Consider the following 144,179-nt stretch of genomic DNA (forward strand, 5'->3'; position numbering starts at 1 on the left):
AAAGCACTACTGTGAATCACACAAGGAATCTGTAGCAGAAACAGAACTTAATTTAGTTGTTGCTGTATTTCACATTACATACACAGAAGTATAGACATATTAGAGCCTTTTCTCATATGATTACAAAAACATAAAGCTCTCGCCTTCTTTGTATATGCTTGCATGTATAGAACCAATCCAGTCAATTTACAAGTGACAGCAGAATTTATGTTGAGCCTCCATCGATCTGCAGTAATGCTGTGTTGTATAAGCAGAAAGAAGCTATTTCTAGTAACACAGGTACAGGATAATGTCACACAGCTGGTGCTTTATACACCCTCCTTCATCTCCTGCTTTTCTTCTACAAGTTTAATGGTGCTTGAGATTCAAACATACAACATAAACATAGCTTAACATACAAGATTTGCTTTAAAAGACAAAATTGCTGAAGCAATTTTAAACATTTTCAGAAGCAAATGTTGCTCAGACAGACAAATCTAGTTTCAACATGCGCCCCAAAAATAACCATGTCAGACTCAGAATTTACATCTACATAAAGAAGGTTAATGAGCCAGGCAAATTGTACCGCACAGGAAACAAATGCCAAATATTGCTCTTAGCTTTCTTGTGAGTCAGTGGCTGCTGTGGGAATGGGGGTACTAAAATAAGTAGTACCACATACTTCATGCAGTTGGAACATTCCAAAATGCCATGAAGCTGTCAGTCTGCATGTCAGAATCAATGTGCAAGCTTGTCAGGAGAAAGGCAGGGTAAATTTGGAGCTTTAAATAGCCCCCATCTTTTACAGTTGTTTATTAGCAGTAATGGAAGGCAGGCCTCCTTATGATTGCAAATCAGGCTCTTTATTCAGAACTGCACTCTAATTACCTTTTCATGTGAAATTTGTAAGGAATACTTATTTATTTATGTCTGAAAAAATCATAGTCAGAGGTGACAAAACAATTCAGATTATTTGAAGATGTTCAGGGCTCCAATCCAAGATTAAACTTGGAAGCATTAACAAGGTTTGGGGGAAGGGGGGGACTGAGAAAGCAGAAGAACAGTTTTAACTGATATTGGCAGAAACTTAAGTTCAGCAACTCAGCTATTTGAAGAATCACAGAATCCCTAGGACAAACCCCAAGGGTCCAAGCTCAGTTTTTAATCAGCTGTTTCAAAGAACTCTCATAAATTAGAGCTGAAGGGCCTTGATAGATCACCAAAGGTCCAGTTGCACAGCTGCTTTAATGAGAAACCTCCCACCAACTTCCATGGTCCCTCAGTTGAAGCCTCAGTGTGAATTGTTCCTTGCTTGTAATTTTTTTAGCAGCGTCCTGCCCGATCTCAGGTGACTTTTTTCCTCTCTGACAGCTACTTTTCAGTTCTGTTCACAAGGAATATGTAGACATATTGAAGGCTTTGCTTTATATGCATACACATGCACACACAATTACATACATATCTGCACCTTGTTCCAATTTTCCTTTGCCTGCTGCTCATCAAGTACATCTCATCACCTCACATCTGTATACAAAACTGTGTCTACAGGTACTAATTATACCCTCTTCTAATTTAATAGAAAGTAGGAGGTTTGCTTCAACTATTAATTCTCTGATTCCCAGGCACTCAGTGAAGCATCAAGGAACCGTAATCATGGTTGAGGATTGGCTGACAGTGGGGACATTTTAGTTGTGTGCATGGAAGACTGTGTTCTGAGATGTTCTTCAGAAATATTTGACAGGATTCAGACAGAGCAAGAATAATGTGAGGACTAAAATGTCAAAGCTGAATTTGACTTTCAAGGTTCAAGTAACTAGAGATGAACAACAGATCCATACATCTGATTTATGTGAAAGAGTGATATTGGAAAGAAACCGGTTTCACTGGGTGAACTGGCTGTTTAGGGTTTTTTGTGTGGGTTTTTTTGTTGTTGGTTTTGTTTGTTTTTAAATGAAACACAGATCAGTGTATCTGAGATGAAACATAAGTTTTCTAGAAGTCTTCCCAAAGGTCTGAAGCAACTCTAACTTATTTTATCACATTTAAGAATATAACAACTTGAAGAAATTCCAAATTAAACAAGTGACCACATTAAAAATACTTCTAGCTGCATTTTAACAGTGCTGAATGCAGGCCAAGAAAATAGTTCCCTTCCACCTTGGTTGATACAGCCTAAAATTCCCTTGTTACAACCACTAACAAATAAGCTGTGGTCCTGCAATGTCAGTGAACTTCTGTAGACATCAACAGCCACAAGTATCCACTGATATAGGCAATCCCGAACACAGAAACTGCTTTGGGGTAAAACTACATACGTGTAGGATGCAATAAATTCCATCTGTTTTATATTCAGTACAAATAGGAGAATTTGAGGACTACAAATAATTATGTTGTCTCTACACATAGTGGTTTTGACTATTTGACAGCAGAGTTCTGGGGAAGCGGAAAAAATCTCTGCAGCCTCTAACACTAGTTAACATTTGCAGTTGACACCTGCATTTTAGGTACACACAGACATACAAGCTAGCGATCTCTAGTAGTGTTCTTTGAAAGGACACCTTCAGTGAAGGCCCATAAGGAAATGCTAAATAGCTCATCACTCTCACAGTGTAGCTGCGGAACCTACTTCCACAGCTCAGTGCAATGTGTGTCAGTTCTGAAACAGAAGTTTCACCCGGGGGAAATCCAGGTTTTTTTGAAGTCTCCAATGAGATTTCATTCATTATTTCTATCTTAATAGAAAGAAATAGTCTCTCTGTTTCAGCTAATTGCATGCAAATGAAGAATGGTAGCTGCTGCAAGAAAGCAGCATTCCACAGCGCAAAGAGCACTAGCTCCACTGAGTTTAAATATGCCTCAGACAGTTCTATTAGCCCATGAAGTTACCTCAGTAGCTTTTGTTTAGTGACCAATCCAGAGATGTGGTAGCAAATTTACTGCCCTCAGTGCTGTATCTTCACTCCATCCTACCTGCATATTATTTCCCAAAACAGAACAGTTTCCAATACAGAACTGTCTATTATAGCTTTTGCTATTTCCACACAAAACCCCAAACCTCTGCAAAAGTACAGGTAAATTAAACTCCTTCAGCTGAATAGATAAAGGCTTGTGTTTACCCTACCTTGATACACCAACTCAAAGGATACCTAAGCCCATACAGGCTAGTGATGTAGGATAGAACTACACCAGACTAGGTGTTACAGTTCCCAATATGAACATACAAGGTTTTGAGAGCATTTGCTGAAAAAAAAAAAATCCTTTAATTCTAAAGAATTTTAAACAGCTCACTTGAGTGATCCAAATAATTAGGAATTTTTAACTAGCAACAGCCCTGTAATCCATGGAAGAGGTTTACAGTTTAGACTGTTCACAGGTGGGATAGGTAATACAGGAGCTTGTGGAGGCTGAGCTTGGCAAGGGTGGGAATAATTGAGGAACAACCTGCACATTCTGTTAGTCCAAATCCTGCAACAATTTCATCAGTTCAGATCACAGCACACAAAGGCCTCCAACACAATCCAGAAACACATGAAAAACTACAAACTCATTCCAGAAGTTACAATGCTAGAAAACTAGTTGAGGCAAAACTCTGTCACCCACCCCACACTTCACAACCCCTACCTGATGTGTGCTTGGGGAAGGTAGAAGAGACCACAGTCGCTGCATTCATGATATTAGCTCCAACAGCCAAAAGTCATGTAGTACCCAACAGCCATCCACAGCAGAACTTCAACAACACTTCCTTCGGAAAAGTAGCTCCTCCCTGCCTTCTCTTATATCACTTTCCTTTCCTTCCCCAATCATGGTTGCCATGTGCTGTCAATTACTTTTAATTAATCTAATCAGCTAATAGCCTCCAGCACCACCACTGCCTCCTCCTTCTACTGCAGAAGCAGAGACTGTATTCTGAATTGCATTGAAGAGGAAGCACAGATGCACAGAAGGGGAAGGAGAAAAGTGGTACCTATAGAAGCAGCAGGCCCTAAAGCTTGGGCAAGAGGAGGAGTCTGTGTCACAAGAACCCACCAAGTCTTCTGTGAAGTCTGAGGCAAAAACTTGGCAAACAGTCAGAAACTTTTAAACATAACCTGGGCTAGTTTTCTGGAAAGAATCACTAAAAATATGTGGTAAAAATTAAAAGCTGATTTAAGTGTCACTTGTAATACATCATACTTTCATCTGTGCAGACAACACAAAGAGATTAGTTGTCCTTTGCTTGTCTTATTAGCCTGTTCTTCTCTTGATTTCCACCTCCGGACCTGGTACTGCATTATTTGGCTTGTAAATTTTGCCTGCATTTCAACACAGACAACAAAACTGTTTTCACTGGAAAAGGGAAAAAAAAAAAAGAAACCACCAAAACCAAGCAACCTGATAAAGCCCAAAATAATTCCTGGGCATGTTTCTGTTGAAGTTTATACATTTGTTCTTCCAAATTAATTTGGGCGCAAGCTAAGAGTAGGGCTTGATTAGAAAGGAGCACAGAGTTTGGGCATGCCTACTTAAACAGAGCTCAAAGCAAGGGGTGCTCTGCAGCAGCTTCCAAGCCACTACTCATCCAGCTGAGCTTGCTCCTGCTGACAGGCCCAGTTGTGCTGATTCACAGATGGAAGGATGTAAACACAAAAACAACCCTGACATCTCCTGACAGATATGAATAAACCACATAATACCTTTTCCAAATGCATAAGGCTTGTGAAGGCACAAGTGGTAGAAGGTCTGGACTGTGTCCCTTTACCATGCTTTGTGTTGTCTTGATCCGTTCTACCTCTCACTTGTGCATGTGCCAGGGATTCCTGACGCCAGTGCTGATCAGAGCACAGCTAAATTCCACATCACTGGCTGCAACCAAACTTAGGCTTGGCCCTGGAGGTGTCTGCCTGAGTAGCTGTAGTTTGCTCTTTTGAGCATGGCATGCTTTAATTGCAGACAGTTTTTAGCCCTTTGGGAAGAGGAGAGGAATGATTCATCTGTGTATATTATGATAAATAACTGTGTGTTTTCATTTAACTAAAAAGAGATCAGCCAGAGCTTTCAGTGTTTCTGATAAGGCATTTTACAATAACATTTAAGAAAAGCTGCTGTGCCTCATATAATGCTGTCATAAGTGCTGGGAATGGATAGTGAAGTTGGCCGACTGACTGTATTAACAGCAAGCTGATAGAAATAGAAAGCATACCCCGATATTTTGTCACTAACCATTTATAGCAAGGAACTCTTGGCTATCTTTATGCTTCTCTTCTTGTTTAACTGGAATACCACAGTAGCAAGGACTCTCATTTTAAAAGCCATGGCCCTCATCATGATATAGAAGGACCCCCTCCATGAGCTGACAGTAAGATCTTGTGAGAAGCAGGGGCCTGGTTGTGGCTTCTAGCGTGTGTTATAATAGCACTAGAAGCAATTGCTAGCAAGACATTTCTCGGAACATGCGAAGATTTTTGTTCCTTTCACTTATGGCAACGTGTGATACTTGGGCTTCTGGTTTGGCAGTACCACCAGTATAGCTCAAGGCTATTCTGTTTGCAGGCTGGACAAGTACAGGTGATGCTCAAGGCAACTGAGGTGGGCAGATGCAGAAAAGTAGCTTGAAAGCCCAAGTGCCGCCCTCTGCAATCAATGTGAGCATGGGCAGCCAACAAGGAGGTGGCTGTGACTGGGATTCAGAATGACTTGAGGGAGTGCAGGACATGGCTGAGGTTGGTTTGTAGCTCTCCGAGAACAAAGGTTAAAAAAGATGGAGCTAATCCTTTTAAAATTAAAGGATGTAAGAAAAGGGGTGTGCAACTCTTCCCTCAAATTCTCACTTCAAACCAGCACCCAAATCTTGGTCCCTTTTGCTGTATTACATTGTAATGAATAGTTTATATTTTAAGAGTTGCTTTAGAAAGAAGAGCTGGAAACTGTCTTGCACTGTTAGCACTCACCCCCTCGTGTTCATACAATCTGGGGAGTCTGAGCAGTTGTTTATTATGCCTTCTCAAGCTTTTCAGCCTTCACCAAACCTTTTTTAAGAGAATCCCAGCCAATTTTCTCCTTTTTATGTCTGTGTGCAAATTTTCACACCTTCTTCCAGCCAAATGTGCAAGTATATAATCCACCAGGATGTTTTTGATCTCATCAGATATTGGTGTTTTTAGAAGTCTTCACTAGACTTGCTGCTGCACTGTGGGTGACCAAGTTCAAGTACTCCTCTGAATGGGGAGTCCTCAACACCTGAGGCCAAATTTCCTGATATGTTCAGATTTACTCAGTATTTAGTTGCGAGATTGGGCCAAGAACCTTGTAATACTGCCTGGCTGGATCCTAGGTCTGCCATGGGCTGCTGCTGTGGGTGCAAGGACATCAACCCTGGGAAAAGGGTGCACATCCTTCCTCTGGTATCTTTGCTGCTGGGTAGAGTAGTTGGTACAGTCAGAGAGGAAATGAAAGGCTTTGTCAAAATCCATAGCACGTTTTCCTTATTATAGCCATGCTTCATTAATCAAGATGAGAAACAGCCTTTAAGAAAAGAGCTTCATCTCCTGTGTGGCAGGCTACTACATAACTGGGTGCCTCAGGGTAGAATATCAGAATTTTTCATCAGCGTGTCATGTACTAAAGCAAGCATTTTCCTCTGTACATGGGCCAGTGACATAAGAAAGAAGAGTATAAAAGCATAAAATCTTAGTACAGAAGATGATCAATGGGACAGCATTGGCCTGTGACTGAGGCCGTGGTTAGAAGGTTATCTTAATCCGGCATAACGTATCTAGCAGCTGGAAGATGCAATTCACCTTCCCGTGGTGTCTCCCTTCAGCACCAGCGTTTGCATGGCCAGGCACTAAGCAGGAGTTACCGAGACCTAACCGTATGGTTTTGTTGGGGGAAGTTTCAGCCAGTTTGGTTCCTGAGGTGGCTCTCCACGCGGCTCTCCTAACACTGCCAGCGACACAAAGCAGGCCACAGCAAAACACAGCCAGAAGTGGGGAGGGCTGGCGGCAGCGGGAGGAAAGTGGCAGCAGGTCTGCGCTTTTCTGTGGCAACATGGATTTATATTAAACAACAGTGACTTTAAGCTGTGAGATCAGGAAACTTCAGTTTGTTTCAGCCACAGATTTACTGGGTAAGCTCAAAGAAGTTGCTAAATCTTCCCTTGTTTCTAAGTCCCCCATTTAAAATCAATGGACATATGTCTGCCCTAACAGGGTAGATGTGATTATTTGTTAGATGAGGGTCATATAAAACATACTGATATAAACTAAAATACACAGAATGGGTTTTGCCCATTTCCTTTAATTTTTGAAAACAAGTAAGTAGATGAAATCTTGTGCCCTTCGAAATCAAACAGAATGTTTCTTTGTGTAAAATGTTACATAAACCTTAGTGGCTGTTCATTTTTATTGTATTATTTTTAATAATACTGCAGATATTTCAGAAAAGGGCAATATTGTTTCTACTGCATAAAAAAATCATCACGATATAGGGGGTTTTTTTGCATTTTCCCCTTCATATTGTTTCAAAAAAAAAAAAAACAGAACAAACCACAAATACTATTAGGAAATTTCCCCTCCCACATCCCTCCCCACAAAAGAAAAATATTTTTTTAAAAATCAGTAAAGTGTTAAACAAGTCAGATATTAAACGCACACATTTACAAGCACAGCACATTAGTAATACTGTATAATACTTTAGACCATACCAAACCATATGTATGTGTATAAAGCTACGGGTGAAATGGATCATAGCAGCAGAACAGGAAGCATGTTCCATACAAAGTACATAGTTCCCGTGGAGATATTTGGATGAGTACAACAGTTCAAAGTACACTGACACGCTAAAATGCACAAGTCAATTGTTTCTGCTACAGCAGTGTGTGTTATGATTCAAAGGGCAATCTTGACTTGTCTGAGGATTTTCATTTTATGTCTATCGGATGGCCAGTTGAGGGGTATGGGTTCCACCTCTTGGCCCACTTTACTGTAAACATTCATGAGGAGTCCTGATTGCTGAAGATAACTTCATTGAAATCAAGGCCAAGTGTAACCTAACAGCGCAGCTACATTTGCACATCCTTCACTGATAAGAAAATGCGTTGACGTTTACTCTGGGAGGGAACATAATCCATCCCAGGGCCCATATGTGGTTTTGGGGCCTTACTTCTGCAGCTCTGGTGGGTGGAGAGAAAGACCAGGAGGGACACTGGATTAGAAATATTTATGACTCATTAGAACTTCCAAAAACGTTAAGGTGTTGGAGTGGACATTTTTTCAATGTCAGTATGTAGCTTTCAGTTGCTGCGTCGTATTGTCTGTTGTTATAGAACTCAATTTGTGTTTTCAATTCTGGGAGCATTTCTCTTCCAGAAGTATCATTTTCCAATGAGACTGTGATTTTCATTGGTAACCTCCAGTTCTGGATGCCAAGCTGAAGACTCCCTCTGAGGGAGGCCAGCATTCACAAGATGATGGTTCTGTACCTTCGTAAAGGCAGGCTCCTTCAAAATGTCTTTTCCTAAGCACCTAACGATGGAAAGATGTAAAGGCAAGCAGGACTTAAAATATTTGAAGTAGAATTGTGGTAGAGAAGTTCTCTCTTAGACTTCCACCTTATCACACAAAAAATACAAATAAGATGAAGTAAATTAAACAGATCTGTTAGATTTAATGATGTGACTTGAGACAAAATGATTCTATGAAAATGCTTTTTTAGGAGGTAACTGTAAACTCTCAAAGAAATGCTGACTACATGTACAGTTCTATGTAATATTAAGATATACTTAGTGACTTCTAGTGAAATGTTTTCCTCTGTAGAAGGCCAGCAGCCACTTCTGTTTCTAATAACTCCAGATGCTGGTATCTGAGCTTTGGTGATTTTGAATTGCAGAGAAGACAGCAGATTTTATGACATTTCTTCTGAGCTGTCTTAGGCTGTTGCTTGTCTCTCCCCATCAAATACTGTGCAGTGCAGTGCAGTACAGTATTCCTCCACACATTTCTCATACAGCCACTAAATAAAAAAGCAGGACAAGGAAAAAAAAATTGTCCTGAACAAATAATAGGGTTTGGAATATTGGCAGAAGGAAAAAAAACCACCCAAGAGATAGTCTAGAGATTTTGATACTGGGACTAGCATTTGCATACCTCATGGTAACACCCATCCATCAGTTGGATTCACATACAAAAATCTGTTTTAAATCAGAGGGAGTCAGTTCATACAACTGATAGAATAAAACTGCCTGATATCACAAACCCAGTACTGCTCCTTTTGTGAAACAGAGAAGTCACAACATCCCTGTCTTAATTCCTTCATCTGCACCATAAACTACCTCCTGGAACTCTTGCAGAGGTTAATCTCCCCAGGGAAGGGATGGATTCCCCAACATTGGACACTTTGAAGATTTGGCTGGACAGGGTGCTGGGCCATCTTGTCTAGACCGAGCTTTTGCCAAGAAAGGTTGGACCAGATGATCCTTGAGGTCCCTTCCAACCTGGTATTCTATGATAAGGACCACTTACTCTAGCCTTCCGCCAAACAAACTCCTATTCTGACTTCAGTGCAACCCTCGATACCATGCAGGGTAGAGCCATCAGGGCCTAATCTGAGAATATCTAGAAAGTACCTTGAAGATGAGAAAAGCTATATAGTGCTACACATTGTCATTACAGGATCCTTGATTTCTTTTGAGGGGAATGAACAGATGTACTGACAGACAGGCTGGCAAACAGGTAAAGAGACAGAGAGGCCAAGGTATGCCGAGCTCTAAACCTGCTCTTTTCCACATCTATTAAGCAGCCTTGATCTCCTGTTGTACAAGCATAGACAAACACATTTCACTTCAGGGGATGGGAAGCGTCAACCAAAATGAAATACTGGCCACCCAGACACTAAAGAAAATGAAAAAGTGTTAGAGGTCTCCTGGACGTCATCTTAGATACCATTAACTTACAAGAGCAGCAAAATTCATTGCTTGTAAGGAATATTCTCTATCCAATCTCTAGAAAAAGTGACTCAGAGGTGGGCCCATTTCACCACATTTTCAGACCTGTGGAAGCAAATGGAGGGTGGAGGGAAGGCAATAAGAGCAGCTGAGGTGGTGCTTCCTGTCGGCTTCACAAAACTTGCCCTGAAAGAAGAGCTTTGTCAGGGTGCAAAACTCGGTCTTGCAGCTGCCCTGGCCTAGGGAAAGGTTGACTTGCACACAGCCTGGTGCAAAAGCCACTCGCCCCGGGTGGAAAGGCTCCCTCTGATTTCAGTGGGCTTTGGATACAGCCCACATTTAGAGAGTAATGTGCAACAGCAGTTACAAGTCATTCCCCCATCCCCTCACAATTTCTTCCAATATAAACAAAAGGACATTCCGGTCCCCTTTATATACATACATTAAAAGCTGAAATGGTCTGAAATGCTTACAGATTAGAATGCGTATATCTATACAACATTACACCTGCCAGAAATCAAAGTAGAAAAGTTTTACAGCACATTATACAGGTCCCTCTAACTTCTAAAAAAAACATTTACTGACATCACCATATTACAAGAAGTGATCACTAACATACCATATAATACTATTTCTTTTACATAATCATTACTTATATAGTAATTTAAAAAATCACTTTTAAACAAGTATACAATTTTCACTTTAAAATTAACTGGTTAATAAAATTTTGTGCAAAACAAGCCAGCCTCTATAATTAAGTGAATTTATTTATTTATTTATTTATACAAAAAATAAAACAAAAAAGATAGTTCTTTCAGAAATGTGTCTCCTTTTCTGTAATGGTTGAAATGGTGCCATCTCCTTTCAGTTTGGCATCGCAGTCATTTATTGCTGCAGTGTAGGCTCTTCCTCCAAGTTTCCCTCTCATTTTCAGATCTGAGCTAGGTGTAATCAACTTCCTGAATTTCTAGAAAATTTGAGAAAATGGAAATCATTATCTTTTTTTTGGTCACAGACACACATTTCTTAAACAGATTGACTGTAAAAACCTCTTCTCTTGCATGTCTGCTTCTCATTTCCCTGTTACAGATACATCCGTAGAACTGCATGCCCCACAGTTCTTTACAAATCACACCAGACCAAAGACTAGAGAATGAAGGCAAAGACAAAGTCAAAGTGAATCTTCATGCTGATTTAGAGTAATATTCCCTTCCATGAAGGAATTCAGCACAATGCTCTGGGTAAGGCCTGTTATATGGGTACATTTTGTTTCTCATGGTATAGTCAAAGGATATACTAAAAAAAAAATAAACAAGAAACTGCCAAAGTGTATTAAACTACAACAAAGAACAAAAGAAAAATGTATGTGTTCAGCTGAGAACTTTCTCTTTTATAGCAATAACATCAGTAGCAACGTTGCTGCTTACAGCTTGGAGAGCAGAGCTGTTGCAGGAAGTTGGCTTCCTGAGAAGCTCCCAACTGTAATTAAAAAAACCCTCTCGTCATTCATGTACAGAAAAGATAATGACCTGTCTGCAGTGCTTCAGACTACAAGGCAGTGCAAAACAAGATTCTATTTACTTACAAAGCCTATTTACTTGCAGAGACAGGGTAATGTTAAGATTTGTGCAAAACTTCCTTTTTTGACATGCTAAGAAAACTGTATTATGAACAATTCATTTTTTGTTTATATACCCACGGTGAAGATTTCCTAGGTAGTCTCCAGGCCATGTTTATCAGCTTAACGGAGTCATTTCAATATGAAATGCCATCAGCCAGCGCAATAAATTGCATGTTAGCTTCTCCATTCAAGAAAGCAGTAACTATTACATTGAGATATACTCAGATATATTCAGATGTCAGACCCTTTGGTTCTGAATGGAGGATAATCTTCAAAGTGTGGGTATACACTGGATATCTTTCAAAATTGCTAGATAAGTTAATAAGCCCCAGGTACCCTAGACACAGAAGTTCCTACTGTCTTGTTCTTCACATTGGCATTATCCTAGAGAATATCAGAAAGACTGAGAAAGCATGAAAGAGACTGAATAAAGTCCCCTCCATATATGTATTGAGATAGAAGAAGGCGATACTGGGATACCTACTTTTACTGACTAGTATCTAAGGAACTCCAGATGACAGAACCAGGCTTTTCTGGAATATGAGAAATCCCAAACGGCCGTATAAGATTTATATTCTTGTTTCTTCCATTATAGCCATCTTCCCTGTCTTTCTTTGGAGAAAAGGTCTTATATTTAATAATCTTAACCTCAGCCTAGACCTGAGATAACCTAACACCAGATGTTAGTAAATTGCACTGAATATTTCTTCTTGCCTCTATTTCTCGCTTAGAGAATTGTAATCAGGAAAACTGTCCAGAATGGTGAGTGTTTGCTATCCAACTCCTGGAGGAAAATCCTGGCAGCACAAACATTAGTTGCCAAAACCATGGGAAGAAGGCAGCTGACCTGAATGAATGGCTGATACAAGCCTTCTTGAGGGATTTAGCTGATGTTACAGACATTTTAAGCTACAAATTGAGCAGGAACAGAGCACCTTGAAGCTATAGTATTGGTTATTTTACCACAGGCTGAAGCCAGTGAAGGAAAAAAAAAAAAAAAAAAAAAGAAATTCAGAAGAAGTTTTGCCCAGGGAATTGGTTGAGTCACCATCCCTGGAGGTATTTAAAAGATGTGTAGATGTGGTGCTTAGGGCCATGGTTTAGTGGTGGACTTGGCACTGTTACGTTTATGGTTGGACTCAATGATCTTAATGGTCTTTTCCAATCTAAACGATTCTATGATTCTAAGAAAAAAGAGAAAATTCAGATGCCCCTTTCCAGCAGTGACTGAGAGGCCTAACCCAAGCTGCCACCGGAACAGGTACGCGCCATTGCTTTTTTGATTAAACTGTGCTTAGTCTCATGCAGGTGAGGATTCACGCTCCCTTCCCACTTCTTTTTTCAGTATCATTAATCTGAAAATATATCTTACCTCTATGAAAGTGCCTTCTGTCTTCCACAGCTTAATGCAGATCCACAAAGGGATACAGATCATGGAAGAGAGCGCCATCATCCACCCTATGCCATAGCCCCAGTCAGGGTATATATATACATTGTTGTATTTCAAAGGCTTGTATTTCACCAGGAAAAAGATGAAGATTCCCTGAAATAAGCAGAGAAACATATTAGCGGTATTTGAAAAAACACTGCCTATGTAACAAGAAAATGATTGCCTGTTTAGACAAGGCTAGTCTCCCTGAAGATGGAGAGTAGAGGTAAGTTTTTCAGTCAGAGAAAAAACCCAAACAAACCAGCAATATCTATGTACAGCTTAAATAACATGTCTCAGTATCTTCCACAGAAATGAACAACCTTTCAAGTTTAAATCCTATTTACCTCTCAATGACAATAAAACCTGCACTTTGATGGCAAACAGTACCTGGGCAGGAAAGATTAAGTTTTGCTACTGTGAACCAGCTGTCATTAAGTAACATAAGCTGCATTCTCTCCAACCTGTCATGATGAAAAAGGAAAGCCAAAATTTTCAAAGTTGCCTTAATCCACTGTCTGTATCTGCAGTTCTGCGGGCCAATTCTTTCATCTTCACAAAAGCTCAAATATATCTGTCTAAATTCAAGACGTGTCTAATCAAGCAGTTTGGACCATTTAAATTTGTGAAATATACAAAAGTTACTATCTACTTTTCTCCAAAGTGGTGAAAAGAGTATACAAGAGCAAGTGATATTAAGTTCATTTCAGAGTTGGAGAAAATGAGCCAGAAATTTTCCCAAGTTTGCAAATGAACTGCAGAGCTCAAGGGAACCTGGATCTCTGGGTGCCCCAGCATCTGTGGTTTGCAGTTGCTATCATTTACGTATTGGAGAACTGGAAGATTTTAGTATCTAATCCTCAAGCACTTGTGGATCAAATTTATGGGCAATCTGGTCATGGTCCTTTTGTAATTTTGTCCCTGTTACGTAGCCACAACAGATTGTCAGAGTTGGCACCAGTACTGCTAGCTTCTGGTAAGGCAAATTCCTTCCCCTTCTTCACGCATATGAGATGTGCTCTCGGCCTCTTCTACTACTTTAACTAGAAGAAAAAATGTCCTGTCTTCTTTGAAAAATAGCTACTCACCTGAAGAGAGGGAAGGAAATAGGAGGCTGGGGCAGCAAGGAAACCAGCACAAGTCTGGAGGAGCCTGAGTTATGCTGGGTAGACACAAGGTATACTAGCGATGCAGTAAAAATAAGTGTCTGTTGTATTGGCAAATGTTCATTTAGGGCCGTGAGTTTATTTTTTCCTATTATTGTATAAACTAAGATTTCTTACAATTCACAGAACATTTAACAATTTTTACAGATCCTACAGAGTGTTTTTTAATTAAAATATATGCTACAAATCGATGGGTGTTTTTCTCAACCGTTGTGAACTATTAGCAGCAACGAAGTTCTAAAAATATGCACAGAAAACACTCTTTATGTCTAAAACAAGTTATTTGGGTATTCTGTACTTACTGCGCAAATACCTGGAGTTAAGACCATCCAGCACCATTTAATCAATGACAGTGGTTTGTACCCAATCATATCTTCAATGTTATCATAAAAGCGATTGCTGCCTGCCCCCAAAAAAACAAATGAAAAGCAGATGTAGAATGTACATGTAAGAGGTTGTATAGGTCAGTATTTAAAACAGTCAAGAGAAAAACATAGGTTCTGACAGAGCTGCAAAGACTGAAGCTGCTATCTCTCTCCCTGACACGTACATCTCTCTGCCATCTGCTCCATACTTGAGGCAGAGATTGCTGCCTACATCTGTATCTGACCAGTATGAACAGAGAGTAGAAGTGGGTGAGCTGTCAAACAGAAATGGCTTCTGGTCAGTAACAGTCTGAGCAAGCCCAGTTAAAGAGTAGATATATGCTACAAGCTCGTGAGTGAATCCCTAGATAGCTGGGGTGGGGACATGTGTGATCTGAAGTTTATATGTTGCTTTACAAAGTAAAATAGTCAGTCCTTTGTGAGCAAAAAATGCTTGAGGGTATAACCATGAACATACCTAGCACTGTGGTGGGAATGTGGAAGGCCCCACTCCATAAGGCTACAAGGCTTTCACGTTGCTTTTATGCAAACAGAAAACTTCCATAAAAACTCAAAACCACAGCAATTTTCGGCAACTCACCATAAACCCAGCCTATGCAGACACATTCAAATATGGCAACAAAAAGAAGGCACATGCCACTAGCTGCATAAGAGTCAAATAACTGAAAGACGTACATCCCACCCTGAAAGACAAAAACAGAAAAAGGAAAAAAAATATTGTGATGGCACCAGTAGGAATATTTCATAGCAAATATGGCTTTAATTACACAGTCAATCTGTTGGTTCCCTGGCAATCTTCCTACTAAAGTTTGTTCCTTCTTGAACAAAGAATATTCATTTCTCAGTGATTTGTTAGTGTGAAAGATTTTTTTCTTCCATAGCACTTAAGATTATTCCCTATGCCAGTTGAATACTCAGCATTTGCTTTAAGGTAGTAAATCCTGGAGTGGAGAGAACTACATTTGACTTGTTTCCAAAACGCTCTCCCACCTCCATGCTTTTTTTCAACTTCATTTGTTATCACATCAAGCTGTAGATAACTACAGGTGCTTTTGATCTCCAGATCACTGCACATGAAGATGCAGGCTCTTGTTTTTGTGTCTGTGCTATTGATGTGTAAAAGAATTAGTTAAAATATGGGGAAAGAAGGCAAAATCTGTAGCTACTAGAGTCACTCTCCAATGGCATAGGGACTGTGAAATGAGTAAACTGACCTACAAAGTTTGAATGTAGCTCACAGCCTTTAAGACACATTACTTAAATGAGTCATTATTATTTGACCAAAAAAAAGTGAAATAAGAATCACCCTGACTCCAAGCAAGCTTTTTAAAACTGTTTTCCTAACAAGTCAAATATTATTCTCCAAATGGCTTTAAAATAGCAACCTCTGCACTTCCAGAAAGCGCAACCTAAATCAAGCAGTGTCCTAAGTTAACACAGCATCCATACACAATGCTGACTGTGCATTGTCATGATGCATAGTGATCTGTCATGATATGAGCTGTCATTTTCTGCATTCACTGGTGCCACAATACTAACCAGTATGAAAAATATAAATGTGCTTAACTAAGACATCCTCACTTACTTACTGTTTGACTATGACTCAACTATATCAATTGTCACATCTATCAAAGACACAGTTCTTTTCTTCTTTTCCTGTATTTTTTCTCTTGCTTACAACAGTCAGAACCGTTCAGAGAACTGGCTGGCTTTCTAGAGCCTTTGTCTCGAGGCAAGATGAGAAGAAAACCTATGAAGTCCAATAAATAACATTATGGATAACCTGACTATTAAAATGGTATGAGTAATATTACACTACTTTCTATGCAAGATACTTAATCTTTTTTCACATATGCGTTCAATATTGAAATAATAATGAGGAGGAGATTCACAAAAGATCATTTCAATAGAAAGGAATCCTAAGACTTCCCTCTTTGCAGAAAGCTATGTGAAGGAAATAGGGGCTTGAGATTATCTCTTCAGTTGAAATGTAATGCTATTTGGGTAGTACATATGATCCATTACATCTCAGACAATTTTCTGCAAATGGAAGAGAACCCTAAAAACATAAAGAAAACTAAATCAAAAACAATACCTAGGATTTCCCCTTTTTTTCTGTGCATTAACTGACTGAAGATAAGTTAAGACGGACCCTCTAAACTTGAAATCCTGTCTAAATCTTATGGAACATAAGAATGTTCTAAAGTTATTGTTTATAAAACTGCATTGACGTCCAAGCGAGCATTTGGCAAAACCAGTGTTCTATAGTTAGGAAGTGACCATATATCTGAATGAGAAAGTTTTACTGTAAGGTAGAATATCTTTTATGAATAATCTGAAGCCTGAATAGAATCCAGGAACGTGTATTTAGAAATGCAAGAGAGGATGAGGACAGAGTTGGGATATATATCTACCCTTGGAAGTCTCACCCATGAATAACGCTTTGATGCCTTACTCAAGTACCATGGAATAGAGCGTTCTCTACCAGTGTGTCATTTCTGCATTGGATCATAGCTACTTAGATTGCCTAGTTGATGATGTAAATAAGTCACATCTCTCACTAATACCGTATGTGTCTCTAGCGATACTGAGAAAAAAGTGCTCCCCTGTCCTTTAAGGTTTCTGTTGAGCAAAAAGTTATAGCAAAAGCACTGTGGAATGTCAGCCCTCCCAGACCAGAACGCACATGTTGAAGTAAAACTTATTAAATTAAATGAGATATTTTTTTCTCCTAATGCAGATGCTTTTTTGTTTATTAGGTACACTGCTTTTAGTCAGCTCTGCCAGCTGACTGCTTCCCAACATCTCACAAGTGAACTTCTTTACTGCAAAGAGCTCACTGTGAGGTTCAGCAAATACCTGAGCAAACTGGAAACTTAGCGATCAACCAACTAAGACAACACAGTGTAAGAAACACAATTCTGCAAAACTCCTGCAAGAATATTCCTGTCCTGTTGGAGAACTTGCTTCCTCTTCACGCTCACATTTCTTTTAGTCTGTACATCTCAATAATGTACGTCTCTCTCAGTGCTCTGCTTAACACTTGCACTGTGGGAGGGATTATTCCAAAATTTCCGCATTTTACATAGCAAAAACAATTTATCTCACTGAGGGTAAGAATGATTACAGGCAAATTGGTCCCTATAAGGTTTCTCTGCTCCAATGCTCAACTTATAGGGACACACATCTGGAAGGAATTCTTAATCAACCAGTGTCAATTCTTCCATTCTCACAGGGAACTATGTCACATAATACCTTTCATAAACTAACTGACAATCTCAATTCCAGTTTAAAGCCAGAACTATTTTCTTGGAAAATCTTCTAGAACCTCACTGTTCTGATGGACAGAAATCCTTTCTTAATTTCCAGCCTAATTTTTAATGGCCAGTTTATACATCCTGGATTGGGAATGAGGGAAAGGGAGCCATTCTTTTTGCAGAAATAGTTCATGTTTATACTCACTGTTACATCTATGATGTACTTACAGAAAGCAACCATACACCCTTGCTAATATTATCATCATTTTGCTAGTTTCTGGTAAAATTGGCTCTGTGCTTCTAGGGTCATCGTCACTGCTCTTGCTTTGCGTGCTGTTCCAATCTGAATACAAGTAACCAGAGTCATACATAATATTTCAAGCGGGACTACTACCTTGTCCAGGCATGGGACCATTCCCATCTCTCAATTGGAAATACCTTCCCGAAACATCTAAGAAACATAGTTTTATGTCTACAGCATATTTGTAGTGCTTAGTTTCACATCCAGATACTTCTCTTTCCTAATCGTTTTCAATGCCTAGTAGAAATGTTTACTACAATATGGATGACTTTATACCTTGCGCTACTATCGTCTACCCCATCTTTAATACTCCAACCATCCAGTCCTTCCCTATCATTATGCCTTCTTCTGTGACCCAGGAACATCAGAGTTAAAGAAGCCTGATTTGGACTTAAATCTTATAGATGACTGTGAGCCCTTATCCTTCATGCACTCATTAGGCTACAGCTATTTTGTGAATTCTCTGGTTTTTTAATAAAGACTGAGCTCATGTTTTGTTCTTTTGAACAATAAGGACACTTCTAGGACTTCTCTATCTGGCTGCCAACTTTCATGAAGGTTGAACTTTTATGGAAAAGGACTTATCTTAGAAACTTCTGTTAAATTGACTGAAATCTGCCAATAGGTTCAAAATTTAAAATGAAGAAGGAATACATCGCCACAGAGCTTGTCGCATGCAGCCGATTACTATACGCGACTTGTTTCCATAGCAAGACAACTACAGATACTAGATAAAATTGCTACCAAGCGCTGTCTGTGTAACTTCACTAAGAATCTCATTTCAGCCACTGTCTCTTTTAACACCAACAGTCATCACCTCCTCTTTGTCCAGTTACTTGTACCAGTCCTTTTCTTTTGAATAAAATTAATCATTTTTCTTGTGGTGAATGTTCAATTCTGAAGTATATAAAACTTCCCCTCAACTGCATTTGCTTCATACAGTGTCATATCTTTTATCAGAGAAAGATATCTGATTTGTCTGGCACAAACTGTCACTAAAGAAATAATAAAAGTTTCATTTTGTCCTAGTCTCCACTTTTGTCCCCATCTTTAGTTATTCTTTCCTTGAAAGTGTATCTAAAGCTAATATATTCTGATTTGTTGATTTATTCTATTCGTTGTAAAAATTTGCATACTGATGACAACAGGCTAACATGCTTACAATTGCCTAACACCTTTTCTGAGGTGAAATTTGCTCATTTTCAGTAACAAAACAATTTGAAAAGCACATAGTCTAAGGACTGTGGATCTCTGTAGAGGGAATTTAAGTGATCCCAGATGAGTTCATGAAGCCCTGGGAGGCTGCTTCGCTGGGAAACCCTGCCTGAGATTGCCGCACAACAGAGACACGTTGTGGCCCTTCACGGTTAATACAGCCAGGCTTCCTTGGATAAACACTCCTCAGACATTTAAATCTACAGCTCCTCAGACAAGAAACCTCGCTCCTTGGTACAAGTAGGTGCTAATGTCCCAGCAAGCAGAAGAATATGGGCAGAGGAGAGTGTGGACTCTGCCCCTCTTCTTCCTGTCTTGAGAGGGTAAAGTGAAGGAGAGGAAGACTGTTGATACAACTCACTCTGTAAAGCAAGCACTAAGCAGCAAGACTAACCTCCTACCAAGTACCAAAGGATCCCAGAGTTCCTCCCCAACCTGGGTACCTAACACAGTAGTGCCAGACATGTTGTGTCATGAACTGATGGGATGGACTGACACCCTCAGAATTTTTGGTTTAGAACATCTCAAAGCAAACACCCTGGGTTGTTTGAAAAAAAAGATTTTTTTTCCTTTTTTTTTTTTTTTTTTTACTCTTACCGAAGCAATTTCTGCTCAGAGATTGGCTGTATGGATTGACCTGGTCTGGTGATATAAAAATCAAAGACATTTTAGTTTTCTCTTTTCACTTTACTTCATCTTCTTTATAGATCTATTCATCCAAATGTAGTTGTTTCCAGACTGGTCTGCCCAGAGTAAGTAAGCTGAAACCACAGTCAGTATATCTGGTTGGCTGGTGCAAAGCAGATGGAATTTCCTTGGCTATGTAACTTTGATTAAAATATTTCCTAAGCTCAACTGAAAAATTGAGGATAGATTTCACATTTCAAATGTTGCACGGTAGTTGGGAACAGTGTCTTAAGTATTTTGTAGTCATATTCCTCACAGTGAAATTTGTCTGTGGCAAATGTTCTTGCATTTTATCTGTTATGATTATAAAGAGAAACCCATTTCCTTTTTTCTGCAGTAGCACAACAAAGCACATCTTACCTCAGTTAACATTATTAGGCCAATGAAGTATGACACAATGGAAAGGCCGAGAATCAACAGTTCTCTTCTGTAGCCCCTTCGGAAAATCTTTGGGTACATATCTACAACAGCTGTCACAAGGCTTTCAACACACACGAACTAGAACAAATGATAGGAAAGGACAAATGAAATGTGTGTCTCATCTGCTGTGGGATTTGGATTTGCTACCAAACACTTCAAATATCCTTATATGTTCTCATCACAGAGACTGAATGATCCCTGAGGACACTGTAAGCAGAAGCTCAAACTGAGAGGAACATAATTTCAGAATGAAAAAGTCCAAAGCTATGGATTTCCAGTCCACCAGCATATTCAAATAGTTGAATCCACTAATATAATCTCAGAACATATTTGCCCTGTAGCAGATGGATTACATAAAAGTTAAATCTTTCCAATGGGCCTTGAATGGGACTTAAATAATGTACAAACCGTTCATAAGACTGCAGCAGAATTTCTCTGTAAGCATCCTGCACTTTTGTCACTCAAAGGAATGCTATGCAGTGCTATGCACCTTCAAGCACTGCTAAATAAACTGTGGCAGGTTTTTTGTGAAAGTTCTCTCCATTTTACAGAAAAGAGAAGTTCCACAAGGCTATTAAGTGCCCAAGCCAAGTACATCTAATGAAGGATAGAAGGAATATTCTTACTAACTTTAAAAATCAGCAGAAAGCAAGAGGCCTGAGCTTCTGACTCAGGGCTCTGGAGCAAGGTTTCTAAAGTAGGCACTACAATTAATGCCCAGAAGTAGACAATATAAAGCCTGCTTCATTGGAACAGTCAAAAGCAGAATTCAGGAATTGCTAATTTTAAAAAAGACTTTAAAAAAATTGTTACATCAGGAAAAAGAGCAGTTATTAAAACGTGAAGTTTAATGATTGGAAATGTCATGCAAAATAAGCACTGAAGAGCTTTATTCTACAGTATACAATCATAAACTTTCTGAACCAAATCACACCGAGAGCTGAGCTGCATGCTAAAAATGCCAGCTGCTTTACATTTTTCATCAAACAGCTTTCACAATTTTTATGGTCACATAGGAAGGACAACTTCTATGCTGTCACTTCGCTGCAGAATATGGCTACACATTTCTTGCTATGATATCTTGATGTACAAATACACTGCAGGAACTTACATTATCACTATCTGATATTCAGTTTCAAAATCCATTGCAAAGTGCTTTAAAAATGGGAAAAGAAGACACACTGGTATTTTACCGAACTGTGAATTTTAATCACCCCTATTTAAGTTCAAAATGATTTCCATGTTAATAATGAGAGCTATAGTCAGGCTGAATCACTGTTCACAGTAAATCATAAAGGAACCTCCAGCATCACAGAACTAAGATTTAAAATAAGGAACTTGAATTAATGGTTTTAGGCAAAGAATTAAGTTAGGGTTCCTTCCTTCATCAGCTTAGATGCTGTTTACATCAAGGATGCTGATATACACACGCTAGGGAAACTGATGAAATATTTAAATAGTGTTTGTTTCATACCTGACTGTCTAATCCAAGGAATATGAGCATCATGAAGAACAGAGTTGCCCACAGAGGAGAAAGAGGCATCATGGTAACAGCTTTAGGGTAAGCAATGAATGCAAGTCCTGGTCCTGAAAAGGCAGAAAAGAAAGGAAATATTTATGCTCATGTACTGGGTCTGGCTAAGATGGAGTTAGCTTTCTTCATAACAGCCTGTACGGTGCTGTGTTTTGGATTTGTGGATAGAACAGCATTGCTAACACCAACATTGTGGCTATGGTGAACAGTGCTTGCCCAGCACCGCTTATTAAACTGTCTCTATCTGGACCCATGAGTTTTCTCACTTTTTGTCTTCCTGTTCCCTTCCCCATCCCACTGGGGCAGGCGAGTGAGTGAACAGCAGTGTGGATGCTTAGCTGCTGGCGAGGGTCAACCCACCACAACTTGATTGTTCTTATATGGCAGATGACAGGAGCTAAACACAAGGTTGAAAACCTTGACAAACTCTGCATCTCTAATAGTCTCCACATTTGGTGATGAGGCTAACTAGTAATGAAGACTTCCTTGGCACATCAACTCTGCCTGCATCCTGTCCAAATGTTTGAAGGTCAAGACTTCTGTTAGGACATCACTGTACTTTACGTTCTTCTTCTTTGTGTGGATGTACAGCAAGACTCGCATACCTGGATAAATAACAGCATGTGGTCCTGTGATTGCCTTGTATAACTTATTAACATATTCTGGAATCTTTTTTTTTCCTATGACAGCACTGTATCTGACACTTTTTGCAAGAATGCAGTCAATGGTAAGAGCTGCATCTTGGAAGTCATACATGGTGCAAGCCAAATGTCTACTGGTTTGTTCAAAATCTGCTCTGCATGTTTTGAGTGCTGCTGCTGGTACATAACATTAATTCATTGGCTGCATATTTACAGAAATCTTCAAAATAAAACATTTTTGCAACAGCATTGGTAATGTCTCAGATCTGCTAAAATACCATCTCACCTAGCTCATATTTTCCTGTTCTTATTTACCTGTGCCCATTTTTCTGCTTGCAAACTTTCATGCTATAACAGCTTTTACTGAAGTTAGCCAGCTTTTAAAGCAGGGATATAAAGGCAGCATCACAGGCTGTTAAAGGAGTACCTCTGTGCTCCTGCTGCAATAACTTCACTGAGGAGCTGTCAACACGCTACTGCTTTTCCATTTAATGCAGTATTTGCAAGCTCCTATAGTTTCCAGAGTTGCTGTAGTCTTTTAACCTCTTTCTATATAGTTTCTATAATAGTATAAGCCAGTTGTCTCGGGGACTTTAGGAAAAGAGAAGTATTTTCCACGATAGTATCAGTGAAGCTCTACTTGCTTTGCAGTTTTCCTGCTAACTTTGGCTAACTTCATGAGAGTCATTCCTCCTTCTCAACAGTTCAGCATTATACTGCTTTTCTTTCTGGGCAGCACTCTGTTCTTTTTGTTCTAAGTTTTAAGTGATGCTTAAAGATGCTACCTCCACAAAGGTGTTAAAGAGCAATTATCTTTCATTGGATGCCTAACTCCGAGAGATGGTAATGAATGTTAGATGGTTAATTTCTCATAAAGCTGGGCCTTTGTGCCTTTCTGGACTCAAACCAGGAACTTTTATACTTAATCAACCAGAGTGTCTCACTGTATGTCCCTGGGAGAAAAACTTACTGACATTAGGAGATGGCATTAGCCATCTGACTGTTAGAAATCTGTATTTGGATAGTATACATTAAGCAAGACTTCAGAGGACTTCCAAAGATTTCTTCTAAACAGCTAGCTTCTCATTATTTTAATAGCTATATCTTTTTTCTTTTTTTCTATTTTTTTTTTTCCCCCAGAAGGAACAAATATTTGTGTGGATTTCGGTCTGTCTCATTTAAAGAAAAATGAATGCTCCTTTCATGAGGATATAATACTCAAGGGGCATAACTGAGCAATACATCTCTGCTAAACAATCTTCTGGATGCTCAGCTGGAGTAAGTTTGTGTTACAATAGCTATTGACATATATGCTCTGCACATAACATGAATATTTTTCACACGTAAATGTATGACCATAAAAATAGTTAAGAACTCTTCTTATAGCAGTTATTCTAATGAGTCAAGTAACAGGTTTTTAAGAGAAGTTTTGTAAAACTATCTGCAGAACAGTCAACTTGTCCATAAGATAATGGCACAGACTAAGTATCCTGACAGCAACCTCTGGGCATTTTCTGTTAACTCAGAAAACTGCTTTTGGAACTTACCTGATTCTGCAACTTCTGCAATGGGCACGCCTTGTTCATAAGCCATAAATCCAAGAACTGAAAAGATAGCAAAACCAGCAACAAAGCTTGTGCCACTGTTCAAGCAGCAGAGCATGATGCAGTCTCTGAAAATATAAATAAAAAACACTGCAGTTGATCTCCAGAGCCTGGGTTTCTTTCATATACTGAGCCATAGGACTAACAGAACCCCAAGCTGCAGGAATGGACATTAAGTTGCTCATTAAGAGTAAGCTCCCAACTGATGCTGTGCCTGAGAGAAATCAGTCAGGCATAAGCAATTGTAGGAAGATACCATCATAATACCCTTGCTTGTGTTTTAGCTGCTTGAATTGCAAACCTGTAGCTACTCAGCTACTGTTTTTTGACAGAATCTTTAAAAAACATGTAAAAATACTGTAAGAATGGTGTTAAGAACAATTTTTCTACAGTAGTTGTAATAATGTATTCCAGAGGATATGAACTCATTTATAAAGTATATAAAAATGGTAGTAATTTGTTTCCTGGAAAAAAATCCTATGGTCAGATCTTAGCTAATTCTATTCCAGTTACAGCATATTGGCAATATATAGCCATACAAAACAGAACTCCAGTTTGGTTTATAAACTTTTTTTAAGAAGCTGTAGTAATGAAAAGCACCATATGTAATCTAAGAAGTATGTATATGCCTAAAAAAGTGCCTAACAAGTAGGCAAAGACAGTGCAGGGACACTGATCTCTCAGACCTATGTATCCTACACATCAAACAACGACAATTACAAGGCCAAGGTGAAGAAATATTCCTTTTGCCAGATTGGAAATGTCACAATAGTAAATCATTTTTAAAAAAGGGAAAATATTCTTGCAGAAAGGTGCGATCTTTCCCCAGAGCTCAGTGAAATATTGTTCATCCTGCTTTCAGACAGCACTTCAGGCTTGACAGATGATGAGGTAGGAATGATTTATCATGACAGTCAGTCTTTTAAGACTGTTTTCTACAAGAAACAGCTGTGTACTTGAGAAAGTAATAACCTAACCTAGATGCCTGGAAGTAAATTAGGATTCTAAAACACTGAAACACAAAGCAAGCCGTAGCTCTGTCAAAGCCTATACCTTAGTCTGTTTTATTCCCATCTTACTACAGCTCTGAAGCAAATTTTTTTGCAAGCTATCTATGAGTGAATGACCCTGTAAAATCTAACAGGTTCTGAATCCACATCTTCAGTAATGATGCCCATTTTCATCACAGATTTGTAGTGACTTTTTGAGAATCAGTGACAATTCATATTTTTGAAGTCCTGGCATATATTCCAGCGAAACTTCTGTGGTCATCTCTTTGTCCTGTTGCTTGTTTTGTTTGGTATTTTTATCCCGTAACTTTATCTCATCAGTTTATTAAGTTGAAAGTGACGTGACCAGTTCCAGCATCTTACTCCTTCACTAATGAGCCATGCGCTGCATCCCACACGTGTTCAAAGCGCTTTCTGTTACTGACTTTGGCTCACCTTAGCGTCAGGTACGTACATTCTAAATGGCCGGAAGCAGGCATACGTTTCAATACTGCAAAGTGAGTGATCAGCTGAACTACGGCCATTGGGCCACAGGAGGCTTTGGCTCTCCCTCATCACCTCATCTACAGTTAATTTTAACCATTATTTTGAGAATGATTTTATGTTTTCATTATCGTTCCATGGTAAAAAAAAGTCTGTATGGCATATCATCTATAAATTGCCAAAATTTGTTCAGAAATGAAAAAGAACGAATACTCCCAATTGTAGATCAAGACTCAGACATGGAGAAGTCCAGTGATGTTCACGCTTCTTTCATGCACGGACTCTAACACTGTTTGTTCATTGGCAGGGGTAAATAGGTCCTTTAAAATACTTCCTGAAAATTCTTAAAATGATCAGAATTCTAACCTGTTATTTATTCGTTTTTCATATGAAATTGCTTCCTGTAGTTACGCACAGCCACGCTAGTTATACACTTTGGATGTCTTAAAGCAAAGTAGCAATCTAAAGGAAAGCAACCAGGAGCACAGAGTTCTTTGTGCTTTGCAGAGAAATAAAACAAAGAAAAAGATCATCTTCCTAACCGTTCTTCTCGGTGTATTTCAGCACTGAAGTAGCTCTGGAGATATTCTCACCCTGGCCTATCTCACCTAAGAAACTGGTGAGTTCAATGCTGAGAAATTAAAACTAAGTGTGATGAAACTCTGTCGATAAGAGATGTCAGAAAGATGTATTTTTTTTAATCCTTTGCGGGGGAAAAAAGAGGTACTACTTCAGTGGGATGGACCTGGCTGCTCACCAGTCATATGATGCCTCCATTTGGAACAGCCTGTTTTCTGCAGGTAAGATTTATTTTAGATAATTCCTAGGCTTCAAATGCGGTCCAAGCAAGAAGATATTTTTTTCTGGTGAATGGTGTGGCACAGGACATTTGAGAGCTGCTGCTTCCTAACCATGCGAAAAAGGGTTGAGGTGGAGACACATTGCTCCCTGTGCACCTTCAGAGCCCCTGGCAGTTTGCGCTGCTTCCTCTTGAAGGAAGGTTCTAGGGCAAGCCCCAAGTGGTTTGAGCTGGACAATCCTATATAACTAGATCACCTGTGAGAGAACAGGAGGAGCACAGATATTTCTCCACTCACAGGGAAGACCCACAAACCACAGTGCCATGGTACAAAATAGTAACAGGGTAGATATGCATTTCTCCAAGGAAATGGGCAAAACTGAAAAAATCCCTAAGGGGATTTTCATCATCTCCAGTTAGTGAGGTACCTATCTTTTGACATAACACAGCCACAGCTCCATCATTTTCTTCCCCAGTTAGACAGTCACAGGCTGAACACTAGGTTCTCTGGGGACCTAGCAGTGTTTCCTGTCCTAACAAAAACATAACTTCCGATTTTAATTTCCATCCTTCCTTTATCTTTGCAGAAATTCTACTAACCCCTCAACTCCTTCTGGTTTTTTCCCTTAGGTAGAAGTGTTTAACCTGTAGTTCAGTCTTTTTTTCTGCTACAGGGAGGAAAACTGAGAGGGGGATCTGGACCCATCGATTGTGAAACCGAAGAATTTTAAAACACAAATGCCCAAGAACCATTGGAAGGAGAACATGAAATTTATCTAATTTTCCATCAATTTTTTATAAGCGTCCTTGGTAGGAAGGCATCAGAGCCTGACTGAAGCCCAAACTGAGTTCAAATGAAAGGAAAACTTCAAGTTTTTATGAAAACTTCACAGTCTTCCAAATTAGTGTCTTGCCAATCACCTGAATAATTCAAGACATGCATTCCTTATCCTCTCCCTGCCTGACAGGCAGGATACTGCTGAAAATTGATTCTGCCTTCCTTAAGGAGCTTCTCTGATTAGAGAGAAGAGCCCACAGAGCCTTTTGGATCCCTCCAGTTACTTTCTTGCCTTTATGGATCCCCTCAAGACCAATTCCCATTCCTCTTTACCTCTTAGACTAGAAGTTTGATAAAGGACACATCTTCATTTCTTAAAAGTTTTGTCCGTTTGTTGACAGTGTGTAAAATCACTCATTTCTCTTCTGCACCACAGTGGCAACATGGCAGCTAACCCCGGATTTGTACATGGGGCTCATACATAAAAATGGTCCTGCTGAGGTGCAGCCTCCAGCGCAAAGGAGTGGTCCTGTGAAACCAAATGGCGTTTCCCCTGGGGGGGAACTGCACAGCGTCCAGCGGGGAGCTGGGTCAGTTCTGCAAATACACAGCACGTGTAGCAGGAACAAGAACATTTTCCTCTTCTGTCTACTGAGGTTGTCTGAAGTGAATCCATCCCTTGAGAAGGTCTGAGCGGATTAGAAATTCTTAGCTTGCTAAAAATTAGAGGAAACATTGGTACACCTTTCTTGTAGTTATATGGGGAAAACATTGCCTGCTGATGGCACTGCCATTACTTTCATCTTTTCATAAGAGTCACTTTTGATATAAACTGTTGTAAATCCAGGGAGGATCTGTATTAATGTATTACAACGAAAGATAAGTAAGGACAATAAAAAATCATTTCCTATTCAAAGATGTGAAGTGACTTGCTTGCAATTCATTCACAACGTTAATGAATTAGATCAGGCTGCTAATAAGAAAAACCCACATGCAGTTTAGATTTTCCCATTTCCCACTAAAATGCCTCATGTCTTTTTTTTGCACTGCAACTTTCCCTTAGAGAAAAAAATTTAGTAAAACAGAGTACAAAAGGAGTGGAAGTAGATGTTACAATTAGACAATACACTGCAGGTATTGCAAGAGGCAAATGCATAGCTTGATTTTAATATTTTTAAGTACTAGTTAGAATACAAATTTAATTCTGCTGTCCACTGCATAGCTGCTTTGTACGTCTTGCTCTGTTAACAGCCCTGTTTAACTCAAGCTGCTTACTGCAGTTAACTTCTGTCCTACTCCTCTCCTCAGATCTCCTAAGAATCATACTTCGGGACACAATAAAATCTGTCCTATTCAGGAAATATGTGAAAACACCTTGTTAGAGGAATTGTGAAGCTCAGATTCCATAAAAAGTATTCTGTTGCATCATCTTGCTCAGGTGCTTTAAAAAAGAGCTGCTGACATTTTCTGCAAGCTATGCTGCTAGGGTCAGAGGAAAAGAAGGAAAATTACATAAGCTCTCTGATTACACATCAAAACTCCTGATTTTTGTAATGAGTTAAAAAACCATAGTAAAAAGATTACTGCAGTCCTTGAGGCTGTGACAGAATAGTTTCTAGATGGGATGCAACTGGAAAGAAATAAAAATAAATAAAAGAGAAAAGGAGTAGCACCTGTGTTAAAGCATCGCTTATGCTAATTAGGGAAAATGTTCATTACCCACTGTTCTGTAGGGGCATTCATTACCCTCTGTTGGGGCATCTTTATCATTATCCCGAAAATAATGTCAATCAGCACTGAAGATTGTAGGGAACTCGCACTACTTTATGCAGCAAAACATTTGGAATTTTGGCTGTCATAGCCAAGCAAAGAGGAACTTACATTGCTGCTAAGTTACTTTACATGTTTAGATGGCACAGTACCCTTAACTGCTGCTGGATAGCTTTGCAGACATTCAGCTGGTGGATACATTCATGTCTCTGTGGTTTCCAGTATCCCAGTTCCCCCACTGTTTGGTGTTTCTCTGACAGAAAAGCAAATTGTTGCTGAGACACTGAAACAAGGCGGCATTTCCTAAAACTGTCTCCTGAATTCTCCATGTAAATCTGTAATTTAGAATTTAAAAACTTACACCTTTTGGGTTTTGGGGGTGGTGTGTTTGGGCTTTTGGACTGTATTGTTTCCTTTACAGAAAAATGAAATTTTAATTTTCTGTCTGGAGATCATAATGGCATCAGTGCAAGCAAACTGTCATTTACTGTCTTGTATTAAAGGCTGTTGAATAGCAGGAAAACTAATTCAATAAGTACCGATGCCAGAAGAAAAAAGTAGCGCTCATATTCTTGCCCATGCCAGTAAAATGGAACGAGGATTTTGTGTGAGTCATATCCTTTTGACATTGATTCAGGAAAGATTAAAACCTACTGAAGTTGTTAGCAATTTCCTTATTGATTTCTATAAAGATAAGCAATAAAATGCTATCCATTTCTAGTGTGCTCTAGCTAGCAGACAGTAAACTCCTGTGACATTCAGAGCATGGACCAAACTCAGTTGAGTTTTAATAACAATTTTTGGTATGATTTTTTTTAAAGCATATGTAAGTTATACAATCAAATATTGCAATTATACATGTATGAAATTCTGTATATTGTACATGCAATTGTGTATACCTGTGTGTACTGAATGGCTTGTGGCTGTGCAAGGGTCAGATATGATCAAAAGGGATGAAAACACCCAATTTTGCAAAAGAGTTCCTCTGAAATAATTATAAGAAACATTATAGATCTCTGTCCTACAAAAACATGTGCATGTGCTTATGATTACTTACGCAAATAGCTGAAGGAAAAGAGAAGTACTTCTGAGTGAAGCTAAGTATGTGGATACTTCCATCACTGAAATTAATGTAAAAAAAAGTGTGGAAGGTATTACCTGTAGCAGTTATTATTATAGTTGTTGTAACTTCCCAGGGCTGTCAAGCACCCCAAGCAGATCGCGTAAGAGAAAAATATCTGTGTACCGGCATCCACCCACACCTGAGGACAAAAAAAAAAATGGAGTGGTTAAAAAAGGTCAAGAAGGAATCACCTTTATGCATGTATTGACTGCAAATTTGCAGAGGCAGCTGTACAGGGTAATAGTGCCTGGCAAACCTTTTATAAGTCACAACCTTAAAAAATAATATGCTGTGAGTTAAATTCCCCTCTCCTTCCCAGTGGTGTAAAGAAGGAGTAACTCAGCTGGTCTTTACCGGTACAACCTAATCTAAGTAGAAGAGAGACAGAATTTCTGGAGAAGAACCTCACCCAGTATAAATTCTTTAATGATTTTATTGACACGATAAGGTGTCAGTAATTCCAACGTATATAGAATCGTCTGCATTTATCTCATTCTCATTCGATAATTATTTATTTAAATTTAAAAATTTAGTGTGAAAAAATACTCTAAAGACAAAATATGCCATTCATAGATAATATGCAAATTAAGCTGGGGAAAGAGAAGAGACAACTTACCCAGGGAAAGGCCTTTTTTTAGCAATACTTAATGGCCCCAATTAGGCACGAGGACATGGTTGTTCTGGTCACTGAACAATTAACAAATAAAAGTTCTGTAGAGCTTAACAAGTAAGTAGCTTTATAATATCATTATGGTAACGTTTATATCCTAAAGGGATGCAAATACTAAATTCTAAATCAGAGAAAAGAAAAAAAAAAAGGAAGTATGAGCTGACACAGTGAGATTATTCTCCTCACAGCAATCTCAGAACATTAATATAACATGCAATTTTTTTTACTTTAAAAATACTCCAACAAAACAGTTCAGTTCATTCAACTAGAGCCTGGGTGTGTTATTACTGGAGGTGAATATACTCTTTTAACTCCTGTTTTTGCCATGAGAGTGATGTGAAGAACCCACATCTACACAGCTGCACTAATATTTCCAATCCAATAAATTCTGATTCCTGGTTTCCTGGGATAAATGAGCTCTGAAAGTATTTTTTTTAAAGCAGAGCAACCAAAGCGCTTTTCAAAGAAGTAACAAAACACTGACTGATAACCAGAGGCAATAGCTGTGTAGCCACTAGCTACTCTAAGTTTGAGACAGGAAAGAGGCAATGCAGGTAATGATTTAATGACTAATAATAGTAATACCAATAGTAGTAATCAAATACTCATATATATATGAAGGGGATGGATTTGTTTTACATGTGAACAAGTGAGACCTTGGTCTCTGGAGTTGTTGAGAGTGTTTCTGTTTAGGAATAACATTAAGATCACATTTGATTTGCATCAGTGGCTTAAATGGTTTCATTGCTGTCATACTGAATAAGATACAGCTGGTTACATCTCAAAGTTTCACCACGTGGTAAGGAAAAAACTGCACAGAGAAAGCCTTTTGACAGACAGGCTCTTTAACAAGATTGGAAGCTCCCAAAAAGCTGTAAGTAGCATAGGTCAACTGAAAATGCACGGTCGTCTTAAGCATAAATAAAAGCTAGGAAACTGGAGCAGCACATGTAGAATCTGCTGTTTCCTTCCATTTCAGTTTTTGCACAATGTATTGTTGCAGCGCATTGTATAGCACTTAGATGAGCAATAGCCTTTCCTGTTGGCATACGCCAGCTCCACAGAAGTCTGATTTTTCTTTGGACAGCAAGTCCTAGTGGAAACGGGGGCAAAGAAGAATTGCACTCTGAAGTGAGAAACGCCAGAGCTGCTTAAGAAGAGAGGCAGAGAGCACATCCCTCTGGAGGTCCTGCGTACCTAGTTAGAAAAACAGATAAAATTCTGGCCACAAGTGGTATTATTTCCTTCAAAGAAAACAAGTCTCCTCTAAAGACCATGACGTCTGGCAGTGCTTCAACCTAAAAAGTGGCAAATACTTTATGAGAAACATATTCTGTAAGCAAATGTTCACATAGTCTATAAAAGTTGAATCAGATTGAAGAGCCCTTTGTTGCACTATATGACATCAATCTAGAAATTCCATCGGATCTTACAGCTAATGTTTAAACAGGAAGGAGGAAGTAACTTTATTTACTGAATGGAATATTAGAATCAGTGTAGCTTGTTTTGGGTTGTATACTCAGAGAACAAGCAATGTTGGAATCTGTGGTGTCCATTAATATTTCAATTTCAGGTTTCTGAAATGGCAAAACCATCTACAACTGATGAAGGAAGTGGCAAATAGGGAAATGAATTTAGAAACCACAGGTAGATTTTTGGTAGCTGAAAAAACATAAGCGATGGACTAACTCTCTTCTATTTTTGTCATAAGCCTAGACATGTCAATATTTTAAAGCCATGCAGTTGATATTACAGATCAGTTCTTCATATTCTTGCCCTAACAGCTAGTGATCACTTGACATATAGCATCAGATTGCAGTACTCATTCATGGTTGGAGAATTTGTTGAGGTACACAAATTGTTTATTAAATCTAAGTTACACCCAGTCTTAGTCATTCATAAACTGTACCTCAGGGCAAGTTGTTCTCATTAAAACTTCTAGTGGGTACAAATGGGCTCTTGTAGATACCACTCACAAATCCAGGTGTCATCCATCTGGCTTACGGCAACAAAAGCATTATACATTATTTCTGAGAAAGCTGAATTTGCAATGTCTGGCTTAGACTAGAAGTTGTAACATTTTCCAAGTACATGGAATGAATGTAGCACAATTCTGTGGAACAATGAAATTCTGAAGGGCAGAGACAAAGAAAGCACTGCCAGTAAACTGCAAACCGAGGGTTCTGGAGCCAGCAGCTAGTGAAAGGCTGGGACAAACGGAGTATGTTTTTTCTGAAATGAGACAGGGCTTGATACATTTCTGGCATGAGTAAATTCCAGAGGAAAGGACCTGTACCAGAGAACATCCTGTTCATGCTTTATAAATTTTGTACCTTGAAAATCCTTTGGTTAGTGATAATTAAGTCAATTCATAAACTTGGGGATTGAAAATATTTTATAGTCTTCTATTAGCTCCTACTTTAGAAGAATGGAACTAAATGTTTCTTCTTACTTTTTTTCCACCTCATATTTAAAATGTTTCCATGCTGAAACAAGATTAAAATTAAAGCACAAAACCTTTGTTTATTATACCCTAATATTTAAAAAAAACATATGCCAAAGGACAGAACCTTTATATCTATTGTGTTTACATTTTGCACCCATGTTACAGCCATTTTCTAGACATGCTAGGCCCAGTGCTACGTTAGCGACAGTACTGGCAGACTAGAAGAATGCAAACACCAGCTCAGAATACAGAAGCACAGCTCTTGCTCTGACTCCTGTACAGAAATAATTCTTGCAGGCTAGGAAGAAGGGGCTGTTCAATGAGCCCATGCGATGAAGCTCTATTCCCAAAGGGAGACGGTAAAGTAAAAAAGCCTCAACTCTATGGCACAGCCTGCTTTCTCCAAGTAGAAATGAGGCACGACAATGAGACATTGTGAGTCTTTCCCCTTTCCCTTTTCTGAGTGGGAAGGGGAGCAGCAGAGCTGGCTGCGCCCTGATCCCTGTTTTGAGGCTTTCCCACACTTCACTTTACAGCTTTCCTGATTCACACCATTAGCTCACAAGCAGTGGCCTCTGCTGTGTCCTGCTGATAACTAACTTATGTTGGTACGAACCCAATTCCACGGAACAGAATAAACAAGAACACTTTTTACTAAAAATGGAAAGCGCTGTTTTGCAAAGTCCAGCTCTCAAAAGCTAGCAATACCCAGATACTAAGTCTGCCTGGGTAATCTTCATTTGGCCTTCTTGTGTGTAGGTCTGGGACACAATCTTCATTTACATGACTATTCATCTCTCTGCCCAGGGAGATGAATCAAGTTAGTCAAACAGAGGATCCTGTTGTCTGGAGGATCCCTTGCCTCTTTTGTTGCCATGATCGTAGCGCATGTTATGAATGAGGAAGGATAAAGAAGGAAGAAGGGAGATGTGCTGTAGTGAAGACAACAGAATACTGCTCTGGAGAATTAGATTCTTTTCATGTCTCTGCTATAAAGTTTCTATGTGACGTTATGTCCATAAATCACTTAAACCAACCCTTTCTCAAATGTTCATTAACTGGGTAGTCCTCATTTAATGGATGTCCAAAGTGAAGTACAAAATTACTGAGCATTCACTGTTGCAACCAAGGTGAATGAAAGCCATGTCTGGAACAAATGAAAAAAAACCACACTATAGAAAGCCAGGCCTACCAACTTCAACTTGAAAATCCCAAAATGACTGATGGCCTCTCATTTTAGTCTCACTATATATCTCTTTACACTAGTAAGATGGGGTCATGCCATACATTGAAAACAAAATAACTGAGGTTTATGAAGCATGTGGACAGTGCAGCAATAAGTCACTTTGAAAGGCTGAGCCATTTTTTGTAATGATTAAGGTCTGAATGATATGCAGTATATTTACAGGGCCAAGCAATGAGTGAAAAGGATAAACCAAAATATTGCAAAACTGTCCTGAAATGAGCTTAGTTGATGCTGTACTTGAATAAAGCAGAGACCTTGAGGAAAACCTGTTATGTGTTGACATTGATTATTTCCATAATGCATGGAATAAAAATGATCATTGATCACCTGAAGGACTATCGTTAGATTCCAGGTTTTTTCTAACTTTGTACCTTCCCTTTACTTTCCGTACTCTCTGTGTATATTTTCTATACACTACTACGCAGCTATTATGGAATCCTCCTGTGACTGCAGGAAACATCATTCATTCTGATCCTCCTAAAAGATATGTAGTTTTAAAAAAAAATATATTATGTTGTCACCTGGAAAGCTTCATTTTACACCTCAGCTAGGAAACTATTAATGACATTTCACTATTCTGTTTCGTTGTGCACGTCTCTGCATATTAGTCTAGAGGAAAAATGCAGGATGCCTAAAATGCATGTTGGGGACATTTTGAGCAGAAGTGGGAGGGGTTTGTTAAAAACGTGATACTCAGAAACGGTGTTAGTGGCAGGTTATACATTCACATCCACAGCCAGGCATCTCACACCTCAGTGCCTGGGCCCTGAAGGAAGACAGGACCTGGTCAGCCTACATTGCTTCTGCGGATCAAGTTTGTGGGCTAGGTAGACAGGCTCCTGAGATAAACACCAGTTTATGGTTTAATTTTTCAGTCTGTTGCTCAGATAATGGCAAATTGAGAAAAGGAAACAAAAGAGAATATGATTTTTTAGAAAAGGCCCAATGCAGCACTAAATCGCCTCAACCACTTCCTATACTTACTCCTCGTTCAAATGTCTGTCTCTACACTCAGTTGTGTGTGTACCTGTACAACCTCACAAGCACCCTGCACATGGTAAGAGCAGCCTTCTAACTATTGATTCACAGATCTACTGTGATTGCAAGGTGATTTTTTTTCTCTACTTTAAATCAACAGATCAGAATAACCGTGTAACACTTGTGCTATTGTCAGTGTGGCATTAAGTAGGAAAGACCATATATGGGCCTGAAAGATATGATGGAATTTACACCAGAAAAAACAGAAAAGCTCTAAAGAGCAGGCAGTATCTAGACAATGAAGTATTTGCCTAATTACACACAAAGAAAAGTAGCAGGAATGAATAAAGCTGCTATAGAGTAAGGCTTCCAGCTTTATACCAAACAAGAAAAAAGTATTGTCAATGTCATTACAGCTGGCTCAGACCTAAGAGCTGTATCTGACCTGTTGCAGGAGAGATGTCGTGATTCCCTCCCAATGGTACTACTCTCCGAACACACAGAATCAACAAGGGTGTTGAGGCAGTAGCCATGGGTTTTTGATACTAATCTGGACTTACACATAGGCTTTAGGTGCCTGTGCGTTAATGGTTTCAGAGAGATTTGTGTACATAAAGAAACACACATGTCACCCTTTCTCTTTTTTGGAATCTTCTAAATTATATTTCACAGATTTCTTAATGGTACCAAATCATTGTGATACTTCGGTTCAGGAGACAGTTTAGAGAGTTTTGAATGTAATGGCTGATCTAAAAGAACTGCAACATTATGTTTCTCCACACATAACTAGAAGAACAATCAAGCGCTATGAGGATTCTTCCATTAAACAAACTGTATATATTGTTTATCTGTCTTTCCATGACCTTTCCCATAGTCTACAGTTAACAGATCTGTTAGAAATGATAAACATCTAAGGGCTGCTAATATTTGTACCCACACACTTAAGTTTGCTTCCTTGAGTATTTCAATCAAAATCAAGGGAATTAATTTCACATTGGTGCCTGAGTACTGGCTGAAATATGCATCCCAGTGGTGTAGTTTCATAAATATGCGCTTTTTTTTTCATTCTTAACAGTGAGATTAAACACCCACTTCAGCTGCAAATCTCAAAGCATCCTTAACTACAGAATGGTTAATGACAATTCCATAATGAAGCACTCTGTTGGAGAATATGGGACATCTCACAGGCCAGTTAAATGCTGCACTCACTCTTTAAAACATGATGTTCCAAATGTTGATAGTCATTTATTTCCCATTTTGTTATCAGAGAATGAGCAATCACTTTAGAGTTTTCTTTTAATTTAAATTATTCATTACTTTCTGATGAATCCCAGCAGTATTTGTATTTTAAAAAGCAGTTTGCCTTTGGTTTCAAATAAGAATTTTAAAAAGAAAGCCTTTGCTGTCAGGATATAATAAATGAAATTTCAAGGTAAAGGCATAGAATAGTTGCAGATTTTTATAACAGTAAGAATGCCTGAATAAAACAACCTGTTGCCAAATAGACTTAAATAGGAGCATTACTAGAGTTTAAGTCCACATATCATGAGAGGTTTTAATGTTCACATGCCAGTGTCTCTCACGATATGTGGGGAGTGTACAGAAAACGTCAAAAATTCATGTCAGCTACAGAACGTCTCTACCTGTATCAGACTGCAAGGTTTAGCATTTTCAAGTTGGCTTCTAAAGCACACGTTTGCGGGTCTATGGTCGCAAAGTATGGTTTACAGCCAAGCCACCTGGGAGTCAGTCAAGCTATCTGGGTATTTCAAGTACTGTAAAAGGTAGTGAAATTCAATGAATGGAGGAGGCCACAACAAGAGGACTAAACCAGGACCAGGGGAAAAAAAAAAAAAAAAAAATCCATATGCAGTGTAGAAAAAAGATGAGAAGATGGACAGCAAACACAGATTGAAAACCAGTTATGGAACTCACACAGGGTAGCCAGGATAAAGATCTTAGCTTCATCTTTCAGGAAAAAGTACTGTACATTCTTTCATTATCATATAGGTTTAGATGTGACAGGACTGTAAGAAACTATAAAAATGTTAGGTCTTAATCTTGCAGTAGCACCTGCACTTAAAGAGTACCCCCATCAGACATGAGGGAATTAACAACATGTTTAATTATGAGTGCTTATAGAAGCTTTTGGAGAATCAAAGCATTTCAAAAGAATCTGCCAGCCGGGGCCCTAACATAGGCCTCCTTCCTCTACTCCTGCCACCTGAATTAGATAAGTGTTTAAGGGATTGCCTTCGGCAATGCCAACTACAGCTTCAAGCACTGCTACAACAGGTCAGAACAGGTCTAATAATTTCTGACATAAAACTGTAGAAAACCCCAAAATATATGCTAGGCAAAATATGATGAAAAAAATGCATTTTCTAATGACTTTGGGAAAAAGTCCCTATTTCACCCTGTCCTTTCATCTCAGATAGTCTGCATCTTTTCTATCAGTTCATCGTTAAAGACTGCTTTCAGTTACTAGCTAACATATCTGGCTGAATAGGAGCTGAAATTGAATACCAAGCTGACCTTTCTGCTGTAACCCTACAGAAGAACAGCAGGTGCTCGTGCTATGAGCCTACACATACAATTCAGAGGACAATCAGATGGATGGACAGATGCTACTGAGATATTCTGACCTTGTTTCAAGGTCAGACTGGAACCTTTCTTTCCTCTCACGATTAATAGGCCTTCATTTTACATTGACACCAATAAAAAGAGCTGTGATTGTACATACGAAACAAACATGAATAATTCAGCTATATTAAACTAAACAAACCATATTGATACATAATGGTGTGTTTTTCCTGCAGACATACTTGCTAATGCACAAATCCTGCACATGCAGAGGCTCCTGACCGTAACTGCTCTGGTGTGGCAAACAGCAGGACTCCAGGGCCACTGGACGCTGCTACTCAAAACAATATTTTGATATTAAGAAAATAGAGAGCACATACTCTCTACTGCCACAGGAAAGTATCACATAGCCTGAAGTTTCCTAGGCAGTGAGCTTTACTATTTTCTATCTACAAGACTATTTTTTCCAGTCGTAGATCCCATGCCTCTTAAGTAAATGACAATATTATCACTAGAATTAACTTCTGAAGTCACTAGGAAACTAAGAATTATTCTACTGATTGAAGTGTGCCAACACAGTGTAGGGTAATGTACAACTATAAAAATAATTCTGAGAACATTTCTTAAATTGCTGTTTATTACATTCCTCTGCTACAATTTACATTTTTCTGTATATATGAATGTATCTTCTAAGAAAAACTTATAAAATAGGCAGTAGTGGGGAACTGAGCATTTTACCTCTGATCTTATTCCAATTCAAGTAATTTTTTCCAGCTTTCTCATTATGAAGAACTTTCAACTACATCACAAACTATTATGTTTGGCATGGTGTAGCATAGTTGATAATAGCAGGAGAGAGCACCAGGATGATAAGTAGATTGCTGTATGAAGGCTGGATATATATACATTGGAAGAAAAGCAACAGGTATATGTGGGGGAGTTTTGGGGGAGTTTTTTGACACTTCCTATGTTCCTCGTATGCTAACCAAGATGAAGAATGTTATACATTCACATGACACCCCACCAGAAAAGACAGAGATTCATTTTGGATATTTTCAGTTTCAATGCAGAATGCTTTGTCAAATGGGTGGAGAAGAGGCCGAAGCACCTACATCTGCCCCGGAGGCCACACTGAGCAGGAACGTGCAGTGGTTTTAGATCCCATTGCAAAAAGTGCAAAAGGTTATACTCTGGACAATTCACTGCTATCAACTGAAATATCTGTTCAACGGCATGAAAAAGAAAATTAACCAGTTTTCATTTATTCTCTAGTCACTCATAATCAATTGAATTTTTTTTCTTCAATAGCAGCTAACACAAAAAATCAGCTGAACGTCTGTGCTATGCAACTGCACAAAATACATATTTCAGTTCAAAGTCCTCTTCTGTTCTCAAAAACAACCCAAACACTTAGAAGATGGAGACATTAAAAGTGAATAAATCCATTCCTACCACGCATTCTGCTTTTTTCCTGACTAGCAGAACATTGATAATGTATTTTATTCCTATGAATCTTGCAGAGAAAATCAAACAGGGAAAAATAAATTTTGTATTTTTAATTTTCCCCACATAATTAACACAGTTCTTGTAACTGCATAGTTTCTCATGTTTGACTATAAAATAGCAAATAAGACTGATTTTCTAATCTTGGTATAATTAAAAAAAAATCTACCAAATCTTTTCAACAGAGTTAATTAAAAAAAGACACATTTATTTAGAAATCAGACAAAAACATATTTCACAAAATTAAACTAGTTAATCCCAGGGGTCACAATGAAAAGCTTTTTGCTGACTAGGAAAATACAGCTTCCTGCTTGATACTGAAATCTTGGAACAACCAGGGAGTAAAACAGACTGTTGCAATGTAATTTTAAAGTAACTTTTCTGAGTAGACTATTACTCCAACTAAAGGCACAGGTTAAAGCTTCTGAGAACTTATATGATGACCTTCACAATAAACCATTCTGAAAGTCACTGCCTCAACAAATATACGTTCAATAGTAGTTCAACACACTTCCAATATACTTATATTCAATTAAATATACTCCCTCAAAAGAAAATTTTCAACGTCTAAATTTATCAAATCCACATTTATTGAACGTAAGGTAGAACTGTGGTGTAGGAAAATAAGGATATAAATCAAAGACTGTTCACTGAAAACATGCCTGTCCCCAGGCTACTTGAAAGTGGCAACTGTTTGTTCAGATAGTCATCCATGTAAAAGAGTTTAGCATGATGTTTTACAAGTGAAACACAACTCCTCTAGGCTTATCCAGATGGCAAGAATAGTACTAAAACATCCCTCCGTTATCTCCATGCAACCTCAGTCAACTCCAAGGAATCGTGGTTGAGGGCAAAGCTGGAGTCCTTCTCTTCAGAAAAGTAAAGTAAAAAAACCTGCTGGATCCAAGCGTGCTGGCACCAACTGTGTTACCTAAAATAAATGAGCTCTTTAGCCCCTGCCCCCTGTCCCCAAATGCCTTCTTGGGAAAAAAAAAGAAAAAAAAAAAAATAATTATCTTGTTACCCTCGCAACTCAATGGGAAATGTCATTAAATGTGAAACTAAACCCAAACAAAATATGAACTGTGTATTGTGGAGAAGCAGCAAAAAAAATGTTGAGTTTTGGATACAGGACTTTGTTTCTGAAGTTAGTTTACTACCCGGGGGTTTTTAAACAACACAGCTTCTGAAAGCAGAGCCTTCATTAGAGCAGGAAAACACAACTTAAACGGCCAGGCAGAAAATGGCTGAATTAAGCTCTTTTTTCCCCTCTCTTTAATGGTAGTGATTCTCAAAAGATTAAAAGTAGGTTAGGCGAATAATAAAACAGCCATGTTTCTAGTGTCTACCTGACAACAGCTTTTGTAGAAGTGAATAATTACATGAAAACCACTTCCTTTCCACCTCTCTTTGGGATTTCTGTGGGTTGCTAGGCAGTCTCTCTCTTACCTTCTGCTAATGTTACTTACAGACGGGATGAATACACTATATTCATTATGAGAATGGTGAGCTGAGGGGGAGAAGGACCTAAATACTTGAAGTTTTGTTTATTCATTGCTGCCTTTGGAGACCAACACTACAGCTCAGATTACTTTACACATATTTAAATGCTAATTTTCCAAGGCGTAACTGTTAGCCAAGTACCACCCTGTTAAAATGGAACAGGACCTTCCTCAATACAGGAGCCACACTAGTAGTATGTTTCTGTGTTGCCAGCCAATGTTGAAAGTCAGGTGCTGGAGTAAAGCATACTGAAGTTCCTTCTGGGACTTAGAGGAAGAATTCTTTCACTCACTCTGACTGCTTTTCATGACTGAAATAATGTTTGTTATGAGACTGGTTTACTTTCCTGAACTCCTTAACCCAAAACTTAGGAGATATTTTGATTGCCTTGGCATGATTCCAAAATTAGCAGCCACAAAGTATTGCTGTTCTTCCCTGTTTGTATAATCATGAGTGCACTCATATAGCTTAGGGTGTTTGTTCATTAGAAAAGAAATAAACATTATCCAAAAATCACTCTTCTCTGCAGAGTGCTAGCTGAGAGAACTAGGGGCTTGAATGCTCATTTCAGATAGCAGGTACGCGTGTGTGGTTGTGGGAAGGGCAGTGAACCAAATGCAAGGCTTTGTGGGTTTTTAAAAAGTGTCTTTGCTTTCCAAACTCTGATTTCAGACTTCTGAGCCTGCAATTCATTGTGATTACGGACTTGTCAGTTGACATCCTCAAGGTTACCTCACTCAGCATGGTACAACAGGAGACATGAAAGAGACCAGAGTCACTTCTCAGTCAGCATATTCTGATGGCAGGATTCAAACACACAAACTAGCACCCTAGTTAAGAGAAATCCCAACCTGGCAAGATCTAATGTGCTACATATTGCATTTTGCATCATTATTTTACTAGTTTCTTACCAGTTGTCTCCTTAAGTTGGCTAATTGCTGAGGACAGCTAGCTGCCCGCCCCATGTGCCCCACACATCTACACAGCTTTGTTTCCAAATTTAACATCATTACAGAAACAACAGAAGGTAACCACTGCCAGCTGTAAATCTGTTATTTCATTAAATTGCAGTACAATGAACTTGGATGCTTGTTTGTCTACTTCCATTTCTAACCTCTATATTATCTCCATTTCTAACTGGCACCTCAGACCTCAAAAGGGCTCTGAATTCCAGGACATCAAATACTCAGGTGACTTCAGTTTTCCACAGTGGATGACCTGAAAGCCTGTTATTTCTGTGTGGCGTTGTCACCACAATGACACCTTGGATACCTGGAGGCTCAGAAGAATGCCTGGGCCATAAGGGAGTTGCAACGCAGGTAAGAGCATGCTCTAACCTCTGGGTTGCCCCAGTGTCTTTACATCCCCAACTTCACTCAGAAACAGCATTGCCTAAGGGCAGTTTTGCCTGCAAGTGATGTAAAAGGAGACTATTATGGCCATGAAAGCACCCTTTCAGGTTACCACATTCAGAGATTTAGTCTGTCACAAAGTTACATCACAAAAAGCAATTGGAGGTATATAAAATAGCATTATTAAGGCATAACCCTTTGAAGCTGCTCTTTCAATAGCTATTAGTTATCTTGTCCTGACCATCCAAGAAATTTAAAGGTGTGAAAGAAATAATAGATGGCTATCTGATGTTCCTTGTTAAAGAACTAACTTCGATTTAATAGCACCAACCTGCCTTACGCCTTGCTTGATTTCTTCTGTGCAGATATACAAAATCCCAGCAATAATTTTCATGGGACTTTTCCCATATTTAGAAAGAAAAAAAAAAAAATCTAGCAAAAGAACAAATATTTGGCCAGGCCTATCTTTATCTGAAAGTCAATACTAACATTCCAACATTGCCCAAAGGAAAAAAATCCCATCTACAATGGTAGTAATGAGTCCAGCAATTTCTCTAAACTATCTTTATGATAAAACTTGCATGTTTTCATTTACAGCCAACAGCTACCACAGTTGCCTAGAATGCATGTAAGGAGAGAGTTATCTCATAATATAGAATTTTCCCTTGAAATATATACCAGTTTTCCATTACTTTAGTTCTGGAGCATAAGGTAAGGAGATGGCTGATAGTGTAAGATACACAGAAATATTCAAGAGATAGTACTCATATAAAAACATTTATGTCCCTATGATGAACACAATTTCTGGGAAAAAAAAGTCACTTAGTAGCTGGAACAGTTCTTCTGTGTCTGAGCGGTAAGAAATGAAAATTGTCTTCAGTAGATTGTTAGCTTAAATTTGGGAATCTGGCAAGCTGGAAACCTTTTTAAAAGGTATTGATAAGATGCAAACATACCATTAAATCCCAGTATCTCTTTGGAGCAGCCTCTGTTTTTTCACTGACTCATTCCTTGTAACTGTGTACCAAACGTGCATAGAGTTCAGACCAGCAGGATAGTCTGCATCGCTCCTTTGTGATGAATCCTTGCTTGTACTGACAGCTCTTGGTTACTGAAAATCGTCCAGCATTCTGGAAAGGTAAAGTCATTGACTGCTAGAGCATCCACATGTTCCAGTTGTGCTGTATAGGTCTCTTGAAGCATGCCTTAAAAGCATAAAAAATTTTGCCTTCTCATACACTTGCACTATATAAAGATTCAGGCATTTGGAAATAAAAGTAGTAAAATTTTTTTCATTCTGTGCAAGATATGAAAAAGCACAAAAAATAACCATTGCCTTTCTTTCTCTTTTCAATAGAGAGTGTATTTTCAGTGTCCTAGAGACACCAGACTTCACCAGGTCTTTTTGGGGGCATGTTTGGGCATTGAGGCATGCTTAATGTAATTTCCTATAAATGATAAATAAAGATGCTCAATTTTTTTAAATGCAGGAAGTGCAGTTAACTGATTTCTAAAATGAGGGTGTTGATTAGTGTTCCTCTTTACTGACTAAGACACTACCACCAAATGCTCTCAGAATGAGATATTTGGTTGCTCCCACATACACTACAATACCTATGGACAGTCAGAGGTGTTTCAAAATATTTACACTCAATTACATTGAGGCATTGATGAGAGAGGTCATCCTGACTAATTTCTGGAGTATTCTGAATCCAAACCGAGATGTTTTTAAGGTCTTTTTTCTTCAAATATTCCATTTGCATAACATTTCCCAGAAAGTAGGGCTCTGGGGTTGGTTTGGGTTTTAGGGTTTTCAGGGGGAGGGTGAGACATTTTGGCAAATGTTGTAGGGTTCTATAACCTCTCACCAAGTTGATCATTTCAAGATACTTAATTGCTATTACAGAGCTGCTTGACCGTGAAATGACACTGACAAAACAAATCCTTCTCTGATAGCTTTTTTGTTTACTCCTCTTACTTTCTTAAGAGTCTCACTCAGCGTCCTTGAAGCCTGGGGAACACTGGAGATATTAAACACAGTTTTCAGCCCTCATTGTGAATACTTTAAGAAAGGGTAAATCATGAATCATTATTCAAAAAATTCACTTCATTCAGAAGATGACACTATACTTAGTTTATATAACATTAGGTTAAATGCTATTTAATCTAACTTCTTTAAAAATAGCAATTCTCAAGAATTCTTTTTAAGCAATCTTCTTAACAATACTTATCTTGGAAACTACACTTTTAACAAAGTATCTAAAAAGAACAGAGTTTGAAACAGAAGAAAATACAGTTATAGAAGAACAAGAATTATTTGATCTCGAATTCTTCCTTTTATTGACAACAGCCTAAACCTCATACTAAACTAAGTTTTCCTCAAGGGGATTTCCATTCATTTCTGCAATTTAGACACTGTCCAAGTACCCAGTGATGAATGCTAAAATGATACATAAACCCTGAATGAAGCAAAGTTTGACTGAGAAGTAAAATGTTGTGTATTGTCTAGATGATGTTATTTAAATAGTTATTGCTGTAGAATGCTGATCCAAAGGTTTCAGAAGTATTGATGAAGTAACTTAGTGCCATGTATTACTCATACCCAGTAATAACTAGAACACATACTAAATATTACTAAAAATAACTGACATAATCATATTGAAGTGCATAGGAACTACTCTTAAAATAGAGGCTACATTTCTTGAAACAAGTATTTTCTCATCTTTGAATGCTATACTAACCGACAAAAAGCCTTTTGGTTTATGTAAACCTGTAACTCAAAGACAGACAGACTGTAAAATCCCACCTTAAAGATTATTTTCAAATAACACTATTTTTCATTTAGGCAGAAGTGGAACTCTCACGGTACTGAGAACATGGCAGTGGCATACCTGTGATCTGTTCCATTTTCAATGTTTATACACTAGGCAGTTCCACAGCAAGGTATTAGGACAACTGTAGTAAATATGGTAAAATAAGCATATTCTACCCTTGTATACGCTGTTGCAAAGACAGAGAAGTTCCCTGTTTAGGTCACTGCACTATCTGGTCAAGTCAGTCTGAAGATACTGTTGATTCGCAGATCTGAGAGATCAAGACTTAGTATGTAATACATAGCCAAGGTCTTAATTCTGTCTTTGCATGTGCACACAAAGATCTCATTAACTCCTGATAAAAAGAACTGTCTTTAACTGGAGAGTTTGTGTCAAGGGATAAATTAAAGTGATTTGGCTTTATGTACCAATACTACAATTTTTTTTCCAGGTTGCATTCTGCAATGAGATCTAACAACTCTACTTTCTTCCTTAGAGTGGGGTGTGCAGAGATTGACAGGCACTGTCAATACAGGGAAAGAGCTGACAGAATGGAAACATGTCTCTCTCAAAATGTGCTCTTCATTTTTAAGTATTTTTTGTTTGTTTGTTTGTTCTTTCATTTTCTACAGTGGCAGCACCAGCATTAAAGGCTGTTTGGGGCAATCAATGCACTAAACATTTGATTCACACTTTCTCAGATTAGATCAGATTACATTACTGCCTTCCTCCAACTATGTTGGGAAAGATGGCACCGAGTCTCAGCAATCTTTTTTATGGCTTTAGTTTCTACTTGTGCAACTTCTTTTTTCAGTGACTGCAGTCAGCAAGTGATTGTAAGAAAAAAAGTTATCTGTCTCTATCAACTCTTCATGGAAAGCAGAGAGTAGCAGTCATAAGAGCACAGCTTCCTAACCCACAGCATTGCCTTTCTCCAGCCACTGCCAAAAGTATAAAAGCCCAAAGGCAAATTAAGCAGAAGTCTGCAGTGTTGGCTTGCCCAGAGGTGAAGAACATATTTCCCCTTCTCAACTACACTGGCATAGTGCCACGGGTGGGCACCTCAACTTTGGATTCTGGCCCAGCTGCTGGAATTGTGCCACTGGCAGCTGCATTTCAAAAATTAAGAAACCAATCAAGTTTCTATAGCATTACCAGTGCAGAATTCATCTCTCTCTATTTCCAGAGCCTGTTCCCTCTGCTCCTTCTGTTCCTTCTATACTTGGCATTGGAAACATGACAGAAGCTCCTGGTAAAGCTTAGAAACTGCAGAAAAGGTAAACCCCAACCAAGAGAGATTATTGCTCCTAAAATTTTTAGAAGTGGTCAGCAACCGTGTGGTTGAAGGTGATGTAAGCCTATTTTGATTTTCAAAACATTTTGGAAAAATCTGTCACCAAAAGCTCTTTAGGAAACTAAGCATCTGTGGTTTAAGAAAGAAAGCCGCTGCTGGAAAAATAACTGATGAGAAGACAGGAAACACCAGATAAGAGTAAAGGAATAATTTTTACAGCAGAGGGAAGCCACCAATGGAATACTACGATGACCTGTGCCTCTGTTGTTCAGTTTCTTCACAAGTCACTGAGAAAAAAGGGGTGACAATGTTAGTCAGACTAGCAAAGATGATAGTTAAAAAAGAAGTGACACTAAGTTACCCAGATTAGCAAGAATGACAGCTAATTGTGATGATGGATCTTATCAGCTGGCATCACTGGAAAATAAAATTTAAAGAAATGACAGATAAAATTCAATTACATTTAAAGCAATATATACAAGAAAAAGCAACTCTGATTTGACCTGTGAAATGATGGGCTCTTAGCTGATAATTTTGATTTGGAAGCATTATCTTGTAGTTATGTTAGATGGTTCCAACAGTGCTCAGCAGTGGTCAAGAAAGTAAATTAAGTGCTAGGCATTATTACGGAATAAATACAAGGAATACTAAGGAAGAGAACAGCATTATACCACTGACTAAATTCATCGTTTGTCCACATCTTGAATATTCTATGCAGTTCTCACTATGGTCTCCTCACATAAAAAAATTACAATAGAATTTGAAAAGGCTAAAAAAACCATGAAACAGGTAAACAAAAATAGTTTTCTATTTTGTGGTATGAGCAACCCCATGCATCCATACAGGCTAGGGGACAACATTCTGGAAGGTCCTAGGGGGCAAGCTGACCACGAGTCAACACCATGCCCTTGGGGCAAAGATGACCAACATCACCCTGGGCTAGGCATGAGGAAGAGCGTTACCAGCACATTAAGGGAGGCGGGTGATCCTTTTTCTCTATCAAGCACTGCTGAGATGCATCTAGATTGCTGTGTTCAGTGCTGGGGTCTCAGTTCATGAGAGACATAGACTTACTGGAATAAGGCCAGTGAAGGGCTACAAATACGATTAAGTGACTGTTGTATCTAACATGTGAGGAGAAGTTGGTAGAGCTGGGACTGTCCAGGCTAGAGAAGACTTGGGGGATCATAACAATGTGTATAAATACCTGATGGGAGGGAGTAAAGAAGAGGGACCCAGTGTCTTCTCAGTGGTGCCTGATGGAAGGACACGAGGCAATGGGCACAAACTGAAACACAGGAAATTCCATTTAAACACAAGAAAAAACTTTTATTGTGAGAGTGGTCAAACACTGGCACAGGTTGCCTACAGAGAGCTTGTGGAGTCACCATCCATGGAGATACTCAGAACCCAACCGGACATGGTCTTCGGTGGAATTGGCAGTCTTAGGTTTACGGCTGGACTCTATGATCTTAAAGGTCTTTTCCAACCTAAATGATTCTATGGTCCTGAGCAACCTGCTTTGGGAAGGGAGGGTGGACTAGAAGATTTCCAAAGGTGCCTGCCAGCCTCAACTATTCTCTGATTCTGTATGAGAACAGATTGAGTGGGCTAGGGCTTTTTCAACTGAGGTAGGATGTCAGTGCAGTTCAACAAGTCATGAATGAGATGGAAAGAAAGAGTAAGGATACTCTGTTCACTGTTAGTTCCAGTGCAAGACCTTTTGAATCATCAGACGAAGTTTCTAGGAATTCAGTTCAAAAGGAATGAAAGGAGGTAACTCTTCCTGATACAATTAGTGGAATTTGTTGCCAAGAAATGTTGGGGATACTAGAAGTCTTCATGCACTCTAGGGGAGATCAGAAAACTACATGGAAGGGAAATCCATTGAGGATTTCTGAACATAAAAAGCCACACAGACCTCAGGAAATCACCTGAACTGAAAATACCTGGCTGTCCAAAGAGTTCAAGGGACAAATATCATATGTTCCCCTAGAAATCGTCTCAGGTCCACCGCTGGAGACAGCATATTGGGCTACATGATCTTTGTTCTAATTAAGTTTTTATGTAAACCATCATCTTATATACTTTCAAGCAAATAACATATTGTTTAATGCTCCCTGTTCTTCAGAAGAAATTATTATGTTGAGTTGACTGTTCATTCCACTAACTAACATTATCTAGTTGTTTTCTCACACTCATTTCTATAATTCTCTTAATCTCTCACCTGATAATGCCAGTACCCAAACAAGGACTGTTATGTTTCCACGCCTATACAGCTTCTGGCTCAACTTCTGCCACCAGTCCATGCATAGGATAATGAAAATGATGAATAATTGCTATCAAAGGATTAAAGATATCGGTTAAACAATTAATCTGTAGCAGTCAGCCACTGATGTGTTATTTTCTATTCAAATAAGCATGTTCTGACTAGCTGGCATATACTTCATCTTATTTATAGTAGGGACATAGGAGACTGCACCTGCAGGGTGGACACCCCAGGACAGGGAACTGGCCAGTAGAAGCTGGACAGAAATTCTCCAGCAGAAACAAGCTGGAACCACAGGTTATATGTGAACTCCCACGTTTAACAGTTCACAATTAACCTTTCCATAATTAATTGAATTAATTTATACTTCTGGCCTCCCACATCCTCCAGCAGTGAGTTCCACCATTTAGTTGTTCATTGTGTGAAATAGCACATTCTTTTGTATTTTTCTAAACCCACTACATCTCCATTTTTATAGAACTTTGCCAAATCGAAGGCAGGGTTCCAGTCAGTAGGACCTCCTGAGTTACTGGCTGACTGCCACACAAACAGGGAATGGTGCCTTGGCTGCAGAACCAGGAGGGCTGTGCTCCAGTTTCAGGTCTGACATTGTGCAAAAGCTTTTTTTTTTGCTTTTTCACAAAAAACCCACCAGCGACTGTTGGCTATATACCGTCCTATAGAGCTACCATTGCTATTTAATGAGCAGACCAGTCTTCTAAGGAGCATCACAGAAACAATACAGTTCTCTGAAAAGCTACTCTCACTACTTATTTGTCTACAACACCACCAAAACTGTGGTCCAGCTTCCAGCTAATATCCACCGAGTATCTCTACTATAGTTTATTTATCTTCAAAAATATTTATTGCCTAAAGACCAAAAGGAAAAGTGAAAAATGTTTTTAAAGTTTAACAGGAATGTCTCTAGAAAATCCCTCAACTAAAACCAATATTTAATAAACCACTTGAAGTTTCCAAGTGACAACTTATTACCTATCACTCTGTTACACCAATAAAAGCTTAATTGAAGACAGCATTGATTTCATGCTGGCCACATAATAATCTAAATATTGCCCTTCACAAGCATAATGAAACCTGAATGCTTAGGCATTTATAAATAAATATAAATAAAAGACACAATTAAAAGTTAATTATCTTTAAAAAATAGTAATCTCAAAACATAGAGAACGGAAATCTTGTGCAACATACTCCTTCAAATATTGGTACTAACAATATAGGTCAACAATCCAAAATGACAGACAAGAAAGTATATAATTTTATTATAATTTAATCACATTTTAGTCACTCAGCCTTCAACAAAGCTACGGATGTGGATAATCCCATCCTAACTCAGCAAGAATTGCCCCAGAAAACTAAGAAAAGCCATATAGTTAATCTAGAGCATTAACCACTTTACTAAAACATCTTAAATCCTCTTTTCATTTGAGAACTGTCATTTTCTGTTTAAAGTGATGTAAGATAATAGAACAGAAAGAATTCAAATTACTATCAAGACAGTCAAACACAAACATTTTTTCACTTTAGCTACTTATGTACAAAGGATACGTATTTGGATATAAATACATAACAAAAGTATGGCTACATTCAATCAGTGCAAAGGTAGCCCACTGTCCTCATTTAATTGTTGCCAAAACCAGATGCTCAGGGAAAGACTACAGCAAACATTTACCAAGCCAATAAATTCCAATTTTATTCTCGTTAGTTAAACTGTATAAAAATGTTATATAACATTATATGTTCAAATGACTTGAATACAGTGCAACGGAAGTGCTCTCTAAAGGTGGCTTTCTCTTTCCATTGTCTGCACAGGAAGCCTGGGAGTCCCACCACCTCTCTTACCCCTGCCACGTACCTTCTGGCTGCAGGTCACAGGTAACCAACAGGCTTTAAACTGTATCGCTGTGCCCCAGGGGTTCTCAGAGAAACTCTCAGGGCCAGAGCATCTCGGCCCTTGCCTTTGATACAGCGTTGGTGTTTGGTGCCCTCTTTTCTGCCCTTTTGTACAATCATGTTCAAAGTACAAACAAATATTTTTATCTAGTTGTTTGAAGGTAGAAGACAAGTAACAGTAATGAGTCAAGGGTACATAAAACTGTCTGCATGACAGCCCAAGGAAGCACACAGAAATAAAAAGCCAATAAATGTCTTTAAGCAAAAATGAAGGCTAAATGGATGTTCCCCAACGCCGTACAGCAAACCCAAATGAGTTAAAACAAAAGGCCACATATTACTTACCTTTCTCGGTCAAAACAGAACAGCAGTTCTAGGAAGCAAAAGAATCCATTAAGGTTACCTTGCAGCTAAACCTTCAGAATCTCAATTCTGTGGCAGCACTGCCCAGTAGTAAATTGTTTCAGAAAATTGAGCATTACAGTTACCTTCTCAGTGAGTGTATGCCACAAAACCGTATTTATTTATTCACTGCATTCTCAAAGACTCCACATTCACAAACAGAAACTCTACTTCTTTGTCCTGTAGCCTCTTCCTCCTTGAATTTCATCAATGACTAACTACTGAGCAAGCAACAGTCATTAACTTAAGCATTTTATAGAATCATAGAATAACTAACTTAAGCTTTAAACTCGTCTCTCCCCATACTCTTAACCTGCATGCAAGTCAGAAGTCTCCAATCCTAAATGTAATAGCCAGCTAGAAGTGGGAAGCCTTGTAGCATCTGCAATAGACAACAAGCACTACTATCAAGGGTGTGTGACCAAGACTCCCAGGAAGGAATTTGGTCTGGTACATAAGGGTAGGTAGACCAGCCATTGACTTGTTCCGTGGACTTGGACAAATCTGACTCTGTGGATGAATGAGCATGGCCATAGCTCTGCAACTGGCAGGGCACCATTGCATTGACACAAAGATGATAAATTGGTATGCACCATCTGACTATGTGCCTCAGAGTTAATTACTGGTGAATGGTAGCTGGAATTGGCTTGGAACCAGACCAAAAGCCTGGCACTTACCCAGGGTTATGTGCCAAGAATCTCCGAGATTCCTCTAGCAAGCTTAGAGCAACAACTTATCCAATCAATTTCAGATCTTAAGATTTATTTTTTTTAAAGGGGCATTTTGGGTTTTCTGGTTGTTCTCTGTGCTGTTGTTACAAGTCACCGAGACTCCACCTGAGAGTTTAAAGAAGCTCACAGCAGTAGGTAAGGTGCTACTAACGTCATCCAGCTCCATAAGGGGCTCAACGGATACAAAAATCAGAATGAGTTCCCTAGATAATTTTCATAAATAAACGCAAGGAGGTATGGAGAAAGGCAAAGTAATAAAGCAAATTTGGTTTAGACCTTCAGGCATAAGTTTGTCATCTCTTCCCTGTGATGGGTTTGTCTTGGAGAAGTTCATTTGGGAAACAAACATTGTACTGCTGATACCCTAGGCTTATTTTAAATGCTTATCTGAAATGTTCAAAGAGCTGATGTGTTGGTAGGTATTTTTCCTCATACCCAGTCAGAAGCATGGAGTGATGTATAGATGGTTCCAACCCACAAACATCTTTGATGCTGTGTTTGTCCCTCAGAATCACTTCTTGCATGTTCCCCCTCCATCTGAAGGACAATTTGCTTCTGCCTGATGCCTCCAATCTACAGTACTCAGTACAATAGGACGGAAAGAAGACAAAAAGGGACTGTGTTTTTGTTTATTTCTTCCCTTTTCCCACTTGCTGCCAAATCATTTAGTCTTGCACTCTTTAACGCTATATTTTGGTAATATGTACTCAGTTCTTACTTCTACTTGCACCTATATGACTCTGCAGCTAAAGTGAAAATTTAAGCCAGTGTATAAGAAAAACCCCAAACAACCAACAAACCACTTCTCTTGAACCTAAAGAGAGTGCAATATTAATATTTTACTATTTGGAGTTGCATTTCACAGATTGGGTTCTTTAACAACTGACTTATTCAGTGACTATACATATTACTTTTTTGACACCTAAACTACTTAAAAATCTGCAGGTAAGTGGAGTTATATAAATACAAAAATACAGTTATGAGTGATATATCAGCACTGAAAATCACTGCCTGGTCAGTCTCAAAATATCCAGGAGAGTAAATTAGTCCCTATATTATTTAGCCTCTGCCTCATTCACTCAAGCTGAGGTACCTGTCTCTGCTCTGGCTGTAAGTCTGTGGTCACTCCAAGCGCACTACAGAATTAGTGCAAAAAGGAATTTATAAGACCGATACAAATGCTGGGTGACAAAACTACACTTCCAAGACACCTTTCCGTCTCCACTGATGAAAGATGCACCCGTCTACAAAGTTGGAACCTTGCTTACACATGCCAGCCATATATGTAATGTTAAATATGACGAGTCCGGACCACCTTATTTACTTCGTTGTAAAGATCAAGATATAGAACAGATCATTTTAGTCTGTAATCCCTAATCATCTGCCACATTTTCTGCCTTCCTCCATAAGATAGTAACTCACTGAAGGCTAGTGCCCCAACTATACCTTTTTCAGTGCTTTAACTGCTGCAATCATTTTCCACCTATGTTCTTCCCACCTTCATGGATGGCTAAACAAGTTCATTTAGACCTCCAGGCTGGGAAAGTACCAGCTTTCACTATACCTTTTTGTGAACATCCCTCAGAGTCACCATGTTGTTTTATTATTTTACACAGAGGGATTTCGAGTATTTTAAAAGCATGAGTTGTTTTTAGACTGACAGGAGCTGTATACCCAACTGGCAAATTCTAGTAAACAAGCCACTCAACGTTCACTAAAATTCTGCTGTAAGCCTAGTCCTTTTTAAAGAGAGCTGGGCAATGAAAAAACTTCAATTTATGCCACAGAGCTGGCAGAAACTTAAAGAAAAACCAAGTTCAAGATAAAAAAAGCGATAGAATAAAAAAAATGCCATTTAGGAATTGTATTCAGGACCTTCACTTCTTGACGCTGGAGCGGCTACCGAACGTATTGACATTGATCAAATGTTTAATTTCGCAGAAGAATGAAGATTCAGTTTAATTTACATGGTTCATAAATTTGTGTCAAACAGTAAAAGCATTTGGTCAAAAACTGAAAAGTTATTTTAAGAAGTCAAATGTTATTTCTCTATTTTTAAATGAAGCATTTTATTTTTAATTCCTAAACAAGATTTTGTTTCAAAATGTAATAATAATAGTGAAAAGAATAAAGGAAAACACCCCTTTAAAAGAAAAACACTTTTTAAAGCTCTGATCTGTGTGAAATGTTTTGTGTTTGTTCTGCTAAAATATCAATATGTGAACACAGATCTTAAGTGCAAAATCACCAGGAACCAGACTCTGCCTCCCATTCTTTACAAATTCAGCTGTGCTTTCTTAATTCAAATGTTCTCCGAAAAGTTCACATGGGTTGACAATAAACAAACAAATGAAAGATTGGTGGACCCGTCTCCCAAACTGCACCAACATCTGACGATTTCCTGCCAAGTTTGTAACAAATTTACTCAATGCATTTTATTGCCTCTCCCTTTGTGACAGACGCTTTCTTTCCTTATCCTTATTTACAGTTCTAAATTGAAGTAGTAGTGTTTGGTTGGCACTGGTGTGACAAAACACATGTTATTGCCTCTGTTCTCTGATGGCATAAAAAGGTATTCTTGCATCCAGGATTCTGGTGCAAATGGTCACAGAATGCTCACTTTATTTGAGCCTCAGTGTTTAAAGTAGCTGACTATAAACATCCATATGGGAAAATGTTAACATATGGAAATCTAAGACTGTGAACACAGTTAAGGAAGATATCTTTAAAAATATTAATGACCTTTGCAGGAATTCCTGTATTACAAAATTTTCTGGAATTTAACATTAACACAGGAATATAGTTATTTCTTGAAAGACTCTTATTTCAGAGAAAAGAATATGAACTGTATCCCCAAGTCATGTAATGCACCATAGCAGCATCTGAAGTTAAGAAAACATGTTGACTATCCCATCCAGTCATTTATCTTCATAGGCAATTTTGATGATATAACTTTAGTGTGTATATATATGTGTGTGTGTATAAGCATTTTATAAAGCATAAGAAGAATGAATTATGCAATGCTAGGTAAAGTAGTTGACAATCAATTCAGCTTCAACGGCCTGAACAAAAACTATACTAATACAATAGAGTTACTTTATCCATAAGGAAGGAGTAGTCAACAATTTAACATAGACATTCAGAATAGAGAGCATCAGAAAGTCAACAGCTGCCAATACACACATCTCCTCATCTTTCCAATTTGCTCTCCTGGATCTGGATCCTTGCTGTGAGCTGCCTGGCAGCTGGTGACAGTTCATGATGGGAGAGGCAGCTTGTTTTCCCACATACATTAAGGGCAGCATGCCAGCAACTGTCATCAGTCACCTCCCACTTTCTCCTCCCAGCTTCCCTCTCCTTGCTTTCTATCACTTTTTTCTCCCTTTCTCACACTGCCCTTGCAAATAAATCACATATGTATGCACAAGTGGCATACAAACTATATGCTAGCGGATACAAAAACCATGGTAGGAAGAAGGAAGAGCAGCAGTAAGGCACGTGTAGTTGGAAGATGCCTACATAGTCCACAGCTCAATGCAGTCCCCAACTTTCTTATACCACCCTGGAGGAAGGCACCTTTTCTCTTCCTTTCTGTGTCCTCCTCATTTTTTATTTCCAGTAGTTCAGAGAATACCTTCAGCAGGGAACTTCAGTACCAACATCCTCTAGGCTACTTCTGAGGAAAAAAAAAAGTGGGTGAACCCAACTCCATTTACTGTAAAAGCCTTAGGTAGAGACCTTTCAAGGCTCACAAGTCAACCCCTACAGCACGGCATCTCTCCAATGGTAGTTTGTGGGGTGTACACAATACACTTTAGCCATTACTAATTTTCTGCAGGTGTTTGCCCAGCCTTCTTTTTGTTGGATTGTTTTGAAAATTCAACTGTTATTCCAGTTCTAGGATGGAAATAAAAAGAGTCTCAGAAATGTCTGGGCAATTAGAAAGCATTTTTTGTACAGCTCTTCAAAGAATAATCTTTGGGAGCACTCAATTTTTTAAACAGTAAATAACAGATTTTCTGCAAGCTGCACATCATTCCACTAGTGTAGTAATCTTCTCTTTTTCTTTTTTCTCTCATTCCTCTGGAATAACAGGATTAACAAGAATCCTGTTAGCAATTCTTAAAATAACTATATATTTCCAGTGCCTCTATTTATATGGCATCATATACCCACTTGTGACTGTCCCAGAAATAGTGTGGAATATTTATTTGCTTCACTTACTGACTATCCTCACTGTGCGCTAGGTCCCTTATTATTTTTCCCTCATCAATATCCATATATCACTTAGCATTTTTTTGTACCAATTTTTAATTTCATCTGAAACAAATGAATTTTTAACAACTGCTTTTCTCTTGCTAGGAGACTTGACTTCTAGAGCAGCTGACAGGCTGGAGTCATTGATAGTATTCACAATTCCTCAAATGTTCCTGAGAATGTTAATTAATTTATGCACAAAATGGCTCTTCAGGTTTATCTAGTACTTCTTTTCAGGTTCCATCATTGTAAACAGTGAAAAATCTCTCCCTGTTATGCCAATACACTGAGCTAATGTGTGGATCCTGTCTCCCTCCAGTGGCATACTGCACTAGCCATGAAGTCTAATATTAAAGTGCAATTAGAGTTTCCCCGAAACTCAGATGATGTCTCTCCATTGCCAAGGTTGCTAAGGGGTTGCAGGAATAGCTGGAAGAGATTTAATGTGGCCTAAATGACCCCATTCTTTCAGCAAGTCTCTTCTAACTGCCAAAATCTACTGTTGCCTGCTCAGCTTGCTGTTGCTTGTGTAGCAATAGCAAGAAACACAAGGAAAAACCATGGGGAGAAGAAAGCAAACTACATGTTCAGGGCTTGAAATAGCTCTCCAAAGCAATAACTGGACTTCTAAAACCACATTTGCTACATAAAAATTAATAGTCACAACATTATGCTATTGAAAAAAAGAGCTGTATATTGAGGCATAAAAAGGTATGTCATGTATACTCATATGTACCAACAGTTTAGCAATGATGTATTCGATTTAGATTGTGCCTTTCCCACAGCATACTTAAATATACCTAAAATCTTTGCACAATGTAATGACTTGTGTGGTGAACAAATACTAAACTGTTCCATGCATTGCAGAGAGTAATTTTTTGTCATAGGAGAAGACCCTGAATGCCTTCATCCCATGTCTTTTGAAATGTATGTGCCCAATCACTATAGTGCAGATTCACTGCGAGAGAGCAGTACGTATGTTCCTTTGAGAGGGGGAAATGAAATATGCTCCCAGGTTTGCCTTTAGTCTTTCTTTGGGGAAAATGGGAATAGTATCCATCCCAGGTGTGATTTATGGCTTTGATAAACATCTCTGCCATTTCAGCAAGAACACTGCATTAAGCAATATGTTGGTGTTCCTATTCTTTAAAACCACATAAAGAATTTGTAATACAAAAGTCATAGCACATACTAAAATGGAACAGTTCCTCATTGTGGAGATTACAAACTGCATTGTAGGGTAAAATGTTTCTAAACATCGTACCAGTCTATATCCTGTGCTTACCTTACAATTTATAATCTCAGTAATTTGTAATGATGGTGCGAACTGCAGACTTTGAGAAGAATGAATTATTTTTCAAGTTTAAATCTTAAAACTTTGGGTAGGGGATTACTGCTTAACAGCAATGTGAGAGCCTCACCATCAGCAGCAATACTTTTTTCCTTTCATAGAAAGAACGGTTTGAAATTTAGTTTCCATATCAAAGAACAAAGACTGTTTGTTCAAAGATACATGCATAAAGTGGGAATTGTAGTTATATAGATAGTAAATTCAGCTAAGGTTTTTTCATACTTATGGCCCTTGTACTAATTTCTGGCATTTCACTTTTTTTTAAATTTACTGCAACTCACATGTGCGTGCATCGCAACTGCCTGGTTCAGAAAGTGAATACCTGATGAAGCAAACAATACAGATGATACGAAGAAATTGGTAGGAAAAAGAAGAGTAAATTCCATAGCTGTTAACAGAACTGCATGAGTGTGATGGCAACTGGACATCTTTCTCTTTTCATTACCACTATTTTTCCCCAGTTAATTGTTTTTTTCAAAAATGGCTGCACAAACTCTTATAACGGTCAAAAATGCAGTAAATTGCTGAAGGTATTACTAGACTTAGTGGTATTAAAAGGTTGGTAAGGTTTAGAATACGTGACCTGCCTCTGAACACTTTCTCCAAGTAGTATGCTTAAAAACTAGGCTTTCCATGCAGTATTGAACACATCCTATGAACTAAGTTTCTCACTAGACTGCAAGTTTCTCACTTCTCATATTCCAAATAAACAAAAGCACCAAAAAATTCTCCAGCAATTAGATATCATTTCATTGCCAACATATGAAAATTCCTAGGTTTCAATTTTAAGGATCAGTATGCTTAGATAGGTACAGTACAGGTCTAAAATCCACTACTCAGGAATCCATAGAGTTCTCTTGATTTTCTGAGTGTGAAACCGCCCAAAAATAAAACCACAATTTCTTCTACCATTTTTTTTTTCTTGAGGAAAACAGAGCCCTAACAATTCTGCTTAAATGCAACAGTTTCCTCCACTTTCAAAACTAGGAAAGAATTTTTTCTGCCTTTGAAAACATAGGTTTCAGTTAGCCTCAAGGTGGCGATACAATTGTGACAGTTGCTTGCTTCCAAGGCTGCATGTACTAAAATTGAATCAGTCTCGGTTGTTTCTTCTACTGCTAAGAAGAGAGTTCGTGGTAAAGAATCAGAGTGGCATTACTGCTGCAGCTCTCATCGCTGAAACAACTCTGCATTATTAAACATTGGAAATAAAAAGTTAAGGGAAGATAAATTCTCAAATACTTTTCCAGTTTGGATTTGCAGAATAGGATTTAAGAAAATCTTATCTCTACACCTATACAGTATTCCCAAACGTCTCCCACACAAATGTGTATTATAATTAGCCTAACTGGATAGCAATTGTTTACCACTTTGGTGAATGGCATCCTTTTTAAAAGTATAATTCTATGTATATGCTCAAACATACTAAGATGATGTTCAGGAAGGAGTGAAAAACTAGCAAAAGAAACTCATGCTAACCTGAAAGTTGAGGAGTTTAATGAAAACTACAATTTTCAGGCAAAAAAAAAAATTAATGTGCATTTATGCTAAGTTATTTTCTACCAAAAAAAAGTATTTTCCCCCAAAATAGATATCCTATGTACGAAAATGTTCTTTTTCTCTGTAAACACACAGATCATGAAAACTTAGCTTAAGTGCCACGCAGGCAAATGCAGAAAGAAAGAAATATTTCAGACAGTCAATCGAATTTCAGTGCCAGGAAAATTTGTGGAAAAAGTCCTTCTGGAAGACATTTTCAAGCTGGGTGGACTACCCATGCAAGAGTACCCATAGAAAACATCTGGAAGCTCTGCGTAGTCACCTGCACAGTCATGGCTACCTAATAGTTGAACTCTCATAGCTGAGCTACTAGAGGTGAATTGTGGAAATGTTTCTGCCATCAGAAATTTCATTGCCATATTTACACTTTCTTACTGCAAATAAAAGATCAGAGAAATTGAAAATCAATCCTAAGTGTGATGGCTCAGACTTTCCTGTGCCTTATATGTAATTTATCCTGTCATTCATTTGTAATGCTTAACATTCACGTGAGAGTATATCAGAGATATAGTACGACCTATATTCTTCCCACATAGAAACATATTCTCATATGCAATTCAGTTGCAAACCCCACATTAATTAAATTTGTTCAAGATTTTGGTAAGCATCAACTATTCAGAGGAGAGTGCAGTTCTGACTATGTTGACATGTTCACCCCTACAGATGCTATAATGCTTCATTAAAACAAAACATATTTTTTATTAAAAAAGACCAGCAACTCAGCTAGTTATTCGCATACAAGCATACAATAAACCAGACAACTTTATTTTTATTTTCCTCCTCATTTTAAGAATTCACTGCTACAGCAGGGTTTAAATTTATACGCGTGTGTTTTCCAGATTGGTGACCATAATATTACTTACTCCTTGATCCATGAAACTGGTACGTCTGCTAAACCCTAACTGATTTAACCTCTTCCATGCACAAGTGTTTGGAAAATCTCATTATGAAGAACCAAATGTTTTCCCCAAAAAAGGGCAGCAAGTACCACACACAAGCCTATTACATATTAAGTGACTTAAATCTGTTGAGGAACAACCAGAACCATATTCTGAGTCAGACTTGCACACAAAACCCATAACAATCCTATTAACTTTGTAAAATACTTCTTTTATGTGAGTTATAACTCGGGAAAGACCCCATATTTAAGCTATAAACAGCACCTGTATCTTCCAGATTGGGGCAGAGGGACATATGTCAAACCAATTTTAGCATGAAGGCTATAGAGACTTTACTGTTGATGAAACAAAGCATTTCTGAAACTTAAATATAGTACTCCACTATTATAATGAAAAGTGATTGGTATGAGCTCTACAGATACACAGGACAAAAGACAGCATTTTCAGACCAAGAGGATTCAGTCTGCTGAAAAGATAGAATATAAAAATGAAATAGAGAACACAGCACTTGAAAGCTAAGAGGAACTGAAAAGACAGATGAATAGCTGCTTGGAAAGCTATAACGAACCATGGAATGCAAATTACACAAAGACAAAAGATTCAAGAACTTCAAACTAAAGTGAGCCTTGAAGAGAAACTTAATTTATTTAATCCACAGTAAACATAGTTGGCACTGCAGTTCAAATACCACTCTCCTAATACAGACACAGTAGTCTCCCTGGAACATTATTTAAACAGACCTCCAATTGAAGAGGAAAACAACTTCTGCTAGTACACATGCATTATGCTTTGATATTGTGGAGTAAATCCAAATAAACAAGAGCAAAGATGAAAACTGGAAGCACAAACGTCAAGGTTACTTCAGTTGTCCTATATTTGCTTCTTGACAAAAATCTCTAGAACAAATTGAGAAGAGGCTTATAGAATGGGTTTTTGGATGCAAAAATTCGTAATTTTGAACATTATTAAGTTTTACATTTCCATAAAATAGAAAATGTCTACATGTCTATCTTGTTACCATTAAAAGCTGCAAGAAAGCTGAACCAATTCCATTTTACTATTTTTTAATAAAATGAGTGCCAAATTCTATTTTTAAGATTGAGAAGCCAAACTTCCTTTATTTCTTGAAAATTGACCAGAGATCCCACCCATAACTCAGAAACCTTTCTTCAAAAATTGATTAGTCTCAACAGAATATTTAAATTTCTATGAAACAGCATTTTTTCAACACAAAAATAATTCTCTAAAACCATTTCATCACGCATACTACAGTTAAATTACCTGTATTAGAGTTCACAGTCTCTATTGTGGTCCACTCTACTTCAGCTTCTTTCCTACAAAAAGGTGCTTAAAATACTAAGGCTGAAGTACTGCAATGTATCAGTTAAAGTCTCATTGAAACGGAGAAGAAAGCTGGCTTGTTGAAGCAATCCATTAAGCTTTCCCAAAAGACATTCTAGTTTCAGCTGAGCTATATGTGTGGGACAAACAGATACATGCACACGTGTCTTAAGTGCTTTGTACTTCACAGACTGCTTAGACTAATATTATGTGCTTTGGAAATTGTCATGGCAACAATGTATTTCTTTACAAATGGAAACAGTACAGTAAATAGGCATATAAAAACCCCCTGTAGCCTGACAATGATGTTGCTTAAGCTTGCGTGCCCTCCCTCAATAACAAACAGAAGCAAGGGTGTCAGTGGAATGTGAAACACCCACACGCGGGGCAAAATCCTGTTAACAGGCCTCTCACACACCGCTGGGCAACTGAAGGAATCAACATTTAAGCAGCAGGACTACCTCCTATTCATACTAGGTCAATAGACTTCGCAGGTGGAGGAATCATCATGGTGTAGTACGAGAAAAGAGCGCTCAGTGAACACTTTTTGTCAAGGCAGTGGGTAATTTTAATTGTCAGAACCACACAGCAGGGTGAAACACTAGTTAAAACTAGACAAAATTAACAGATGCCATCTGTGTCCTCAAATAAACATACGACAGTCAAATTTCTTGTCTCTGCTAAAATGAGTTAAGACACATGGGGTTCACTTGAAATTGGACTGGCTTGCTATATTTACTACAGTTTGAGTCTATTATATGTTGCAGACAAATAACTGGGAGCATGTCAGAGAATCCTGTTGTTTTTCTCTGTTACTTTGCTAATCTCTCAAGTGAGCTGAGGCCACCTCTAAGCAAGCTAGCTGTTGGAAAGCCATAGCACATCACTGACGTTCTAACACCACTTCAACAACTCTTCTTTCACTTCCCATCAATGCTGACACAGAATGATGGAAACATTGTTGAGTCCAAAAGTGGCAACACGATTAAGTTTTCATCTAAAATTTTCAATATTTTAAATTAATCTTTTTCTTTCTAGTTGTTTTTTTCTGTGGAAATATTACTTTTTTAAAGTGAACTTTAAATGAGTCAGTCATTTCACACACTTCAAGGAAGTAACCTGAAAGGCCCCTTCTATTGTCTTTTGCAAAAAAAAAATACACATTTTCAGTAAGCAGAGGTTAAAAAAAATTATGCTGACACATTTTCAGTAAGCAGATTAAAAAAAATTAATTTTGACAAATATTCCCAAATCTCCTATCTCCATCTCAGGATCCATTTAACACGGTAATAGCCTTAGAAGTAACATTGTATAAAGTCTTTTATATTGCCAAACCAGGTAAGCAAAATGCTGTCTGCAACCTGTCAGGTTTTGTAGAGCTTGTGTCATTTTCCCCCTTTGATATCAGACAAATGATATATAATAACTGTTTTATTGTACTCATCTGTCACTGGAAAAAAAAAAAAAATCAACTTAATCCAGTATTTCCATGTCCAGATCTACTCCAGAAACAACGAAAAAGACGCAGTTCCTAGTTTCAGTACTTCATTCCTCCTTGATTGCATATGGAGACTTCTGCTTCAGAGACAGCAATCACCTGAATGATTAATTTCTCTACTAATCTTGACTGAGATTTAGATTTGGAATGAGCAAAGAACCGTAAAATGGTTAAGTCTTAGTTAAAGTTGTTCCTATTAAAACCAATGGCAATGCTCTTGCCCCTCCGCGGCAGAAGCAGCAACTGCAACTGAACACTTCTGAAAATTCTGATTTAACAACCAAGGTACTTTTCTACTAAAAGAACACTATATTCCAACACATGTAAGCAGTGATGGCTTTAAAGCCCTATCCACAATTCCAAATTTCTAACAATGAACAATTATCTAGCAATCACCTGTATTCAAACTTTAAAATCAAGAAACTCTTGCAGTTTTTTCCAGTCAGAAAGGAAAATAAATACATGGACCATGGTCCTACCTGTGGGTCAGACAGTCGAGAAAGGTCAGGGTACAAGTAGAATTTTATCCCCTCGGAAGCCCCTGGTAACGTTACTCCACGAATCAGAAGAATCATCAACATGATATAGGGGAACGTGGCTGTTACGTATACAACCTAGCAAGAAGAAGCAAACATTAGAAAAATATTTTCTTCCAGCTGCAACAAAACCACCACATTTCCACATCCATTTTGCTGTTAGATAAAAACAAATCCTTTTCTGGAGGAAAAGTGCTTTTGATGCCTTTGTTCATGCAGATGAATTTTGTCCTCAAAACATACTCCCTTCCGAACTATTTATGTCTTGTAGGAAAGGTCAACACTTTTTTATACAGAGCTTGGGAAGACACTATACTATAGTGTACACTGTACACTATACTACATAGTATTCCAAACACAGATACAGGGAAATTGACTCATAATAGCAAGTAATTAATTGCATTATATTATATGTAATCTATAACAACATATGCAATGAATTTTCAGTCACCTAGTAATTACTAAATGGTCATCTCATAAGACGGCTTTGCCTGCATGTCTGCGTTTGAGGAATAAACATTTCATCAAGCCTAAAGGTTAAATGCTATGTATATCTCATTGTGTTTAATATAGTACCCTTATCACACAAAGCATCTTCAGGTAAGATTTCTGAAGTGCTCAAGCCCAGCAATTTCTGTTTTCGCATATATGGCCACATTTTTTTCAGAAATCAGTTTGCTCTGTGAATGGGGAGCAATGGAGCTTTTCTGTAAACCTGCAAGAAGTCAAAGGAAAGATTGAGCAGAATTGATCCCATTTTACAATCACAAACCTGAGAGCAGTATATAGCTATTCAAACATGGAGATGGATTAAATGATAAATTCCAGTTAAATGATAAATTCCAAGTCACTATAAATATTTTCTTTAAATAATAACATACCTTAAACTTAACTCTCCATAATTCTCTATAGCCATTTCTGCTATAAAATATCCTAATATGTGATGATACTCTTATACATCAGAGAACGCACCCATGAAAGGATTCTCAAACACATTTTCATGACTAATGAACTGAATTTTGATTTTCAGACTGTGCTGAGTATTTAACCCCAAACATGAAATCATCTCACGTGTGCCTCAGCTGGTACAGTCAGAAATGGAAGAACTTAAAATCACATGGCAGCTCTTTAAACATGTCCAGCTGCCCAAGACATATTTAGACACTTCACTCTCACTGATCTTAACAGGAGGCAAGTACCTATATATCTTTAGAGGTGTCTTATTACCCCTTTTGAAAATACAAGCCATGATTTTCCCTGGAAATGGAGACAACCATTATATTCCTATAGGTCTCAGAAGCCTGAATTGATGAATTCGTAGGTCATTAAAATGCAAAATGGAAAGCTTTATCCCAGTGCTTACATTTATTATGGTTGACTATTAGGGGAAATGCAAACTGGTATGACTGGCTGAGTTCAAATAGACCTTGTCTCAAAGAGACTGCTCTCCACATTTAGGTTTCAAATAAAAATGGAACATCAGTTAATGAAAAGTAAAAAAGAAACACACAGAATGGACACGGTCCTGCTCTGAGTCTTATATTGCATGGAAAGGACAGAGTAGCCAGCAACTGATTTTCATGTTTCTGTATTTAATTCTTTGCCAGCTATTTTTCTCTACTTCTTTTAAATCAACAGTTGCTTTTAATAGAGGATAGTCAGCAGACATACACATTTGATGACATGGAAGGTACTGCACCGGAATGTCTGTTACAACATTAAAGAATAACATTTCATTGCATCACGCTTCATTAACTATACTGGCTTGCAGCCTGCCCAAGAGAGGTCAGATAAAGGTACCCTTGCACGGTAGTCTGTAATCCTGCAGCAGCCATCCAGGCTTGTAGAGCTATACTTCACCATTTTCTGTTTGCTTTTCCGAATGCCTTCCACAGCCCATCCACACGTATTAACATGACTGCAAGTACTAGAACCACAACCTCTAGCATATTTTTTTATCGTGAGGATAGCTTTAGAGGAATGAGAACTCTCCTTCCTTTCTGGTTACCATGCAGAAAGAGGATAAAAATAGAGCGCAATTGGCTCAATATTTCTGGCAATAAATACTAACGCAGACATCCAGAACAACAATGAAAGAGATACCAAGGGAGCATGTGTGGCAAAGATACACCCTTCCTGAGTCAACTGACACAGTTGACAATTTTTTGGTGTTAGCGCTCACACAGCTACTAAGGCTGCTAAAACTACAAGCTTCTCTTGTACTGCAACAGGTATGTGTATTGTGTTCAGAGAGGGGAGAGAAGGCCACCACTTGCAGGTGGTGTTTGAGTCTCCCAGTATGTTGAGCCACTTTATTCCATTGCATCCAGTGCATCAGTTGCTCATTTTATCATGCTTCTCGAGAGCTCGTGAGGTGAGGGAGGATGGGACATTTTAGAAATCAAATGCCATTATTAGTATCATCATCACATCTGTAGGCATTAAAAGTTTCCTGAATTGTTTTCTTTTCTTTCAACACATCAAACCTCTCTGAATATAAATGTGAACACAACTGTTTCTAATTACACTGCATCCTGTTTTAATTGACTTTAATTGCTTGGTATGTTAATTTGCATTCCAATGTTCAAAATGCTTTTTTTAAACCCTTGTCAGAGCAATGCCAGTGTTCAAGCAGTTGGAAACCAAATAAAAATTTCTGGTATGCTAGTTTTTGCACCAAGTTCTCCTATTACAATATAATGGAAAGACAATTTTACAGAGATATATAGACATACTAGTATGTAGAAAGGCATCGACTGGGACATCTAACAGCTCTTAAGCATGCTTAGGTGCTTAACTGAAAGTACATTAGGGCCAAAGATCCTGAGAATAGGTATTTCATTGACTGCCATGAACTTTAAGTACCAAAGCATTGAAAGTAAGTTAAGTACCAAGTACTGGAACTTTGAATACTAAAACCTTAAGAGACTCAGATGTCTATATCACTCAAGGTTAGTTATAAAGATACCTAGGTATCTATGCAACGATTTCATGAGTAAGGCACCCTAAAGATCTTGAGAACTGAACTAGCTGCCAGTTCGCATCTTTTCATACCTAAGTATCTTTAAAGCACAAATAGGGTGCATAGGTTCAAATGTGGCTACGGGGACTGTTGAACTTCTTGTCCTAAATGAAAAGGTGTTTTTCTGAACATTCTGGCCAGATCATGCTGCAGAGGTTCAAGCGAAGGTGACTTGGCTCGTGAGAAAATGTAGAAAAAATACGTGATAAAATCTGTTGAAAATAAGGAAAAAGCCCTGCATGTAATGAATTGAGCCACACACCCCCAGAAATCCAAAAGCCTTAAAATAGCTTTCTCTGGCTACAGCTACTACAGAACGTACCAGCTTGATGTTCACGCGCTACCTCAGCTCCTTAGCAGGATGAGTCGTGAATAGCAAGTAATGAACTTTAATCCTTTGCTTGGCTCTTGCTGAGGACGTAACTGAAGTAGAATTCAATGAATATATGAATGAAAATATAACTTTTTGAGGCTAGGAAGTTGAGGGAATTCTTTCCTGCAAGCTGCGACGTTCAAGCCAGTTTGTGCTGTAATGAACCAATTACATTTTATAAATGGAATAAAAGTGTTTAATTTCACTTGATGCTGCAGAAAATTACTGGCTTGCTAATCCCCTTCCCCTAAAGTTCTCTATTGCTCCATTAGGCTATAAACACAAGGAGTATCAATGCAAGAATTGCCAGCAATTTGCCCAAACTCAGTATGAGAAGAGTTACATGGAAAATAAGACCCGACTCCATGCCCTGCTCACCCGTACCTTTCATTCAGTGTTTTCAGCCTATTAGTCATTTAGCCTATTTATTTAGCGGACACTGTGACCACAGAAAACTAGATTGACACCACCGACTTCCTTTGTTAAGAGGAGACTGCTGAGCAAGCTTCAGATCTCGGTGACATGCAAGGTTTGTCTACACAGGACAAATAAAGGAAAATTATGCCCACACTGCAGTACGCTCCTGCATGGAGAAACAGCTTGGGAACCGAAGTTTCACTGCCTGAGTGATGTGACAAGGAAAAGAGTAATTTTTATCCTACTTCACAGCGTTGATGCAGAAGGTCATATTAGTACAACTACAGAAATATAATTATCTTATCACTGTCTGGCAGGTCTGGTGTCTTTGTAGGCACACCCAGGTATTACCAATTTGGGCATGATCTCCATCCAAATTTTAAAAAAAGAGTTCTACATGCCACAGTTAACCCAGCCATCCTGGCTTTACTAATATTTTGTCCAGTTTCACAAATTCTAACTTCCTAGATGTTAACAGTAGATGCCAACACTATAAAAGATTTTCTTTTACAACCACCATGGCATACTGTGAAATTTTCCATACAGCCTTGTTTGAAAAAGAGTCTTTTCCTGATATGACACTACAGCATCTACAGACATACAAATGACAACTGAAAAGACGTATTTTCAACTTTGATTGGATTTATAAGAAAAATAGTATAAAACAGTATAGAGGAATGACAGCTGATTCACAAGTTTTTAAACAGTATGTCAAAAGGGGGGGGGGGGGCGGAATTCTAGATCTGCCTATATTTTAAAGCTAAAATTTCATATGCAGAAAAGAAACTAAACCAAAAACCCAACAAAATACCAGACGAGTGGATTTGTATGATGTATGACTGGGAGGGTGGGCGGGAAACAGAATGAGCAAAATGGCTGATTTTTCTATTTTCTCTGTGTGTTTTACAGATTTATGCAGCATCATCTGCTGTTTGTCTTGTTTGTTTATCCACAGAGGGAAATTTGCTCCAGAATAATCTTGTGAACGACCCTTAACCAGACTGCTTAGAAACTGCAGAATTTCTTTTAAGCTACTAATGAATTATGTGTGAGTGCAGACAGTTTCACTTGGAGTAGAAAGAAGTTCAAAAACCAACAGATAAGAAAATACAATGAGATTTGAAAGCTGAGAAATAAGTATGAAAGAGGAAAAATTCACTGGGAATGCAAGATGAGCTAGAAAACAGGGGCCAGGAGAGAACACTTAATGAACGTATTTAAGAACCTTGTTAAATGCACAGTGATCACAGGAAGCAGAAGATTCTACATGACACAATAACAGCAGAAAGGAATAAACACTTCTAATACCACATCACACTGAGGTCATTGACTGGGACACAGAAAAATCTCTACCGAGCAGAGCTGTGCAAGTCATTTTTATCCATGTGGTGGTGAAGGCAATAAATAAATAAATAAATGTCTGAGTCAAGCTGAAACAGTTTCCTTTACAATGAAATGAAAACTCAACTGCAAAATTAATTTTGAATCAATGCAAAAAAAATTACATTCTATTCCATTTTGTTTTGGCATTGTTTTTACTGAATGGGAGGAAGGACTCTGAACTGAAAAATGCTTTAACAGCCTAAAGTCATTATTTATAAGCTTCATTTCAATATTAAAAAAATGGGTGAAAAATGTTTGTTTCGTATTTTTTCAGCAAGAACTACTCTTTACATTGGGGTCTGACTTTATGAATTTTTCGGTACTTCCCAAATTCCAAATTTCAACAACATATTCTGTGTTCAAAATATTGCCTATCTGTAGTCAAAATTTCCAAAAGGAGGGGAAGAAAAACACAGAAGTTTTGACTCAGTGCTGAGGACCCTGGTGCTCTAATAGCCTCTACCAGGCCAACCCAGGAATACAGCTAAAATTGGAAAGCAATGAAAAAGTACCAAAGGCAGACAGTATCAATGCACTACAGCAGCTCACATTCCCGGCTGGAGTGGGTGAACAATTCACTTAGACGATGAGCTATTTCTCCCCATAAGTATTCCTTAAGCAGCATCAAGTTTTCTAAATATGTGTTACTTGAAATTATTTCCCAGCTAATTACCACAGCTGGTTTGTTTCCAGATTGCCCAAGACCATTGAAATAAAGATCTGTCTTATTTCTGCTAAAATTGCTCTTCAAGCATGTTGGTTATTTTGATGGGGTCTACAGGCTTCATATTTAATCAAAAAAATGTACTGCCTAGATCAAATGCAAAGCTGGATTTCCATGTATTTGGGTAAAAAATTCCTTAATTTAACAGATACTGCTGCCCCACAACATTCGTTTGTTAGACTACCAAGAGAAACCAAACAGAAACGGTCATAAATATGGCCTGAGAGGTTTCAAGACAAGTATCTTGGAACATAGCTGTATCTACATTGCAGAACTGGTGCACTTCACACCACACCCCCAGCAACACCCCAGTTCCTTGGTTATCCCTACTTCTCAACTTGGTGTTTGAATACAAGAGGGTGCACTCCCCACATCTCCTTCAGAAAGAAACCTTGCTATGTGAGTAGAAGGGAGTTTCAGCGATTCTGCAGAGCCTGCCCAATCCATACAAATGGAAAACACAGACTAAGAAGTGCTTCTTGGAACAGAATTTCCCCTCTGTGCAGACATAATCAGTGAAGCCCAATCATGGGGACCGGAACACACAAAAGTACCTATATAACATGTAGAAGCAGTTAATTTTATTACATTATTTAAATAAATTATGGGAGCACCTGCATTTAAGCACTAAATAATGGTAAATGCAGATAACCAGATTCTTTCTTGAACTGACCATATGCATGCATAGCTTAATAACCACCTTATCACTTAAAAAAGAATGCGCTAACAGCTTCTAAAAACGCGGGACTGATCATAATAGATGGGCTGGATCCTGAAAGAACATCATTAAATCACAGTTCCCTATATTCCAAGAATCCATTCCAGTCTGAAGAGGCCTTGGTCAAATTCATATTAAAATTTGATTCAGGGCATTAAGAGAAGAGACTCACTTTATCTAGATTAAGACTAATAGGAAACTATTTGCATGGTTACCCTAAGTTTACACAGTCTACAAAGTAATGCATAGGTCTATTGTAGTTTCTGGAGACCCTGCTCTGAAGCGTATAGAAAGATTCACTAGTGAATCCACACAGTGCTAACCTTGCTGGCCTGAACAGCCACACAGCCTGAACTTAGAAACTGTGAGACTCTTAGTCATACTGTTTCATCAATGCTACTACATTTTTTGCTGCCATTAACTGCCAAAGGAGGAGAGCAGGAAGACTTGCTTCCTAGATAAATACCTATAGTAAATACAACTCAGAGAAATCTCAGGAACTCAGTGCAATGACTTGCATCCTCCCAATGCTGCTGTTCCTCAGCTTCCAAGATTATATTGTCCAAACTCAATATTCATCCTATACTTACCAACTCCTGAGTGTCCTAAAACGAGTTATGCTGATAAAAAGAGTGAAGTATGCCAACAATTCTAAACACTAACATGCCTAAGAGTGTGCTATCCATTTGTTACAGTGTGTTTGTCACGTTGTTAATATACTGTTAATACATTGCCAATGCAAAAATTCCAACAGTTCTAAAAACAGTATGCCCAAAATAATTCTGTGAAGCAAGGGGAGGTCTGTAGTGTAATTTTCAAATGCAGAAAGCTGCAGAAAAGCTTTAGCAAAGCAAGCACTACAATTTGGCAAGCAGACACCGCTCTACCAGTGTAAATACAAAAGAAGCAATCTGATGATAAAACCAGGGTATTATTGTCCCTCGTACTTACAGGGTGTGGGGGGGGGGTTTGTTTGGTTTAGGGGGCGTTGTTTTGGGTGGGGTTTTCTTTACCCTGAAGAGGCTACCGATTTAAATTCATCCATTAATTTCCACCATTAATGGGCCAGCCTCAAACTAGAATGGCAAATGAAGTAATGGTATCCTATAACTATGAATATCTAAAAGAATAATGTTGATTTATTGTTTTGGTGAATATTCAAGTGCACAAAGAGGAAGACCTGCCCTGTGGTTGTGGGCAGGGAGAGGAGGACTGATAGGGAGGAAGCAAACTTCAGCATCTTGGCTAAGCTCATTACTGCAAGCAGAAGTGTTTATGTAGAGCTCCCATCAAGTAGGGAATTTGCAGAGCCACAAATATCTCAGAATCAAAGACTGCTATTTAATCAAGGAAAAGTCAATGTTAAAAATCAATCAGGAACAATTTTAAATATAAATTAGGACTAATTAATCAACTGAGGGATTTTTTTCATTTTGAAAAGGTCTTTAAAAAGTTCAAGCTTTTATAAATCAAAGCTGTTCCTTTTCAGAACCTTCCAGGATTTTCAGACTTTTAAATTCCATCTAGTTTGCCTTTATACACAACAAGCCAGATACTGATATTAGTTACATATACACAAAGAAACCTGAATTTTGCTTAAAAAACATTTAGTATGGGATGACTATTCCTGATAGAGGACAATCCCATTTCTGTGAAAATAATTTACAGCGGGTCAGAATTATCCCATACTAGCACCTGAATTTCCAGTTTTGTTACTGAGTTTACACAGGCAAAAATGGGGGACTGATAAGGCACTAAAGTTTGATTTCTTAGCTAGTCTAGACATGCCTTCCAGCCCTCACTGAAGGTGCCAGTCGGTAGGTTCTGACATATTCTAAAAATGTTTAACCCATAAACCAGTTAAAGATGCAAAGGTCAGAACAGGACAGGAGATGGTTTTCCTGTCACGCAAAAATTTGTAAGTTCTTAAATCTGCACTGGAATGAGCTAAAAGTTTTGGCCAACTCATTCTTCCAATCCAGAGGACAGTAAAGGTTACTTGCTCTCTGACTGCTTACTGGAGAACATGGAACTGGGTTTTCCGGGTAAGTGTTGTCCTCATGTAATTACTAGCTGCTCTGAAGAATAACTAGTTCCAGTGAATCAACATTTTCCAGTGAAAGAGAGCTTTAGCAGAACATTCCTTATCATCTGGCAGTGTGCCCAGGTGGCCAAGAAGGCCAACAGCATCCTGGCCTGTATCAGAAACAGTGTGGCCAGCAGGTCTAGGGAAGTGATCATCCCCCTGTACTCGGCACTGGTGAGGCCGCACCTCGAATACTAAGTTCATTTTTGGGCCCCTCACTACAAGAAGGACATTGAGGTGCTGGAGCGTGTCCAGAGAAGGGCGACGAAGCTGGTGAGGGGTCTGGAGCACAAGTCTGATGAGGAGCGGCTGAGGGAACTGGGGTTGTTCAGTCTGGAGAAGAGGAGGCTGAGGGGAGACCTCATCGCTCTCTACAATTACCTGGAAGGAGGTTGCAGAGAGGTGGGTGTTGGTCTCTTCTCCCAAGTGACTAGTGACAGGACAAGAGGAAATGGCCTCAAGTTGCACCAGGGGAGGTTTAGACTGGATATTAGGAAAAATTTCTTTACTGAGAGAGTGGTGAAGCACTGGAAGAGGCTGCCCAGGGAGGTGGTGGAGTCACCATCATTGGAGGTGTTCAAAAAAAGTGTAGATGTGGCATTGTGGGACATGGTTTAGTGGGCATGATGGTGTTGGGTTGATGGTTGGGCTTGATGATCTTAGAGGTCTTTTCCAACCTTAATCATTTTGTGATTCTGTGATCTCCAGCTTAGATTGCTTGCTCGTCTGGCTTCATTTTCCTCAGTTGTCTTAAAAAAAACAAAACAAAACTCAAACAGAAAAAAAAACCTACACACACCCCCTCACAAACAAACACCACCACTAAGGAAAAAAAGATGACTGCATGCAGTCTGGTAAGCGGATACAATGCTATGTACCAAAAGGATTACTAGGTGAGGTTTCCTAGCTAGAACTCCGCCTTCTTTAGGTAGCCACAAAAGGTAAAAGATGTCAGACAGCAAAGATCAATATAGCAATGGGAGGATACTAGCTGCACAAAGGCCTTGACGGGAAAGGAGGTAAGACGAGAATCAGGCACTGTAGCCAGCATATAAGAAGTCATCAAATAAATGCATGACTACATTAGAAATTTTAAATAATTGCAAATATTAAAACCATGAAACATCAATACAATAGGAATTAGGAACTTCCCTAGAACTTTGCACCAAAACGAGTCACACATGAACCTCTTTTAGATATGTAGTCTATCAATCTTCCAAGTACTCAAGCAGATGTGTTAGTGGCCATCTGTAAATGATTTAGCAGCCAATTCTGCACAGTTTTCTGAGAGTACCACAGCATTATTTAACCTTGTGCAGTAAATGCTGGGGGAAAAGTGATTTGTAAACAAGCAGGCAAAAAAGACATACCTATAGCACACTCCTACCTCTTCTTTATTTTGACAATTTTTGTACTCGTGAAACTGTCTTGTCTATTGGACTAGATGACCTTTAAAGGTCCCTTTCCAACCAAAACCATTCTATGATTCTATTGGGAGGTTCAGGACGTTTACAAGATAAAGAGCTTATCGTTTATCACTGAAGAAGGTGTGTGTTTGTCTACCCACAGGATGACAGACAAATTTCTATCATTCACTGAGGAATATAGGCCCTTATCACCATGGTGACAGCTGAGATGTATTCACTATAAAGCATTTGCAATACTACTTGTGTATTAAGTATAATAATTATAACAGAAATATAATAAATAGCCTCACCACCTAAACTAACAAGTATCCTTATCATCCAGACCCTAATTCTCCATATTTCCATTCCCTATGGCTACTACATCTATGATAGTGCAGTTAGTCACATCTTTATTTTGCTTAAAGGCTTATTGCACTGTAGCTTCCCTACTAAACAGCATCTAAATCTAGCCCCTAAATCACCTCAAGGCTGACTTCTAAGACAGTGATCTGACAGTGTGCTGCAATTTAATTGTGTTTTTGAGCTGAGTTTCAGTCTGAGAAGAAGAGGTGATGCAATGCATAGGAAAAATGAGAGGAATCACACAATAAAGGCATAGGGCTGGAAGACAGTGTGACTTAAGAGTATGTGACTGCCACAGACTTATTTTTTTATCTTAGGCAAATGCTTTGATACCTCTGCTCTCCCTTCATCCCTTCAGATCAACAGAGATCTCCGACTGTCTGTTATGTGGATATAAAGGCAAGCTCTTTGGGGAATAGAGGCATCTCACTGTGTTCATCCAAGACTTGGTACACTGAGATTCTAACTTCAGTAAGGCACTCCAGGAACAAGTGACATACAAACTAAACCGCAAAAACACTTACTGACCTCAACTATGGTTAGTTATCTCAGCTAGCAATGAACACATTTTATACCCACAGAGAACAACTCAAAGAAGTTTTTACTACAGTTAATTCTTTGTGTCAGACTGTTATAGCAGTGCCTTACACTTTCTACATATGACACAACCTTATACAGGATGTTTTGAGGTTTTTTTCTTTTCTTTTTTAACCACGCAAATTTTTCAATTGCCCAGCAGCAGAAGTGAATAGCAGGTGCATGGCAGCCAACTCACTTCTCGGGGATGTGTTTTAGTTACTAACATAGCACCAGCAGCTGCCTGAAGCTGCCTTTGTTGCTCATGTAGCAATTTATTTCATTAAGCCTTCCCATTCTTAAGACTGAGTTTGGATTCAATCCATGTTAGCTGACACTGGGGTACTATACAGAATTAAAGTTTGTAAATCTCACAAGAACAGCCTTGTAAACAAAACTTCTACTACAAAGACATCTTTACATTACAGATAAAGCCAAAATTCTGGCCTATACTGACTGCAGAAACTAAAAAGACTGCCTTCCCACTGGTGGGAATTTGTTGTAATACTAACCTTTTCATACAGTGCCATGGGGATGGATACCTATAAACTGCTTTGTAAAGTGCGAAGAATGAGCCTGTCTTGAAGCTATATAGATCAGCACTAGCTGAGGACAAACTACCTGTTTGAGAATAGGGGAATATATCTATTCTTCTTCAGCTGAAGAAATACAAAATTGAAGCATCGCTAAAAGAGTCAGTGCTATAAATGGATACTAACTCTCATGTTTCTGCATGCGAGTTGAGGGACCAAGGAGACACCTTGTATGCTCTTGTTGATTAAAAGGTGCAAGTAATATACCAAATACATAAACTAAGTTCCAACAAGAGCAATATATATAGCGATTTCTGTACACACATAAAGAGACTAGGACACGGGCAAACACACAAACATTTTTGTAAAACATAGCTTCATAAAACCTCAACAGTTACAAATCACAGATACAAGCAGTGTGTCATGCACCTGAAGGAATGTTTTAGCCCTGACACATGTGCATCAACAATGATCACAGTAAACAGAAGAACCTATATTTTGGCTCCTGTTTGATATTCTTCTGTATGGCATTGTTCACTGATTATTTTTTGGGGGTCGGGAATAAGACAATTGGTAAGGAAGGGCGGGTTCTGTGAAAGGAGAAATGAAATATGAAGAGGTCATATAGGAACAAATGACTGAAACTATTGCATTTCTAAAGTCTTTTTTATTGGGTCAGTGTATTTATTTCTGGTAACGGGCTAAAAATGCTTGGTAACCTCAACTGAAAAAATAAACCTGTATGCGTTACCTTTAGCCAATCCATGCATTTCTCCTACAGATGTCTCAATGTTAATCTGTGCCTTTTGGCTTCACTTTTAATTTTTCAGCAAATTTCACTGCATTACTGTTGCAAATATCTGGCCTTCCACCCTTTGCCCCCCCGCCTTTTCATACATTAGGTTGACAGATCAAGTGATTTCTCTGCCCCAAAACTCTGCCATCTGCATGTGCCCTGATCTGTCCTTCAGTGTACTGAAACACATTTTTGACTTGCTTGGGATGTGGACCAGGGCTTAGATCCAGACTAAGTATTCATATAAATGCGGATCTCTGCTGTTAAGGTGCAGCTGGGAAGAAATGAAATCATGAAGACACAATTCTGATTTAAGTTTACTACTTGATACTTTCCCCAGCTGCCAAACAGAAGTTTGGGAAAACCACTGAGAGAGGCACAAAAATCTCCTTTTCTAACAAATCTGAGGTGTCCTTAAATGCTCAGTGCATAAGAGTGAAAAAAATATCGCAGTAGCTGTTTTAAAACCTCACACAGAAGCAGCGGATAGCAGGAACTCTGCATGCATCTCATGAATGTTCTACTTTCCCCCTTTGAATACAGAGATCAGTCTTGGACAGAGTGTTAAAGACTCGCCATGAAGGGCTATTCTTTGCTATTACTTTAGGCTAAAACAAAAGACACTTCAGGAGATACAATCATTGCTGCCTAGTTCCTTTTCCTGGGTTCCTACAATGGGCCCCAGTCCTTTTTTTTTTCCTTCCACACATCTTTCTCTTATTTTTTTCTTCTGTCCTTTTACTCTTTCTTTCTGCCTCATTGAATCCATTAAAGCCTTTATATAGCCTGCTATTGGGAAATAAATTTTCTTTGGGACTAGTGACTGAGTCTTAACTGCTGGCAAGCAAGGCTTAACTCCTGACGGGAGGGCAGATAAAATGATGGGTAAAAGGTATGAAAAGTCCATCTCTGAATTTGGGGTCTTTGAGCACACCGGATACCTTGGCAGTGTCTTGCTGGTAATCTGCTCAAGGAAAAGGAACATCCTAATCCTAGCAGTTTTTCCACCTCTTTCATGCATTAGTCTTGATACACTGAATTATCTTTCTGCTCATATTTGCAACCAGATCAACATACTCTTTTCAATTATCTTCCCTGGTTCAGGTCCATATGCCAGTCCTTTTTGTAAATTAGAAGGCACTCTGACATCAACAGAGATGTGCTGCTATGAAAGAGATGTAAAATTGGGTCCTCTCTCAATTAATACAAAATTATCCACAGTCAGAAATATAAGCACTATTCAGGTCTGCCAATGGTTTAATAAACTATTTCAAAGACACTAAAGCTAGACTCAAACTGAGTGCACTGCAGTTTACTTCAGAACCAGAACTGACCTGCACGCAAGCTGAAAAATCTATCACTCTGGGGTGATAACCTAGGTTTTATACAGGTAAATGATGCAAGAGACGCAAGGGAGCTACAGAGGGGCCAAGCAGAGACCTGTCTGAGGACAGAAAAAGAAAATCAACCCATGGCCCTACTTAGTATAAGAAAAGAGGTCTGCATACAAAGAGGCCAGCTTAAGCAGGTGTATACAGGCTGACACAAAAGCTCCTGGCCCTCCCTGCCTTCCTTGGAGCAGAAAGCTCTGTGGGGTCAAATCTTTTGCCATGGGGATACATTCTAACAGTGATGGCCTTGGCAGATGATTTGCAAGATCTAAGGCTTGGAATGAAGGGGAAAAGCCTTCAAATCTTGAAGTTCTGAGTAGCTGCTACATAAAGTTGAAAACATCTCAACTATCTGAGAACCACAGAAATCATTCACAAAATATAAAGAAATATGAGCCGAGGCGGGGGAAGCAGGGGGAAAGGTGAAAAATAATTTACTATTAGTGTGTCTCCTATTGTCTCCAACCCAGATAATGAAATTATCTGGGGGGGATGAACAGTGAGACATCCGTAAATCATCCTACATGCCCCAGCACTGCAAATGCAGGTGGAGGAGGGAGCACGACTATAAAAGGAGAGGTAAGAGGGGAACGTGTAGAGTCCGAGAGTGAGAGATGACACTAGACTCAGCTAGCCAGTGCCTGACAGCTTACATTTTGCATTTTAAACTGTTCATACAAATTCTGTGGTTTTCCTCAACAGAAAAATGAAAAATAAAATGTAACCAATAGTTTTTTTAGTAACACATATCAAGGAGTTTGATTTATTGGAATAAACTCTCAACAGCTCAGATGTCTATTTTGTATTGAACTATTCAGAACTATCAGAACTGCAGCCTGGGACAGAAGGTCTTCAGAAGCACTAGAGAGTGAAAAAAACAGGACTCTACATCTTTAGTTAAACCTTGCTAAAATGTGGATGCTAATTATTTTAGTACTTATCATTGGCCATCTTATTCATTCATTATAAACGTTCTTACAGTTTTCAGTGATTCTTCCCTGCCCATAACGTTCACAGGTTAACAATAATGTCAAAACTACTTACCAAGCCATTTTTCTATTTTGCTAATAGGTCTATGTCAAGATGCCCCAAACAGGCTGTACCTTACTGTTTTCTCTTATCTCTGGTCTTTTAACACATAGAATTAATACAAACTTCCATAAAATTTCTTGACAATTTACACTTAAATGGCCCTTCATTGTGTTCAGCTCAGCAAATCAAACTGATCAGTGGAACGAATTGAGAAGTAAGGAACAGTGCAGCATTGGGAAGGACAACAGGCATGGAGTTACAAAATGAATTTCACAAAGTCCAGTTTAAGACCCTCATATTGAGCACAGCTATAAAATGCACTCAGCAGCCTTTACAAGACTCTTGTCTAAGTTTTACATGTAAAGCTTAAGTAAAACACAAACCAGGAAAAAAAAAATCTAGGCGTCCATATGGAATCTAACCAAGTTTGCCAAATGTAACATTTAGAATGAGACAGGCTCCCATCAGAACCATTAAGCAGAAAAGAACTATGGAGAACATTGCAGGTTAAGACACTATGCACATACACAGGAAAAAAAAAACATTCAATAGCTTAAGAGTAAAATAACAAATTATGCCATCACTTACACATATTCAAGCCAACATCCTGCTTACTTGTGGTAGGTAAAACAATACTGCTGCTCCTTTAAGAGAAGAAGATTCTCTGCTTTGCTAAGGTGTTTATAACTTTGCCAATGATGTCATGGTAGAAAGTGAAATACTTGAATTAATAATGAAAGTGACAAGTTTAAAAAAATCAGAGTGCCTCATACTTTCATGTTTATATATAATAACTACATCACCAAGAAAGCTTGCAAGGTCATTTCTAATAGTTTACAATGATGAACTGCAAATTATTTTCTTAACCAAACAGTATCCTTTTTAGAGATGCAATGGATAATATGTGGCTATCCCATGATAAATTAGGAGACAAGTCATAAATGTTTCATGAGGAGATACTGTGTAATCATTAATCTATTATTTTAGCTTTTGACTTGCAGGACTATTTAATCAAGCATCTTTGACAACTCATGTTTATGTAGAGAGAGTAGCTATAGCAGTGCTTTTTCTTACGTAGCACTTAAACAGATGAGAGCACAGCAATACCTTTCAACAATGCTTTCTGTGCTATGGTTAAGAGAGTACCTACAGAGTGAAAAGGGGTAGCAAGTGATAAACAGAACCATATTAGTGTTTTCTAGCATGTTTTCGAGTCAGAGCTTGATGAGACAGTGTACAAGACATTTTCAAAGTTGATTATGATCTGAAAAACCAAGGAAATTTGTTTTAGAGCATCATCCACAGCTTTTTACAGGGGACATGGCCTCTTAGCTCTGGGTCTACTCCTCTAGATTGTTTTGTAGACACTTGATACCTGTGAAAGAGTTGATGCTTTCTGCATGTTCTTGTGTCAAGTCAGGACAACACTCCTGACCTTACCTTTCAGCATCAGCCTCTACTTTTATTAGCTTCTCCTGTTGTAGTTTTGAAGTATACCAAGTGGGGAAGACAGCGTAAAGTTAACACACTCGAAGATCAGGATTGATGTTCAACTTCAGGGAACTCAACACAAAGAATAGGAAAGGATCAAAAGATTCAGAAGTCAGAATCAGATAGAATAATATTCAGTGATTACTGAAGCCTATCTCTGATACATAAATTAGTTCCAGAAAAATTTGAAGAACAGATTCTTATGAGCCTCAGATGATCCTGAAACAACACGAGAAGGATTTATCATCACATATTGTCCAGCAGCTAATGGAGAAGTACAAAACAATGTGGAAGAACTATTTGGGTTTGGCTCTGGCAAAAGAATAGACATATAGTCTTTGTGATACTAATGAAAACTCATTCAAAGAGACTGCAAAAGTATATGAGTCTTGGTCTTAGCGGTCATGCAAGCAGTGTGATATTCTCATACTAAATAACCCAAAAATCTTGAAGGTACCCAACAATATCCTTTTAACACTTCATATCAGAAAATGCTGGCTTTGTCTTGAGTCATAGAAGGACAAAACCTGACCTACAGTTTTACAACAGACATTAATTTTTTTTTTGTTTACTAAATGTTTCTCAGAACAAAAGCAATTTTCCGCCAGCTATCCAGATTTTTTCAAATTAGTGTTACCCAGACAAATTATATCAGAAATAATTACACTTATTGGTGTTACCCAAATTTTTTTATGGAAAGGTTTCAGAGAACAAATTGGAATGCACTGTAAATCTGAACACAGTTTACTATTTTGTAAGGAACATAAGCTTTTTCTGTTGTCTGCTTTTTGTTACCAAACTATTATTTAATAATGTATTCTATTGCTGTAGAATACATGGCAAAGCAAAGAAAATGTTTTGGGGTACAAGTGCATATGGCAGTATTATATGTTACAAATATTCTGTAAGATGGAAGCTGTCTTTTTGGCAATGTTTATCTATAACATCCTTTGGCAATGTTTATCTATAACATCCTTTGGCAGACATGCTGAAGTCTTCAGCAGACTTTGCATTATTTGTTCATTAGGTCCAGCTCTTTGCAATAAGACTGAAAGGGTCTTAGCTTGATTTTCCAAGAAATGTAAAAGACACTGCATATGGACAAGGGCAGTTTATGGCATTTATTACACATCAAACACTCACTGCCTAAACCAGTCTTTGGATCCAAATCTATTAGTCATTATTATATTAGTTTCCCTTTTACAAGGAGTTTTTCTTTTCTCTTTGTGGATTGCTTTAAAACATAAGATATCACAGTTAAAAATGCAAAGCTGGGGGTGTGGTAAAATGTTCTAATATCCATACCTGAAAACAATAGCAAGACTGCGGGTTGCTTTTTAACACTTTTGATTCAATCACTCCTGATCTACAGAGTGGGCAGAAGTAGTACTCTTTTATATAGCACCGAGAACAGCATTGCATGATATGCTTCTATGATAAAGACATGAGCAAGTTCGATCAGTTGCCTCATGGCTGCATGACACACTGTATGCCGATTAGCTGCCACTCCCATTCATGAATAGGCCAGTGATGCTGAATAGGAAAGAAAGACTCAAGAAAAAAACATATATATCCAGCTATTAACTTAGTTAATAGTAACACAGATTTTTTTTTTTTTTTTTAATGGTTGGACTTGATGATCTTACAGGTCTTTTCCAACCTTAGTGATTCTGTGATTTTATTAATACAGAAGTATTTTCAAGTCATTTTGTGTGCACGAATAATTGCAAGCATTCAAATCCATGCTACGTGTTACTACAGATGATACAAAAAAGTGTTTTAATCAGGAGTGGATGACAGAAATATAACAAGCTAAGCAAAAAAAAGTATAATTCAGTAACAAAATTTAATATTGGAATGAACCTCCATGTAGAAAAAAAGTAATGACTCATATCATGAGGACAATTAAGCATTGGAATAGATTGCCCCAAGACACGTGAAATCTCTGTCCTTGGAGGTTTTTAAGACTCAGCCAGTCAAAGCACTAAGAAAACCATTCTGAGTTCATTGTTGATCCTTTTTTGACCAAGAGGCTGCACAAGAAACTTCCCAAGATCCCTTCCAACCTGTACAATTTTGTGATTCTATAAATCCACGTATCTGACAGGGTTCCAAACTAACAATATCAGCACCAGACAGAGATGTGTTGATGCATTCAAAAAGTAAGCAAGATGCTTGAACAGAAAACAAATGGACTGATGAATAAGACACAGACTACCATAATGCCTTTATATAACTCTAAGTCTACCACCCTCCTCACTTCAAAAGGAATTGTGCGTAGAAGTTGCTACAAGTGAGAAGTTACTCAGAGAAGTGATCACTATCTGAAAAAACTCCCATACTCTCATTACAAAAAAAAAAAAAAGATAAAAGGAAAATACTAGGATTACTTCCTTCAGCAAGCAATTTAGGAAAAATAGATTTGGAACTTCTGGTGTCCCTTTCTTGAAGTTTAAAGCGCAAGGACACGTAGTCAAATTAATAAATGAATAGTCAAGATCCAAAAAAGAACTGGTTCCCCGGTACCTTAAGATTTCATGAATGTTATATGAAGATCAAAAATTAGCAAGACTCAGAAACTACGTAGGTATATACATTATAGAAATACTCAGAATTGTCATAATTAGCAATCAAAAGTATTTTGGAAAAATAAGATACTAAACCAAGCCCTAATGATCAGAGTCTAGAACGATACTTTAAATGTTTAGAAAATTAACTTTCTTCAGCCTTCTACGCAGTTCTTACCTCATCTTAGGAAGCATTTGATGCTAGCTATGGAAAATACTTCTGCATAAGATGGGTATCATGTATTATCAAGCTCAGCATGTTGCAGTATACACATAACATTATGATAACATCACATTGTCATATTTTTCTCCTTCTGATTTTGAGTTTCTCTTTCAAAGACCCTGCATTTAGTATATATGCAACATTCTAAATGTGAAAGCTAGCATACAAATAACTTCGGATCTAAGATTGAATAATTAATGGCAAGAACCTCAGAAAAGGCACAAACACATTTCTCCTGAAAGCTGCCAGAACCACCTGAAATTATTTTGATATTACACATCAGTTGGAATGGAAAACTGAAATGTTTTGTGAAAAAGTGATGACTTTCAAGAACAGTAATGGAAAAGTTTGAAACATCTCGTTAACAGTGTCACAAACACTTCATTTGGAGTTAAACTTTATGTTAGATTTAATATATTTAATATCTTAAAATATTAAATATTCATAATCTGAGTAGATGAGTTCTGTGGTAGTGCTAGTTGGAGAATGATGGTTTTATTTTATGACAGCTTTTAAGGCTTGGATTTTTTTTTTCACCATGCATTAGGTTGCAGAGTAAAAAGAGGAAAAGAGTAAACCAACCTCCTGAATATTTCACAGAACACAGCTGTATGAAGATGGTTTCTCTCTCCCCTTCTCCATTTTGCCTGTTTCCCCTGTCTTCTTTCTCTCTAGCTATTCTGTCCCACAGACACCTTCCTTTGAAAATGTTTCCAAAGGTGATAAAACTTTAAGTTTTCTGCTTTGAATGTGTTATTTCAATGAAATTATTCCATCCAATTAAAGTATATAGCAAATTTTATCAGGCTAGCCTAAAACCACTTTTAATATTATGATAAAAGGCTAGAAGTAAATTTTAAATGTTTCCTGGAAATGAGCATATAATAAATTCAATCTAGTGTGAAGGACTATGATTGGATGAGCTTAAATATGAACTTTTGAAATGCCAATATATCAGAAATGGAAACTGCAGCCCAGAAGACTGCTCTGTCGTCTATATTTCTGAGCATTTCATTCTTTTGTAGCATCTACATCTGACTGCTATGTCTTTGTTTAGCTGGTCTGGGAAGGCAGTGAGATGGCACAGATTTCCAGGGACTCTGGCTGTAATAAGTGGCAAGTGTGACAATATTAAAATCCTTAAATACATCTAAAAAGTGAACTTATGTCCAGGAAAAAAACAGATCACTGGAAACCTATTGCAATGTCACACATTCATCTAAGCCTTTCTTACTAATTAGAGGAACAGAGATGGAAAAAAAGAAACGCTTAGTAGTGACTGTGAAAGATCCTTACTGCATGTTTCTTGAGAAGCAATGGAACCTCTGCATAGGCAGTCTGCTGAATACCACAATGTCTCCTGAGGAACACAGGAATCTACCAGTCTGCTTCCTCAACATTTTGGAAACAGAACTGCTGCTCATGGTAAACCAATCTAAATAGTGTAAATATATGATGAGTCTACTTCTTACAGGACCCTGATCTAATTTTTTTAAGCTTGAGACCTATAAAGTTGAATACTGGGTATTAATTCAATTTTCTTTGCACTTCTGTTGCAAGACTGCTAGCTGTTTCTGCTTAGTTGAAAAGCTTATCATCCCATTTCAAGTGGGCAAGACATATCTATTTCTCAGGCTGTTTCACGTAACCTCATCAGAAAGGTGATTATCAAAATCACACCGAAATAAAATCAAATAAAATTTATTCCACCTACCAGTAAGCTGAGGTTTAAAAAAGAAAAAAAGGTCAAACAAGTCAGTTTCACTTTAATTACTTCCAAAATGCAAGATCTATTTCTGGGGAAATGGTATAAACTGAAGGAATCTCCTATGATATTTATATGAAGAACAATAAAAATCTGAACATAAACCACAGAAATGCAAAAATGTGAAATACTATCCTTTTCACAATCACTGGAGCCTCTCTCCCTATCAGCAAATGATTTTTAACAATGCTATTTTTCTTAAGTACAGTGCAGTTTTGCACAACCTTGCATGTATGCATGCATGTGCATTCACAGTACATGTTTTTTCCTCCACCCTTGGGACAGATTACACTACGGTAGAATAGAGCTCCATCTTCAGACATTCTTTCCGATGGAAAAAAGAAAATTAGTTTTACTCAGCTTCATTTCTGCACTGCCAGCTGTAGCTCCTCAGACAACTCTAAACTACTTTTGTAGCTCCCTGGAGTGCATGCTTCAAAGACATATGGACATTTATCTTGTCATCCCCTTATATCACCTTTGCGTCTCTCTATTTTTCTCTTTAGGATTTCCCCCCCTCTTTCCTCTAAACTATTCATGCTTATATGTATCCCTAGACAGTCTTTCTCAGCATTTTTCCTGCAGTGGCTTGGTAAAAGTAGGGCGGCATAAATCTGTTTGTGCAAATACTTAGATGAAAAATGGAGTACTAGAATGACTGACATAGTTGGCAAATATAGACAGAATTCAGCAAATGGCTTCAGTCAAAATTTTGATGGGAAGAAGGATGTGTGTGGTTGAGAAAGCTGAAAAATTTCACTCTGACATTTTCTAAATTAAAAAAAACACTCTACATATCAAACATTTCATTTATAAACGTAGGCTAATAAAACAGAAACAAACAAAAAAATCCAACCACACTTCCAAACTAAGTAATAAACAATTGAAAATTAAATGCACAAAACATTTCAATCCACCAATTATTTTTTTCTTTATACTCTGATTCCAGCATGAGAAACTAGTGCTTTTTTTAGACCCCCTGCTCCAGAACTATGGCTCTTTTCCTCTCCCTGTTTAGCTAATTAATCATATATTCTACTCAGAACTACGTCTGCTACTACTCCAGGGGCAACCTCTCCATCATCCCATGACTCGCTTAGGCTGTGAAGTAATGTCTCTCTGTTGGGTGTCCAGTATGGAATGGCATTCACTCAAAAAGTTACAAGAGTACTAGATGTTTTTCTTTTTTCCGCTAAAACGTCCATCTTTATCTCTGAGTTTTTTCATTATTTCTGCTTTTGGTGTTTCATTTGCATTTGTTGTAGGTTGCTTGTATTTCTAAATTCTCTCTGCTTATGTGTGTAATTTACTTGTGTCACTGAGAGTTTCAACTCCTGTCAGTTTGGGACAAAATTCAAATTCATGCACAGAAATCAACACAACGCGGTAATGATTTCAAGGATTGGCCAGTAGGGTAGTCCGCTAAATTAACAAAACCAAAACAAAACCAAAAAACCCCCCCAGCCTCATCTAACAGAATTAGGGAAAAAGCACATCATGAAAACCAAGAGGAACAAAACAATGCAAAGTATGACAGGTTCTTAATTACCTAGTATTACAATTATATACCCCCACGTATCACCTCAAGGTGAGCAATGCAAGATGCATGTGAAATTCTAGTGTTCTGATTTAAATAAATGTAAATGACAACACAGCTTTGGAGCACAACAGAGTCATAATACAGCTGATGCACAGAGTATTAACCTCACCTTTCCAGTAGACTTTGTTCCTTTCCAAATGCAAAAATAGCAGATAGTCCAAGCAGCAAGGAGGCACAGTGCAAGTTCCCAGCGAAGATTCCCAATATGTTCAATTCCATCAGATATAGCTAGCACCCTTCGTCTTCCAAGAAAAAAAAAAAAAGAAAAAAAAAGATAATAATATTGAAGCAAAACAGCACTACATATAAAACACTGGGCTAAAACCAAATCAACTTCAACCAAGCAGACTCCTAGTTACTGACTACTGAAAACACACCATGCTAAGATAGGCAAGACAAAAGGAAAAAGATAGAACATTTGCAGGGGATTTTACATCCGGTTAAAAATGAACAAATGTTAAATTATTCCAGTGACAAAATAAAAAATATTTTAAAATAACTTTTGCATAAAATAAAAGCCAAAGAAAAAAAATTCTTTGAATTAGTAACTGACATACATAAGCCCAAAATAAAACACTTCAATAATAAATGTTTTTTTCAATTTTACTGTTTTTTCAGAAAAAAAAGTTCTAATCTTTATTTTTACCTTGTAACATTTATTTTCATAAATTTCCTTTTATAATTGAAACCCTAATTTTAAAACATTTATTTTCAAAACTGTCAAACATCACGTTTTCAAGGTGGATTTTATTTAGGAAATGCTAACAATGGTAATATTTTAAAAACAAACAAACAAGGTTTTTTTGTTAAAAGTGGTCAGCAAAAATATGTATGGCATTACTATTTGAAAATAGTGTATTTAAAATACTAGCCACTCAGTTCTAAAAACCTAAGTCCTCATATATTTTAGGAACACCCCTCACAGCTCACAGTCTGAAGCCGAAGTATTTGCTAACTTAGTAAACAAGATAGAGAGAGAGAGTGAAAAGCTTTTTTTTTTTTTTTTTAACAAGAATTTGGGAACAGGAAAAAAAAAAATCAAGTTAATTGCTAGCATTCACACAGGAAACCTGCAGAACCAGACTTCAATGCTAGTTTCCAGAAATCTGGGGTAGCATTTTATTCATGAGAACAAATTTTTTTTTTATATAAGAATGATGCTCTTATCTGGGAGATGCATGGTCCTTTTACGCCTTTTTATTTTTACTTTAAATAAACACTCAGATTAAACAAAATGTAAATTATTTACCACCCCGTAAATAAAACATGGGTACTCCTGGTTGTATGGATTGAAGAGGTTAAAAGCAAGAGCAAAAATTTATTCCTATAACATGCAATGATTTCATGAATTCTTTTAAGATTTTTCAATTGCTCTTAAGCCTGAAAGAAACGCTATAAGTAATTAAAAGACTTTTTTTCAGGAATCTCAATTTTCCAGAACAATAAAAGTAAGATTTAAATGGTATGTGAGGTCAGAAGTTGATATGGATTTAAATTCCATACATTTGGAGATTCAGAAACATCTCATTATTTTTAAACAACTGAAAGCAAGCAATTAGTCATTTACTAATTATATATACAGAATAATTCATTTCAGTCATTCAAGCCTTTTATTGGCTTAATCAAATCTCTATAGGGACTGGTCACGGCTCATTCCATGTGTGTTTCCATAAATATATTTGCACACCTGTACGCACACATATACACATTCACATAAAAATTTCCAACATTCAACCTTACATAAATTATCCTGAGCAAGGTTTTCTCTGAAATCTGTATTACATGTTATCTATACAACCTCAGAGACCCTAGACTTACACTTCCCTCCCTCCTGGAGACATTGTGAATGAATGAATAAACTGATTTTCACAGGTACTCTGATATAGTTAAAAGCCCTATAATAATCACTGTATTATATATATAATTATCGTGCATATAGTTATACAGATAATGTAATTAATTACAATAAAATATATTTAGGTTAAAAGTTGAATATTAAGTTAAAAAAAGTTCAACCTACAATTACCCACGTGAAATAATTCTTCCTTTTGCATTTGATTCAGTCATTGGCCAAGGCGATCAATTCAGGGAGTATAAGGTAGGATCATGTAATTCAAGGCCATGCCTAAAATAAATAAATGTTGGGGCTACCTGGGGAGGAATCTGATCTGGTTCTTTCTGCTTTCACCAGCAGTAGGTTGAGGATGAAGGGAAGTTCCATCACCTGGCTCTAATGATGGAGTAAGAGGATGGAGACATCAGCAGCTGGTGATATGGTGGGAAAATAAAATAAAAAAAATCTAACTATCACCAAGTCTTTCAGATGGCCATACAGATGCTGCAGAACCTATTCAGTCTTTCACACATTTCAAGAGCTGAAGCTGCTGTTCCTGCTGCAGCCCTGGGGTGCAGCCACTTACCACGCGTTCTAGAAGTTAACTACTTAGCTAAGGCAGGACAAAACTTAACAGGTTAAAGAAAAATCACAAAAAATCCCAAAACCCTAAAGCCTGAGGTTTGTCTTCTTATTTTCCAATGAATATAGAGGTAAAAGATCTTTCCACTTAAAAAAAAAAAAAAGGGGGGGGGAAGGGAAGTTACACAAACTTTTTGCAATAGAAAGTGTTATGTGCTTAAAGGTAAAAATAATGCCACCTCATCCACGTTCCCTCCTCATCCAGCAACTAGCTTTATTCTGCAAAGCTTTGGCATCATCTACTTAGGGAGAAAAGTGATCTAGCATGGAACACCCTCAGCTAGCTAAGACCTGCATAGGCTACAATCACTCCTCAACTTCCAGACCCACGAATGTGTCAACTGAGGTATCAATCTTTATTCAGCTGTCTGGTAGCGCAGTTGCAGAACTGTGTGCTGTGGGAAAAAGACATGGAAAGCTTTCAATAATAATTCCACAACACTGCCACCGCATTGCAAAATACCAAGCATGATGGAAGTATACGGCTGATACGTTGGCATACTCGAGGCTCAAACAGATCTTGCAGAATTACTTTAGATTCACACCATAATCCACATCCAGCTGCCAAAGTAATCCATTTCAGTAGCCAGTCACTTGAATTACTATGTTGTTCTTCCCTAACTGCATAACAATTTCTTAATAAATAAAGGTTATTACTCTCTCTCTCTGATGGTTAGAATGTTTCACACACCAAAAGACAACTTTGTCTTAAAAGCACAATTCTCAGTGAAGATTCGAGATGAGGATTTTTAAAAGCAACCAGTTTCTGGAAGCTGTCTGCAAAAAGCCAATGTTCAGTCTTTTCTGAATGCTCTGTGAGAAGTCTCAAATAGCAGAGACACCTACCTTACCCATCCAAAAATCTTGACCTGATTCTTTTGTAAAGAGTGTCATAGAAAGTAAATGGCAAATTAATGGCCTCAACGCAATTATCCTTGTTGCACCCATTTAAAAAAGACACATGGTGCCAATCAACTTGAACTGTTAGCGCCCTAATGAGTATTTAAATATACTGAAGTGCTGTAAATTGTTTTGTATTTTCTTTGTTCAAGCAGAACAAAGGTTTAGTGTTTCCCTTAGAAAGTAAGCAGCAACAAGTCCAGAACATATAATTAAACTATAATGTACAATGTATGCAAAAAATAGATCCAAGGAAGAGAAAGTCTTGCTCAGAGGCTAGCAGTGATATCCTCAGCAGGCACAACGCAGCTCTCCTTAATGTCAGGGCCTTAGCTCTCCTGCTGAAACCATCTGAAACAGCAGCCACAGATGCAGGTTTTGGAAGGAGAAGGCATTCAGAACATGAAATTCTTCTCACAAAGCCTCAGTTCAGTCTGACTGTAGACAGCCTCATATCTGCTCTTATTCTTTTATTATTCAACTTAAATAAAATAAAAAGCCAGGGAATTTTAAAAATACATGATTCTCCCCTGCGTCCAAGACGTGAGGTCAATGTATTCAGGGGTCGGAAGATGACAGAGCTGATCACAGCTTCTTGCCCCTCAGCAGTTCAGCTTCTATCTAAAAGCTGCCATAACCTTGCATAAATTGCACAGACAACAACAACAAAAAAGAGATAGTGTAGCTTTCACTACATCTTCTTCTTCTTCTCTTACCACTGCAAGTCCCCTACACTACTTTGTTCTCCTCACCTCTTAATGCAGGGAAAGACAGAGAAAGAAAATCAGTAGCAAAATCAGCATTGAAAGTGATACTCTCTGTTTTGAAATAACAAGCATTTGAAAAAGAGTTCTATAGTGAGATGCCCAGGAACAGCCAAATGTGTGAAGGTTGTTTGCACCAATGTTTCATCACTTGTGATTGCACATATTAAAGCAGAGAAGAAGGGAGTAGTTTATGCACATTGCATAATTTATGCAGATTGCAATGGGAAGAGGTTGCAAACAGCTCACAGTCATTGTAAGGGAAATTATTCTTGAACAGAGGGCCTCAGTCTCACCCCTAAGCATGCCTGGTATAAACTACATGGTCTTGTAAAATAAGACAATAGGATTCTGAGACAAACTACAAACTCATAGTGGTTTTATATTCCAATTATCAGGTGATATTAAAAGTAAAAAAGAAAAATAGTGATTTTCTGAGCACAAGGCGCCCTAGTTAGATAACTACATAAGCCTGACACTATCAGGAAAGCCCCTGGAGATAACTGACAAAGCAAATTTATATAAGTGAATTATCAAGAATCAGAAACCTAAGTTAAGGGATGAGTTCAAGACATTTCTGTGTGATAAAACTTGTCAATTGTCAAATCTGAATATCCCAGGAGGGATTAGAATGCCAGTGGCCATATGACTTAGCAAAGGTCACTACATGCCAGACATACTATAAAAAAGTGGACACGTCCAGAGATTGCCTCCTAGATTTTGCTTCTTGAATTCTATATGCTTTCCCAAAGGAATCGCACGTCTGTCCTTAACAGCCTATTAAAAAAAATACAACTAGAATCTGCAGAGTTCATTTTCACTTCAGCTGGTTTGGTTCACAATTGTGTGAAGAAAAAAAAAAGATAATATTTTTCCTTATATATCAAGACTTATCAAAGCTGAGGATCTCAAAGTAAAATCCTCCAAAATTAAATGAGGAGAAATATCTTAATGGACATTTCATTGGAATGTCTTGAAACTTTATTACGAGAACTCACTACTGCCACTGGCCTAAGACCTGAACATACTTACCTTCAGAAAAATATTGCAAAATCATCTACCTTGCAGGGCATTTAAGGGAAAAGATACTGGGTTCAGGAAGGTTATCTAATGTTCTCTTAATAAATGAAAGTTTCCATAAATCATCATACATCTAAAGAAATAAAAAAATCAACAACAATACTGATTAAAAAATGCCCAAGAACCTAGAGGACCACTGTAGTTGCCAGTACAACAAACCGGAGGTAGTTGTAGGTAACCATGTGAATTACTACAGAATGCAAGATCACTGGTTAGTACAAGCCATATTAAGCAGCGTAACTTTGAGTATACTGAGTTTGCTGCTAACAACTTAAGACTACGTGAAACTTTGCTGTAAAAAAGATTTGTCCTGCACAGAGAGACCTGAAGATACAAATCATTAACTATTTCTGGATCTCATTGAAAATAGAAATCGATGAGAGTTTGAAAAGATTTATTGCAGGTACTGAGTTGGTTTCTTTGTTGTTGTAGTTTTGGGGGTTTTTTGTTCTGTTGTTTAAAAATAGGCAGCAGTTCAGTTTCTCAAACCAACCGATAGCCTGGGAAAGAAGCTAGGGGACTGGTGGCATTTGAGCATCTTGAAAAGAATATTGAGGGAAATAAGCTCCATTGGTATTAGGGTTAATTTGGAATGCAAAGGTTAACTCAAACCAGAATAAGGTTTTTAATTAATAATAGCAAACTATTAATTCCATACAGGATATTTTGCTTGTAAATGGAAAATTGAATTTAAACCAGAGTGGATTTTTAACGTGTCTCACACCCAAAGACACACTATGTTTGACCATTTCACTACCACTAGTCACACATACATAGCTTGACTAAGTGTTACGGAAGAAAGATTTTTACTTTTCTTCCTGTACATAACACAGCAGAAAAGTGATAAAAGTTACAAGAATCTAATGAATAAAAGATAAATTTAAGTGGAATAATAGGACATATATCTGAAGGGTGGCATTCATTATGTTTCCTGTTAGCAGTTAGAAATGCTGATGTTTGGTCACAAGGGTATTTACCACTAGACTGAACAAAATCATGACATTATTACCACAGTCTAGATTTATTCTGGTTACAGCTTATAGTACCAAATATTGTAAGCCTATTTTAAGCTTACAGTTTAACTTGAATCAAAATATAAGTGTGGATAAAAACAAATAAACATGGACAGAGTAGGGAAGAGATAACAGAGCCATAGAAAAATTTCAGCATACTTTAAGTACACATAAAATAATATACTTAGCAAGAAACTAGACAGCATACAATGACCTTTTGGTACCTGCATTCCAGGAACATACTGTTGCTAATGGTTACCTCTGTTCTTTCAATTAACATCATTGCACGTATATGCCCTAGCAAAATTTAGAAAGATAAAATCCCATGAGGAAATTGTTTCAAAAAGTATTATACACTTACTGAAAATGTTTTTAACTTCTTTGAGAATGTACTAACACACCTTTGAATTTAGTAGTTCAGTACATCTGACAGGAAGAAGGGCCCCTCCATTGTAGGAATTGCTGTAGACGGGCATATTATGAGAGAATCGCTACTTCTGACTACTCATAGCGGAAAAGTAATCTTTCCATCCAAATTTGAAAACTAACATTTTGAGAGCTTACAACACTACATTATCGGCTGGGAGAACACTACATTTTCCTGGGAAAGAGCGTCTTTAATAAGTGTTCCAATGTGCAGAGCTGTACCAGGCTCTTGAATAGAAAGAGATTTAACTGCTGCCAACACATTGTTGAAAGGAATGTACCGGGGTACTTATTGCATTATTTCATTATTTGGAAAGTTGAAGAACAGATTCAATCTATTTGAGAAAGATCCCTTCATGCTCCGTCTCTGATTTGGAACAATTTCCAAGACATTTTTCTTTTTTAAAAAAAAAAAAAAAAATAAAAGACACCCAAACAGAGGAGGCAGCCTCTTGAGGCCACTTCTCCATCTGTAGCTGTTCAGCCAGGAACATAGGTGGCAATGTTCCTTTTTACTCTGAGCCAGACTCTGTCCTCAGAGCATTCTGCAGAGAATGAAAGGAAAACAAATTGAAGCCACTAAGCAGCAGTAGTACCACTGTACAGTGGCCTTTCTTATTGTATGTTTTGGTATGCTCCTTTCATCCCTGCAGATTTTTCAGACCCAGTCCGTATTTACCTTGTGAACCTTATTACTGAGCTCCTTGTACAAAAAGCATAACGTATTTGAGTGCCAGTGATGCACAGATTTCCCATCAGTTTAGTAGAAAGTATCAATATCTTTCAGACATCTTCTATTCCTGTGTTAAAGTGAGTTTAAGTTTCTATCCAAAGACATGTTTTCTAAACTCTTATCTTTCTTTCTCTCATTGCACTTTATGCAGTTAATATTCTTTAATTTTTTGTGAAAAGTTATTGGTTTGAGTATTTCATACCCAAATGTATTCAAGTGTCAGGTGCAAGTATAAGGTTTCTGACATGCAGAAACTCAAGCAGATATTAACTGAATTCTGAAAATGGTGGGATTCAGATTCCACGCACCAGAATCCTCTGTGCATGCTTGAACTGCTAGGCAGCCGGAGAGCTACCAGCATCCAAGGTTCTGGTAAACATCTGCATGAAGACAATCACACTGTCAATTGTTGCACTGACAGATGCTTATTCAACTAGTTAGCAGTCATAAAATCAGCCTCCTTTGTAAGACCATAATGATTGCAGTACTTCCGGACACACCGGAAGGCTGAGATGTTTGCCAGGGACACAGAAAGAAGTAAGAAGTGACATTCTTTTTGTCACAGGGATCAGAGGCAACTGCTTATCTAATGTGTTTATGACACATTATTTATTGATGAGAGTGTGGCCAACCATACAACTATATGAATGGCTTAGAAACAGCTATTTTGAGTTGTTTCACCACCAGCAGCATTTGTTCTCTCTTGGCTGAATGACTGCAGCTTTCCCACTATCTAATAGAGAATCTTAAAAACTGAATGCTGAGGCTCACTTGACCCTTCACCCTTCCTATGCAGCAGTGCTGTGAGTTCTTCAAGTCAATGCTTCCTCAACTCTTATGATTGCAAGCAGCTTTAAAAGATCTCTCAGGTAGTGAAATTGCTCCTTTCGCTCTATTAAAACATTAAACTCTGCTGGAACAGCACAGAAGCTTTCCTGTACTGACGTATCTTTAAGGAGTTGCGACATTTCCCTGTGGCTGTCTAATCTGCGCTGTTGTAAAATTTGCTGATCTGACTGCGTAACTGGACTGCACATCTGGACTGCATAACTCAAAAGCTGGAAAAGGAACAGCTTAGGAGGAACAAAAACTTTTGAAAGAATGCTTTCTTTAATAATAATACATAAACACACAAGCAGCGATATTTCAGAGAAGGCTCTATTGCTTGAGTCAGTAGTCTCCAGTTTACCGACTAGACACACTAAAACTCTCATAAAGTAAGGAACAACGGCTAAAAGAAGGTGAGTTCACCAAAATTACATGCTTCCCGCCTTTCTTTGAATACAGAGTGGTTTTCTCTCACAGAGAGTAAAAATAAAACAAAAAACAACCCCCATTTTAAACAGAGTATACAAGATGCTGCAGATTTGAGATAGTATTCTCCACTGCCTTTCATACTCGTATGATAAGTTTTGATGATGGTACTCATATGATGAACTTACAAAAATCTATGCTGAATGCTAAAGGATATAAAACTCTATGAAACCAAAAGGCTAGCAGTTTGCTTTGTAAACTTCTCAGGACTTTTTACTAAATATATATATTACATATAGGACAAGGTAAAAAGAAAAATTATCCTTCAATAAAATGAACCTAAAAAGAGTCTTCTTGTTACTTCCCTAGTCAATTTATTACTGTATTTATTACTCATACTGTTTTCCAAGGTTTTTCTTCTCTGGCATGATTCATTACCTCTTGACACAAGAAAACGCAGAATGGTACAATATTGTCTTAGGCAACAGGTATAGCAACATTCCATGTGCTAGCAATATCAAAGCTGTGAAAAGTTTTTCAGTTTTAAAACATAAATCAAACATCCTGTTCTGCACTTTACAAGACTATATATTAAAAGGTAGCTGCCAAATAAAGTAAGGAGACTTCTGAGCTTCACTGAGAGAAACAATCATCAGAACGAAGTTCTTGTTAGAAGTGAACCTACCTGATATTGGACTTTTACAAAAATGTGTCGGAGAACTCTCCCTTTAACAGGAATGGAACATATATTTTAACAGCGATAACCCTTATAATTGTAAGCCCCAGAGTATAATATATACTACATACTACTCCTATACTTCATATAATATACACTGCACTGCCTAAACGAATATCAAAACTTAGCCACACATATGACTCAGGCTGCATATTAAATTGGTTCTGATCTTACTTGCACCCATATTATACAATCTTGAACCTTAGTAGAAGCGAAGGAGACAAGCGTTCAGAAGACACGTTGCATGACTGGCTAGTGCATGAACCCTCCTTTGGCTTGCTAACCTGTGGAGCTCTGGTGACATGACGATGACATGGGAAAGACTGACATATTGATAATGTTAATACCATCTAGTAGGCATATATCTTCTAGAAAGAGAATGCCTTAAAAAGAAAAGATTCTTTCCAAACTATCTTTTCTCCCTATAGATTCTAACATTTAGGAAACTAAAACTGGGCTGGTTGTGTCAGGTTTTTTTCCAGGGCAGCAGTGTGGTAATCACTGAAAAACCTCCAGAACAAGCATGGATACAACCATAAAGTTGAACAAAGGTAGTCTTCTAGTGAATCTGTAGCAGATTTAGTCACTGAAAGTATATGTTCTTTGAAATGAACAGAGAGCGTATGGGTCCCAAACTCTCACTGGAAGTCAACATGAGCTGACAATTTCACTTTTTTGAAAGTTATATATCCAGAACTGACAAAGAATACAGAATCTGTGTACTGTACAAACCTCTCTTTTTAAGGTTTCATGTAAACCCTAAAATAGGAAATATAACATAGTCACAGGGTTCTAAAAGTGCTACAAATAATCCTTGCCAGATATTGCTGGATACCCACTTGTAGTCTCCAACCATCAGCGCTCAATGATTAGAAAGATGCATTTCAGCTTTTAGAAGATAATCTACAGATTACAGATTAAAGAATCTGTAAATAAAATCCTCTCAAACTGTAAGAAATCTCTTCTGGAAATCCCCTTAATTCCATACTTGGCTTTTTTTTAAAGCAGCAGACAGACAATTCCCAGTAGTCACATTACTGAGAATCCCTCAGCTACAGCATTATGCACAGCTCTAAAATATTTACCTCTTACAGCATATTTTCTGTGACCTACACATATTAGAATGAATTATTCCTAGTTGAGCCACATTTGCTGCTGTTCAGCCTAATTCTTTCTTCTTAAAGCCCTAATAGAGTTGAATGTTGCTCATTATCCATTTTAACACTTCTTATCAAATTAAAAGGTAACATTAAACTCCTCAGCAGACTTTTAGAGAAAATTTCTGGGACTGCTTGCAAATAATGACATATATTTCTTGTGTCAACCCCTACCTCATTAAAGTCAGTACTTAAGTTATCTGAATGTAATGTGACACTACTTAGGAGTTACTGTGTATATACATATATTGTCTTTTTTCATTTTTATACGTGTGTGTGTTTGTGTATATCTATAGTGAGAGACAGAGACAGTGATGGATAAACACAGAACACCCCACTTCTCATCTAGCCATTCCTGACCTATTTTCCTTCAACCTCTTTCACTGAAGTCATGCCAACTTCTTCTTAACCAAGTCTGAGAGTTTAATGCTGTCAAATAACTTTTTTGTACTGCTCCACTCACCTCTGCTCTGTATTTTCTTGGTACTCTCTCAATATATCCGATGACTCCTTCAGTCTTTTTGCAGTTTTCCCCCTACTCCTCTCTGAAGAAATCATGCAGTGACAAAAATCTCCTTTTTATTCACCTTCTGAGTGACATAAATTAGTTCAGCACACAGTAGCAGCTGTGAACTGAAGCACCTAGAAGAAATGTAAGTCAACTTGATGGCTCTCAAAATTTGTGTTGAGCCTTTTAGACAGTCTGTGGACTTGTACTTGGTTGTTCACTCTTAATTAAATGTTCATAAAATGAGAACTACAGACCACAAACAATTGAGAACTGTTCCATGATTTTGTAAAATAGTCCTTCATAGTGAGCTCTTGGCTACAAACTCATGTAACAAATGAGCAATGGTAAGCTCTTGTCTCTTCCACACTGAACAGGCCAATATAAAACCATTACCTGACTGAAAAAAAAAAAAATTTACTCTGTCAACATATTTCTCATACTCACTGGCCCTGTACTAAATCCTAGTTACAAAAAAACCTAAGAAGTGAAACTGCAAAGGAACAGGGGCACAAGGCAGTAAAGAATAGGTCAAGAAAACTGCAAATGTACAGGAGCCATTTTGGGAGGTCCCAAGTACTTTGTCCACATTTACAGCTACTGGGTCTTCATAGAATACCACTCTCCTGTAGCACTGGCAACTTACAGTATGATTCTTAATTAAATAAATTCGGATAAATTCTACTGGCTCAATTTTTCATTTGTAAACTAAAACCAATAGTCAGCAGAGTTGAAATCATTAAAAAAATAGCTGTTGAAGAGACTTTGGGAAGATATCAGTCATTTCCCTTTCCACACAGAGGACAACTATGTCTACATCATTGTTTCAAGGCCTGCACTGATTGATATTCTGTAACCTTTATAGGAATTCCACAGCAATATTTAATGAATCTTCCTCAGAAAGTCCTCCTGACACTGCAAATCAATTTCCTTGCTGCCATATAAGAATATAATAGAAAACAGTGAAAAATGTACCAAAAAGGTGGTTCTTTTTTTCCAGTCCATGTTCACTATATTTTTTTGCACAGCAAGAACATCTCTCCTTTGAGCATTTAATTTGACTAAAAAAACCAAGCAACCACCCTTTCTCTTAGTGCCCTGAATCTACAAAGCCATACTTGTGAAATACTCTTAGAAAAGTGTCAAAAAGTTTTTTTTCTTCTGATAATACTTTTTTGAGAGCCAAAAATAGATACAGGCTTGCTTAATTGCATGGAACTATTTGCTTTATGTAGTACCCATGCTGAGATAGCCAAGAAGTAGATGAATGTGAGTGCTGTTTAACATTGTTTTCAAAGTTACTTGGGCATCTCTAAAATCCCTGGCACCAAGGTCCTTAAGATTCTCAGTTTCAAGATAGTGAGCATATCTAATGGTCACATTCTTGGACAGTTGAAAGTGACAGTCTTTTATTTACAAAGCCACATGCATATTTAAAGGATTCCAGAGGTATTCGAAAAATGTGTCTTGGAAGAGTTACATGCTATTTGTTTGCACATCTAGTCTTGCAAATCCAATTCCCATGGTAAACTAGTGGAGAAAATACTTATTGGGGTGGGCAACCTTGTAAAACATGAATGTAACTTTTCAGTTTGTCCTGTGCAAGACACCTCTCTTCATTAAGGGAGCTACTGAAGTGGACTAATTGGTTTCAGGCAGCAATTGCCACCAACTGTATCTTGCTTTCAGTTTTCTAGAAGATTTAAAAGTTTACTTAGATACAAGTGTAGGAGGCTATACTCTTAAAGAAGGGGGCTCACCTTTCTATTTGCACAAAAACAGACATAACCGAAAGGAGGACTTTCAGTAGAGGTCTTCCCTTATATAAGTAACAAAAAAAAAATAAATCTACGAGAAACCAATTAAAACCCTAGCAAAGTCAGAAGAAACATGGCTGGTTATTTTGGCATGTTCTGCAATTGACTGATTTGGCCATGCTTGTCATGGCACGACTAAGGGTTTGCTATTTTAGACCTTTCACTTTTCTTTTTTTTTTTTTTTAATTTCCCTGCAAGCAAACCGTGCTTCACTGAAATATTTCTTTCCCTACAATATCAAAAAGTGCATATATATATATACATGTCTTTAAACACACACTCCTACATTAACAACAGCAATGAAAATGCCCTTAATGTTACCAATTCTTTAAAAAAAAAAAAAAAAGTTCAGCATTCTTCACCAAAACTGGATATCTGAGCCAGAAACTTCTAAAGGTCACAGGTTTTTTAAGCACATCACTCAGCTCGCTGTGCATGTATTCCAACTATTAGCAGGTAATAATATTATTGCTAGAACTTTTACAATTGTGTAATTAAGGGATATTTTAAATAGCTCATGTATGATCTTTGCTACAAAAATGGAATTTCTATTTTAGCCAACACTGCAGGCCAAAACTTTCCTGTATTTTATTGTAGGAACCAACTGAATGCTACAAATTCTCAAAAGAAATTCTCTAAGTAGTAGATAGCGAAATAAATGTTTTATGAACTACATCTGAAATAATGGTATCATTCTAAATAACCAGGAAAATAAAAGACAAAATTAGTTCATGGCACCTTCACAATCAAAGAAAAGTTTATTATTACCTTAAGTACCTACAACTGCTGGAGAGGAGTTTGTAACATTTTAAAGTTACTTTTCCAAAACGTAAAGGTGTGTCTCCTAACACCAAATTTTTATTATTTAAAATTTTCTATTATAAAATCCTGTTTTCAGATACAAATATATTTATTCAGACTCCTATTGTTTAAACAAAGTTCTTTACGATAAATAGCTTCAAAAAGTTTAATGGCAATTTTTGGCTGCACCCAAAACACAGGCATAGGAAAAAACATTTATTGCAGTTACTTAACAGCCTTTTCATCGCAGAAAAAAAGAAAAGCATGCATTGCCAACAGACTTCATCAGGATACAGATAAAATTTTCCTAGATCCCCCTGTCAAAATGCTCTAATGCTACATACTTACTAACTTTGCACAATTTGCAGAACGTCAGGAAGAAAAAAACCACCTGGAGGACTGGGAGTTAGGGAGACTCGAAGATAAATTGGACTGAGACTGTCTGGACAAGGAGGCCAATCTTTCTCGCACTAACAGATAGGCATGGGGAGAGGAAGAAAAGCAATGAGCAGAAGAAAGAGCAGTTTGTGATTAGCTGGCCAATGAGTTTATGGAGCAGATGAAAAAAGTTTAGGGAGTTAAGACTGGAGACCAGCGAGCAGCCATCCTGAAACTAGATGCAAGTTCGGAGAGTGGACAACTGGCTGGATAAAATCACTGGGACTAGGTAGCTGGAGGTGGGAAGCAGTAACATACCTGATTTAGAGACAAGTCAGAGGACTGTCAGACTGTCAGTACTGTGTATAAACAATTAAACATTTATTGGCATAAAGACTGGAAATGAATGATCTAACTATTAACCTATAAAGTATCAGAATAGTCTCCCTCAATCCTTCATGTCCTCAAGTATCCCCTTTGATCTACACAATCTAAATAAGTACTGAGGCAGTGGAAGAATGATCCTGTAAACTTCTGTCCATGGCAACCACCTGAGAAGCAAGATGTTAGCACCCCAGGCTATACTCCATGATTATTTAACTTTTATATGAAGTAGAGTAAGTTCAAGAGAAGATGGTGAAATTCTCACCCCATACAGAACACATTCAAGAAAGTGGAACATAAGCATTCAATTTCTTGCAAGCAAAATACAATAAAGAGAGCCTTCTAAATACTGAGTCATTAGAGCAAAAGATGACCAAAAGTTACTGCTTTTTTTTTTTTTTAAATTCCCTTAAATTTTCATGTAAGTGCACAAAATAAAATGTTTTGTTTGGAAATAAATAGAAATTACTTGTTTCAAACAAATGTTAGAGTGTCTTCAATTAAGTAACTTTTTTTTATCTTTATCTTTGGACAAAGCTGACTTGCATACATTTTCTTGTTTCTTAATTGAAATAAAATTTGCACAACCCTAATGCTAAATAGGATGAAAAAATGCCTTGGGCCTCTCATACTTAGCACTTTTACTCTCTTTGTAAAATGGGAATAAGTTGACCTTATTGAGATTTTGTGAAGATAAATTAATGTGTAAATAATAAAGAAAACTCTGATTGCAAAGCCATTGATACCATGAGCACCCTAGGAAGCCTTGGTTAAATTAATAACTTTGTCAGCAGATCAGGAACCTAATAATAATGAGAATATAAAACAAAGAGAAGAACAACAAAATATTGAATACCTGTATAGTGTTTGCTTCCTATCCACCCTCTAGCAAGAACAAAGCAGATCTACTAAAAAAATATTAGGCAGTCCTTTAACTAAAGATGATCATATGCATAAAAGATGTGAACTTAAAATTGCACAGCCTTACTTCTAGTATTTCCTAATACCCAAATACTTCACTTTGCAACTTTAAAGGTCATCTTTTCTCCATAGTAAAAACATTATGTACAATGTTCAAGATAAAAATCAAAAACTATGGAAGTTCATCTGCCTGGTTTAGGGCAACATTTATCCCTCAAAATTAAGAAATCGGCTTAGGATTTTGACACCTATCCCATTCACCTCTTTCAACTGAAACCAGGCAAAGTCAGTGGTTTTGAGGCAAAAACAGATGAAGAGCTCATGTGACTGCAAACAAAAAACAATTTTCACACGGCCTCTTATGAACTGAACAGAAACGAGCAAGTCTGGCACAACTCAATGTTCTACAAGACATGCACAAAGGGCCTAGTTCTGAGAGGTGCTGAAGGTCTCTGTGTACTGAGCACTGCAGGATCAGGCTCAACTTACTAATGACTTTTCATAGGGTGCTGGAGATTAACCACAATGTGACTCCTGCAGTCATTTGCAGCCTGAATGAAACAGGAAAAACTGTTTTTGACTTTGCAAGGAAAGGGTATGTGCCTTTCCCTTTTTGCTGAGAACAGCCCCTTTTCTTTTCCCTAGACAAAAAAAATGGTTTTTCTCACTAGGCTTTGCTTGGAAATGCTAAGGATGTGTCACCCCATCCAGAGAATGACAGGCCAACAGCTAGACCTTCTTTAACAGAGGACTAAGTTGTTGTTATACAGCCAATAAAAAACTATTGAGGTGGAATCAACCACAAAACCATGAGTCCTCTGTCTGTCCAGCTCCCTTCCCAGGCACTAGAAACCTCAAATTCCTGACCATGGTGACAGACTGGAGTAGCAGGCAAAAGAGCACACAGATACGGTTGCTGCCCCCTATACCTGCCAGACAATTTCCTTTCCTAGAAAAGCATACAGAACAATGGAGTAGAGTATCTTCTCCTCTCTATGCTGTTTCCCAGGCTATAAATACAGCCTCATCCATGGCCACAGCTCTCTTTCATGGGACTACTTTAACAGAACCGAAATATCAACACCTCTATTATTACTGCAGCTACCACTATTAACTGTTTAAAGTTTGGACACTAAAAATTCCATGTGCTGTACCTTGAAATTATGATTATTATTTTTTCTTAGAAAACCTTAATCAAGCTATAGGATTAGGATGAGAGAAACGCCATAAACAGTAGTGAACTGGACAGTCTCTGAATGCTAGGCACCAGTATGAAATGAAAAGTGAAGTTTCAGACTCTTGCCTGTTCTTCTTTGGAACATAGCATCAAAGAGTTTGATGAAAAAAAGTTTGAAAAAAAAAGTATTTTGATTGATGTAACTGCTTACCTTAGAAAACTGTATACACAGATGGAACGTGAACCTTCTCAAGGCTATGGCTTGCAAGGTCTTTTTAAGTAAGGTCTTTAATCTCCTAATTTTTCCCAGAGTCATCAACACTGATACCTGTAGTCAGTGGCATGTCTGCTAACGCAAATGAAGTCTTAAAACATTAACAGGGATAGACATTTCTAAACAGAAGAACAAGAGGGTCCAAACTCCCAGACTTTGCCTACTGCTCCTCCAGCAGTATCAGACCATTTTCACTGTGGAGCTACAGATAAGTAGTTATCAATTACAGGCTCACAAAAATTTTTTAAGTTTTGAGGTCCTTGCATGTACAATAAGATTCTTCTGAGTGTACCAAAAGGAAAACAGCATCTAGGATCTACTGCAGTACTTATTTCTAACATCTTCAGTGTTTTTGGTTTTTAAACAATCAAACAATCCAAGACAATAAATAGGCCTTCACCCTCTGTGTGACCCAGCCATCAAAGCTGGTAGAGAATGTTGAATTATCAGAGGACATGAGTCTATACCTGCTAGGGTAGTAAGGAAACAGTATCCTCTGGACAGAACTGAAGAAGGGTAACTACTAGTCTGCATGCCAGAAGAGCTTCATAGTACTGCAAAGTATCCTCTCAGTCACCGCTGCACTTGGGTGAGTTGCTGTTTGACTTCAGCAATAGCTTTAGGAGTAGCCAAGGCCACAGAAGCAATAAAACCTAGAAATATTTGAGCAGAAAGGCTGAAGTCTTTATTTGCAGTCCTCAAACCAACTGAGGATTTGGATTTGCTTCCAGCCACAAATAAATAAGGGCTGAGCCTTCTAGCCTAGATGACGGAAAAGACTTTGTAGTACTAGTTAAATGGGGGAGAAGGACAGAAGGAAAAAGAGAGAGAGAGGGAGAGCGCAAGCACGCAAAAGACTCCTTTTCAAAGTCAGAAGTAAAGACATCCTTTTGGGCCTGTCATATTCATTTACGCACGCGCACACACACAAAACCAAATCCAACTTGTGCCTCTGCTACTAACCTCTGCTGGCATTTACATAATGCCAGTCTAGTCCACTGTGTGATACATAGCAACCTGTCTATCCCTCAGAATTATTAACCCAGGCTGAGAGCACTGGGCTTGAAAGAAGCACATAGCACTGCTAAAGCATGCATTTGAGTCTTCCCCAAGCATTTTTGCGGAGTGGGTTTGTTTTTTTTTTAATTAAAAAAATCTGAAGATATTATGAATACTCTAGAAGACTGTGGTAATGCGATATGATTATCAAAGGAAAAGAAGCAACATCAGCCTGACAGTTTACAAAAACAGTATTCAGTTCTACATGTAAATGAGATCACACACAGTTAGCAAATAGGATCACTAGTCACAATAATTACCACTCTAATTCACAGATTATCTCAAGAGTAGATGGTAACAGACCAAAAGAAAAAAAACCACACCCCCTCCCCCAAACCCAAACTTTTTTTCCCCAGCTGACCCTTTACACAATAAATTGGCTTTATGTAGTCACGACTTAGAGGAATTTCAGTTGCAGACTTGACATTGCAGAGAGCAAAGTGTAAAGGTTTTGAATGGTGTGGTTGTTCAGAAGAAACCTAGAGCCTCCCCCTTCCCTTCACAGGCATCAACTTAATTAACTGGTCATTATGCAAATGAATTCAGTCCAGTGATTGGTTATTGCAGCAATGAAGATTCTCACTCACTATCCACATGAGTTCTGAAAATAGTAATGAGCATCTGCTCTGTGCAGTCTACCCCATCAACTTTCCTTTTACGATTTGTTTCAAAAACAGTCTTTCAATAAATTTATGGTTCCTGACACCAGAATTTATAAAGGAGTAAAGCAACATCATGTGAACAAGACCTCTGGCTACATGAAATAACACTTCTGGTAACACCCATCTACAGACTATAAGATGACTAGTTAATTTGTCCAGCAAGTCTAGTAATATATTTACTTCATATTAACTACTCTGTGATCTGCACTGCACATCTATACACAAAGAGCTCTACTGTGCATTTATGCCTGATGTAGTTAAGATATATAACTTAATTATAATCTTCTGTTCATTCCAAGTAGTTATTTTAATGCAAAATCAGTTCTGATATTTAATAAAGCTCATTCTTCCACTTCCAAAGTAGTTTGTCATGTCTATTTTAAGTTTTGAAGCCATGCAACGTCATACCTACTTAAATTTTAACAAGGCAGATACCTTCCTCAGCACGAAGAGAGTACATTCAGTTTCCAAGGGTGAAAAGCTATGCAATTTCTGTTTTGCTTGGACAGAGAAAGTGATAACTTTAGTATCTTAGGCTATTTTGGCCAGTAAACTGTTAGTATTACGAAAAGTTTGTCCGCAATACAACAAAGAAAAGTTTCAAATAAATAACAAATTATTTTGTTTACCTTCTCTTTTGGTTTTTGTGATTTTAAAAATTTTGGAGTGTATATTTTCAACTTTGTATACATAAGACTGTAAAACAAGTTAGAGAAAAGGCTAAATCTGATTACCCCTTCTAGTTTCATAATTCATTCCTAAGTTGGCCAAAATCAGGTAGGCAAATATGTCCAAAATTTGAAGGACTTAAAACCCACTGTAACTTGAATCCAGGTTTAGCTATAAAACCTTGTTGAGCCTCATTTTTAGAGAATTCTCAGAAGGGAACATTCTTAAAATGTGTCTGTATGTGTGTCAAAATAACACTGACATGGGAATTTAGGCAATCCAAAGATGAGCACTAACAAAAAAACCCCCAAACCCCTAGAAACATGACGATATAAAACTTAGTCTGTGCCCTCCATATAATTCAATTGAACGTTGCGTACTTCTCTGGAGTTACCATCAATTGCTGAGTTTTGAATATTGTTGAATAAGCAAATAAACACAGTGCGTAAATAAGGCTAGTACTGGAGAAAATGCTTTGTTCATTTACACTAACTATATGAAATCTTAGTTCTAGTTATCCCAAAGAACCGTAAGATATTTTTGTTAAAATTATTAAGTCATAGCAATAAGAGATGTCACCAAAGAAACTGTTGTTTATTCTGAAATATTAGCTGAGAAGTAGCTAGAGTAGGTATACTTTTGTTTAACAGGTTAGGCGTTCAGATTATTGAAAATTTTAACAGAAAATAAAATGACAATTTTAACCAGGAAGTGTATGTATTTTCATGCCTTGTTCAGATTTAATTTGTTTTTGGTTTTTTTTATTTTTAAATAAAACAGTATTATTTACTGAAGGAACAGCTACCACCCATGAAGGCTAAAGTAACTGATGTAGCAAGACAAAGTGGTTTGTAAGGCGATCACAATAGTATATGCTAACACTCAAGAAAATGATGTCAATGTAGAGTTCTCCCTTCAAGGATAGTCTTTATTTATGGTCCTTTCAAAGTGTAGCTATTGCTGTCCTGAACATAAAACAGACCTCTGAACATACAGTCTCAGAACAAGGCTCTATCTTAATAATAAAATTAACGAGATTAGAATGGGCCCTCAAGAAATTTTAGTAACCCAGAATTTTGTAACACACTTTGAATTATGAGATGACTTAGTATTAAAAATAACATTCCATCTCTATGACTGTCTTAACACACACTGCAAAGAACAAATATGCAACTACACATGCACTAATTAAATACTTATAGTAAGAAAAAATGTGTCATCACAAAAGCAGACCACATTTTGTAAAGATACCATTCTCTTCTATTACTCTAACTAGAAATCAGAATCAAGGAGACACAAGAGAGTTAAACTCTCCCATTATTACAGCTGAATAACTAACACTTACATAGTCCTTTAAAAAACAATGAGAAGCCAAAGTATTAGTTAGCTCAAACAAGGATGAGGATGCAACTCTCAAACTCTTAACAGAAGAAACATCCTGGAAAAAAACCCAAGAAATATTTAAAATCATCCTCTTTCTTCCACGTCTGCCTCCTCATTAGTATGGATTTGAGGCTCTTTCCTCCAGCAGCAGGAGCCAAGCTCCCAAGCAAGAGGCACACTTTGTTCTATGTTCTTTCAGGATATGGAATTCCTTTCCTTGTATCCTCTAAAAAAAGAGTTAAAACTCTCATCCTGACCCTCCCTGGCTGTATGAGAAAATTTCCAGCTGAACTCACATCACTAAGTGCTATAGGGTTACAAGGTATCTAATCATGTGTAAATGATCAAAATATTGGAAGATAATGAATAGTCTGATCAAACATAAAGTTTATGTGCACTTACTCCCAGAATTCCATCACTGGAGAAGTGGCATTTTGTAAAGAGACTTGACTGCAGTTGCTCATATTAAGTTTTTGAAATTCCACACAGTTTTCTATAAAAGAACAAAAAAGAGTTTGCTATATTGACATGTAAGTACATTTCTTCTTGTGCATTTTCTAGTTTATGCATCTTGTAAAGCCACCATTCTATAATACATTTTCTCTATGTGGTTAAAGGATTTCTAGGTAGACTAAAATGCTACAGCTGCTACTTCAGCAACACTGTATTTTAATCACCAGATCACAGGCCTATCCCAGAAAAATATCCATGCAGTATGCTACGTTCTCCTATAACACTTTCCAAAGGCACAGTTGCAATGGCAAGGGCCAATAAAACATCTGAGGCAGAAGAAAGTTGCTTTGAGAAACTGAGGCAATTAATTTGAAGTTACAACATACTCCTAACTCCAACTGCTGGTTCAATGGCCAATGGTAACGATTGGCTTATGAAACACTACCAGCAACAGGTTTCCACTTTGCCTTAATATGGCAAGTGAAAAGTCGCTCTGGCTTATTATTATTATTATCTCTAATACAGAGAAAGGAGATCAAAGCAGTTCAGCATTGTTGAGTTGACACTTAGTATTTGAACAGTGATCAACATTGGCTAAGCTCCTTTGCAGGGTTGCCAAAATTGATATTGAAGCCTTCCACATCTGTTGAGCCCAAGACTAGTTCCCTAACATAACCTAGACTGCAAGATTTCACATAGCTGTAGGTGTGCTCAAAGAACACTATAATGACCAATTAACAAAACCCATGAAAGACAGTACAATTGGCACATGATTTGAAATCAGACAGTAACACAAGGAATAAATGCAGAAACTTCAGGGACATGGAAATAAGGGCATTGGTATGTATTCCTCCCCATAGATGTTTGTGATCTTCAGATACAATAAGTAGCGCATTACAGATAAGAATATCAATGAGAGGACAGATGCAGAGCCCTGTACTGCAAACCCTTACGAATGCACACCTCATCTTTCATGTAAGCGGCTACTTTGCAAGCAGTAAGGATTATTTATGTGACTAAATTTTCAGAAGTAGCTTGATGAACATTACCCCTCAACATCTGGCATTAAAAAGACCAAACCCAAAGTTCCACATTTAATATTTTCCTCTCTATTTAAACTCCTCCCGCTTTCATTAGAGTGAAAGAGCAAGATTGTAACCTGTCATCAGGTCATCAGCTCTTCAGTAGAATTCACTTACTGCATTCAGGGAGAATAAACAGGATTGCAAATGAGAGTCTTGGGATTTAGCCAGAATATCTTACAGAATTAACAAAATCCAAAGTCTTTGCCTGCTATCTGACATTATATTCTGCAGGAACAAATGCTTATACAATGACCTAAACCAAAAAGGTATGAGTAAGTCTTCACTCCAGCATTCCTTTATCATGGTGTAGTGTGATGTGATTGGGCCATTTCCACAGACTTCTCTACCAGAATAGTTTTGTTCCTGACATTTTAACATATTAATCAATTACTTGGAACTATTTGTATAGCAATAATCTCTATTGAGGTCATACCTGTATTCCATTCATGCCCACAGGTAGCCCAAGGAAGCTCTGTAGTAAAACAGTTAAACAAATAGAAGATAGCCCATGCTAAAATGATGATGTAATATACATTTAGATGTGCCTCTATAACTTGGGTAGCATATCCGATGCCTAGAGGTAAAAAAGTGAGACACAACAGAAAACTTTTACTTTTCAGGTAATTTAAAAACAAATGCTTACTACTTTAAGTATATCTTAACTTCAATTTTGATACAATTTATTTTATTTTACTTCAAATTTAATGCATTCTTTTGCAGTAGAACACAGAACTGTTTGTTACCTTCAAATAGAGGGCAAACTTTCCTCCAGCATGTAATGCCTCCTTCACTAGTAAACTGTCCCAAGGCCGTCTCCAAGAAAAATACTGGTATTCCACAGCAAATAAAAAAAACCACATATGGGATGAGGAAAGCACCTACAAGCAAATATTGAGGGGGTATTGGTTATAATGAATACAGCTCCTTGACAGCATAGTGAGAAATTAGTTTTCTTAACAAAGAAAGGATCAGCTATTAGCCACCTCTCAGGCATCGTGCTGCAAGTGCAGGAGGTGTTTACTCCCGGCCCCAAATACCAGAAAGTTAACCTGTGTAAGCCAATATCATGGACTAAAAAAAAGACCAGACCAAAGTTCCTCAGCATAGACTAAATTTCTGCTCATGTGTCTCTCAAACACAGAAAAGACCACAGTCTTGCTCAGCCACACAGTTCTGTTCTGATCATCACCAAAGTCAGTCTACGCTATCTTCTCTTCCTTACTTTGCTCAGGAAACCAGGGATAAAGAAGTGCGAGATGGAAATAAAACCTTTGTATGTTATTTGGATAAGCCTGATGATAGGGATCATGAAAAGGGAATGATAAAATAAACTTTAGAACTACTTACAACAACAGGAAAGCAGGGCTTGGCCTTAATCAGGTAGAAATATTAATGTGAAATTGTAGGGAAATAACAATGCATCAACTTTTTTGTTAGGTGCTGACAGTAAACTCCAGCCTAGATAATGAACAGTACAATTCAATGCTGAAGCATTGTATACAACAACAACAAAAAACTTCTCTTATCGATTAACTCATTGCAGAAGTATTGTATTATTTAACGATTGCTCGTGTATTAGGTATGGCACCTAAAGAACATGGCTGTGAAGTATGCCAAAGCAAAGAAATGAGAGAAGATACCTATGTTAGGCATAACGTCACTTGCTAATAATGTAGATTTTATGTATTCCATTTAGAACTGAACCTAAATAATAAGAAATAAAATACAGCCTTTTGACTATGTAGAGAATCTGTTAACATACAAAGCATAAAGATTTTTTTCCTCATTCCCCAAGTACTCAGACTTTCTGATGAGTCAAAGGATGAGGTGGAAAGCAAGCAATTGTATCAGTTTAGACTGAAACAGGGAAAGAAGGAAATAAATGCTGAGAAGAAAGCACAAAATAACTGATTCTGCCATTTTTACTTACACCAAAGAAGTTTTACTGGTTTTACATCAGCACAGCAAAGTACTGCACAGAATAATTTATCTGAAGTTGCAGGAAAATTACAAAGCCTTAACTGTCTTATTAAGTTATGAAAATAAAGGCTAGTATAACGTACATAACGTGTTGTACCCAGGCCTCAACCTGCTTGCTCCCAAACAAATAATCCCACAACACGCATTAACTTAATTTAAAGCTCCCGTTAAATGATGTAAGCATCCCACCATTCATTCCATTTCAGATCAACACAAGATATGCTAAACACAAAAGTTTTCGTGGATGCAGTTTTTCCTAGGAAGATGTGTTTTACAGTGCTGTCCATCATTGCATACATTGATCAGTTCTTTAGAGCATTAGCAAGATCAGCATTTCCTTCCTTCAACGGGAGTCCTGAAGATCAGTTTGATCATTAATGAACAGCACCTTAACAGCTACCTCTCTAATACTAAATCTCTGTCAGTATATTATCTGTGAACAAAATGTTTCTGAATCTACTTCAGGAAAATTTCTACAACTACAAGGCAAAAAGGTATCCCGTTCATGATCTTATAAAAAACCCAAAACAACACATACCAAAAAACAAACACCACAACACACCCGCAACAATTATTATGCTTTGGTCACTTCGATTAGAAAGTTCAGACAACTAAATACAGCTGCTTTGACTTGCAGTTTCTTTCTTCGGACCCATCTCTCAAGAGAAATCCCTTCACGAATGGACTCTTCCCTCAACCAGGCAATTTGCCTGTAGTTGAATCTTGGCTGCATCTCAAGCAATACATGGATATCACAAGGAATGGAATCCTTGCATCTAAACCACGGTTTCTCTGTATGATTTACCATGCAAACAATTTGAACAAAATCCTTATAGGCCAGGTAACCTGCTGGCCAGTATCAAATCTGGCTTGGCCCACTCACACACATGACCATAGCAAGTTTAACATGGCAGCTTGTTGAAATCAAAAGTATTAGCTTTGACTCTATTTTTCCAACAATGTTCTACAATAGGTATACATCATGAAAATCAGAGGACATCAGGTTTCCCAGCTTGCAAACGGATCATATTTCAAGAAATACCTAATTCTAAACACACAAAGAAATTAATTTTCCTAAAAACAACAGTAAATATTCATAAGAACAAATTAAAATTATAGAAGCTTATGCCTACACTACCTGTTATATATCTTACCATTGTCTTCACTTACCGCACACTAAGTAGTTTTCAGTCTCTACATCTGGTGCATCAAACAAGTCCAACTCTGGTCTAATTCCAGCAGGGCATTCCAGAGAATTACAAAAACACAGGTCATAGACCAAGTCCTCATTGAATGAAATTGAAGTCAATGGCAAATTTCCCATGGTGCCAGGACATGACCATTAACCCACACACATTAATTCTATTCTTGAAGAATAGAGTGGTGATTAAGTATGATACCTAAGTAATTACTTTTTCACCAAATCACCCAAACACATGGTTAGAATTTTTTCTGCCTAATGTTATAGCCTTAAAAATGATAGCATCACATTCTGACAAGCTAGCATATACATACAAATGGGCATATAAAGATTACTGTATAAACAAGGAAACCTTCATTATATACTGAAAAAATATTTCTATCTTTTCCTCTACCAAAATTTCTCTGGGAAAACTTTGACAATCAACAAGAAACTGTTCTGCATATCATATCCAGCATATTAATATTTATGTACTAACAGCAGTACTTGGTAGCATCATTCTGAAAACAGGTGAATTCTTGTTATCTTAGTTTTGCCAAAGTACAGATACATAAAGGAACTGCAAACCATAAACACGTCTTCCACAGTAGTATTAGCAGACACAAAGGGCCAAAATCATCCCTGAGTTCAGACAACCGTGCCTAGTTTTGGAGGGACAAGGGAAAGAAATTTGGCGTAGCGTTGTTAGCAAACAAACCCATTGAAGAACAGATCTCTGCATATCAGCCACTGAACATGTTATTTTTCTCCCAGCCTACATGCTTACACTAACACTGATTCAGGCCTTAAGTGGGGAGAATGTTGAATCCAGTCCACAGAATTCTAAACTAAATTTTTTATTTACTTTTTTACTTTCCTTTCCTCATTGCTTCACAAGTCACAGCTCACGCACTTACTCTTAACTGTCACATATCTTACATAGTTTATACTTAACTATAACTGATACATGCCACATGTTATACTTTTGTAGAAGTTAAGTCTGTTCTTTTCTCTCTCAAATAACAAACATTCTTATTCTAAATTTTATAGGGTTTGCTCTCTTCTTTGAGTAACAGACAGCTTTTACGTCTTCCCTACCCTACTGTAATGATTTGGGAAGTAATGAGAAAAGGAAGTATGGCTGAGTTAAAGAAATTTTCATATGACAAAGAAAAAACCTAATCTTTGTAGCATTATCAAAAACAACATTCATCCTCTCCAAAGTATACTGTTGTGAAAAATCAACTGCTACATTCTTTTCTACATCAGACGAACTTATTTAAGTATGCTTGGGTCTGTATTCACATACAGAAGAAAACACAGAGCGTACTACCGTAGCAGGACGCTGGATTCTTCCGCATTAAAAACCTTACAGAAAAGTATGTCAATTTACTAACACAAAAGAAAATTGTGAAAGTGAGACACACAATATTTGGGGAAGAGAAGGAAAGAGAAACACAATGATTTTTTTTCTTAGTTGTCACATGCTTAATACTTCCCTATCCACACATACACTGAAATCCTGAATACCTATCTCTTACTAGTGCAAGAAATCATGTAAAGCATTCTTAACTGTTTATTTCCCGCATGTTTATGGCGAGCTGTAAATCAACATATGATGCCATCTTACCTCCTCCATTCTTGTAGCAAAGATATGGGAACCTCCATACGTTTCCCAGCCCAATGATCTCCCCTGCCACAGAAAGCACAAATTCAACCTTATTGTTCCAGTGACCTCTTTCATGAACTTTCTTATCATTGCTGTGGACAAGGTTGGTACTTGAGGCTTCTGGGTCCAAAGCATCTTCTGGCTTGCCATTAATTATAGGAATAGTCTTTTCAGCTGTCATGACTGTTCAGCCTAGGGGAGAACAAAACAAAAACATACAGATGTTTCAAGTCACTTATTAGTAATAACCTTCAATGACTAAAGAAGTCCCTCAGCATATCATTGGCTTCTTATTACCCACACAAATTCGCAGGTGAAAGTGAAGGGGGCAACTCCATAAGGCTGGAAAAGTTGTAAAGAAGGAAAAAAGTAAAAGGAAGGAGGGGGGGGAAAAAAGCTTATGTACAAGGGAAGGAGAAGATAATTTCCAAGTTGAGACAGACAACTTAGTAGTATGACATTGTTTTAAGGCGCAGAGAGCGAAGCCTTTCAAAAATCCCTCCCCAAACAAGGATCCCAGCTTGACTAACCTACCAGAGAACAGAGATGTCCAGCACCTTCCAGGCACACAACTGAGAACAGAAGAAAGGGATGTGGAGAAGGGGGCCTGAATGGTTCTGGCCAGCCTGCCTGGAGGAGTAAGGGAGCTCCCAGACTACTCACCCAGGGCTCTGCCTGTGCCTGCGCGGCTGGGAGAGGGACAGGGTCTCTAGCTCCGCGCTCGGCTCCGAGCGGACCTCCGCGGGCTGCCGCTCTTCGCTCTGTTGCACAGGAGGCACGGGGCAGGGCAGCCGCCGGCGCCCAGCGGCAGAGGCGGGGATAACGCGGACACCCTTAGGATAACGAGGAGCCGGGAAGCCTCGTCCTGTTCTGCGGCTGCTGCCTGGCTGGCCGGCGGGAATAGATTGCTCCCCGCGCTCTGGAGCCGGAATTTGCAAATGCTCAGCCTTCCCCCGAGCGATGGTATAACACCCGCCTCCCCCCTCCGCCCACCTCAGGCTGTCCCGCCAGTTCCCCCCCTCCGCCTCTTCCTCCTCCTCCTCCACCCAGCATCACCACCCGAGCATCCCCAGCCACTCGCTCCCCCGCCCCGCGCGAAGCAACGAGAGCCAAGCACCGGGCGGGTACCCGACCCAGCCCTGCTTCCTTGCACCCCCTCGATTCCCCGCTATGCGAGGGGGAGGCGACCTGCATGCGGCTCGCGGAGGGCCCGCGGCGGTGGCGGAACCGGCGGCCGCGGCTCGCTGCGCACCTGCCGGCTGCCTTGCTGCAGTGCCCGCCGCGGCGGCGGGCGCCCGGCCCCGCCACCGCCCTGCCCGCCGGCTCCCCCGCGCCTGCGGCTCCCGGGGCAGCCGGGGTTGCTTTGTTGGGGTGTTTGGTGCAAGGTTCAGGCCTGGCAAGTTAAAAAAAGGAACCCGCCGAAAACAGATGACATGAACTTCAGATGAAAAGGGAGGCGGGGGGGTGTGGGGTAGAGGGAGAACGGGATAACAAAAATATTGGGGGGGGGGAACATTTGGGAAGCGTGGAAACGATGTGGGCGCTCTCTAGTTACACTAGGAAAATGCAGAAACGGCCCACGTGGGCATTTCTAACCAGGGCTTTGCTTAAAATTCAAGATAAATAAGTGTAAAATAGAAGCAAGAATAGAAAAGAAATAATAAAAACGGTTTTGTTTCAGATTGAATGAAATATTTCATATAGAGAATTTTTTTCCATTTAATTGTCAAACACACAAACCCCCCCCCCCTCTTTTTTTTTTTTGGTAGGTCAGTTATTTCCACCCCATGTTTCTCAACCCAAACTAAATACCTCTTCCATTATTCATCCCTGCAGCATCTCCTTGGCAAACGGCAAGACCCAACTCAGGTTTTAGCTTCAAATTTTCCTTCAGATGCAAACTCTCAGTTGCAGCAATGATCACCAATATTTTGCTCTGCAACTACAGGGGATGCGCTTTGGAATGCTGCCTCTTAAAGCCTGGATTACATTTAAGCATGCTGGAGGATGCTGTCCCAGAGACAGTGTGCTCTTCCATGTGAATTCTCTCCCTCTTGCCCTCCAGGTCCATGGACTTCTACACTGCCAGGAAAACTTATCCAGTGCTTACTGAAGAAAGTGGAAAGATGCCCATGGAGAGATTTTATATTAACTTTAGCTGACTTTGGAAGCTAGGGCCTGAATATACCTTGCTTATACACATAGCCTCAGTGTGTTTACACATTGAAGCTCCTACTGTAGTTAAAGTTTTTCAAATTTTGCTTTTAAATTATGCATGCCACAAGAGTGGGTGTTGGGGCCTCACCCTACATTCTCTGTCAACTATATCTCACATCAACACTTGCACCTGACAGGTGCAGGATGAGGCCCTTCCTTTTCTTATTGATACCAACATATATAGCACTAGTCAAACCTATATTGTGAAATTAAAAAATGCCAGTGGTAAAACGATGATAAAACTGCAGAATTCTGATTTTTTTAATCATGTTATTTAAAAGTCCCCTCCACAGGTATCATTACCAGAGCTGGGTTTGGGTGGTCTTTTTGTGGTTTTGTTTGTTTGTTTTGTTTTTAATGCAGCTGGTATTCATTAACTGAGGATGGAATAGATCCATTTTTCCCAACCTGACTTTGTACAAACTAAACTCAACTTTGAGGGGTTTTGTTGTTTTATTTTTTCCCCACTTTTTCAACCAGTTTTCAGCAGGGATCAAAATAGGCATTGTTTTTCTGTATTCCAGCCAGGCTGAGAGGCTCAACAGGATATACTTCAACATCAAAGCTGAAACTGAATTCTCATTTCATTCCTGAGAGTAATTCTAAAAATGGAGGGAAGCTAAGGGACAGTAAACATTTGACTGATGATTCAATACATGGGAGAGACCAGTCTTATGCAAATGGACTGATGAGACCAAATTGAAGAGGCCTGCTCCAAAGAACAGTCTATAGGATGACTGGCAGATGCAAAAGACATTCAATCACTGCTGATTTGGCCAGTATTTGAAATCGTTAATTCCTGGTGACAAGTATTTTATCCACTGCTGTATTCTTGTGCTGATTCCCATTCAGTCTCCTATCAGTTGAAGGGTTTATGGAAGTAATTGCTAGCTGCTAATCTTTGTGAACACTTTACTGAAATGCAGCATAGTGTTTGCATCATAAAACTTCCCAAATTTTAAAACAGGTTGATAATGCTGTTTTTTTAATCTGGTGGAGCCTCCTCTATTGCAATGAAAAAAATTCTCTGGATTACAGGTTACATCTCAGTTCACACACTAACCTTGTGTATCTCATGCTCCTCATCATGAATTCATGCCTGCTTCTGTCAATCTGTTGGGAGATCTGCATGTGACATGTAATCAGAGCTTAACTTGGTGACTGGAATGACAGCAAACCATGCAACATGGCTGTTCTGTAAGACAAGAGACTGATAGTTACCAATATCAGAAGGCTGTTATTAGTAAAACTAATATCTACTACTAAAACATTAGTTAATTAACTAAAACATTAGTGCATATTCTGTAGAGGGGCTAGCAGCATCACACGTCAAGTAATCTAGTTATGTCCAAGTAGATTTGTTCTGCATTGTCTACTCCATTCCTGATAATGTAGCATCAGTTCTGCAGAAACATTTAGAATACTTGCCTCCAACCCAATCACCAGAAGTTAAGTTTCCTGGCCATTCCTATCAAGTCCCACATTAAAATGATGTGACCTAACAAAGCAATTCAACTTCTGCTTTATTCAGATTTGTTTCCACACTCCCAAGGAAACCATTTTTAAAGTTGACAGGGGTGGGAGTGGACACCAGAGGTTTCTGCTGGCCAGCGAAAGGTGCTGTAAAGTACTAAATGTTCTAGGACTACATTTATTTAGATTTATAAACTAAAATTTTAAAAAATAAGGAATTTATATGTAGAGTAACTTGAGAAATGAAGCTCCAAGAAAAAGCCACATTCCCAACAGGATTCTGCCAGGATGCTGAAACACATGGCCCAGATGCACCGAGGAATGTACGCTGTACCCAAGCTTCTTTGGTTACTGCCAGAACTCCTATTCAGCCTATTTTTCCAGTTATTCTGTTCTGGGACTTCTACCTGGTCCATACTTTCAAGACACAAATACACAGACTGTTAAGACATACCAACACATGTGGAGGATTAACTCTTTGCTTTTTTTCTCCTTAATGCCCAACCCCTACACAGTTCAGAAGGCAGTTGCACATTTTGCTTCTCATGCTTTGGATGTATAACTTTTCTTGGAAATCAGGATGCTTTGCTTATCCTGCAGTTTGGATCCTTGTTAGGATGCCTCATTTTCTGTAGCACTACAGTTGGCAAGAATGAAGTCTCTGCTACACTGTGTAAACTTTTGGCCCACATATGTGCCTCTAGATTTTTGCACTTTTCTTGACTAACACAAACAAAAAAGAGGGAATAAATAGCTGTCCAAAAAAGAATTCTCATTAGGGTTAAAGCTACCATGAACAGAGATAATTTCCTAAAAGAGATCAATGCAACATTCATGCGAGTGTTTAATGTGAGCAACAGTCATGTTACATAGCTTTGGAAATGAAAAGGCTTGGGCTTGGCTCCGTCTCTTCTCCTTATTAAACCACAGTAACTCTGTTGATTTCTGTGCTGTTTCAAGAACATAGAACCCTGTGTCAGTATAACTGAAGGAAGGAGGAAAGAACAATCCTCTCCAGACTTAAAAGTTTTAGTTTAGATTTGATGTAAACAAAATCTGAACAAGCCTTATGTAAAGATTTCAAAGTCAAGCTCTTCATGGGTAAATAGCTACACGAGAGAAGAAATACAATAAGAATTTCACTAGTGATAGTGATCTGACACAATATTTTGGATCAAAAGCCTAAGATCATGAAGCAATTTGTGAACAAGTAAGATACCTTTAGCTATGCTATTACAGACTGGACTTAAGTCAAACAGCAATAGGCTGCCTGATTTGTGCCTAATCAATTTTCTGCGGGGGGGGGGGGGGGGGGGGGGGGAGAATATTTATTTGTTGCAGATAACAATTTTAAGTTAAGCAACAACTGGTTGTTGGGCTTCTATTTAGAAAGGCTTAACAACTATCATTGTAGATCTCTCTCTCAAATTTATTGCGCATGCCTCACAATGGTTGAGATGCTGAATTTAGAGTTCAAGAGAGCTGTGAAAACCACTTTTTCATCAACTGATGTTGCCCTTTGGGAGCCTTCTCTTGTCCCTTGCTGTCAGTCTGAAATGCATATTTTCTTTCTGTTACATGCATTTTATCTTCCAGATCATCTTATCTTAATGGGTGATACATTCCACAATACTGTTTTTCCGCTACAGACTTGTGCTAACATGTCTTCATCTTTGGATCACCTGTGAGGCATCTTGCTGTGAAAGGGTTAACTTCAGTTCCCTTACAGGGTTTCTCTGTGCCTTTTGTCAGACAGACTTTTCTGACAGTTATTCAGTGACTGCTTGTATTTTAATGTATGACAAAATGATCTAATGTCTCATGAAAAAGGTGGTACACATCATGGGTTCCTCATGTTGCGTCACAAAAGTAAGCACCATTCCCATTATGTTTTATGGAGATACTATTAGCCACATTAGCAGCAGGGTATCTTGAGCTTCCTAAACATGAATTTTACAGACAGACAACACTTGGAGGGAACCTCCGATAGAGAGGCTTATACACAACTTCCAAGAGTTAGCAGTTATTTATCCAAATTGAAGAGACCCTTTCTACGTCATATCAAAGTCATATCTGCTGACTTAGCTAACAAAAGCATGATTTTGCTTTTGTTAGCACTTAGAGCAGCAAGAAAATAAACAATAAGCAAGAAGTTATTTTTATGAAAAAAACATCCTCATGCCTCTGACTGTAAATCTTGAGGCACTGTACTTCTGAATAAGACAACATGAAGTATATTTCTACACATTGACAAAAAATAACCACGCTCCAGTAGTTTAGCAAATGTATGCAGCCAAATGTGTCCAACAAGACAGAGAGTAAAATGCACTAGTTTTCGTGAAGAGAGGAAAATACCTATCCATATAAATGACAGCACTAAAGGAGAAGATACCTATGAAATGATGTTTTAATGTGACTTACAAATGAGACCAAACAGAAGAAATAGCAAATAGAGACTTCAGAAAAATTAGGAACATAACACCACAACTGCCTTACCACTAGCAGTTACTAGTCAATCATTCTTCCACATCTGAAACTGAACTTGCAGTCTTCATGCAGCTATGCGTATCATCAGTATGCCAAACTCATACTTACTGAGAGGTGCTACAACCCAGAAAAGGAATGAACTCTGAGGAAAGTTGGTGATCAGATCCTCTGGACATATTTTCAACAATATTAAGATTTCAGAATTTGTATTATTAAAGGTACTCAGTGAATATTGACAGCTGGCTGAATAGGAGCAAGCAGTGTGCCCAGGAGGCCAAGAAGGCCAACAGCATCCTGGCCTGTGTAAGAAATCCTGTGGCCAGCAGGAGTACGGAAGCAATCATCCCCCTGTACTTGGCACTGGTGAGGCCCCACCTCAAATAAATACTATGTTCATTTTTGGGCCCCTCACTCCAAGAAGGACATTGAGGTGCTGGAGCGTGTCCAGAGAAGGGCAACAAAGCTGGTGAGGGGTCTGGAGCACAAGTCTGATGAGGAGCGGCTGAGGGAACTGGGGTTGTTCAGTCTGGAGAAGAGGAGGCTGAGGGGAGACCTTATTTCTCTCTACAATTACCTGAAAAGGGGGTTGCAGAGAGGTGGGTGTTGGTCTCTTCTCCCAAGTGACTAGTGACAGGACAAGAGGAAACGTCCTCAAGTTGCGCCAGGGGAGGTTTAGACTGGATATTAGGAAAAATGTCTTTCCTGAGAGAGCGGTGAAGCATTGGAACAGGCTGCCCAGGGAGGTGGTGGAGTCACCATCACTGGAGGTGTTCAAGGAACATGTGGACGAGGCATTGTGGGACATGGTTTAGTGGGCATGGTGGGGCTGGGTTGATGGTTGGGCTTAATGATCTTACAGGTCTTTTCCAACCTTAATGATTCTGTAATACTAAAAATAAAGGCAGAACTGAATTCAGATTACAGATGCCCTCTGCAGGCACCTGAAATCCTTTATCTTATCCAAAACATTCTTTCTTGCTGTAGAAGAAAGAATAGGGTAAGGAGTTGCTTTGTGCACTGTATGCTCCAGGTTAACATGAGGAGACTGTTGGGATTTACCAAGTTCAAAGAATTTAACAACTTTCCACCTTAGGTGGGAAAGAGTGATCCTGATAGGAAGCAGCGTCTCCCCCAACCCCTAGGCAGTGGTCCCATTGCAGTACTTTTGCATGAACAGCCCATCTAGCCAGGCTTTGTGTTAATCCATTACTTCCACACAACTTAACTTGGCTTTCAGGCTTTAGATTGAATTTATAGAACAGTGATTCAAAAAACATTTTCCAGCTTCTAAATGATGCTAATCATCAATAGTTAAAGTGAATAAACATGGAAATGTAAATATCTTGCAATTATATACCTTCATATATTCATATTTTTAAATGTACATGTCAAGAGCAGAAACATTTCTTGATGAAAATTAATTTCTCCTGTTCCGATTCAACAGCTTAGTACGCTCATCTATCTAACTTTCCTACTGTACTGATTTTGGCTGGGATAGAGTTACTTTTCTTCATAGTAGTTGGTATGGAGCTCTGTTTTGGATTTGTGACCAAAACAGTTTTGATAACACACTGATATTTTAGCTATTACTGAACAGTGCTTACACAGCATCAAGGCCTTTTCTATTTTTCAGGTTGCCCCACCAGTGAGTAGCCTGGGGGTGCAGAAGCTGGGAGGGGACACAGGCCAGACAGCTGACCCCAACTAACGAAAGGGATATTCCATACCATGTGACATCATGCTCAGCAATAGAAGCTGGGGGGAAGAGGGAGGAAGGGAGGATGATGATTTGAGTTACAGCATTTGTCTTCCCAAGTAACGGTCACACACGATGAAGCCCTGCTTTCCTGCAAATGGCTAAACATCTACCTACTGATGGGAAACAGTGAATTAATTCCTTATTTTGCTTTGCTTGCACATGCAGCTTTGTTTTAGCTATGAAACTGTCTTTATCTCAACTCATGAGCTTTCTCACTTTTGCCCTTCTGATTCCCTACCCCATCCCCCTGGGGGAGGGTGAAAGAGCAGCTGTGTGGTGCTTAGCTGCCTACCAGCGTTAAACCACACCACCTACCCAGAAGGAAGAGACCAGCGTTCAATCCTGAACGTAAAATGAAGTGTCTAATTGTACCTCACAAAGATGGTAACCTATGCAGTACTCATGTTGAGTGAAGGGTGGCAGCAACACTGCACACAGTCTGCCAAAGGTAGTTTTAAAATACATCAGAATGAACAACTGCAAGTTACCATGAGAAATGCAGTCATAAGATGTGAATGAGGGAGTGGTTTGGTTCAGTTTCAGATCTGAAATAGGAGAAAAAGCTCCAAAAGACAGGTCAACCCATAAGGAAGATGGTTTACTTTTCTCCATAATACAAAATAATAAGAACTACATATGACAGGTTACCCCAAAAATTCTGTTCAACTCAATCACACTTTATTTTTGGCATTTTATATCTTTGAAAATGGAGTGCAACATCAATATATTGCTTCAAAATTAAAAAAAAAAAAATAGGTCCCTCATTTTCAAAATGTTTCCTTTACTGAATTCTTTTTGGCTGAAGCTGCATGTTAGTAAAACAAAGTAATTGCCTGAAAAATTTTGATCGGTTCTTATCAAATACACCCTATCGTATCCAATATTTGTTTACATTTTAGCACTATAATCATTTAAGCACTGGAACATCTAGAGTTTCAGAGAAAGTAGTACGTGTTAAGTTCTCTAAAGCAGACCTCATACATTCATAGAGACGCTATGCTACTGCAACTGCTCTATCACATAAATTACACATGACAACTTGGACTAACTCAGCAAACAATCCTTTCTCAAGCTGTCTGCTGGCACATTGCTAATTAACAATTAATTGCCTTCAACAAGATTCCTGCAGAGCAGATGATGTGATACTGCAGATGTTTCAGCCAAGTTGCATTTCTGTGCACTGTTGTAAAGTACCTAAAGATTTTTTTACTGCTTTGCCATCGAATTTTTAATCAAAAATACACTCCTCCTATTAAGGGTTGTTTTTCTTTTTTAAAAGATGTTGCAGTATTTGAGTACTGAAGAAACTCCTCTTACTAAAATACTTTCTTTACAGCTGTGAAAAATCAGTTGTTAACTGCCATCAAGCCAACACCTGTAGATTTATATTCCGTGATTGGGTCAAAACAGAACTTAGCTGGTAGACAAGAAAACAAACATTGTTGTAAAACCCCACCCCACTATACCCAGCAATAGCAACATCTCAGTGTTTTAAGAGACAAAATATAGAATGCTCTCAAATTTTATGATATTTACTTACTAAAAAGTACAGCTATGTACCAGCCCTGGCGCATGAACTTTGTCTTTCACAGCTAAAAGAGGGAGTAGCTGTTAATGTAGACTCTAATCTAGGCCACTGGAAAGGCAAATGGAAAAAATACAAGATTGTACATAATTTCATATTTGCTGGACAATTATTTTCCCCAGTGACTTCTTAAAAGTGAGCAAAGAAAATCAGTCACAGAAGAACCTTACAACAGAAAGGCATACATCACATTTATGCCTGCAAAGCTCTGTGTCTAGAGGAACGAAGAACAGTAGGTGGATTCCTACTTTGCTGGCACAGATTTCAGAAACCTGATAATGGGTATGGTGAGAGGGCAAGAGAAAACGTGTCTGAATTGCTACTGCACTCTTTCAGAAATGGATGGCATCTATTTGGGTGTTACGATTCAGGCACAGAAGACAAAATCAGCAGATTCTTATGAGTGGGAAAAAACTTTTCAGAAACTTGTAAGTAAGTCCTGAGAGTGTTATTTTAACATTATGTTTAAGGCAGGGATGTGAAGAATATTATTTAATTATTCATAATATTTCTAATAGTTCCTACTCCATCTCATCCTCTATTCCTACCCTATCTACAGGAAAGCTGAAACTGATCCTATACTGTGACTACATTGAAAAGAGAAGCTTAAAATACACTTGTCTCAAATTCTTTTCCAAATGTCTGGCACTGGGTAGAATCATACTACCAGAAACATTGAGTCTAATCCATAGAAAACCAAATGCATGAGAGAAGAAGAAATTTTGCAGAAGGTCATTTTATGCATAACTTGTGCCAAAGGCTGGTGTTTGACTTCCTCAACATCCTAGTGTTTTAGGGCAAGTTACAGGCAACATAATCACACAGAGAGGAGACAGTTCATATTCTGAGACATGTAGTTCTTCTGGCTTCAGAACAGGAGGAAGAATGAGAAATTTGGCTCATTTCTCTCTGCAGTCTGTAATAAGAAAGGTGGTAGTAGAACTGCTCAATGGAAGGAAATAATCAGTTGGTATTCTTCTGTGCTCCCACCATTATGCTTTGGTTCAGGCACAACATCTGGTGAATGTAATCCCCAAAGTAATATCCTATTTCTTAAATTCCTTCTCTAAACTGATTGTCACAGAAAACACGGAGCCAAACGGACCCTTATTCATTGTCTTCTATGAAAGTTCTTACACTCTGAAAGCTCAGAAAAGCATGACAGTACCTATCATTATTAGCAAGATGCCTGAGCTACAAATATAATCCTAATTTAACAAAAGGGGTTGAATCCTCACTGAAGCTATATGCATGCTTTACTCAACACCTTTTGAGAAAGGGTTGTTAGCATGACATTGTCTAGTAGGTGATACTGTGATGAACACACTCAAAACTATGTGGAACAGATCACTGCAGGAAATGTTTTGTGCCATTGAAATGGAAGATAATGGGTCATTGATTTCTGGAGTGAGGGAGCAACGTAAATGTTAGAATGAAATAAAGTATTATTCTGATTTATTAAATCCAGGAATTCTTTGAGAATAAGAAAGTCAGAGAACGGGTGTACCTTTTAAATACTTAATATATAAAAGGTTAAAAGTTTGGAATTTCACCTGACACAAGAAGGACTAATGTCTTGCTAGTTTGTAATTCATCCTGGACTTTAAAGTAATTCTATCAGTTTTAGTAAAACTATGTCCTGAATTAATTTGTTCCAATATCTATAAGGATAAAAATTGATTTTTCTTTTTCTGCAGGAAAAAAGCCTTATGCTGAGAAATGCTAGGCATAAATTTAAAAAAAACCCAATTTTTTAAAAGTTTAACTTTTTCTATATGTTGTTCTAATAGTCATTTCCTGATGACTACAAGTGTCTAGTTAATTAAAACAGGAAGAGTACTAATAAAACTGTCACCAGCAGCTTAATGTCTCCTTACTAGATGTCACATTCTCTACTCGTCCCACTGAAAAAGGAAGTCTTTGCTGATGGAGTCAAGGCAAATAGACTGGTATGTCCTAAAGTGTAAAAGCATGAGTGATAGAGTGACTTATTCACAAATAGCAGGTCTTCATTAGCCTTGGTATTCACAAATGTACAATTTTTGAGAGTATCATTCTGTGTTTTGTAATCAGCTTCTCCAGCTGTTACTGAGATTAAATATAATTTAAGAGAAGAAAATTGCATACCAAGGAGGAAAACAATTTGATCTGCAGAGGTATTCATAATCACCACCTTTCAACTTTTTACCGGCTATAGAACACGCTGCAGGTAAATACTATGAAATTTGACCAGTGCATCATTAACAAACCTTTCAGCACATTCAACATCTTTTGCCTGAAATTAATTTCTTAATAGATACTTTGCAGATTTGGGGCCTAAAGAGAAAGTTTTCAGGAGCTACATTTCCAAGGTGGTCTTTTCTCTTCTGAAAAGGGCCAGAATATGGCTGGCACTTGATTAGTTGTTGCAGTTTGAAAGAGTTTTGTGCATCTTAAACATTGAACAACTGTTGGGATGACTAAAGTGGCTGTGGCTAAGGAGATACGGCTCTATATGTCATGGCTCTGTATCTGTAAGTGCATTTATCTTTCCAGAAAATGTGATAGTTTCCTCAATTCTTTACTAACATTACATACACAATAGAAAGACATAATATACATACATAATAGAAGGAAAGGTTTTAGATCAGGAAAGGGTTTCTTTTGAGGTTTGTTTTTAAAAGAAGCAGTAAGGCTTTGGAGCAGTTAGCTATTAACGTAACTAATTTCAGGTCCTTGTTAGTAATGATAAGAAAGTATTACATTTCAGATGCTTGTGTTAAATGGATTTTCAATTGTGAGTTTATTTCTATTTTAGGTCTGTTTAAACTTATTAAGAGTTTACCAGATCAGTCCTGGATTTGACAAGAGCCTTGAACAAGGAACAGAGCATCATGTCCTCCTTCTACAACTGAGCTGGTCAACCCTTTGAGACACAGAGTGATGGTTCCACCTGCTTTCAATAAAGAGAAAACTTCTAGGTGCAATACATGTTTTTATACAGGCAGAGATAGAGGTTCCTAAGCAGCCTCTTTTCTCCTGTGCTGCTTGCATATTCAACTCAAAGGAATAGTAATGTTCTTTTGCTGTATGGCCAATAAATCTGCATCACAGACTGGATCTACTAAACACAGATTTTATGAACTGTAACACAAATCACTGTATACCAAATGTTACTATATACTGAGAAGCACAATGGGTTTTCTGCACTGACCTTTATTGCAGGATTATGATTGTGTCACTGCATACTAACCAGTGGAAGTGGAGTGACATCCTCCAGCCAGACATCAGTTTAATTTAGCGTTGATTGCTACATGAGAGTCTTCATACTGCATACTCTTATGTATATATAATTTTTTAAACACAGTGGCTCTACATGATTTCTTGAATTATTTGTTTCAGTGCTACTTAGCTAACAGGATCCCGAAGTTCTAAGTCCCCTTTTATGTTTGCAAATCAGAATCCTGGCCAGACACAGAAAACAACCCATCTATGAGTCCATTTGATTAAAACAAAATTTGGCTGCTGCCTAATGGCTTGCTCAGGAAGCGTTTGAGTTGCATTAAAATGAAGAGGCCAAAGAAAGTTCCTGAGCTGCATTCAAAATCTGATGTTAAAGGTCAAAATACCATAGTGAATGGCACCTAATCTGTATAATGGCAGAGCAGAAGCTTTCATAAACTCCCTTTACCACCTTCAAAATTTACCACTCTACTTTATGCCTAGCTGAGGCAGATTAAATTACAGTTTAATATTAACACAAATTAACACACATTCAAGAAAACTTATTTGAAGAAATGGTAGTAGCTAAATGCAATAAACTTTACACACACTCAAGTTCTGCGATTCGTATTATTTTTCCATAGATAGTTTACTCTTATTGAGGACTATTGTTTTACAAGACATTATTCTAACAGAAATGTTATTATCAGCACTTATCAGGTGGGCTAAAATACCTGAACACTTGTCCAAATCTACAATTTCCACTATACAAACATCTTCCTATTCTAATTCTTGACTGAAAGTTAAGACTAAATCTGCTTTTACAGCTATGAAGGAATTAAAATAATTAACAGCAACAGTGCTAAACCTCCAGTCTCAAATTTTGCAAAAAATAAAAGGTATTTAAGCCTCCTGTGTTCCAAGTTCTAATTTAGATCTTTTAGAAGTAGAAGATACATCTTAGATCTATGTTTGTACTAAATCCAAAAAAGGGTCGCATTATAGTATATTCTGCTTATATTTAGTTTCTTCACATCCCCCCTCTTACATTTTCAATGTCTAACATATCCTTAAAATGCCTTTTCCCAAATGACTCCTCGTCAGTTGTTCCTCACCTATCATATCCACCCCCTCCAAACCCTATATAGCAGAGGCCTGCTCAAATGGAAAGGACTTCCATGAAATTACAGTAGAGGGAGAATATAATGTTATTTGTTTTATTTAAGGATTTGGGGCAGTGGGGTGTTTAAAAAGCAGCCCCTGATAAAATATGCTTTCAATAACATAGTCTTTCCTTTCTCATTGATGCATCTGTAAAGTATGGAAAAACTAATGCCTGCAAGCTCTATCCCAGTTCTAAACACAACACTGAAAACTAAATAGCAATAGTAGGACATAACGGCCATTTAAAAATAATCCCAAAACTATAGTGTACTGCAGTCCCTATTGACATAAGAAGTCAAGCAATATGTTTCCCAAGATTTTCTACAGCAATACATCAAAAAACTTGCACAACTAAAACTCACATGACAAATTAAAGCCCACCTTTCTTTCACTTTGAATTTTTTATTCATTTTTCACTGTGTTTTTTTCCCCAAGTAATGTCTTCTAAGATTTTTCAGTTCATTAATTAGAAGAAAATAGTTTTAATATTATTAAATTATTCACAGATATATTAATATTTTTAAAGCTCATTTTAAGTAAAGACAAATATTTTCAAAAGTATCAGGACATTTAGATCTTCAGAAATCTTTTTAAAAGACTGAATTTCAAAAGCTGCATATAACAACTTCTGGAAAATCAGGTCCTTTCAAGAGGTAACAGTATGAGTACACAAAACCACTGCTCATGTGTTGGCCTAATCATTCAGCCACTCAGCTATCAACCCAAATATGATAGCTACTGCAGAGGGCATTCATTCATTCCACCTTCAAAAAAACCCACACATGTTTTCCCAAATTACAAAAAACTTTTGATAAATTTCACAGAAAATGTATTAGAGTGTGATCAGACTAAACCAAGAGTTAAAAACATTATTTTAAAAGTGGCTGACATAGTATAATGTTACATAGTATAATACTAATGGGTAAATGTTTTAGGTTGGTTTTTTTGTTTGTTTGGGTATCTTTGGTTTGGGGGGATTGTTTTGGTTTTTGTTTGGTTTGGGTTGGTTTTTTGTTTGTTTTGTTTTTCACACAGGCACAGTCATAAAAACTGCCACCATAATCAGCAGCAATGGTAAGTAACGATCATTAGGTCAGCTTTCTCAGGCTGGATTGCCCTGTAAGCAGGTTACCTTCATTTCAGGTCATGCTTGATAATGCCTCTCAGAGCACAATTTTTATTATTTGTTTGCAAGGCATAATTACCTGAATGTAATCAGATACATCTTTTCCATGAATTGATTTAAATATGTCTTGGGGGCATAATTATTTCTGTATTATTTAACATTTTCTTACACCATTATTTTTATATATTAATATATTTAACATTATTTAATGTATTATTTAACATTAAAATACTTTTACCTCTAAAAATAATCCTTAAATTATTTTTTTCTGCAATTTTAACTATAGCATTATCATTATATTAATGAAATTCATTGTTCAAGTTAATTTCAAGATTAAGGACAAAATCCTGTTACTTTGTATATTACTTTGCATATTGGCATGAAGGCAATATACAAAACACTTAACAGGAAAGATATGTTAGACTATTAAGATTAGGAAATATCTGAAATCTGCTCAAAACCTTGCACTTTTCATTAGAAGAGCAGTACGTCTCTTTGTCAGATGGATAATCAAGTTCCTACTGCAAATAAGCCAAAGCCAAATCCTGGAGAAATTAAATGAAAGCTTGGATTTGAATTTTGCATTTAGTTAGTTCCTTCATTTGAGATTAGCTCAAAATATATTCACAAATGTGAGAAAACCTCTACGTTTTGTGGGCATGGGAAAGGATGTCATTATACAAGCCCTGCATCTAGACATGATTAATTCTGTAGCTCATGGCTTAAAATGGGCCTCCCATTTACACTGTCTTTTTTTATAATATTGACTGACTTATTACAACATATTCCAGATTAGGCTGTATATTTGCTCCTCTTTCCAAATGTAATGTGTAACTCTTTGTATATGGAGTATTTCTAGTCTTCTACACTATTCCACACTATTTCTACAGGTGCTTTCTAAAGAATGTAAACATGCTATAAATAGGAAGTCCATTCCTCATCAACAAAATTTTGCTATGTTTGTTTATGTTGTTAGCTTGGGAGCACTATGCCTAATTGCTGTAAGGAGTGATTCATAGAGCTGAACAAAATCTTGGCAGTTAAAAAAGAAACGAAGCCAAACTTGCCAGTTTTCATTACCAGCTATGAACTCTGACCAGATGTGCTGTGATCCAATAAACCTTTCAAGGGAATCTGTACAGACAGTAAATTCTGTGTCAAAAACCAGGCAAATTCAGTGGCTGAAGCTGAGTTTCCACATCAGCATTTGGATGCTATCAGATACCAAAATGAAACTAATTTAAAAACCTCACCTAGATAGAAAACAAATGTAGCAACAGAATTCTTACTTCATCAAGGACAAACAATGTACAACAGCAGATTAAGGAGAGAGGTAGCAGCAAAGATGCTCAGGAGAGAGAACTTTCCCACCCACAAGCATTCTTTACCTGGGTGAACCAGAAGTGCCTCGGCATCACTTCCCTGTTACCTTTTCCAAAGAGTCTGGTTAAATCTCCCAGTGGCTCTAGTAACAGCTTAGAAACATTTATTCTATGACTGTTCTCTCAAAGGGTTGAGATCTACAATTTATAGCTAAATCTTTGTTATGTAATTAATTTTTAAAAATAAAAGCCTCCTATTGTCAAATTGTCATGTGTTGACAGAATGGAAAGGTACACTTGTTTTGAAGTGTGTTGTTTGCAGCAGTCAATTAAAGTTAACAGCTATAAAAACAGGTCATATCACACCTGTTTCCTTGAAAACTGCTTGCTGCAATACTAACAGATATCACAGAACACTGGTAACATAGCAGAAGTTACTTGCTACATGCTGCTATTTAACACTGCTCCAGCGATAGACCTTTCTAAACAGCAGCCTTCCTCCATCCCCCTTCTACACTTGAGTGGTCACTCTATTATCTAGAAAATGGGTTTCTCAGCAGGAGGTATATGACAACAAAATGGGCCCTTGGCTCAGCAACCCAATGTTGTCAGAGCTGAATATCTGGCTGGAACAGGACTTGATATTCCTTAAAATAAGTTCATTAACTGTTTGACCTTTTCTACTTCCTAGGAAGATAAAAGTATCAATGCAAACCAAACACAACACTGGACCACCTAGGATGCCGCTACATCCGTTTATAAACAGAAATGCGTGTAAAAGTAGAAACCAGCCTCTTGCACACTGACCAGAAAGTACATCACATGCAATGAAACCAACTAAAAGTCATTAACATTCTCAAACACTTTTCTGGTAGGTACACTGCTACGGAAATACACTTTGTCTGCTGAGTTACGGTACGGACAGTCCCTTTGCCCAAACATCCCCACCGTCTGCTGAATTCTTAAGCTGACAAGTTGCTTCTAAGTTTATCAATTTACAAGTAACAAAATTACTGGAAAACAGTAATAATTCTGCTTGTGCTCCAATACTGCATATTTTGTTGCTGCTGTTAATTTTAGTAGCAGTCTGAACTGAGCAACTGCGTATCCCTGGTTTCCATTAACTAGAAAGCAATAATGTCAGCCTTCCCACTGCTTTATGTTCATAACAACATATACTTCATCACATTTTCAGATCCAATTACATGACTGATATATGAAGGAAAAAAAAAATGTATAAGAAGAAATTACTTTCACCCTGTCAGCTTTCTTGAATTATTTTACAAGGGCTTTTCATGAAGACCATCATGAACTTGTCAAGTACTCCAGAAACCAAATTATGCTGTGGCCTTGTTATGTATAAACCCCATCTTTCCTTTGCATGTTCACTATCGTTGTTCCCCAAGATACCACTAACTGCAGCCTCAGGCCTCCAAGGCTAGAACACATGCCTAGCTTCAAATATTTAAAAAATCCAAATGACAACATCTATTAACAGCTAAAAACCCAAAAGTCTCTTGTTATATAATGATTACCCATAGACATGACCTATTCTGAATGCCCACAGACAACTATTCCTACTGTACTCTCTGGAATCACTGTGGTAAAACAAATAGAAAAATGAGTTTTTACTGGTAGCGAATCTGTGCCACTCTGTTCTCATTTCAAGTTGTGGAAGAGATTCTTTGCTTTATCCTGTACCAGATATGAATAACTAAACATTTACACAACACCAGAGAAAGACTACAAAATAACTTCTTCTGGCATAACAAAAAACAAATCAAATTTTAGAATATGTGTCAGTTCAAATGACAATCAAAGGGATCCTTGCCTTAAAGTTAATTTGCATACAAATATTAAAGTCATAATACACCCTGACTTTTCAGATGACTGTAGCATAAAGTCTTTGATCTACCTATGGCAAGTTTGTGTTGTGCAAATATTATTGGAAAAAAAAGGAAACATTTCTTAAAAATCCATATTACTATTGATTTCAAATGCAATTATACAGAGATAAACTCAGACCCAAAGTTAGGAAGTGCAGATCTGGACTTTAGATTGCAAAACAACTTTGAGAAGAGGGCAACTGAATAAAGCTGTAATCTCCTAAAGTGCTTTCATCTCCAATGCAAGGGGAGTTCTGCAGCATGTAACATCAACTATCGGGCAACAGCTACAAAACCAATACAGTAACAGGGAACAAAATAATGAGAACATGCTTATGTGTATGAAAAAGTTAGAAACATCCTAACTCTGGTCCCAGACTGTGTATATAAAAATGGAAAAAAAAAATTAAACTATCTTGGAAAGAAGAATAGACAGTAATTTAGCAGCACTGTCAAGCTGCAATTCTCGGTAGCATCACTGGTGCTATAGGTTTCACTACAAGGGAAGTGGTCAGAGCAGGTAATCAAAGCAGTCCTCCTGGATTAATAGCTTACAGATTTAAATCAGGTGTGGTGGGTTGACCCCAGCTGGCAGGTAAGCAAGCCCCCACCCAGTTGCTTGCTCACTCCTCCCCCAGCAGAATGGGGGAGGAAACTGGAGGAGCAAAAGCAAGGAAAAAAGCCCTTCACAGGTCGAGATAAAGACAGTTTAATACCCGAAGAAAAACATAAACATCAACCACGGATGGGGGGGAAACAAAGAAAGAAGTTATGTAAAAGCAACCACTCAGCATTACCAGCCTGATGCCCAGCCAGTCTACAAGCAATGGCTACTATAGCGAAAGCACTGGGAAGTTACCAATACTGTTTTGGTCACAAATGTAAAACGCAACACCATACAAGCTGCTATGAAGAAAATTAACTCCATCCCAACCAGACACAGTACAATAAGCAATATTTTATTCTCACACTTGCTGCTTACAAAATTTGTAACATTGTGACGAGAAGAAATGGACAGAAGAATGCTTTATATGTATACACAATTTACAAAGCTAAGAACAGTCAGGTCGTCCCACTAGAGCTACCAAAGGGAATGTAAGTACCTAACAAAGTCACCATCCTATTGAAAAGAGAAATCTTTTCAGGGATTCATTAATTCATACATCATACTTCTCTAGAGAAATATTTCCTCAGCCATGATATATTCACCTACAAATAACTGCTGTGACTAAACACCAAGCATTATATTGCTATATAACTTGATAAATGTCATTTGCATGCCAGAAGAAATAATAGGTTTCTTCTCAAATATTTCCACTAGTCTCAGAAATTACATTTCTATAAACACATTTAAACTGACTTAATGATATTCTGGTTTATGGATAAACAGGGTAAAATATATTCTTTCAATCAGAAGAGGAAATAGCCAGAACAAACTTACTTCTCAACCAGAAAATTGCTAGATCAAAAATGTCAAACAAGACCAACACTCAAAGCATGATATGTATTTCAAGCATTGCTCATAAATATCTTCTGATGGAAGGATGGGGATTTATATCCTCAGCTAATTTTCTCTGTTCTACTTTCAGTTGAAGCATCTTATTTTCATTTGGTTTAGCAAAAAAGAAAGCTCAAAATTTTTACACAAGAAATACGTTAACTCCTTTAATACCTGCCAGGTCAAGTGAGTACTTTTATTGCTACTTTCGTGAATGCTCACATCAACCTTTCCAACCTTTCTGACAGACAGGTTACCCAGCATATTATGAAGCAGGCACCTGGGAAGCAAAATGGCAAAAAGTGGACAGGCTATAGGCAAGAAACAACAGCACAGACTAAAAGGCATGCAAGAATAAATGCTAAGAATGAAAAGTTGGCTAGGATAATTAAAAAGTGGAGCAACGATATTGTCAGGATCTATGGCACAGACAGGGCAAAATTCAATCTATCAGCACGAGGCATTAACTCCAGAAGGGTTTTCTAAAGGACTAAACAGTCCAGTCAGACCAGCGTTAAAGAGTCTGCAGCAGAACAAGGATGTCAACTAGCAGGTGGAAGCCTCATATCCTATTCTACCAACCAACAGGAATTGTCTCCAAGATGATTGACAGCTAGACAGTCTGCGCTAAGGCCTGCTGAAAACAAAGTAAGACTCACAGAAACCTCAGGGGCAGCTACACACAACAGACTCTGTAAGCAGCCAAAGCTTTTGGAGACCCATGAGAAGAGTTCTGAAACGCAGAATTTGAAAAGGGACATTCCTTCTCTGGCCATAGTGTGTTTAAATATACAGCAAAGAGGCAAGACCAGCAGTAATGATCGATTAAAGAAAACATTGTTGAAAATTAGTATATGACCGAGTCATTTAATTTGATGCTTCAGAAACTGTTAGCTTCTTCCTGCCAAAATATGAAGGAAAGAATTTTGTTTCCTGTAATCTTCTGGAACATGTACAATGCCAATCCTGCTAATGCTGAGCAGGACTTGAGGGATATTTTCTTTCTAAATCCACACGTTTTTTGTGATACTCTCAGCCTATTGTATATTTGAGTAGCTTGATGAGGTTTACAAGTAATTATTCCCTGGCCCGAACTGTGTCAAGATCAATTCTGTGTCAAGGACAATAAGGGGCTATTTTCGTACAATAAAAATCATTTGATCTATTTGTAATGTCATTCCATGGCTACATATATCTACTTACATCACAGTTAAGATTATTTGTGATTACATTTAGTTCTGTTTTGATTTGTTTACTTATTTTGGTAATAGTCTTCTGAGTTACTGAAACTTTTTTTTACACAGCACAATAACTTGAGATACACAGCAATCCTTAGAATACACCCAGATTATTTTTTTATATATATGTAACATATGTTTTTATATAGGTAAAAAAAGCTGAAAACATAGCAATATGTGGATGAAGTATGCTTAAAGAAGAAATGAAATTTGCTTTTTTTCTTTTCTAAAAATGATTGAATGTAACTGCTGTTCAGGGAGGATTCACTAGGTATTGTGGCTACTAGGACACAGATTTTCCATGTACCTGGTGGAGAAGTTATATCAAAACAAACTGCTTAGAAAAATCTAGCTAAGGTATATTAAACAAGTTGAGTTGTATAGCTTGAATGATGAATACTTCATGAAAGATAGTGACCCTTGGCTATCTATAATGGAATACAGTCTAGATCTGCAACACATCTGCTAAGCTGCAGGCAAGATTTTTTAATAATTCATCTGTAATTTCACTACAGAAATATTTCTAAATTCTGTTGCTGGCATCAAAGAAAATGTTATAACCAGCATCATAATGTTCTTTGCAAGTTACAGTTTTCCTTGCAGCCAAAAAATAGTGTCTGCAATATGTAGTGGATCATTGGAAGACAGAGAGTGACCTATTCACATTTTTTTAAAGCACTATTTAGACAATGATTAGAGCAAGTTAGCAAAGTATAACTTGGTAAGGACAATACCCTATCACAGATACACATTTTGTGGGGAAAGGAGAAGGTATAGGAGATCATGTTCAACTTCAGTCAAACAATATGTCCACTGAATCTGGTGGTAGTGTTAAGTTTTAACAAGGGAAATCAGACCACTGTTGATTGCTTTGGAAATCCATGATACTCCATTTTAGTAACATCAGAAAGTCTGTGGGTGGAGATGCAATAAACTGTAAGAAGAAAGAAGAGCTACCACAAAAATGCAGAGGTGTATCACAAGTTATTATAAACCAAAGCCTGGTTAAATGTTTGCACAATGGAGGGAACTGGCAGCCTCATTTCATACTGTCTCTTTTGAACATGTATACGTTTCTCTAAAATATTCAGCATATTATGATTTTACCTGCAACTCCTACTGTGAATCCCAAATAATTCAGACCTCAACCTGGGCTTGATTGAGCAGCTTCCTTGTTCCATATTTCAATTGCCTCTAAAAAAAAATTTTAATCTTTCCTGACTAAAAAGAGCCTCTTCCCTCCCTGTGTTGTTTTTCTAAAACTTCTGGTGCCCTTTTAAGCATCCACCGTTACAATAACATTACAAAGTCTTCATATTGGTTGGTGCAGGCTTATTTTGTACACTGAACTGAAAGAAGAACACACCATCTCCTGAGTACTATCCAGACTTACACAGATCAAAAATTTATTTTTATGCAATGTTTTGCAAATTTCATTAAGGAAGTTTTTGTCTGAATGTGAGCATTTTGCTTAATTCTTTTATAAGTCTGTAGTCCTTCTCATGGAAAGTTCTCCTTATGCCCAAGGAAGAGCAGAATTTGCTTGCAGGAACTACTCTACGGTAATAGTAGGTATGCAGACTAACTTTTGCAGACATGTAAAAGTTAACATTTCTTTTCCAGTTTTCTTCCACATGCGTATTGGAAAAGTAGACCTGCCACTATATAGATGTACGCACATTTCAACATGGTTCAGTCATATCTTTGATTCTGAGCACCAGTACCCCAAACCACACAGAGATTCTCCAGAAGTAAAAACAAGGGGTAAATAACATTGTGCAACTAGAAATCAAGACTGCATTTAAATGTCAACCAGGAAAAGAAATACTGTATTTCATAGAAATCTTCTCTGGAAGAGCAAAGCAATATGCAGTCATTTGAAAAACAATTTATTTTAAGTATACCCACGGAAAGGAAAAGATTCACAACTAATAAAGGAAGCTACCCTCATTATGGAAATAAACACACCTGGTGGCCTTATGGGGAAAATACACATATCTAGCACAAAATCAGTATCTTGCAATATTTTTTGTGGAATAATCTGACCTTTAAATGTGGAAGACATGGAAATCAAAAGTCACAGCCTTTAAAAAAAAAAAGGAACCTTAGAAATCAGGAATAACCAAGATGGGAAAAGACAAAGGTTTGTGGGAGAGTGCACTCACTAAAACATGGGATTTATTGCCTAGCCGTGGTACACATGGCCAGACCATAGAACATTCAATCCCAGGGTTTTAAAAGCAGCATTAAGCCTTGCTATTTCTCTGTAATTAGAGAATGTGTATGTGGAAACTTGTATTATCACAGTTAATATACATGTCCAAAGACACTGTCTGGAGCAAACAAAGAAGGGAATGATTAGACAGAATTACAGGCATCTATTCAATGCTCCAAAATTAAGCTTATTAGTATTGTTCATAACTTCTAGACTTTTGTTGCCATACTGGTCAACAGTTTGTTTTATAGAGATGAGATACAGGAAATAATCTATAATTATATCACTTGCACTCATTTCATTAAAAATTAATTGAGCCACAGAGTTCATAAATACCTGTTACAAAGTTAAATACCTTGAAGGAAATGGTCTGAAGTTATTCTTTGTCAAGAAGTTAGAGCTATATTAATCTTTATAAATTTTTCTTCTCCACATCTCTCTCTTTTCTAAAAAGAAGAAATGGAGTAGCTTTTTAGGGAGCCAGTACATCATGTTACTATGTTTTAGAGGTAGGTCTTGGAAAAAAAATGCTAGCTACCTGATGTGTAGTTATTTTTAGAAAAGTCTGTTCTGCATTCTCAGAGCCAAGACGCTATGTCACACTCAGATTGGATGCGTTTCTGAAGCCTGCGGGCAGGGATCCACTAGTGATGGTGCATATCAGCACTGAAACTGAACAGGAAGGCTATCGTGCAAACAATAAAATTACTTCAGGCAGCCAGAAAACATACTGGAGAAAAGAAAGTATTGAAATGGCTTTCTTTGTATTCATTCCTGTCCTTCTTACCAAGGAAGGCAGAATGGGAATGCGCTATAGTAGCTAGATCACTGGGATAAAAGCAGAGGAGCTTAACATGGCTTATTACAGGAACAGAAGCTTAAACAGTTTGTCCTCTTAGCAGGAAGAGAAGCAATCATCTAGAGGATAAGCAGCTAGCATCATTGAAAAGGCATCAAATTAAAAGAAAATTAACTGTTAGTACTGGAGGACCTTGCATTCACATTACAAGTCAGGCACTCAAAATGGTGCCCAGTGTGCAATTTCAATCTTGGTTCCACAAGTAGAACTGTTTCAAGTGGAACAGTAATGCATTTGAGTGCTACCACCAAGACACCAATTATAGCCTCAGGCTAAATATTTGCACCTTAAAAACGCCTCTGGCGCACTGACTTGCTAACATAATTGCACCCATAACTGTCCTCTGGGACCTTCTTACCTCACTCCTGAGATTTTTGCTTTGCATCTCAGTCCTGTTATGAGCAAAACCTTTCCCTTCTGTTGGAACCTCCTAGACTGAAAGGGCTTGCTTCACAGCCCCAGCACTCCAGCTACGAGGTATACAGTTGGTTTTGGAGAGGAATCATCTCACCCTCCTAGCAGAAGTTCAACCTGACTTAGAGGGTAGAAGATGAGGCTATGTGAACATGCATCCAGTGCATCTGTCTTCAAACGAAAAACTGAAAACAAACACATTAAAGTTGTATCGTTTGTTGCAAGATGAAAATAAGAAACATAAGTGTCTCATTTAGTATAAAATCTTGACATTTAACAATAATTAACCACAGCACTAATGCATGTGAAGAGAAATTGTTCAACTGTCTATTCTACACACGATACTTGCTGTCTTAGATAAGATGCTCTGGAATTGCTTATTTATGAAAATAACCCTGCTATAACTGGAAGCGTGAATATATAGAGAAATGATTCACATCAAATGTTACATTAATTGCTATAACCATGTAAAAAGCATTAGGATAGAAGTAGAGGGACAATGCCATTCTAGATCAAAGCCAACCATTCTTGTTTTCAAGCCTTGAAATTAAGGTAACTTCAGTATCAATGTTTTAGTGGATGAAGCACAAGCTGGGAGGCTAGCTACTGTCTCCTTCACTCCATAAAACCACACTAAATAAACTTACCCACAATAAGTAAGAATCGAAGTTTTGTTATCATAGTGAACTTCAGTTTGGACAATATATGCCAAATTGTTTCGTCAAACAGTACTAGAAAAAACCAGTGTATTTTCTGTTTCTGAACAGTACAATAGAGACTTTCCAAATTTTAAAAGTATCAATTCTAACATGGGCTGAAGCTACATTGTACTGATAAATGTAACAGTATGTCAATATATCACAGTATTAGTATGATTTTGCACTGATAAGGAGGAGCCGATCTCAGAGAAAGAATTGATGTTATCAGAGAGGACAAATTACTAGGACTTGCTTGGTAAGATTTGTAATATACAAAGAGATAAAAATCCCAAACATTACCACTTGATTCTTTTAAACAGCCAGTTATATAAGTGAATTAAGTGGAATCAAACCAGCATGGAATGAAAAGCTAATTAGAAAAAGGTGAGCAATGATAGGAAGTAGGTTCATTTCTGGAATCTAAGTTGTCAAAAAAGCCACCACTGGGAAAAAACACACACAGAGCAAGAAATACTTTCTGTAACAACTGAAACTCAGGAGGCTAATCAAGAATTTTAAAGTCAGCATGCCCACTAAACTTAGCCCAGGAATCTTAAAACAGCTAACAAAACTAAACTTTTTATGCAGATTTTCAGTAACTCCAGAAGACAGGAAATGTCTGGATGACTGGGGAAAAAAGCTGTGCTAATTTTTTTTGAAGAATAAATAGAAAACGACTGTAGAAATGGTAGCCAGTAATCATTTCCCGTCAGAATAACCAAACAGCTCGTACCAGCACCCAATGTAAAAGAACTACAGAATGCAAAACCAATAAAGTTCCATTTACGGAAAACAGAAACTGCAAAACAAACATGTTATCTTCGATGCTCTTACGAGTTTGGGCAACAGTGGCAGTACCTTTAATGCAGTGTATCAGTAAGGCAAAACTCTGTGGACTTACTTCTGGGTCACACTTAAGAACTTCCCTTTATTCTTTTTAGTCTTCGCTGTCCCCCACCATGTTCATATTTTTACGTCCTGTTACTTTACTTCCTTACAATATCCACATCATTCCTGACTAAAGCAGACCCTTCAGATCACTGTATATCTGCCCCCAATCATGCTTCTGCTTCCTCATAAAATCCACACTCAAATCCCACATCAGTGTTTCTAGTCCCTAATTTGGTTCCTCATCTCCTGCCATTGCTACACTAATATTTCAGCATTTCTAATTTAACATACATAGACTGGATTTTCTTAGGTTGATCTGACCACTGCAATAACCAATATTATCACTTTCTCCTGCTGAGTCTGCCAGGTCTCCAGTGATACAAATATCCTCAGTGTTCTAATGTCATTTTTTTATCGTGTCTTTGGCCAGGTTACACAAGCCTTTCCAAACATTGTCTTTCCATTTCTTTGCTGCTAGTTTATAGTATATGATTAATTAATGGAATCTATTAATTTCTGTCCCTGATTGAGACTGTTTTAAATGTAATTCATGTCTACAGCTTAAACACCAGCAGGTTTGTTGTTTTGATACAAGCAGCCAGGGTCTCCCATCCCCTCAGGTACCTCAGTGATTCACACCCATCTTTGAGCCACTCAAGGTTACACACACACAGAGGTGTGTAGCTCTGTGTATTACATTATAGCCTTTGCTCTTCCATTTGTTTTCGAGAAATTTACAAAAGCATAGTATTTTAGCTTTTTACCTCAAAGTTAAATTTGTTTGAATTTAGTAAATTGGTTTAAAACTATTGAGAAAATGATTGACAGGCAGACTTGTAGCTAACATGATGGTACACACCTGTTCTCCTTTGGAAACCAGACTGAAAAACTACCAAGATCATAATGCCTGTCAGCAGCAGTTGCCAAGTCACTGCTCTTCTTTCATTGCAACTATCTGTAGTATGCTCTTTGCTTGCTGTGGACTCCTCTTAGGATACACAAGTAGAAGCAGAAACTTTAAAGGAATTCATTTTGGGAGTCACCGCAGAATCTCCAAAGGAAGCAGAGTACAAGAAAACAATGCACCTATAGGGAAAAGCACTACCCCTGTGTTAGCATCGCACAAGCACAGACAGTGGGTTACCTGGAGGGCTAGAAAGGAGCATGTCTCCAGACTGCAAGATCAGAGACTGTGAGGATTATTGGACTGCACAGTGGCCCTCTGTTTCCCTGATTTTAGCATTGGAGCCCCCTTGAAAAATATTAAATATTTGCAGTGCTGGAAGCAAAGCACAGTCACTAAAGGGGAGTTAATGAGGTAGGTAAAGTAGGAATGTAAACTGCAGACCCATTTATTGAAGCCAACCGATGGATAAGGACAGTGCTATCCCCATTCAGACTGAATACCAAAGAATAACAGACAAGATCAGCAAAAAAATAATCTTCTGACTGCCCTCCAAATTAGGGTAGTTCACTTCGTGTGCAGACAGGAATCCTTCCTCTGATCACCTCTGGCTCTGGGTCAATTGCTCATGCCCAGCACAGTTGCCAGTGTGTTAAAAACCTTAAGATGTACAATCATACCACTACAATTCCAAGTACGAGTGGGTTTTGTTAAGTGTCTGTGATGCTTAGATCTTAATTAATGACGTATTTATCATGCAGGCTTGCTGGGAAGGATCATCTTCCACTTTATACCTAAGAAATGAAGGCCAAACCACTTGTCAGCGGTATTGTGCATGATTAAATGATCGGAGTCTCTCAAATCCTGAAAATGTTATGAAGAACAAAAGACCTCTCTCACTCACAAAAAGATAGGCAGTCCTTGGCAGTCCTCGCCATCGTTTATGGCAGCAGCAGAATTCCAGTGACCATGCTTAGAAAACCATGCACTGAATTTAGCATGGAGTTCAAGTATTATGTAAAACTACTATAAAAACGGAAGGATATATTAGCCTCACTTATAGACACAGTGAAACTTCAGTGGGTCTTCCTAGAAGAGGCTGATTTTACCTGAACTTCAGCAGCATAAAATGCCCAGCGTTGCCCCTCCATCCTTTCACTGACATTTGCAGTGGGGCATCAATCTAGGAGAGTCAGCATTTTCAGTTTCAGTATTCGAGAGTGATGGCCCATTGTTTATCTAGTCAGACTAGGATCTTTGTTTGGTTTTGATGAATTACATAATAACTATAATCAAAAGTTGAGGATGTTTCACAGACAAGAAAACACAGGCAAAAGCTTTTGTGTGGCTGTAAGTGCTGGTAATTAAGTATCACCCATTCTTCCCTTTATTTGGCAAAGCTGCACACAGAGTATCAATTGAAATTCCCAAAGTAACCACCACAGGATCCAGTCCTCCTTGTTACATCAAGTTGACCTAATTTGACTCATCTCTTAGCACAGTTCTACCAATATAACCTCAACAGTGCAATCAAAACTGTACTGCAAATGGGAGACAAAGAAGTGTATACGTTCATGCAGGAATGTGTACTAAACATACATGAGGTACTCACTTGTCTTTCTTACAGCTGAATTAGGGAAGAAGCTTACTTACGTGATTCATAAAAGTTATATTTGCTGGTCAAGATAAACGTGCCTGAGGAGCTGCTTGCCGCATGTAAAACTGAGCAGAGTTTTGGAAGTCTATCTTTCACCATTTTGTTTTGTGCTCTGACGGGCCCTTCCCCCCCCACACCCCTCAAGTGAAGTACTCTGAGGTAAAATACCCTCTCAGTCCTACTGTAAGGAGAGCTCACAAGGGTAGCCACTGTAAACCAGCCGGCTCATCTGCGGTGAACTAAATATGTAATCAACAGAGCTCATATTTGCTATATTCTGAGGTGTAAAAGGTGCAGCTCCTCCCGCAGCCAAGGCGGCAGCACAGCTGCACGGGCCAGGCAGCAGCCGCCCTCTGCAGAGTGGCCCGGAGCCTTCCAGGAGGGTGGGGGACACCACAGGGCACCCGGGGGCTGCCTCAGCGGGACCCAAGGGCTGTACGCAGCGCGGCTGGGAAAGCCATGTGAGAGAGAGGGAGAAAACACAAATTCTGAGGAAAACTTTATTCAGGTATGTGTCGTGTAAAATAACAGAGGGAAAAAATCGGGTTATATTGAAAGTGTACTAGGGAAAACACTCACCTCAGGCCTCTGAGCATGAGAGGAAAGACTCCTCCTGTCACTTGTTGCTTGCAATGTTTCCCCAGTGCCAAATCCACAGGTAATTTCCTGAAAGCAGGCTTGGTAAGCAGAACATTGCCTTGTGCCTGATATTCAGTTCCAAGTATTTCTTTGTGGTAAAACTTTCTGTTGGCCCCTTCAGTCCTTTTTTTCTTGGGGGCTGGTTTTCTGGAAACTCACTCCCCTGTGGGCATGGCTGGGTGGGGACTTCTTCCCATGGTGGTCTGAGGGTGAGAAAGGAGGGACAAAAGGCAACGACTTCAGTTTTTATCTTCTCCTTGCTTTGGCTTTTAACAACATGTGTTGTGCATTAAGGATAATAAGGAATTGGCCAGGTGCTTCCATGCGATGGTCTCCTCGTGCTCCATTACCACGACTTTGATTGCAATTACACCAATTAACCTAAGGAATGGGGGAAAAGAGGATGAAGGGTTGGTGGGTTTGGTTTTAATTCTTCTGAAGCCATAATGTACAAACTCTGGTAGTCTTTAATAGTTGAGGTTTTCTTCTGTATTCTTGGAATTTAATGAGTTTGCAGCATAGCAGTTTTGAGCAACCTTGCTGTATGATAGACAAACAGTGGATCATGGATGACATATGTCCTTAAAAAAGGCTTCTGAGTGCAAGCTCTTTTGCTGGAGTCTTTATTAAATATAACCAGTATAACCTGTGCCCTGGCTTTATCAAGGCATTCCTGCAGTGCACTCTTTCCCTTTATCCAAATGATGCCTTGAAAAAGCATGTGAGGGGGAGAAGGTTTCCCAAATCCTTTCTGGCAGTGGTACTTGTTCCCAGCTGGTTTTCCATGCCACTTCCGAGCTGTTGGTTAGGGAACAGAGCATGAGCAGCCCTATTGCAGACGAGCAGCAAGTCCAGTGCATGCAGGCAGCATTGGGCTTACTGCTCAAGGTGGAGGGCTGGTGATCTGTGGAGGAATAGTGGAGTATGGCTGGTTCCTGATGTTGGTATTTGGTTTACCAACCGATAAAGGTAGAAGTCTAAATTAGGAATAGAAAAGGAATAGCTATTGAACTTTTTACAAACAATAAAATTTGGCTGCTGCTGAAGCTGTCAGTTTGTAGCATAGCTGCACAGTTAGTATGGAAAGCATATTTAACAGAAATCAGTCTATCTGATAGCAAAGCAGGTAATTTTTAATTTTTTTACATTTTTTTTTGGTGCCCATAGGAGCACTTCTGTACCAGCTTGGCAATGCAGGCTCCCTCTGGTGGCTAATTTCCATAAATGACAGGGGTTTTTCCTCAAAAAGATTCAGTGTAGTCCAACAGATTGGAATTAGCCTGATGAGGTAGACCCTATGTTTGAGAGTAGGTAGGTTTAGGAATTTATAAGTTTTCTGTAAAGCGCTGATCAATAAATGCTTTTACTATATGTAACTTTAAAGACTCTGGAGTTGTACAGGCTTTATATTGTTGCTATGCAAACTGTGAAAGCATACAGAAAGTTCAGGTTTTAAATTAAAGCATTTTAAAATAAGTATATTAACGATGAAATAATGTAATTTTATTTCATAATTTAAAAAAAAAATGCTGAATTCTAATTCCATCCCTGCTGTATTTGGAAAATTACCATCCTTGTAATTACTTCAAAGTAGCTATTTACTTACAGAGATACAGGAGTAAAATGAGGCTTAGGAATATAAGACTAAAAGATTTTTAAAACAAACAAACAAAACAGCTTTTTCAAGTATTTATGCTTATCTTGGACATGCATCCATGTTGAGCACATGTCTTGTAGCTCAACAAGATCTCTAAATTAAAGAAAAAACCCACCAAGGCAAAAGCCCAGATGATTGTATAACTAACATGATTACACAGCTTCCAGCAGTTGTGCTAGGCTATTCAGCCTTAATCCCATGTGGACATACCCAAGACCTACCAGGTTTTGACTTAGTTAAAATTTCATAAATTGCTAAATATAGCCTCCTAGTTAGGAAATGCTATTTGTTTTAGAACCTTCTAGCAGGTCAGAAGCAAGCATTTAGTTGAAATAGGTAACTTGAGTACATCCAGTACATTTTACTTCAGCCTGCAATTAACACTGGTGAAGCCTAAGTTAGTCTGACAGTTCCTGGGGCCTACATCGACAGAAGTGAGGCTTGATGAGGAAATGGTATTTGTTAACATCATCTAAATGTTGTGTTATCGATATAAATCTTACCAGAACTGCAAAAGCAATGAGGACTTCGATAGTACCCAATTTTGGCAGCAAATATTTTGCTACGGCAGAACAAACTCTGGTTTTACATACGTTTCAACTTCTTTTTTGCTTCAAGT

General features: G+C 38.0%; 1 protein-coding gene across 1 annotated transcript; it reads right to left on the reverse strand.

Annotated features, from left to right (window-relative positions):
• Positions 1–10,712: 10,712 nt before the first annotated feature.
• On the reverse strand, positions 10,713–112,851 carry SLC6A11 (solute carrier family 6 member 11). Its single transcript, XM_009809167.2, has 14 exons — positions 112,632–112,851; positions 108,585–108,719; positions 108,275–108,415; positions 106,706–106,796; positions 85,841–85,973; positions 63,209–63,343; positions 30,158–30,261; positions 24,103–24,227; positions 21,855–21,967; positions 20,321–20,458; positions 15,081–15,183; positions 14,417–14,517; positions 12,892–13,062; positions 10,713–10,865 (listed from the first exon to the last, which is right to left on the reverse strand). The coding sequence occupies exons 1-14, from the start codon at positions 112,849–112,851 to the stop codon at positions 10,713–10,715; spliced, it is 1,863 nt and encodes a 620-aa protein (XP_009807469.1).
• Positions 112,852–144,179: the final 31,328 nt, after the last annotated feature.

This window comes from Gavia stellata, chromosome 12, assembly GCF_030936135.1.
Source record: "Gavia stellata isolate bGavSte3 chromosome 12, bGavSte3.hap2, whole genome shotgun sequence".
Taxonomy (NCBI): Eukaryota; Metazoa; Chordata; class Aves; order Gaviiformes; family Gaviidae; genus Gavia; species Gavia stellata.

Bases quoted from the DNA above. Each gene is read 5' to 3' on its own strand.
- SLC6A11 (XM_009809167.2), bottom strand. From the start codon at position 112,851: ATGACAGCTGAAAAGACTATTCCTATAATTAATGGCAAGCCAGAAGAT. The intron at 21,968-24,102 runs GTAAGTTCCAAA...CTGCCTTTTCAG, and splicing joins TGCAGAAGTTGCAGAATCAG to GACCAGGACTTGCATTCATT. The intron at 10,866-12,891 runs GTAAGATATATT...CAAATTTTCTAG, and splicing joins CAGAAGGCACTTTCATAGAG to AAATTCAGGAAGTTGATTAC.